This window comes from Epinephelus lanceolatus, chromosome 16 (genome assembly GCF_041903045.1).
Source record: "Epinephelus lanceolatus isolate andai-2023 chromosome 16, ASM4190304v1, whole genome shotgun sequence".
NCBI classification, from domain to species: Eukaryota; Metazoa; Chordata; class Actinopteri; order Perciformes; family Serranidae; genus Epinephelus; species Epinephelus lanceolatus.
In genome coordinates, this window is record NC_135749.1 from 25,160,122 (window position 1) to 25,302,311 (window position 142,190).

The 142,190-nt window shown below is 39.8% G+C and overlaps 11 protein-coding genes across 15 annotated transcripts in view; 5 read left to right on the forward strand and 6 right to left on the reverse strand.

Annotated features, from left to right (window-relative positions):
- Positions 1-3,779: 3,779 nt before the first annotated feature.
- On the reverse strand, positions 3,780-15,052 carry LOC117263219 (sialidase-1-like). Its single transcript, XM_033636420.2, has 7 exons — positions 14,782-15,052; positions 13,775-13,964; positions 9,634-9,896; positions 7,462-7,644; positions 6,328-6,547; positions 5,675-5,911; positions 3,780-5,574 (listed from the first exon to the last, which is right to left on the reverse strand). The coding sequence occupies exons 1-6, from the start codon at positions 14,866-14,868 to the stop codon at positions 5,691-5,693; spliced, it is 1,164 nt and encodes a 387-aa protein (XP_033492311.1). The 5' UTR covers positions 14,869-15,052; the 3' UTR covers positions 3,780-5,574; positions 5,675-5,690.
- A 2,582-nt stretch (positions 15,053-17,634) lies between these two features.
- On the forward strand, positions 17,635-29,046 carry tmem268 (transmembrane protein 268). Of its 2 annotated transcripts, none has more exons than XM_033636264.2 (9): positions 17,635-17,822; positions 21,984-22,122; positions 24,457-24,551; positions 24,673-24,780; positions 26,408-26,560; positions 26,711-26,821; positions 27,698-27,787; positions 28,032-28,250; positions 28,524-29,046. In XM_033636264.2, the coding sequence occupies exons 1-9, from the start codon at positions 17,817-17,819 to the stop codon at positions 28,689-28,691; spliced, it is 1,089 nt and encodes a 362-aa protein (XP_033492155.1). In that variant the 5' UTR covers positions 17,635-17,816; the 3' UTR covers positions 28,692-29,046. The 2 variants fall into 2 exon arrangements, with proteins under 2 accessions (XP_033492155.1, XP_078031819.1); XM_078175693.1 differs by lacking the exon at positions 17,635-17,822 and adding an exon at positions 18,741-18,918.
- A 5,875-nt stretch (positions 29,047-34,921) lies between these two features.
- prrt1 (proline-rich transmembrane protein 1) lies at positions 34,922-49,059 on the reverse strand. Its single transcript, XM_033637662.2, has 4 exons — positions 48,798-49,059; positions 43,622-43,959; positions 39,845-40,036; positions 34,922-36,762 (listed from the first exon to the last, which is right to left on the reverse strand). Exons 1-4 carry the CDS (start codon positions 48,814-48,816, stop codon positions 36,586-36,588), a joined length of 726 nt encoding a protein of 241 aa, XP_033493553.1. The 5' UTR covers positions 48,817-49,059; the 3' UTR covers positions 34,922-36,585.
- A 304-nt stretch (positions 49,060-49,363) lies between these two features.
- skic2 (SKI2 subunit of superkiller complex) lies at positions 49,364-67,268 on the reverse strand. Its single transcript, XM_033637494.2, has 29 exons — positions 67,133-67,268; positions 66,655-66,773; positions 65,959-66,080; positions 65,238-65,355; positions 64,557-64,671; positions 64,356-64,430; positions 64,195-64,248; positions 63,948-64,111; positions 63,157-63,312; positions 62,836-62,981; positions 61,160-61,306; positions 60,991-61,075; positions 60,784-60,890; positions 60,529-60,675; positions 60,326-60,422; positions 60,023-60,235; positions 58,160-58,270; positions 57,934-58,045; positions 57,654-57,772; positions 57,015-57,146; positions 56,503-56,640; positions 56,292-56,396; positions 55,591-55,726; positions 55,350-55,476; positions 54,950-55,160; positions 53,918-54,028; positions 51,890-52,108; positions 50,639-50,779; positions 49,364-49,799 (listed from the first exon to the last, which is right to left on the reverse strand). The coding sequence occupies exons 1-29, from the start codon at positions 67,143-67,145 to the stop codon at positions 49,599-49,601; spliced, it is 3,741 nt and encodes a 1,246-aa protein (XP_033493385.1). The 5' UTR covers positions 67,146-67,268; the 3' UTR covers positions 49,364-49,598.
- Positions 67,269-67,390: 122 nt separating this feature from the next.
- nelfe (negative elongation factor complex member E) lies at positions 67,391-74,756 on the forward strand. Its single transcript, XM_033637495.2, has 11 exons — positions 67,391-67,469; positions 67,758-67,843; positions 68,348-68,417; positions 68,865-69,010; positions 69,104-69,178; positions 69,591-69,628; positions 69,732-70,015; positions 70,182-70,326; positions 70,833-70,887; positions 74,293-74,395; positions 74,501-74,756. Exons 2-11 carry the CDS (start codon positions 67,769-67,771, stop codon positions 74,575-74,577), a joined length of 1,068 nt encoding a protein of 355 aa, XP_033493386.1. The 5' UTR covers positions 67,391-67,469; positions 67,758-67,768; the 3' UTR covers positions 74,578-74,756.
- An 85-nt stretch (positions 74,757-74,841) lies between these two features.
- LOC117264092 (uncharacterized) lies at positions 74,842-82,778 on the reverse strand. The gene is made up of 5 exons (XM_033637907.2): positions 82,463-82,778; positions 80,701-80,909; positions 79,819-80,013; positions 79,499-79,705; positions 74,842-77,560 (listed from the first exon to the last, which is right to left on the reverse strand). The coding sequence occupies exons 2-5, from the start codon at positions 80,902-80,904 to the stop codon at positions 76,448-76,450; spliced, it is 1,719 nt and encodes a 572-aa protein (XP_033493798.1). The 5' UTR covers positions 80,905-80,909; positions 82,463-82,778; the 3' UTR covers positions 74,842-76,447.
- Positions 82,779-82,835: 57 nt separating this feature from the next.
- On the forward strand, positions 82,836-95,237 carry ehmt2 (euchromatic histone-lysine N-methyltransferase 2). 4 transcript variants are annotated; one of them, XM_033638094.2, is made up of 28 exons: positions 82,836-82,899; positions 84,589-84,658; positions 85,538-85,699; positions 85,871-86,148; positions 86,312-86,375; positions 86,489-86,571; positions 86,671-86,811; positions 86,976-87,041; positions 87,277-87,397; positions 88,062-88,148; positions 88,449-88,585; positions 88,712-88,855; positions 89,190-89,512; positions 89,600-89,827; positions 90,238-90,320; positions 90,484-90,590; positions 91,063-91,185; positions 91,279-91,380; positions 92,039-92,143; positions 92,328-92,500; positions 92,594-92,761; positions 92,971-93,115; positions 93,230-93,307; positions 93,533-93,648; positions 93,830-93,916; positions 94,011-94,089; positions 94,254-94,429; positions 94,524-95,237. In XM_033638094.2, exons 1-28 carry the CDS (start codon positions 82,873-82,875, stop codon positions 94,702-94,704), a joined length of 3,654 nt encoding a protein of 1,217 aa, XP_033493985.1. In that variant the 5' UTR covers positions 82,836-82,872; the 3' UTR covers positions 94,705-95,237. The 4 variants fall into 4 exon arrangements, with proteins under 4 accessions (XP_033493985.1, XP_033493987.1, XP_033493986.1 ...); XM_033638096.2 differs by having other exon boundaries at positions 92,346-92,500; XM_033638095.2 differs by having other exon boundaries at positions 88,065-88,148.
- A 2,911-nt stretch (positions 95,238-98,148) lies between these two features.
- On the forward strand, positions 98,149-115,622 carry slc44a4 (solute carrier family 44 member 4). The gene is made up of 22 exons (XM_033636216.2): positions 98,149-98,363; positions 104,217-104,265; positions 104,474-104,547; positions 107,479-107,557; positions 107,668-107,767; positions 107,860-107,985; positions 108,135-108,195; positions 108,469-108,589; positions 109,516-109,599; positions 110,027-110,139; positions 110,492-110,614; positions 111,445-111,544; positions 111,748-111,840; positions 112,027-112,129; positions 112,371-112,630; positions 112,961-113,055; positions 113,412-113,515; positions 113,804-113,877; positions 114,036-114,106; positions 114,452-114,546; positions 114,633-114,717; positions 115,065-115,622. The coding sequence occupies exons 1-22, from the start codon at positions 98,324-98,326 to the stop codon at positions 115,184-115,186; spliced, it is 2,172 nt and encodes a 723-aa protein (XP_033492107.1). The 5' UTR covers positions 98,149-98,323; the 3' UTR covers positions 115,187-115,622.
- A 5,792-nt stretch (positions 115,623-121,414) lies between these two features.
- Positions 121,415-130,955, reverse strand: rnf5 (ring finger protein 5). The gene is made up of 6 exons (XM_033637435.2): positions 130,587-130,955; positions 125,852-125,870; positions 123,276-123,388; positions 123,132-123,189; positions 122,923-123,034; positions 121,415-121,611 (listed from the first exon to the last, which is right to left on the reverse strand). The coding sequence occupies exons 1-6, from the start codon at positions 130,808-130,810 to the stop codon at positions 121,493-121,495; spliced, it is 645 nt and encodes a 214-aa protein (XP_033493326.1). The 5' UTR covers positions 130,811-130,955; the 3' UTR covers positions 121,415-121,492.
- A 1,351-nt stretch (positions 130,956-132,306) lies between these two features.
- Positions 132,307-134,224, forward strand: utp23 (UTP23 small subunit processome component). Its single transcript, XM_033637402.2, has 3 exons — positions 132,307-132,631; positions 132,723-132,897; positions 133,685-134,224. Exons 1-3 carry the CDS (start codon positions 132,444-132,446, stop codon positions 134,081-134,083), a joined length of 762 nt encoding a protein of 253 aa, XP_033493293.1. The 5' UTR covers positions 132,307-132,443; the 3' UTR covers positions 134,084-134,224.
- A 2,226-nt stretch (positions 134,225-136,450) lies between these two features.
- rad21b (RAD21 cohesin complex component b) overlaps positions 136,451-142,190 on the reverse strand; it is a 10,699-nt gene continuing 4,959 nt past the window's right edge. The window contains exons 6-14 of the mRNA XM_033637400.2: positions 142,035-142,190; positions 141,759-141,881; positions 141,316-141,444; positions 140,929-141,152; positions 140,693-140,849; positions 140,341-140,486; positions 139,974-140,189; positions 139,727-139,810; positions 136,451-138,784 (exon numbers count right to left, since the gene is read on the reverse strand). The exon at positions 142,035-142,190 is cut by the window's right edge and continues 54 nt beyond it. Coding sequence (XP_033493291.1) covers positions 138,593-138,784; positions 139,727-139,810; positions 139,974-140,189; positions 140,341-140,486; positions 140,693-140,849; positions 140,929-141,152; positions 141,316-141,444; positions 141,759-141,881; positions 142,035-142,190 — 1,427 coding nt within the window. The 3' untranslated portion in view covers positions 136,451-138,592. The remainder of the gene's footprint in view (positions 138,785-139,726; positions 139,811-139,973; positions 140,190-140,340; positions 140,487-140,692; positions 140,850-140,928; positions 141,153-141,315; positions 141,445-141,758; positions 141,882-142,034) is intronic.

Here is a 142,190-nt window from a genome sequence, read left to right on the forward strand (position 1 = left end):
ATATATATATATATATATATATATATATATATATATATATATACATATATACATATACATATACACATATATATATACATATATATATACATATATATATATATATATATATATATATATATATATATATATATATATAGTACAGGCCAAAAGTTTGGACACACCTTCTCATTCAATGCGTTTTCTTTATTTTCATGACTATTTACATTGTAGATTCTCACTGAAGGCATCAAAACTATGAATGAACACATGTGGAGTTATGTACTTAACAAAAAAAGGTGAAATAACTGAAAACATGTTTTATATTCTAGTTTCTTCAAAATAGCCACCCTTTGCTCTGATTACTGCTTTGCACACTCTTGGCATTCTCTCCATGAGCTTCAAGAGGTAGTCACCTGAAATGGTTTTCCAACAGTCTTGAAGGAGTTCCCAGAGGTGTTTAGCACTTGTTGGCCCCTTTGCCTTCACTCTGCGGTCCAGCTCACCCCAAACCATCTCGATTGGGTTCAGGTCCGGTGACTGTGGAGGCCAGGTCATCTGCCGCAGCACTCCATCACTCTCCTTCTTGGTCAAATAGCCCTTACACAGCCTGGAGGTGTGTTTGGGGTCATTGTCCTGTTGAAAAATAAATGATCGTCCAACTAAACGCAAACCGGATGGGATGGCATGTTGCTGCAGGATGCTGTGGTAGCCATGCTGGTTCAGTGTGCCTTCAATTTTGAATAAATCCCCAACAGTGTCACCAGCAAAACACCCCCACACCATCACACCTCCTCCTCCATGCTTCACAGTGGGAACCAGGCATGTGGAATCCATCCGTTCACCTTTTCTGCGTCTCACAAAGACACGGCGGTTGGAACCAAAGATCTCAAATTTGGACTCATCAGACCAAAGCACAGATTTCCACTGGTCTAATGTCCATTCCTTGTGTTTCTTGGCCCAAACAAATCTCTTCTGTTTGTTGCCTCTCCTTAGCAGTGGTTTCCTGGCAGCTATTTGACCATGAAGGCCTGATTGGCGCAGTCTCCTCTTAACAGTTGTTCTAGAGATGGGTCTGCTGCTAGAACTCTGTGTGGCATTCATCTGGTCTCTGATCTGAGCTGCTGTTAACTTGCCATTTCTGAGGCTGGTGACTCGGATGAACTTATCCTCAGAAGCAGAGGTGACTCTTGGTCTTCCTTTCCTGGGTCGGTCCTCATGTGTGCCAGTTTCATTGTAGCGCTTGATGGTTTTTGCGACTCCACTTGGGGACACATTTAAAGTTTTTGCAATTTTCCGGACTGACTGACCTTCATTTCTTAAAGTAATGATGGTCACTCGTTTTTCTTTAGTTAGCTGATTGGTTCTTGCCATAATATGAATTTTAACAGTTGTCCAATAGGGCTGTCGGCTGTGTATTAACCTGACTTCTGCACAACACAACTGATGGTCCCAACCCCATTGATAAAGCAAGAAATTCCACTAATTAACCCTGATAAGGCACACCTGTGAAGTGGAAACCATTTCAGGTGACTACCTCTTGAAGCTCATCGAGAGAATGCCAAGAGTGTGCAAAGCAGTAATCAGAGCAAAGGGTGGCTATTTTGAAGAAACTAGAATATAAAACATGTTTTCAGTTATTTCACCTTTTTTTGTTAAGTACATAACTCCACATGTGTTCATTCATAGTTTTGATGCCTTCAGTGAGAATCTACAATGTAAGTAGTCATGAAAATAAAGAAAACGCATTGAATGAGAAGGTGTGTCCAAACTTTTGGCCTGTACTGTATATATACGGTTTACTCTCAAATGAAGACCAAATAACTTTTTATATTATGTATTGTATTATTTCCGTTATTTATTTTGGCTGACGAATCTCTTTTTACTTTCTTCTTCCACTCAGTTTCATGCCCATGTACTCTGATAATATGGTTTAGTTGCCTCATTGTTGTAAATGTCAATTGTTCAATAAAGTTAAGAAAAAAAATTACACAAACTCGCATTTTGTCTTGATATTTCTTTTTGGTTTTTATCTCATGTTATTGTATTTATTTTGTTAAATAATTTTATGTATATATATTTTTTTTTCTTTAATTTTCTTGTCCTTTAAATCATTTACATTTTGTTGTTTTGTCAATATTTTATTATTTCTATCATTGTTAAATATGATAAGATTTAATTGTCATTTACACTGTTTACACAGGTATTCATCGTGGAACTATTTTCATTAATAAAGTATTGACGAAATAAGACTTCTTTGACAAGTCCCCTGAATAATTGTAACATAAAATTTACTAGTGATGTTTTTTGTATATAATTATTTTTTCTATTAATTCTAATTAGTCATATTGGCCTTTTCATTTCTTTTGAAATAACGTTTGTATGCACAATAATGTACCTTATACATCCACTGAATGATGTTTAAATGCGTGTTGATTATTGGTTATTTCAATTAAAAAAACTAATGCACATAGATATATATATCAATTACATACCATGCCTTGTGACATTGTTTTTGTTTTCTGTTTTGTTGTATTTATTGTTGTTGTTGTGATATATCTTTTCTTCCTGTCAGATTTGTTGGTTTTGTTGCTGTTTATTATTCTTGCCAGACAGCACTGCTACTTACTTGTTTTCATGGACTTTTTCAATGCTTTATTGTGGTTGTCATCATATATTATATATATATGTCCTTATAGCCCTTATGTGCATGAATTCGGGGTATTGCTGTTAAAGAGATTAATTCTCAGTCAGTTTCCCTCAGTAAACAATGGTTGATGAAAATGTCTATATTTAATTTTTCGTTTAATATTATTTATTCATATTTATATTCCTATTTTTTTGATATTGTTGTACATACTTCATCTCAATGACATTTCTCTCCACTAAGGTGTAAGATCAGCTGGCTGGGGAAATGATAAAATGTTTGTGTTTACTTTAACTGCAGGCATGGACAAAAAAATTGACTATGTTTTTAATTTCAGTTGATGCATGCATTTCATTTTCTGGTCATATTCATAAGAGCAACATGGTAAATACACTTACAACATTTATCCACATGGGGGCAGAATTTTCCGAAAACAACACCCCAATCACCCTCGGTATTACAGCATGAAGTCCTGTAAAGTATTCAGCATTATGGTGCAGTTTTTAGGAGTTTAATCATGAAGTAAGTCACTTTAACTGTAGAATAACACCATTACGTACTAATCTACTAATGTGCATGATAATCCATTTTGTTCATTTAGACATAAAGCATACAAAAATGCAACGTTACTTTAAAGGAAGTGCAATGTTAGCACTACTTTTTTTTTTTCAAACATCTTTGAACAAATACATACAAAAAATCTAAGCTAATCTGTTATTGATCTGATAGTAAAATGGCATTACATTTAGCAGAAGCTGCAATATGACTTACTTAGGACTCAAAACTCAAATGTAAGGGCTTAAGACTTGATTCGGGACTTGCTTATCTTGACTTGGGACTTGAGTGCAAAGATTTGAGACTTGCAAAACAATGACTTTGTCCCACCTCTGTATCAGAGAGATGTGCAGAGAACAGACACCAGTAAAGTGACATTAATGTAAAGTCAGTGCAGATATTTTTTTCTTCAACCCTGGTTTAAACCAACCCGTTTCCTTCTGCTGTGTTGTAATCACTGACATAAAGCATTTTAATGGGAGGTATTCTCCCTCATCATCCTAATTCATGCAATTTTTGCTGCATCAGTTGCTGCTTGGGAAGAAAATTCTAAGATTTCTTTGTGTAAATCATAAATGACACTGCAAATCAGCGCAGCTTTGCCCACAATTGTTAGAAACCATTTATTTATTTTACAGATAGTACAGATCAGATAATGTCCTGCATAAAAACAATCTAACCCTGTGTACAATGCTGATAATACAGGGCATAAATGGACACTTGATTTGGACATAAAATAACCAAATTTGAGTTGAGGGAACTTCAGACTGATTACAAAATATCAGAATACATGCTGTTCAAGTGCATAAAAGGATACTTTGGCTACATCATGTTCTCACCTCTTCACTCTTACATTCATTAAACACACGCGCACACATGATTCATTTCTATTTTAACTATTGTTTTTTCTAAAACCACTCAAACCCCAATATATCAAAGCCATCCACATCATTTCACACAACTTCTGGTTTTATAAAGGCAGCAGAACCTATTTCAATCAGCCTATATTCATGGCACACTCATATTTCAATAAAGGCAGTAATTATAATTATAAAACCGTGAACCCATATGAGAATTGAAAGTAGGCTGCTTCACTATTAAATTACATTATCTGAGGAAATAGGAATCATTTCACCCCAGCGTCAAACATAGAGTGGCTCTGACAGTGAGGTGAATTCGTGATCAATGCAGAGGTGCTTAAAATCTACACTGCATTAACATCATATTCAAACTGCTGAAAGTCATTAGTCATCTCAGAAGATTGTGATGTTTTCATTTGCTGTTGCTGTTTGCTGCTGGACAGTAACTTCAGTATTGACCTTATTTTCCCAAATTTTTGTGTCTAAGTGACTAATGGAGACAGCAATTTTTTAAATTTGTTAAGATTAAGATTGTTAATTTAAGTGTCTGACAACATTATGAAAAGGATCCATACAGAGATAGACTTTTTTGTTAAAGAGTAAGATCCTTTTTATTTAGCCAGGAGCAGCCCCAAAATCTCTATCGCCAAACCCACCAGACTCCATTTAAATAAACAGTAATTTTATCACCTTTAAACGCACTTAATTTAAAGTTGACAGAAATAAAATATAACTTAGAAAAACGTTCTTGCTTCAGCCCTAGATTCAACCTCTTAAATGTGCAAATATGCTGGCTCTATACACAATAAAATTATTTGAGTCTGGTGAGTTTTGGCGATAGCGATTTAATCATTGTTTATGGTTAAACAAAAAGGATCTTACTCTCAAACAAAAACGTCTATCATAAGAGGGAACCCTTTTGATAATGTTGTCAACAATCTGAGCCCGTCAGTGACAAAAACAAGCACTTTAAGTGGACATAAATTGACAGTGCATAGTGTCAAAAAATGTTGTTCCCATTCGTCTCTTACACAACACACAAAAGCCAGAGACACAAAAAATAGAGTCCAGGTTGAAAAATAGAGAAGTTACCCTTTAAGTAGCTTGGAAACTAGTGTATTTGGTCTGAAACTTAGTCTTCAACATTTAACTGTCCCTTGCTTGGTCATATTTTTATTCTGTCTACTTGTGTCTAGGAAGAGGAAATCCACAAAATTGCGGCTGTGCAAAAACAACTTTTTAGAAAACACACACACACTTGGCAACATATCCAAACACAGAAAAATGGACATCAGACTTGCAACGTCATTAAATGTGGGAATTCTAGAGAAGAGAAAAATAAAATAAAGAGAAAATTGTATTTAAGATTATCACAAGCTGACCATAAACCGTCTAAATATTAATGGTGTTGAGCCTCCCATTGCCCCATATTCAATATTATAAAGTGAGTATAAAAAGTCTTTCATTTTCTTCCTGAGAAAGTCCTAGGAGTCAGTTTCAGCCTTCTGTTTCCCTTTCCCTCCAGCATTGTATCTGGGAGACAAACACAAGGTGAAATTATAACAGAAGTCAGACCAACAGATCAGTTTTAATGCACCGGCTGATATTAATGACTTGATGCACATCTGCTTACCTCCCTCTCACATGCTCTACCGGCCACCATACAGGTGGATCTTTGCGAACGAGACCGTCTCGTAACAGTCTTTGTGGCCCTTCTCGTAGATGACGTAGATGTACTTCTGGTCCTCTACAGAGCCAGTGTCCAGTGATGTGATGCTGGAGTAGGCGCTGGGCCCCGCCCATAACTGCACAGCTTGTTTCTCCCAAGATTTGCCATCATTCAGCGACCAACGTAACGTCATATTAATTCCTTGGGGGATGAGAAAAGAAGTTAGTATGATGTAGTGATGATACTGATCTTTTAAGTCTGAAGCAAAGAAAATCGATGAGTTGTTTTGGCCTGGAGAAAAGCAGCAGCAGTGGTGGAAAGGAACTCAACACAACAACCATGACCAGCTGTGACATTAATGTGTTAATATGCCAATAATAATATTCCAGCAATATATATGGTGATAAAACATTCTGAAAGGGGTCATTGTTTTCAATAAATGCTTTTACTTTTGATAATTTAAATACATCTTGCCGATAGTAATTCTATACTTTTGAATGAATACAGGCACAACTCTGTAACAGAGTATTTTTTACAGAATAGTATTGCTACTTTTACTTTCACCACCGAGCACCGGTGACAAATGAGTGTAGGGAAGAAGGGATGATGACTCTTACTGTGTTGCATATTAGAGGGGTTGGTAAAGAAGAGCACTCCATCTTTCTGCAGAGCTCCAGCTGCTACTGCAGGATCCACCAGCTCGTAGTCAAAGAACAGATCATCTATGGGCAGGGTCTCTCCACCGTCGTGGCTGCGTACAATAATGCGACACCGACAGTGGTAGTTGTTCTGGTTCCGCACGTTGATGACGATGCTGCCGTCCGTCATCTCAACCGGCTGCAGAGGAGCAGAAAGGGTTTGGTTTGACAGTGTCATATGTTCGGCAACACCTTGGTCAATTTACGTCCTCTAACAGATTGTTATTATAAATGTCTGACAACATTCTGAAAAGGATCCCTACAGAGATAGACTTTTTTGTTGAAGAGTAAGATCCTTTTGTTTAACCTGCAAACCTTGAAATTGCAATTGCCAAACTGACCAGACTACATTTAAATAAATAGTAATTTTATCATTCAAAGTCGACAGGATCAAAATAAAATTCACAAAAATGGTACTGGTTCGTCTTCCCACTGTTCCAACAATGACAGACTCTGGTTTGGTTGAAATAAACCCTTAATTCACCCAGTATGATCTGAATATATGCAGTCTTTCTGAACAGAGTCTGGTGCGTTCTGCAATGGCAATTTCAGGGCTGTTTCTGGTTAAACAAGATGAAAGGGTTTATCTTTGTAGGGATGCTTTCCGTAATGTTGTCAGACACTAAGAATAACAATCTGAGCCTATCAGTGGCAAAAACAAACATTTTAGTAGACATAAATTGACTGTGCTGGCATGCCCCACGTGGTTACATTGCAGCCTGTTTCGTGGCTGCCGGCTGCAGCAGTCTGACTGGACCAAATTCAAAATCTGTCTCCAACAGTCACATAGACACAAAAACGTGGGAAAATAGGATCCAGGTTAAAAAATACCAAAGTTTCTCTTTAAGATTGCTGCTAGTTTCAATATACATTTTACAGCTGCACTTCTTTTGGTCACTAGAGGGCAGAAGAGCTCCACAACCCAAGCTGACAGCAAACCTCTTGATTTAACAATGATACTCTACTGTGTTGAAATGTGACACAGCACCGTTAAATGTCTCTACTGTGAGTTGTGACCACCATGGTGCGATTAACAAAAAGCAGCCAACATACCTGGCACTCATCAGGGTCGAAGTCCTGTGCTCTCTTCTTCTGGTTGTAAGGGATGCTTTTTAGCGCAGCACCGTTGCGCCAGTTAAGTCCGTGGTCATCACTGAGGATGCAGAAAACTCCATTTCCCTCCAGTGTCCCATGGCCACACACCACCAACCTCCCCTTAGCTGGTTCGAAACGTTTCTGTAGTGCAGAGACACAAAACATGTGCACTGAGCATACAAAAAACAAAGATGCAAACTTGATTCTAAAACACAAACTAAATCGAACTCTGAAAATAAGATAAACCTTTACTGATTTTCAGACGGGAAATCCATGTGGCAAATAAAGTACAAAAGTAGGTGTATGAAAAATAACAATTAAAATAAAGATAGAAACTACGTAAAATTTAAAATCAACATTACAAAGTAAGAATGACACACTGTTAGCACCATATGCTAGAATAATTCAACAAACAATAATAATTATTATCCATAGTGCCTGATCTGCTGCAGTCCAACAGAGGGTTTAGTGTCCTAAAACTGTCAGACATCAGCAGAAACATAATAACTCCTAACAGCCATACAGATGCTCCACTCAGAATGTGGACAGGGTTAAGCAACTCATTTGCACAAATACAAAAACCCTCTAATCATATTATGATTCTGCTGCAGCACACATTTCAGATGCACTGCTGTCAGTCTCTAATGCATTCAACGTGCTCGTTTAAAGTGGCTGAAAACAAAAAGCTCAACGTCCAATTTATTCTATTAATATAATGCAGTTCAACAAGGCGCACATCATTACACAAATTACAAGTGTTTTTACTTTCCAGGTCAACGTAAAGTTGACATGATAACTATGGAAACAAACTGATGTATAATGTAACTCTTTGTTATGATGTTAAGGACTTTATTTACATTGAGCACTGATTTTCTTTTATATACAGTAACTCAATACCAATATATGTTATGAGTCAATATCAGACAATAGGAGATAAAAAGAGCATAGAAACTTCATATAAAAGACTTAATTTAATTGCAAATGCTATAAAAGGGTGTTTCATATTATAATTATTTATATTTATGCCCTTTATAAGCAAAGTTGCATGATGTATAGTTGTGTATTTCCCGTTATTTAATGTATTTTTAAATGCATCGTCTGTTTTTTTTTTTTTTGGTTTAGTACGCTATGTACTGTTCTGTGTTCTTAATAAAGTTGGCATTATTATCTTTATTATTATTATTGTTGTTATTATTTTTAGCTATCATACTGACTACAGAAGCATCTGTTAATCCTCTACTTACTGAAAATCAGTGTTTATCATGACCCTGTTAGTTTCAACTTGTGACTACTGTTCCTCTTTGTGGTGCAGGTCATCTGAGGATGGCACATTCTGCCAACCTCAGTCAAATTGTACACTGTGTTTGTTTCCACAAATATTCTGTAGACACAAATTATTTGGTCTCTTGGCCTCAGAACACCAAATCTGGTCGTCAAAATTCTCATTTATGGCTGACAAATGCTGCTAACTGTCATTAAAACAGACAGACGCAGACTGATTGATTGAGTTACTTCAGACTCTCAGCCAATTTCAGTCAATTAAATTATTTTTTTCCAACAAAGTGTTCACAAGGTGTTTGTATTGTTTCGCCAGCCCACTATAGGTTATGCTGTTATACTGACCAGTTTTACAGAGGATGTGGCGAGCTCGAAACTAGAACTAAGATAGTTTCAGTTCTTAACTAGAACCAAATCATGTTGTGATATTAATGCACGGAATACACTTGTTCTTTTCGTGAAGTTTCATGAAGTTAAAAATGCCTTTGTTAATAAGGATCAGTCTGATACCAGGTGAGCAGTGTTCAGGATCAGTGAAATTTAAAAACACAGTTATATCTAATGCTTTATCTACTTTGTTGTAACAAAGGTGTATGAGCTAAGATTTTTATGAACACATAGCACAGGATGATTGTAATATCGCTGCAGGGGGTAGATAAGGTTTATGTGACTTAATGTTACTTCAAACACACAGAGATTTCTGCCTTTAAATCTCACTTTAAAACCTAATCATCACTGGTACGTGACAGGCATGACTCATAATCACAAGGAAAACAATTTAGCTTAACTTTTATCTCACTTTACAACTAACCAGCTGCAGCCACCATCTTCTCACATGACGCTCTCTCTCACCTGGATGCCGAAGCCAGGCCCCGGAGCGAAGTTCTTCACTCCAAGCTGGACCGAGAGGTTTCTGGGCTGGCTCCAGCTGAGGCCGTCGTCCCTGCTCTCCACCATCATGGTGCTTGATGGTTGGCAGTTGAAGAGGTGGAAGCAGATGGAGTAGACCAGAATCACTGAGCCCACTTCCTCGTCCACCACCACGGAGCCCAAGTTCAGGCCGTCACCTTGTATTCCATCATCGACTATAAAGGCAGTCGGGGACCAGGTGGCTCCTGAGGGACGGAGGAGGAGCAGGAGAGCGTTTAGACACACACACTGAATATTTTTACATAAAATTGAATCATTATTTAAGTATTTAATTTATTCAACTTTCCACTATAGCACACAAAATGTCAAAACATCAGTTTTCAACCTCAAATTCTTTGTTTGTCTCTTTTTGTTCCTGCTTTGTGCCTGAAGCCTTTTGTCTTACAGCAATAAATGCATATGTTTTCAGAGAATTTGTCTTGTCTAGCACTTTTAATACTTTTTGTGTTGCAGTAAATTATTACATTTATTTGTTTATCAATTTGGACATATGATTTTTTTTTTTTAAATATTATTATTGTGTTGTTTATTCAACCAGGTAAAAATCTAATTGAGATTACAAATCTCTTTTCAAGATTGGCTTGACCAAGATGGCCACATAAACATTGTCACAAAAATTAACACAAACAGACAATTACAACTGTCACACACCACAAATGAGCGAGCACAACATCCAGTTAAAATGCAATTAAAAAAAAAAAAATAATAATAATAATAATAATACATAAACAAATACAATTTTTAGAACAATTTCAGTGAAATATGTAGGTATAATCACTTTGACCAAGAGTGTTATTTTCTCAGTCCTTTAAAATGGACTTATATTCCCCCACAGTGATCAGCTCCAACAATATCAGGTCCTTCTGCAAATTATTCCAGGAAGACAGGGCAGAATATTTTAAAACTTTTTGCCTAGTTCCGCTCAAACCTTGGGGTCCAGCATGAGTTGAATAGTGTGCAGGCCATACTGATTTGGGTTTTTACACATTTATGTGCCCAGATGAGAAGAAACCAGGCCAACAAGAGATTTACAAATAAAAACCAACCAATATAAATGTCTGCAGACGTACAGAGATGGCCATTATGCAGCAGCATACAGTGAGCAGTGACGAACGCGATTCCCATAGTCAGTTATATAACATAAAGCACATTTGTACACATCTAACTTCTTTAGGTCAGGTGTGTTCATAAAGAGCAGATCACTGTTGTCTAATTAAGGTAAAAAAGTTGCGGAAATCGAATGTTGCCTTGTCTGAAGAGAGAAATGTAAATATTTGACATTTTTGTCTGTGGCTTTGTGTTTGATAATCTAGTCAAGAAGAACCTTTCTTCTGTTTCACTATATCTTTTACAGCTCAGATGACAAACAAACATAAACCTTTAACCTCTGTGCATGTAATCAGACGTGTGTTGTAGTAAGAAGGGCTGGATACTGAGCCTCAGTGTTTGTGTGCTACAGCCCAAAATGTATCCAAAAGACAGAGAATCAACAACAACAACAAGTAATGAGAGCTGGCATCAAATTTGTGCATAAACCCAGAAAGATGCCGAAATACTTACTCACGCTTTTATTATGAGCCATTTAGACTGCTGCAATTCCCTTTTCATTGGACTACCCAAAAAGTCAGGAAGAAAACTACAGTTAGTCCAGAATGGTGCAGCCAGGGAAAATGGGTCACATTACCCCACTGCTGAAGTCACTACACTGGCTCCCTGTATCTTTTAGAATTGAAGTTATTTTACTTGTATATAAAGCTTTAAATAACCCTGTCCTTCCACAACTCAGAGATTGTTTTGTCCTTTTATGTTCCAGCCAGATCACAAAGGTCCTCCACTGCTTTACTGCTTTAAATTTTCCTCATGTATCCCATACAAGTACTGGTGAGAGCACTTTCTGTTTTTACTCCCCTAAGATCTCTCTGTATTTTTAAACGTAAATTAAAGGCCTATCTTTTTAATCTGGCTTTCAATGTGAAGTAACATTACAGTCTTGATTTTTAAGTTTTAACCATTGGTTTTTACCTTCTTTTATCTCTCCTGTTCATTCTTATTCTATTTTATTTATTTATTTACTCTCTTTTTATTCTATTCTAGTTTTAATCATCTTTGTTTGTTTGTTTGTTTGTTCTGTTTTGGTTGGTTTGCTTATTTAATATTTTATTGTCTTGTGTCTGTGTCATTCAAATGTTGCCATGTGAAGCACTTTGGGCTGCATGTTTGTATGAAATGTGCTATAAAAGAGTTTAATTCATATTCTTCTTTACTTATTCTTTAATAAGATATTTTTTTTTAATTTTAAATCACACTTTTGACCATTTCAGACAGCATTTTATTTAAATTTCTTGCACTACTTATCTTAACATATTCAACATTTAACAACGTCTCCTGTTAAGTGAAAACAATTATTTTGTAGATGTTTGTTTGTATTCCTCAAATTAGTGCTCGGTAGTCTTTCAGGAAGCTTGATATTTCCTGTTTTTTTTTAACACATGTAAGTTTCTGCAGGCTGAGCTTGAACGTTTATTCTTGATCTTGGAAACAACGATTTGGTAAAAAATCACTTGTATACCTCTGCAAACCAGTCAAGTTGCAGTTACAGTTTATATCCATGTCCGTCCAGACTCATATGTAGCCATGACAGTTTACAATGCTTTAAACATGGACGGTGAAGAAGCTACAAATTCACACACATCTTCAACGTGACAACACAGAAGATCCATACAGTCAGCACAGGTTCAAGTCGGACACCCATGATTAGAGTCACTAATTCAGTATCTGACCAAATGTCTCCACTTCTGTTCCTGAGTTGTGGTGTTGAATAATGACCAGACAAGTGTTTACATTATGATGTCACTGATATGTTGACCTTTGTGTGAAATTTTTTCATAATTACCATATGAATTCCTGAGTTATGGCCAAAAACATGTTTTGTGAGACCAAATACTAACCAGGTCATGCTTGCATCCATGTGGACGTTTGTGCCAAATTTTATGCAATTTCCTGAAGGCGTACCTGAAATATCTTGTTCACAAGAACGGGATGGATGGACTGACAACCCAAAAACATAATGCGCAGAGGCATTAAAATCTTACTTCTTCTGCATACTGAGCAACTCTCTCTTCACTGATGAAGGTCATGAGTTATGACTGAAAGCTTTGGAAAAAATTGGAGTATGAATGGACCTTGAGGCAATGTTTTTGTAAATGGTAAATGGACTTGCGATCGTATATGTTAAACACTTTTACACTACACATTCATCGAGTTTACCACCTGCTACTCAGTTATCCATTCACACTCTCTCACAATTTGCGTTTTAGTATCGTGCCCAAGGATATGCATGCAGACTGAAGGTCAGACATGTCCAAAGTCTGGCTCAGGGGCCAATTGTGGCCCGCTGCTTGTCTTTATATACTACATGTGGCCCCTGACGTAACATAGGTGATCATAAAGCAAGTTCACTTTGCATTTTTTCTATTTACTTCACCATTGCAAGACTATTATACAGTTTGTAGACATGCACCAAGTAGGAACTATGCAGGCTGAACTAATGTGTTTTTGTAAACAACGCAAATGTTTCCTGCTAGATAGTAGCCACGGCAAAGATGCGTAAAGTCAAAAGCGAGGGCTGCCCCTCTTTTATGTGATATTGTTTTTGGAAACCCATATGATGTGAGAACCAGCTGGCCCCAGGTGTTTTCACATCTAATTTGGCTGCCATTCAAAATAGCATAGACACCCCTGTTCTATGTTGTTTCTTTACTTTTGCATTTGTCATAATGTTTTCTGACAAATTTTACAATAAACAATTTATTTAAAGATATAATAAAAATGAAAGTACAGTATATTCAACAAGTTGAAAAACGTAAGATAGTTAAAGTTGTGGCTAACATGTTTGTTTATGTCATATTAGAAACTAGGAAACTTCAGTAAAGTGACTGTTAATTACTGTTTTGACCTTTGTCCACCTTGTGTGGCTGAAGAGATGGATGATAGATTTGTACCCACTCTGTTAGTGTGTGTGTGTTTGTGTTTCTGACAGTTTCTGTCTGGTGCTCATCCTTGCCTTTGTCAGTGGACCGCCGCATTGCAATGAACTTTGCTCCTATATCAGAAGCCACTGACTTCCTGGCCTCTGCGAAGGCCAGCAGGCTTCCTTTGGGGGTGAAGGTGAGGAGGGGGATCCTGTAGGTGTTCACCTGCCCCTGGGCTCCGCTCACCCACAGCAGCTGCTCCTCATACAGCAGAGGGTCAATCTGGACAGCGGAGAGAGGCAAGATAGAAAATGAAGAGAGGATGGCTGACTAAGGGGAAAAAAGAGTTCCACTATCTGATAGCAAAACCAGTTAGAAGAGTCAGGTGACCCAAGCAGGTGATGATCACACTTTCATTTCAGAAAGCGCTCATTTTATGTGGCCTATTCCAAACCGACCGTAACAGTACAAGCTGTAGTGTAATGTTGCTAATGACATATACTCAAGTACTGTACTTTTACAGTTTTGAAGTACTTGTACTTTACTTTGTTCTACTTCATACATTTCAGAGGGAGGCTTTGCACTTTGTTTGACAGCTATAGTTGTTTTCAGATCGAGACTTTACAAAGAAATCATAATCAGTAATAAAATAGGATGTTGTGCTATAGATATAACTACCCATACGTATAGACAGCATTTAAATAAGCTTCATGTCAACCACCTACAACATCTAGGTACTGTTTATATACCAAATCATTTCTAATAATGGGTCAGTAATATAATTAAACTAACACATACTTTTACTTTGGATACTTTGAGTCCATTTACTTTTATTCTATCTTGAATGCAGGTCAAGTATTTCTATAGAGTGGAATGACTATTTTTAAGTAATTTTAACACTTAAACAATTAAAAATGAACGCATGTACAGGCTGGACAAATTAACAGAAACATGTAACAGCTTAGAAACAAAATAAAGTCGGTTTGAACGGTGAAATCAAGCTGACACTGAACACTTTACAGCTTTAACACCATGTGCACCTACATTAATGACACTCTATTGTGCTGCAACGTATTTCTATGACATTTCGTTACTGTACCTGTTCAGGGCTAAAGGTAAAAACACAGGGACACAACACGGCGCACAGAAGTACAGAGAGTGTTGCGAGGCGGCTTTCTGTCTCCATGTTTGAGTCACGTCCTCAAACTTTCTTCTGTATTGCGACAGATAAGTTAAGTTAAAGTCGAGACGATGAGTTGAGAAATAAATTCACAAGAACATAAGAAACACACAGAGAGATAAAAGGCGGAACTGCTCTTCTTTGCTCATCTAAAATGCTGCATCTTGCTTGTGGATCATGTGACCATGATGGGCGGTCACATGATGACGACGTCACGCAAAGGGGAAGTTTTTCATTTTAATATTACACAAAATTAAAATACTAATAAACTGCTCAGCCGTGTAGAAATGTACAAATAAACAAACCCTGAAAATATAAAAATAATATAAAATATAAATATATACAATAAAATGGTTTACTCTCAAATGAAGACCAAATAACTTTATATATTTTTATTATGTATTGTATTATTTCCGTTATTTATTTTGGCTGACGAATCTTTTTTTACTTTCTTCCTCCACTCAGTTTCATGCCCATGTACTCTGATAATATGGTTTAGTTGCCTCATTGTTGTAAATGTCAATTGTTCAATAAAGTTAAGGAAAAAAAGTTACACAAAATCGCATTTTGTCTTGTCATGTTATTGTATTTGTTTATTTATTTTAAATTATTTTATTTTATTTTCTTATTTTTTCTTGTCCTTTAAATCATTTACATTTTTTTCTATATTTTATTAATTCTATCATTATTACCTATTATAAGATTTAATTGTCATTTGCACTGTTTACACACATATTTATCGTGGAACATTTTTTATTAATTAAGTATTGACAAAAGAAGACTTCTTTGACAAGTCTCTTGAATAATAGTTATTTACACATGATTTATTTATTTATTTATTTATTTATAATTATCTCTTTAATTAGATATTAGATGATTCATATTAGTTATATTGGCTTTTTCATTTCATTTGAAATAACGTTTGTATGCACAATAATGTACCTTATGCATCCACTGAATGATGTTTAAATGCTTGTTGATACATTTCAACTAATAAATACATAAATATACATCAGTTACATAACATGCTTTGTGACATTGTTTTTATTTTCTATTTTGTTGTATTTATTGTTGTTGTTGTGATATCTTTGCTTCCTGTCAGATTTGTTTTTTTTGTTGCTGTTCATTATTCTTGCCAGACAGCACTGCTAGTTATTTGTTTTCATGGACTTTTTCAATGTCTTATTGTGGTTGTTATCATATATTATATGTATATACATATATATACATATATACATATATATATATATATATATATATATATATGTTTATATATATATATATACATACATATATATATATATATATATATATATATATATATATATATATATATATATATACATACATACATATATATATATATATATATATATATATATATATATATATATATATATATACATATATATATATACAGTACAGGCCAAAAGTTTGGACACACCTTCTCATTCAATGCGTTTTCTTTATTTTCATGACTATTTACATTGTAGATTCTCACTGAAGGCATCAAAACTATGAATGAACACATGTGGAGTTATGTACTTAACAAAAAAAGGTGAAATAACTGAAAACATGTTTTATATTCTAGTTTCTTCAAAATAGCCACCCTTTGCTCTGATTACTGCTTTGCACACTCTTTCTCTCTCTCTCATAGTTTTGATGCCTTCAGTGAGAATCTACAATGTAAATAGTCATGAAAATACAGAAAACGCATTGAATGAGAAGGTGTGTCCAAACTTTTGGCCTGTACTGTATATATATATATATATATAATGTACACATACTTATATGTCCTTATAGCCCTTATGTGCATGAATTCGGGGTATTGCTGTTAAAGAGGTTAATTTTAATTCTCAGTCAGTTTTCCCTCAGTAAACAATGGTTGATGAAAATGTTCATATTTATAATTTTATTTCATATTATATATTCATATTTATATACATTCATGTTTATTAATATTACCGCACATACTTCATCTCAATGACATTTCTCTCCACTAAGGTGTAAGATCAGCTGGCTGAGGAAATAATAAAATGTTTGTGTTTACTTTAACTGCAGACATGGAAAAATGCTGTCAGCAAAAAAATAGACTATGTGTCATTAATTTCAGTTGATTCATGCATTTAAGTTTCTGGTCATATTCATAAGAGCATCATGGTAAATACACTTACAGCCTTTATCCACATGAGGGCAGAATTTCCCTGAAACAACACACCAACCACCCACAGTATTACAGCATTAAGTCCTGTACAGTATTCAGCATTATGGTGTAGTTTTCAGTTTAATCATGAAGTCACTTTAATTTTAGAATAACACAATTTAAATTAAAGTTCAAATCAATTCATGAGTGTCTTAATTGTAAAGTTGACTTGGAATCAAATACAGCAGCACATAGATTCTTTTGAGAAGTTTATTTGTAGACCTCAGTTCAGTGTAGATGTGTGTATGAATTTCCCTTGTATGACCCCCACTGATCCACAGCTATCCCTGGACTTCATGAGTTAATGTGTGACAGTTCTGGTAGAGCAGCAACAGTATGCCAAGGAAAACAAAACTGACTCCTCTCCATAAATGCCAGTAAAATACAGACTTTAGTCTGTGTCACAACAACACAGTGTAAAAGGTACCGCCCTAAAAATGACGCTTGAATAGGCTTTCAATTGGTTTAATCATCATCTGCTTATACCAACGCCTGTTCACCTTCATACTGAGAGCCACAAACCACATTCCTGTAGTCATGAGGCCAAGCTGATCTGAGTCACACGCTAAGAGAGAGAGAGAAAGAGAGAGAGAAACTCTGCTGAGACACATCTGAGTGTGAAAGTAACATACGCCACAGTCTGTTTGTGCATCCAGACATATATATTGCTGCTTTCAAAGGATTTACCATGTGGACCGAGAAGGGAATACAATCATCACAGCTTTGTTGACGTGATGGACTTTCATCTAAAATGCAGGTAAGATGTGTTTGATCATATAAAATATGGACTTAGTTTTATCTAAGGTGGTTTTGGTTTCATTACCTCACAGTCTCAGAGGTGGGCAACTCAACTGAAACATGCTGGGTATCCATAGAAAAATACAAGCTTTTTAAATCATCATTTGTACACAACAAAATGTGACATGGCTTCTCCTTTTTTCTATACTCACCTGAATATCAGATGAGAGCTTTTAGTTGCATTAAGATTTTAAGTTTTTGGAGATTATTTAGTGTAAGTATGGCATCCCTGCTCAATGTGCAAAAGTTTAACACAAATTTTTCTGCAGGACTTGCTTCCTAGTTAGAAACAAGTGTTCAGGTTCAGCACACTCGGGTGTGAAAACGGACAAGATGCAACATTAAGATAAGAGACTGAGTTGAGTGTTTACTCATGAGCTCAAGACATCTATGCTGTTTCCTCTATGTAGTGGAGAAACACTGCTGCATGTATGTGAATGATATATTTTCTCTCTTGAGCAGGTGCAGTGTAAGCAGACAGTGATAAATTGTCCTGAATGCTGTGTGACTTTATTTACATGCAAGGAAGTGAAATTAAGAGTGTAGATAAAATCAGAGAGGAGGCCTGTGTGTGTAAAGAAAGAGAGGGCTGGGAAAAAGGTTTGACTGAGGGGGTGAAGTCATAGCACAACTGCAGCAATGAGTTTTCACACCTCAGTGCTAAAATGTGGCTCCGTCACAAGCATGCAAGCGAGAGTATGTGATATAAAGAGACCCAGAGGGAGCTGGGTTTGACTGTAAGTAGTATTTTTTAAGTTCTATCACGAAACGTGTGTTGTTGAGGTGCAGAGTAGAGATAAAAATACCTCTTATCCTCTCTTAACAGACTGAGCTACGCTCCAATGATACAATGTGACATTCTGGACATCTAATCTAAAGGCGGTGCAGATATCGGCAACCCTAAGGGCTCATAAAAATGAAAATTTACTTAATTCTACTCCTCTAAACTGAATCTATACAATAAATGCGTAATATATAATATAGCCTGTTATTTGCCAGCAGATAACATCATCACCATGTCACTGCAGTACAGGCCATCAGCCCTGAAAGCAGAAGTGAGCTGGTTTCCTTCAGGTTTTGAGACCTACAGTATTTGCCTTTCTTTAAATAAACTGTGGACATGTTTGTCAGAGATAAAGGCTGTGGTTTTTCTGACCGACTTTTTAGAAAGAGATAACACTCTGGCTTGGCTGTTGTGCTTGTTCTGAGAATGACAAGCAAACCTGTCTGTTAGGACAATCTTTCACGTTATAGCTCAAGTACCCCTCATCGGCATCATTCTCTATGGATCTTTAAATGGAGTATACACTAAATGTTATTATTTTAAATGAACACTTTATTCACATAAAAGAAGGTACAGTGACAGTCTTTTTTTAATACAACAGAACTACCTACTATTAGCTTACTATTTACTGCTTATATGTCACCTTTAGCTAACTATGTTAACCTTTAATTCTTACTTTTGGCTAACTATTTCAGGGGTAATCCATATTTTAAGTAGACCATAGGAATATCACATTTGTATGCACATCATTGTACTTTATTTCAAACAAAACAAAAAAAGCCAATAAAACTATCCATCCATCCATCCATTTTCTAACCACTTATCCTCTTGATGGTCGCGGGGGGGCTGGAGCCTATCCCAGCTGACATTGGGCGAGATGCAGGGTACACCCTGGACAGGTCGCCAGACTATCACAGGAGTAACATAGATAGATAGACAACCATTCACATTCACATTCACACCTACGGACAGTTTAGAGTCACCAATTAACCTGCTTGTCTTTGGACTGTGGGAGGAAGCCGGAGTACCCAGAGAACACCCACGCTGACCCGGGGAGAACATGCAAACTGCACAGAGGGGCTCCCACACCCGGGTTTCAACCAGGAACCCTCTTGCTGCAAGGCGACAGTGCTAACCACCACACCACCGTGCCACCCCCAATAAAACTAATTAGAATTAATTTAAAAAAAAATTAGTTTCACTATGAATATGTGTATAAACAGTGTAAATGACAATTAAATCTGATCTTTGATGCGCATGAAAGCCAACTTTATTTGTTCTGTAAGCATCCCGAGAACAAGACCAGATCAAAAGGGGTTGGACATGGAAACAAAAACACTTTATTCATGCAAGTACAACAATAAATGTTTTACTACTTGCAGAAGAATGGGAAAACATTATGAGAAGGTGCTTACCAACTTATAACAGCCGATGTTTTATATTCTTAGCAAACTCCATTTCATCTGGGGGGCTTTCTAGAGTCTAGGTATCAATTTAAATGATGACAGTCATAAATAATATCAACAATGAGTCACAATCTAATCATTCTGTTTTAAAGATGTGGGGAAAACTTTTTATATCAAACTGACAAACTTATAGCATTCAGATTCTCAAGTTGCACCATCAGTCCCTCAAGTTTGCCTTCAACCTCCATGCTACAAAAACAAGACGGACTTTAGAACACTGTTATCACATTTAAAAGTTTGTGTGATGTGGGTTTTTTTTTTTTCAATTTAATATGTCATTGCACTTTAATAGGTACACCAGCTTCCATAGATTACGTAGCTGAAGATTAGTTTCCTGAAATTCACATATATTCTGTTGGACGTCTTCCCTAGTTTTCTTGATTCGCTGTAACTTCCTGCACAACACACACATACACACACTCAATGCAAGACCTAATAAAGGCTTAAAAGTATAGTTGACCAGCACCATTATTTCACCTATAGCGTGCACAGGAGACTCGGCACCAGTGCTGGGGAAATTTCTTTAAAAAAGTAGAACAACAACATCTTAACTGCTCGTGATACATTTTTGCCTTATCTTCCCATCATGTCCCACTGTGCCTAGAAGTGTTATCTAACTAAAGGTGTAGGCTACTTTATATAGTATCTTTAAGTTCCCAAAGTTAGCTATATGGCTTTAAGTTAGGAGGTTTACATTAATTTACAAGCTTTCTGCAAAAACAACAAGCTAACATTATGTCAGGTTTCGGCTCAGAGTGAGAGGGCTTACTTTTTAGCTATCCTAAATACAACCTTTAACGTTAGCCATCAATGTTTCTCTTTTAGCTGTCCTCAATGTGTTTTCAAAATTAAATAACACATATTTTACTGTAATATTTGAGTTGAAAGCCAGCTATAGGGAAGATACTGTCACTTAACTGCTGTCTATTCTGCTACAAGTCCGTTACAACCATTTTGTTACAGGATACTGTAAACCGTTAGCTAATGGTTAAGTAGCTAACAGCAGTTGGATGGCAGATGCTAGCATTACATGCATAACTTAACATTAACTGTTTTGTAAAAGATTTTTTGTAGGCATTTTAAAATCAATATAAATTAGCGATTATAGCAACTTATAGTTGAAATAAAATGTATGCCATCTGACCTGCCGGTGTGTTCGTGGTTATTTCGCGGTGTTTATCCTTACTTTTATTTTTTTTTTCCCAAGTCCTTAATCATTATTTCAACTATTTCAACCATTTATCCATTACTTTTAACGAATTACTTTAACTTCTCTGCTCACGTGGTAACATGAGCTAGTTTTCACGTATGCCTACACTCAAAGACGTGATTCTAATATGTTCCCTACCCCCTGAGGTGTGCCTGTGGTTGGGAATCACTGCGGTAGGAAACACCTCTAATGAATACTACTAATTTATCTTACATGATGGGATATGCTGCTTCGAAAAGTTCCTCCATATTCTTACACAACAGCTTTGCTCTTGAATAATCAGCTGCCTGTTTCAGTCATAGTCACATGAATGGTAATATCATGGTGTTATTTTGTCACACCTGCAGGGTCTGGGTCATGACTTCTGTTGCAATCCTTTCTTTTGTGACTCTTTTGTTTGTAACTGCTTAGTTGTGCATGACTGGTGACAAATGAAACCACCAGATCCTCTTTTGGCATGACTTGAAATGAACCCTTCAGCGATTTTTGAACAAAGGTTTCGGGATCTTAGGGTTCTGAGGAACTTTTGCAATTTCAATCTTTCAGAAATTCTTAGGACATTGGAAAATGTCCCTGTTCTTGGTAAGACAGTGGCTGTTTCCTCCGGTCAGTGTTGGTGAGGTCATTCTCAGGTTGCCTCATGTCCTCTTTCTTCTTCAGGATGGAGTGACCTCTCAGATGATGGAGGACAAGAACGGAGTTTGTCAAGTGATGGAGGAGAGTGAGGTGGATGTGCAGATCAGACAAACCAAAGCTCAGCTGCAGCAGGCCGACAACAACAGGCCTAACTGGTCAAACGGTAATCGGCTGCTACTTTATTTGTTTTTATTTGGTAAAATAATAATAATGATGCATTTTATTTATAGCCACCTTTCAAGCACTGAAGGACACCTTACAAGACAGTTAAAAAAACAAGCAGCAATATGTTTATTGACCATAAAGTCAAACAATTCAAATGGGCTGAGGGCTCTAGATCCCATGGCAGTCAAGCAGGCAGATGGTGATATGAGTTGCAGGTGAGGATCTAAGAGTATGGGAGGGTGTGTAGATATGAAGGAAAAGGGGCTTGATTGTGAAGGACCTTAAAGGTGAGAAGCAGAATCTTGAAATCAGCATCCTGTTTATGAGTTGATCAGAGCTAGTTTACTAATACATACACCGATCAGCCAAAACATTAAAACCATTGACAGGTGGGGCGTCGGTGGTTTAGTGGATAGAGCAGGCACCCCATGTACAAGGCTGTTGCCGCAGCGGCCCGGGTTTGACTCCAGCCTGTGGCCCTTTGCTGCATGTCCTTCCCTCTCTCTTCCCCCCTTCACGCTTAAGCTGTCCTATCAATTAAAGGCTAAAACGCCCCAAAAATATCTTAAAAAAACAAAAAAAACATTGACAGGTGAGGTGAACAGCACTGATCATCTTGTTACAATGCAATGTTCTGTTTGGAAACCTTGGGCTCTGACATTCTTGTAGTTGCCACCTGACATGCTCCACCCATCTGAACACCAGTGCAGAACAGGTACACCCCTTATGGCAGCGATACTCCCCAGTCACAGTGGCCCCCTATCAGGACAATGCGTTATGCCACACCACAAAAACTGCTCGGGAGTGGCCCGAGGAAGGTGACAAAGAGCTCAAGGCATCGACCTGGCCTCGAAATACCCCAAATCCCCATCTGATCAAACATCTTTGGGACGTGCTTGTAACCCAAAGGAATCAAAAGATCTGAAGTTAACGCCCTGGTGCCAGACACTATAACACACGTTTTTGTAGTGTGGCATGGTGCATTGTCCTGCTGGGGGGGGCACAGTTATTGACAAGTGCTGTTACGTTATTTTGTCTGCAATGGTGTTTCGGTGATTGGAGTGCGTCAAGTAGCATCCACATGAATGCCAGGACCAAAGGTTTCCCAATGGAACATTGCACTGTAACAAGATGATCGGTGTTATTCACTTCACCCACCAATGGTTTTAATGTTTTGGCTAATTGGTGTATACCCTACATATTTTTCTATTTAATGGTACTGATAGACAATACGGTGTTCCATTTGTGGCAAAATGCTGTTGTCATATAAAGTGTTCGTACTTTCATAGCACACATACAGTGTAGCACTTTTGTTTCAACACTAATGACTACACTGTATCACAATTTATTTCATCTACATGGACATATTCATGTTGAAGAATATTGTTTAGCGTGTGCCACAAATGGGCCAGTCCACCATTAAAGATAAGTTATAAGTTATATAAGTTAGTCTAGATAAGGCATAAATGGAACTTTGTAATATTCATACTGCAGGTAACCTTTGTCCAGATAGTCATGTACAAAGATAACAGTGCTTATTAGATCATAAGACTTCACTGAATCTTTCTAACTTTCACTTTCACCCTGAATAAATCCTGACATTGTTTTGAAAACCAAAGTAAAGTATTAAATATGTGTCCAAAATCCCAGTCACGCTAAAGTCACACTACTATTGTTACAGCTGTGTTGCCTCATAAACCTTTGCCCTGCAGTGCTTGTTGCAGGAATCTTTTAGTCTGTGTCGCTAAAGTGTAACAAATCAGTGCTCTCATTTTAGAATATTTCATGAATGACTCTACTGTATTCTGTACCGACACTTCTTATCAACATGTATTAACCATAACATCAGCTTTAAGACTGGTGCAATCATGTTGATCCAGACTGTCTGGAAGTATCATATATAAAATCTGTATCAGCTTTATTCTAGCTCTCCCTTGAAGTTATGTATCAAAAGTCTTGGGCATCATTTTATGCACATTACTCCAAATACAGCTTAACTTTAGGATCTCAACAAGAATTTAAAGCAAAGTTCTGTAGGTTCAAATAATATTTGGTTGCACAGTATAAGTTGTTACTGTCTGGCCCACATTAGGTCGGTTATTTATGTATATTTGACAGCTCTGCTTTTGTGTTTTGTGTATGTTTGATAGCACATCCACTTTTTACTGCTGCCATACACTACAGTGTTGCTTTTAGTTTTTATTTCATACCTCTGTTTCCTTCTTTGCAGACAATTGCACAGGCACAGGTTCTTGTCACACTTTTATTTTTTAGCATTTATGTAATACTGATCCTGTCTGGCTTTCTTTCTCTCTCTCTTGATCGCACCCAGGTCAGTGTGTTGTGGCAGTGCCGAGTTGTTCAGTGCTCAGCCCGAGCTTTGATCTGTCTCTGTGCCGGGCCAAACTGGAAAATAATGGCTTTCAGGTCAGCACACACACACACATGCACACATACAGTATATGACCTACTGTGGCACTGAAAACTTCAGATATCTTTACTTTATTCCCTGGTTAATTAAGGTTGTGAATTTGTTTCATGTTTTTAGATTCCAGTCAGAGACATGGAGGCTCCACTGAAGACGGCCCTGGACGTTCCCTCAGTCAGGAGATACATGGTTTTCAACTCAGCTATCTTCCATTTTATATTGGCACCAGTATGTCATCCAGCTTTCTGTCTTACTGAGAATTTACTCTTATCATATCCTTTGCTCCTCATTCTTCTGCTGTTTTAATGCTCTCACTACTTTTCTTTCATTTCCTCATGTTTTTATACTTTTTTCTGTTTTTGGTTTGCCTCAAATGAGCAGTAATGTAGTATTACACTTTAATATAGTTTGGAAACCTACGAGAGACAGATGCAAAAGAAGAATGTTCAAAGAGGCCAAAATATTCAGCATTTTATTCTGGAGTCAATCTGCAAAAATCCTGCAGTTTCCATAATAGCTCTTTCATTGGACTCTTTCAAACTCTATTCCCTCAGTTAGTAATACAGGCTATCTGTTGAAATATTGAAGTCTTAGACAGATGTTTCGTCCAGGCATATTTTCCTTGACTTTAGTAGATATACTGTTTTCAGAGGCTGGGTAATATGCCACTTGATCAGTTAGCTGTCCATGATATCTAAAATCATGGGAATGCCCCTTTAAGATTGCTCATATGATCTTTACTGTAACTAGTACAGTGAAATTGCTCAAATTCTAGGAGTCAAGGATGCCATAAATAATCACCTCGGACAACACAGCCCTTACTGTATACTGCTGTTAGCTGTTAACAGCCTGTGACTTATGGGTTGTTTCAATTTATAGGAATACCTCACCCACAAAACTATCATTTGTAGCTCCATTACTCATGCTGTGTTACCTTGAATTAAAATACTTTGTTTGCCTCACATGCCTCCACAGATGGCACAGACATTGATTCACTGAATGATTAAGGCAAAACTATATTAAAAACATCCGTTTACAAACTCTCACACAACTTGAACAGTATAATCCAAGTCTCAGTACTTCCTGAACACATGCATTTTACCTAAAAAGAAAAAAAAACTGTAGTATTGGAGTCTGGTGTCAAAGAGAGCACCGATAAGTTTCCCTTCTATTTTTTAAATGATAATGTTTATGATAACAAAATGAATATGTTTGGGAGGTATTAAGCTTAGGACTGGATAAACAACACGCAATTATACTGCGCGTGTTGTGTGAGAATTTGTAAAAGCATGATTTTAGATAGTCTTGCTGTTGTTAAATGTGGTCCCTGAGGTCCCCAATCCATCAATAATTCAATATGTTAGCAATTTTCCATGGAATCATGCGAAAAAACAAGGTTTTCTTTATGAATTAGAGGTAACATGGCATGACTAATTGATTTCTTTAACTGCCATTTTTACCACATTTGCTTTACAGAGCTGGAGCTAGGAGGCAATTAGCTTTGCTTAGCATTAAGAGTGGAGGAAAAGGGAAGAAGTTAGTCTGGCTTTGTCCAAAGAGGCACCTCTAAAGCTAATTAATGTCCACATTAAATCTTGTTTCTTTAATCCATACACAAACAAAACAAAAAATGTAATGTTTAATGTGTCTTGGCGAAAAGAAACAAAAAGATATAAGGCATTAATTAGTGATATTTAGAGGTGCCTAGAGGCATATCTATGTCCTTCAGAGCCAGGCCAGCTGTTTCCCCCCTGCTTTCAGTCTTTACACTCAGCGACTACTAGATTGATATCATCCATCTAAGTCTCGACAAGACACCAAACATTACTTACAACTTCTCCTCTCCCTCCACTAGGTGCTGTATGTGGTGGTGTGGTGTGCTGTGTTCTCCACCCTCCACCTCTACATCACTGTCAGTGACTACTGGGTTCTTTGCCTCTCTGTCAGCCTGGTCTCCATCTTCCTCACCACTGCCATCATCTTCGTCCTCCACTACAGTAACAAGGAGGTAAAGAGGGGCATCTGATACCATAAATTAATTATTATGGTCTTCCACCTGAGTTTGGATTCATCTTAAGGTTGTTGTTTTTTGTCTTTAACCTGAACATGAAATGAGAACTAACTGATTCTCAAACATGTTTGTCTGTTTCTGTGTCAGATCAACATGAACTTAGACGTTCGGTTAATCCAGGTGAACGAGAGGATGGTGAAACACAAACTTCTAGTGGCCGTGGCCGACTGGGTGCAGTCCTGCACTGGAAACATGCAGGTTGTCTTTATAAAATCAGCTGAAACTGTGAGATGTGCCAGAAGTGTACTGACATCTTTGTGCAATACATGTGTTCATGTCTATTGTTGTTAGGCTGATATACACAGCTGTTTAGCATGCCTCATTTCTTAGTTTCATCTTTTTCTGTTGGTCTCCCTGATGTCTTGGAAACAACACAACAGCATGTCAAGGAAAACAACATAATGATTAAACAAGCAGGTGATTTGGAGAGCTATATGGCACTGAGAGGAGTGAAACAAGAAGACAGAAGAATGATACAACAAAACTGTTATTAATGATGCAACAAGATGACAAAACATTTCAGCAGGCACAAAAACACAACAATGAGAAAATGAGTTTGTGAAGATGAACCAATCAGTAGATTTCTTAAATTCACAATAAGTTTTATTGACCAAAGGGTTGGTAACAAGAAAACACTGGAACGGTGTGGATTTGCTCACAAAACAGTACAAAATTCATCTTCATGATCTGTCCAGAAAGAATCCAGGGATTAGGTCTATTTTACTTGTGATATGACATAAAAAGCCTAATATACATACCCAAAGTAGTAGAAAGAATGATTATATTTACAGAAAAATTTGGAGGTCAGTAGCAAAAGACAAAGAAAGAATAAAAACACTGCAAAGATACACAAACGATATAATACCATATGTGGCTTGTACTCCAATGCATCTTCACAAATCATGTAGGAGTACAGAGCTACACTGATCAATAGAAACGCTGAAACTTGCCAACATTTGAGATGTGGGTGTTGATTTAATGGTCTGGAACCAGGCTGGTGCATCAGTAATGAACAACAAATTGAATAGTTTTGCTTTGGAAGCCACCAATGCTGTTGTATTTGTCTCCCTGCAGCTGTACTTTGTGTACTGGGACATGTCCCGCTGTCTGAGGGCACTGACTGAAACTTTAGAGGAGAGCAGTTTTGTGGCAAATGACACCCAGGTGAGTGAATCGAGTACATCTGTCCCTCTGTTTGTTCTCCTGCTGCTGTATCGATTTTTTTCTTGCGGTCCCATGTTAGTCTTCCCTCAAAAATCAATAGAAACATAATTCTAGCTGCTGTTGAAAGGGTATTTTATTTCTATATCCTCTGGAAAACAGAAGTTTAGTCCTTGAACTGTGGCATGACATTTCATAGCTTCAGTGTTCACAGCAGTTTAAAAGAATCATTGTTACACGTTCGCAGAACAAACTGAAGAAGAAAATGTCACATCTCGTCCTTGTGGCCGAGGACACGGCTGTAGACCCCGAGGTTGCTGAGTCAGATGTGGAGCAGGACTCAGATGAGCAGAGGCCTCTACTGAGACATGAGGACACGGGTTGCAGTACCTCATCCAGCCAGCAGAAGGGCGCCAAAGTCACCACTAACTACACCCTCATCCCTGATGCATCGTTACCTGCTCAGGTAAAGTGACATAATGCTGCAAAACATCTTCATTCCCACACAGAGGGAATATATTTTAGAGCCTGGCCAATATATCAGCAGTGTTGTTTTATTACACATCAGAATAAGCAATATATGTTCACTCATATACACACAAAAATGTAATTTTTTTTTTCAATTAATGCTTTTAAAGTAATACTTCACCCTCAAAAATGATCATTTCTTCACCTCTTTGCATTCTCGAGGTGAAAGTAGGTCAACACAACTCCTGAGTGTTATTATCCTTCTTTACAGGCTAAAGCCTACCAGCTTCTGATGACCTACAGTGCAGCCTATGTGAAGCTGCTGGTGTCTGAGAGGCTGTCAGGACCGCCACACCACCACCCACCCCCCCGGAGGAACCACTGCACCACCGCCCCTCTGTGCCTCTGCCAGTACATCAAAAAGAAGATCCTTCTATAGCAGAGTCCTGCTTTGCACCCATGCTCCTAAAAAGACAAACTGACATGTAGGGGCATTTCATCTGGAGCAAACATGGATTATGTTACTCGTTCAAGGACATTTTGATTGAATGAGGAACCTCTTTGGAGCTTCACACTTTAAGTCTCCAGCCTGCAGCTGCTGTAAACCTCTGTTGTTGTTTCCATGCCAACTCTTTGTTTCGTCCATTCGGTCCCAACAATGTCTGCACCCTGTCAAACGCTGTATGATCTGGCTGCTGTAAAACAATATTTGCACTCTTATGCACAGTCACGGCCTTAGTTACTGCTGTATAAGTTATTTGCACAAATAATAAATGTAGATTCTTGTGATTTGATTTGCAGTAGATTCAGCAGTATTTCTCTTCATGGTGGAACTGAAGGCAGTGGTGGAAAGTATATTTAAAGTAAGTAAAAGTAAAAGTATATTTTCTCAATTTCTGTACTTCGGTACAATTTTGAGGTGCACTTTACTTGAGTATTTCCAGTTTATGCTACTGACATCTATAGTTACAAGGTACTCTTCATATCAAGATTTTACATTAAAATGTATGATAACTTTCTAAAATACAACATATTGTTAAATATTAAAGTAGCGGTTTCTGATTTGGGGGGATTTTGACCTTTTACCAAAAATCTGTGTCTAGACTGCGCCTCTTGTCACATGTTAAATGTCTGTGAGTTGCCAACAGTTCTACCACTGTTTCCCCTTTCACATGGTTTCATTTCAATAACAGTTTGAGGCTCAAAGAGGTCTTTGTCACAGAAAAAGCAAAGATTTGAGAAAAGTCCAAAATAGTCCAAAATATTAACACAGATTTATGTAGCAGAACTTTGTTCCTTCTGTATTCCAACACCATTTATTATCTCACGAGCCCTCAAATTTATTGTGTAACCTTTAGGACATAGCAATACCTAAGGTTGGATGCTACTCCTTTAGTGACAGGAGCCATAGTACTTTTACTTTTGATACTCTTAAGTACATTTTGACACCTCCTTTCTTTACGTAAGTGAGAGTTTGACAGGGGTAGAAGAAGTATTCACATTTTAGTCCAGTAAAATAAGAAATACCACAATGTAAAAAATAATATATACTTTAAGGATGAAAAGTGCTTTTATCAATCTAGATTATTTTGGTGTGAGTTGCTGAGTGTTGGAGATATTGGCGTAGAGATGTCTGCAATCTCTTGAATGTAATTGAACTAGATGGCACTCAGCTTTTGGTGCTCAAAGTGCCAAAAAATACAAATAAAAAACTGAACAGCAATGTCTCTTTCCAGAAATCATGACCTGGTTACTCAAGATAAAATGGAGGAACTATTTTCTTCCTACTGAACTACACCCACCAACTGATGGCGAGGAAGACACCATTAATGTTTACGTCTTGTGCTGTCATGTTGTATGCTTCCTTCTGCATAGTGATACAGTTGGCAGGAGTAGTTTAGTTGTTGTTGGGTTTTTCAAATGTATTTTTTGGCGTTTAGAGCACCACAAGCTCAGTGCGAGCTGGTTCTGTTAAGGCAAACCGATATCTCCAAAATTAAACAACTCACACCAAAACAATCTAGACTGATAAATAGCAGCACAGGGAAGAGGAAAAATATGTGTTTTGATTTTGGGGTGAACTGTCCCTTTAAATTCCATCACCGAGGTTTGAATGTAGGACTTGTAATGGAGTATACATTGTTGTATTGGTTCTTTTACTTAATACATGTTCCACCACTGCTTGGAGGATTGACATGTGATGTGTAGACAAAGACAATGGAAGCATGAAGGGAAAGAAAGAGATTCCCCTTGATGCAGCTGTGTAATGATGCTGAAAGACGGTTAACACGAATCATTGGCTTTAGTTTCTCGGCTATATTACCTCAAATGTCAGCAGCAACAGAACAGAACCGAGCGTGTTTGTGTTTGTGTTTGTGTTCTCACACCTTTGGATTTATGTGTGTAGGTGGATTAGTTATCCATGTGTGTGCAGGATGCTGTGTTTCTCACATATTACCAGCCATTACCCATCAGTCCTGGTGCTGTGGCTGAGATGACAGCCCAGCGAGAGAGCTGCAGGATGACACAAACACACACAGCGAGACAGCCGGCGTGGCTGACCTGGGGGAAGCTGGGATTGTGTGATGGAGGAGAGAGGCGTGGAGCGTGAGGCCAAGTTAAATGATCTCAGAGACGCTGGCTGTCCTCAGGAGGCTAAATGGCCATCTGTGATCCTGCACACACAGACTGGCTCAGCTCCCACCTTTAGTTTTTCACTCACACTTCTTTTCCATTGGCTGGATTGTTTGAGGCCGTACCTTTTCACAGATATGACTTCAAGTGGATAAAACAATATGATAGTGATGAACCTACAAAATTTTCTAACCTGATTCTGCGGCCTCCTCAGCTTTACAGTGCTTTACAAAGTTTCAGCTCATTGTTAAGCTGTCAGCCCACAACATTACTGTTTTGGTGCATTTTCACCTGCCCTAAAAAACCCTCTATACTCTATATCACAGCTAAAAGAGCCAGATATTTCCCTAAGGAGTTGGAGGAGACTAAAACAGAGATAAAAGAGAGTGAATAGTAGACTTACATTCCTCAGGTGGCCATAAAAGCCCAGTTACCTGAAGAAAAATGTTGGTATTGACTGTTTCTGCAAACCACAGTTACATTACATTCGTATGTTCCATACATATCATATTGATGTTTCTAAAGTGATGTAGTATATGAGCTAATTTTGTCATCTGGAGGTGGGGGATTGGGCATTGAGTCACCTCAAGGCAAGATGCCTGCCACGCTGTTCAAGACCAACAAACAACAGCAAGTCATTGCAGCATTTCCAGCATAGCAACTTGTTACGGCTGTATGTGTTCCTGTGATGCTGTCCCTTTTCCCTGTCCTGTAGCTTTTCCCAGGTGTGCTGCATTGCCTCACGAGGCGCATTGCTTTGCAGGGTGCATCTTGCCTGGAAAGGAGGTGCTCCTATGCCACTAGCAGCAACAGAGAGACGTCTCTGGTGTGGGGACTGCTGGTCTTACTGCCTCTCAGCCTGATACTCTAATGTCTTTTTTGTATGTCTTCTCTTTATCTTACATCCATATCCCATGGATTTGATTGTTTTAAAGGTGTCTTATGTGGTTGATTTGGGTCAGTGGTGAAGTGTTGTTCGCCCCATTGGGCTCCCAAAGGGTGGGGTTGTAAGCAACCCGTCATTGCGTTTTCAGCCAGGATGGTACCATGAAAACCAGTTGTTTTTTACAGAGAAGTGTTTCCAGTGAGGATAGTGCCACAAAAAAGGGTTGTGCTTTTTTTACTGAGACATCACTGGGTTTCCTCTGGCAATTGTGCCACAAACTGGTTGGTTTATTTTGGCCTAGACATCACTGTGTTTTCTCCGGGGATAGTGCCATCAAAAGCAATTGTTCTTTTTACCAAGACTTCGCTATGTTTTCAGCACGAATCGTGCCATCGAAACGGTACTTTAAGGCAGAACATATTTTCCTCACTATAATCAAGTGGTTTTTGTGCCTAAACCTAACCACACATAACGTTTCCATGGTTTGCAGAAATGTACAATGCCAACATTTATTCTTGCGAATGGGTTGTTTGCTAACAAGTTCCCCACATCAGCTTCAACGGTGATGATTTGTTAATGTTGTCTGTACAAAATTTCATGGCAATCCATCCAACTGTTGTTGAGATATTTTTGTCAGGGCCAAAGTGATGGGCTGACCAACTGGCAGACCGACATTGTTGTCCCACAACGCTAGCATTGGGTTCATAAAAAACAATCGCCACCACAATGTTGAAAAATAATCAGCTGTAAAACACAATGTGATACAAGAGAAGATAGTGAGCAATACTGTAGTTCATGTTCTGACAGAGGGAGGAAAATGAGAGACGGAGAGGGAGAAAACCGGGGCAGCTATAAATAGCACCTTAGTGATGAGGGGAGAGAGGAAAGGCCACAGAGACACAGAAGATGGAGAGACACGGAGAGGATGGAGAGACACCAGGAGGGAAAAAACAGACCCAAAGAATGCGACGCCACCTCCGCCAAAGTATCGCTCACAACCCAAAAATGATTCTTTTATTCATTACTCAAACAACTGAAGTCAGAAACAACCAACGCATGTGCAACACAGCCATGAACGCAATTAGAATAATAAACCCCAAGAGAACCACATGTACACAGGTAATTTTTGGCTCTTTTAAACAAGCAACCCGTTGCATTTACAAGCTCAAAAACTAAACAAAACAAAACAAATGAAAATGAAGAACACATCTCCCAGCTGTGTGGTAAACAGCTATATGTTGCTGAGCACAGAAAAGCCCCTTCGGAGAGCACACAGGGAGATGAAGCCTAGCGCTGTATAAACTAGATATGCTAGTGACTCTATTCAGTAGACACACACTCACTGCCAGAGCCCTCTGTACAATAATAATACTAAACAAGACTGTGCTTCTTTTGCTCTTTTAACACTGAAATATCACTAAGTCAATCATGTAAGGACAGGGCCTGTATTTATCAAACAGCTGTAAGTCACTAACTTAAAAAACACAGTTTGACATTTTGGGAAGCTTAGTCACACTTTCTTGCCCAGAGTTTGTTGAGGAGGTCGATGGACTGAAGTGTATCAACAACATTTTAGAGGTGACGCTGTTGCTACGCTAAGCTAACATCTCCTGGCTGAAGCTTCATATTTAGCGCAGTGCTATCGATCTGTTCATCGAACTTTCTGCGAGAAAGTGAATGAGTATGTTTCCCAAAAAGTCAAACTATTGCTTCAAGAATGACAGCTATGTATTCTTATTACTTAAATTAAAATAGTTAAATGGATTAATAGCAGAAACAGAGGTGATCACACACCTTCTGAGACATATGTTGCGTTCAAATGGAACTCATGACGTCGTGTTTATGACATAGAAAGTCGTGAAGTTAGAGCTCCCAGAAAATTTACACTAACGAGGTTGTGAATGCCAGAGTAGGGGGGATATTCATATGGATTCTTTTCTTAAACATGGTAACCATGACCCAAAAGGTAGCTCGACCCTGGTTCCCTCAACAAAAATTCAATGGGATTTTTCCATTGGCTTTTCAATTATTGCAGAAAATAAGCTCTGTTGCACACATTTATGAGACTTAGATGTTTTGTTCACATGGACGAGGCTGATGACATTCTGTAGTCTCATTTAGCCATTTGTTAGTAAATGTCTTTTTTAAATCACATGAAAAGTTCAGAATTTATGAGTGTGGGGTATTTACTGATGTATTGTATGTCCCAGAACAAAATGTCAAAGTCTGTTATGCTTGTGTTAACCACAGACATCTTTTCAGCCATCTAACCAAAAACCCATTGGCGGGAACCAGGAGTGCTAAAATTCTGACTCATTCATTTGGACTCATTCCAGCACCACTCTATCGGAGGACATCACTTGATAAATATCTTTTTAAAACCTTTTCACTACTGAGTTGGCTCTTGGGAGAATTATAGAGAGGCAAAGTCCCTTGCCTTCCTGCGGACAACCATGGGACCTTATTTTAGAATAAACTTGTTGGGTAGTCATTGGGGAGAGACAAATAATTTTTCATATGATGTTTGTCCATTTAAAAGAAAGTTTTGCAAGTCAAGAGTTTGTCATATAACTGTGGTAGTATAAGACTGTGAAAATACGTAGGTGACGTCATATTTCCTCTCTCGCTGAAGCTACGATGCCTGTGTGTTTCGTGCCAGGATGTACTCCTACGAGAAACAGGAAACACATCCGATAAGATACCACCAGATTTGTGTGGGGAACATAGCTAAGTTACCTGGCTAGGTAGCCAGTGTAGGTGACGTATATCATGTGAGATGAGAGATGTAGTTCACTGAGTGGTTTCACGCTAAACTACACAGTTTTACAACAAACTGGAACATTCTTGACTAGAAAAATAATCTCCTAAATTGTTCACATGGGGGACTGTGCCTCTCTATTAAGTGGAGTTTCAGACATTTGATAAATACATGCCCAGATGTACTTAAGATTATACATTAGTGATAATCAAATGCAATGCAATGCCAATAATAATATTAATAATAAGAACAATAATATATAAACTACAGAATAAACTGTATTTATACTGCTTCTATTTGTGTTCATCATCAACAAACATAATTTTTAATATCTCTGTATATTTCTTTTAAAAATAGCATCATCATAGGAACCAACAGAGGAAAAAGGGGGACGCAGAGGGGAAATATTTATAGGTCCAATAACTCATGTGGACAGGAGAAAGACAAACAGAGAGAGAGGAAAGAGACCAGAGGAAAGATTTCATAGAGCGGAAAGTGCTACAATACAGTATAGGCATTAATATTCTCTCTCTCTCCTTTTGGAAAACATTCATGTCCAGTTCCTCCCATAATACCTCACATAACAGTTCATACAGTAACGCTATACAGCCATGTTGGCGCTTACAAACAACAGCACACCTGCTGCTACATTATGGAGACCATACTCATATGTGTTGAACCCCGACTTATTGTGTTACAACAGTGAAACAACATTATAGGAGCTCACAACCGCACGTCTAGCCTCGATATTTGAGACGAATGGAAACCAACTGAGGATGACATGCAGGGTTATGTTGCCTCATAAAGTTGCACTAAAGTTTCACACACAGTGTCTGAGAGATTAAATAGTTAAGAGATGTGCAACACAAAATAGGCCAATACACTTCTAAAATACTTGCGAAAAACAATATTTGCAAACCTAAGATTCAAATACTTATCTAAATTGTCTCCCTTTCTTGTTTTGTTTGGAAAATACTGTACCACACACTTATAGACATGTCAGGAAATATTCCCACCGACAGCCGGGAGACAAGCTATTATTGCACTAGACGCCCATGAGCTTAAAATTTATATTTATCATGCACTATAAGAACTATTAATGTAAGCAGCTTGACTGGTTACTACAAAGTGCGTCATCATCAGATATCAAATTTAAGCCAATTTCAAAGTGTCAGATAGCTGCAACAAACTAGTGATATACTTTAAATTATAACAGACAAATCGATGCGTGGGTAGATATTGAATAACTTAATAAATAACAGGTTTTTAAATAAATCAACAAACATATAATTCTCAAGTTATGTATCATCTCATTTGGCTAAAATGTCCACGTAGCATATGAACAACCAATCTCAAATAAATACTGTTTGGTTACATCAGACACTCTGTCAGTCCAGTCTCCATTTGGTGTGTTAAATGTGTATTGATCACTCCCTCTAACACTTTCAATCAGTTTGACAGTCTCTTATCGGAGTGTGTCAGCAATAATACTACTCTGTAAATCAACACTGTTTCAACATGGCACTTTTTTTGTTTTTAAAGAATAAAACACGTATACTTGTACCTATATGACTAAAATGTGCATTTAACTATCCTAAAAGTAACTCTGCGTGGGCCCATTTAATTTAGTTGCTGGAATATTTAAAACTGGAACACACAGTGACCTATCCTCTCATCTAACTACATCATCTGTATAAATTAATCAGCGTCAAATGAATTGTTAATACAGGGAGCTTTGTTTCCCTTTTGCAGCTCATATCTGAGTGTAAATATTAAGCAGTTGCTGTGCTAACAGCAATACTGGGCCTCATTTGACAGCTGCTTGCATTTGGTGTTTGAACATCAGCTGTGATTGGTGTTTTTTTGTCGTGTGTTTGATGGTCTGTGTGTGTGTGTGTGTGTGTGTGTGTGTGTGTGGGTGTAGCTGTACGCAGAGGTCCAGCAATGCAGTAGCAGTTTGCATTCTCATCGCTCCTATTTCCTCCAAAACGATTGAGAGTGGTTAGCTAGCTAATATATGCCATGATTTCCCATCTGTCTTGACACTGCGTGGAGTTACGGCTCCCAGTCGTCGTCGTGGTGCTGCGAGGCGATGATGACTACCACGGTGAGGATGGTGCACAACACAATGGAGGCGATGCCAACAGCCAGGCTGATGAAGGAGAAGTTGCGTGCCTCGCGGGAGGCTATTTCCGCCGTCACCATGTCCCCTCTGGCTATCGCCGTGCGCACCTAAGTGATGCAGGAGAGAGGGGATGGGTGTGTGGGAGAGAAGAGAAATTAGAAAACACGTTATGTAACGAGAAGATGCACGAGTGGGAGCAGGAAAGAGTCTGAAACACCATGAATGGATCGATTTCACTGCAGCACAGCCTGAATGTGCAGAAAGAGGCCACTCCACACAGCATTAACACACCATAACAACATATACAGCTCAGACCGGTGGGTCCATGCCTTGTCAGCTCAACTTAACTCAAAGCCAGCTGAGCAGGCCCAGAGGAAAAAATCCATTCTATCCCGTTGCACCGACAATGATGCAGTTACGTAATGTGGTCTGTTGTGTGCATGTTGGTCAGCGCAGTCTGCCATTACAGAGGCAAACAATGGGCATCATGAGGTATGAGAACCACCAGACTGAGCCTTTACATTCCTTGCATCACGCTCAACTTAACTTGTGTGTTAAATAGCATCAGTAAATGGCTTGTAAAAGAGCAAACGGTGCCTTTTAATGCAGAGGTCATATAGATAAGAGTATGAACTGTAGGTGTAATGGTGGTGCACTGACCCAAGATAAAGTCTCCTTAAATGTGTTACATAAATCCAGACATGTGCGTTGGCAATTTCCCTTTGCCACTGGCTGTGAAGTTTAAAAGTTTTGATAACATACATATTAATGTAGAAATAGATCATTTTTTTGCTTTAACGTATAATTCCTATAGATGAATGCCACTATCAGTGTTTACATTGGTTCTCTGTAAGCCTTGCTTTCACTGTGCAGTTCTGTCTGCGACTGGGTACGATCTCCTGGGAAAATGAAGGCTCAGTTTACGGCACAAAGGAAGTGAGTCAACCACTGAGCAACCATAACAGGAAGAGGATAGCATTCTTGTTGGTAGCTATCTCCAGTCACTGATGAGTATCATTGTAAGTTCTTTGCAGCTAGTATCCCCAGTTGTGAAAATGGCAGATGGTGGAACAACTGAAGTAACTGAAATTTTTATGGTTACTAGGCTCTAAGGAAGAACAGAAAAACAAACAAACAAAAAAGTGGTGTTCCTCTTTAATGGCTACAGTCATGCCAGGACCCCAGGAAGTGCACCAAACTTTGAAGCCATTTTTCCTAGTGTCCAGACATCTGTCATGTGATGCTATGTGCCCCAAAAAGACTTTTTCCTATTGAATTACTTGGCAAAATAGAAGTCTGTAAATCAGTGGACACATTTTTTTCAACATCGTTTCCCTATCAGAATTTCATCAGTTCGGTCTGATAACATTTGGAAAGTCTAAAAGACAATGAAATAATTTTATTTCAATTCAAGTTAGCAGAGTACTAAGCCATAAGTAGCCGGCTTGGCTGGTGGGAGTCTCTAATGCACCTGCTCTATGGGCCCAATGATGCAGAAGCAGTGCCAATCATCCATGTAATTCTATATGTGACAAGTGAATGTTTTTGGCGTCATGCACTACTGAGCAACTTTCATTGTAATGAACAGGGTCCTGCATCCAACCCTGTATCTAGGTCTCTTTGAACATTCATGAGTCGGTGGCTCTGTGAGGTGGTATTAGGGTGGGCCTTTGGCAGTGCTTTAAGCTAAATGCTAATGTCAGCATGCTAACGTGCTCACAATGATAATAATAACTTGATGTATTTGGCTTATCTCTACAAACAGATATCTGCATATGTATGCAGAATCTGTTCAGAATCTGTAGGCAACAGGACAAGATTTTGGTACTAAAAGCATTCTGGTTTCAGTTTGTAGTCCAAGTAATGGACTACTGAAATGCAGTCTTGGGATCCAGTGGCTTTCGTCTGACAATCTAGGGTTAGCGTTTTAAAAGATTTAGCTGTCATATGAAAATGGCCAACGCTTTAAAGAAAAGGCTTAGCTTGGATATCCGCTGGGTACATCAGATCTCCCAAAATACTGGCCTTCACTCAGAGAGGCTTATTGTCTTTAGAATGATAATGATGAATTACTATTCTGGCAGGATTAGTTTTACATGGGGATGTGGACTAAAGTAAGTTTACCACAGGATGTCTGTAATATAAATGTCTGATTCACACGGGACAAGAAATCCCACATAATTCTACCAGAGATGGGAGTGGTAACTTGGTTTGCGCCCTGGCGTCACCTCCCTGTCGGCATGTGCGTGCTACGTTACTTCTTGTATGTGTTACATTTACATGAAATATTCCCCATGATCAGGATTGTGTGTACACAACGATTAGCAATATGGATTTATATTAGGCCTACCTAACACAACCAGAAGTCTCGTGGCTCTGAACAGTGCTTTCGTCTCAACCTTTTTGATTGGTCTCCCATGTAGGGCTATGCGATCATTAGAAGAATGTCCACTATCACGACTGCAGACAACACCGAATGCTTCTTCAAGCATCTCCATCAACGAAAAAACACAGAAAAGTAGTTGTAAACGCGGAAAAATGGTTGTAAAAAGGACGTGACGAAATATTTACATACATTTTTACAGAGGATTGCGTTCACACGGGATTAATATTACCTGAGGTATTTTCTCCGGACCGTTTTACAGAAGGTAAAGTTGCCGTAATTTTTACTGACATTATCCGTAATGATTACAGACATGGCGCGTTCAGATGGGACTAAAATCCCTGGTAATAATTACTTTACCCCATGTCTCCATGTTAAACTAATCCCCATATTAGCATGACAATATTCGCTAATTTAGCTAAGGCTGATGAGAACATGTTTCATCTCGTCAGCGGCTCACCAAAGTCAGTCGGATTCATTCTCTGGGGACCCTTATTGTCTGTACAACATTTCATGGCAATCTATCAAATAGTTGCTGAGATATTTCCGTCTGGAAGTGGTACACCGAATGACACTGCCATCCCTGGAGCTATGGAGGTTTTTCCATAAAAACTGAATCTCAATGTGACTAAAATAAGTGTGATTTATAGTACCTCAGAGTGTCACTCTTAAAGGCAAATACACGTCTGGAAATAAAACGAAGGCTAAAACGACTTTATGCATTTACGTGACAAAGTCTCCCTGGTGAAGGCAACATTATGTTAACAATCCACAAAGATGAAAGATGCGATAAAGTGGCATTTAACCTGCACTGCTTTGATGATCGCAATGATGCCTGTTGGCCAGAAGCAGCAGACGGTGGTGAGCACAGCAATGGGCAGGTAGTCGTGTGGCGGTCGGCGGTCCATTAGGGTGATGCTGGGTGGCATTTGCATGGGATGAATCTGGCCCGGTGGGATCCCTGGGTGGCCTCCTGCTGCGGGCATGTAGGGTTGACCCTGAGCGGAGGGAGAGAAGAAGACAGAGAGAGTAAGTACCAGCACTTTAGAGCCGCTTACAAAGCACTTTCCACTCAAAAGACACAAGAACAAGGTGACACAGTCAAAGAGGAGGACAGCTGCATGAGTCTCATGCATGTCTAAGCTTTATCAGCAGTGTGGCCTGAATTGTCTTATGATTAATTTGTGAGATTGCAGCTACGGTGCTGGATTTTCTACTCAACCTCCTGTCCACAAAAATGTATGCACACATACATAAATTATATATTAAACGAGTCATTAAATATTTAGTTTTATTAAAGAGTCCAGTAAAGTGAAGAAGATTAAACCCAGCTCTTCTCAGATCAGTAGTGGTGAGACTTGTGGTTGCACAAAGGCATTTTCAGTTGTCTGATGAATCACAATTTGGGGCCTAATTTCACCACTTTCAGTTTACTTCAGGGGATAGTGTGAATGGTTTTATCTACTGTGTAAATATGTGCAGCCGTATTTCAAAAGGGCACTGGTTCACAACCTGTTTTTATACCAAAGGAATGCCTTTTCAGATCCCCTCATCTCAGGCTTCATAACTGTCAGGCAAAGGCTGATGTTCCCGTCGCAAATGATGTAATTTTTTTGTTGTTGTTTGGGGGATGTTGTGCCTCTAATAGATAGCCAACAGCAGAGAGATGACAGGAAATTAGCGGGGAGAGAGATGACATGTAACAAAGAATGTGAATCGGGGTCTGTGCAGTTTGTGGTTCAGTGCTTTAAGCCGGATGCCACTGAGGCACCCCAAAAGGTCTCATTTTAATAGTTTTTAAAGAGAGATAAAACTTTCACATTTAACCCTTTGTGGTCAAGGGTATTACTGGCTGTTTTTGAATACTTTTGATTTTACCTTTAAATTTCACCTTAAAAATGGTTTACCTTGCCTTGTTTGGTGTCATTTTTTTTCAGCACAACCCCACCTATGTGACTTTACAGTCATTTTTTTCATCTTGACATACTGTATTAACACATTGGACCTAAAATCACACAAAGAACACCACCAATAGGAAAGGGGGTGTCATGTTTTTTTCTTCGTTGCTTGCAAGCACTTTCTGCTTGTGATCACTTTCCTTAGAATAGCCTGTTTTTACCGTTTGTTCCTGCACCAATCCCGCACCAAATGTGACGACAATATTCACAAAAAAGCGTGGCTTAAATTATTTATCATAAGTCTGGTTTTACTTGGCCTATCAACACAATTTAAAATTGAAATATAGTTTGAAGTTTGCACTTTCGATTCAAGTTGAAATGGAGACTCAGCGAGACTGTGTCTTGCTGTTACGTCATCTTAAATTGGTCATGGGAGTCCGTGGACTCCAGAGGGTTAAAAAGCATAAGCAAAAGCATAAACATTTTAAAAAGTAAAAAAAACAACAACACTATTTTGTGTAGCAGCAGTGGTTTTTCTTCTTTCCTGTGATGTTAATCATCTCGTGGCCCCCTCAGATTTATCAGGTGACCTGACGGATGTCCTGACCCCAGGTCGGAAACCACTGATCGTGAGGACATTATTTATCCTTATGAAAGTTATTGATGCAACTTCATTCAGCATGCTTAAAGTTCTAGTATGCAAATGTCATTTATGTCAGAGTTTGTTATTTTTAGTCTCAGTGGAGATTTTTTAAGGAAGATTTTTTAGTTATTTTGCACTTCGAAATAAAGTCAAAGTGTCCAGAATAAAGTCAACTTCCCAACTGTCCATCAACATTGTTAGACATTTGGTTGAATTTAGGCTGTGACGTCATGTGACCAAAATTCAATGTCAGTACGTCTAATGCGTCAAATATTGATGATAGATGATGTTGATAGTTTGTTGGTTTTAAGTCGAGTTAAATAACCAAAATCTAATGTCCTCCAATGGTCTTGTGCTAACGTCATCTTGACGGGGAATAATGACATTTAGTCCTGAGGTATGGAGACAGAAACCTAAAATCTCCAAAACGTCATAATGTTAATGTTCATACAACATGAAATTAAAACGACGTTCAACATTTAAAATATTATCAACCCGATTTTCAACCAAAATTTGATGTCAGTCCAACTTCTTTCTGATGTCATATTAATATTCAGTACCAGCTTGCTCAGTATTACTGCCAGCCACAACAAAAAGTAAATCAGATGAGAAAAGATGTTATTTATTTATTTATTTACATTTTGGCTAATAAAGTCTAAATGTCAAGAATAAAGTCAACTCCTCTAGTCTATCAAATCGTGTCTTGTGATACATATCCTCTCTGTTCTGCACACAGGTGTAACTATCAATGCCCTTGCATCTGTCCATTATCAGCTACTTCAGTTTGCACCATTGCGACCACCTCATTCTGGTTTGTGTGGTTTCCTCTTCCGAACTGATGCAGTATTCAGCACAATCTCATCAAAGTCACAATACTTATAACTATACAGTGTTTATGTGCTAAAAGAGAAATAATTTCCTTGTTACTAAAACTGATTCACAATTTCACAGGCATTTTTAAAGGCAGCTATGAGCGCTAACACTAGTAGTTTTATTCATTCTCAAAAGTCTGGCTTTAACCTTGAAATGTCAGGTTTGCTCTCGACATGTGGCATTTCAACTCTGTTCTTGACATTTCAACTTTATTCTCAAAGTGCAAAAAAATCCTCCTCTGATTTTTTATTTTTTTTGCTTATGCTCAGCACTAATACCGAACATGCAACTTTATCCTCCAAATTTAAACTTTATTTTTGACTTTTGACTTTATTCTCATAATGCAAAAGATCATCCTCCTCTCATTTTTTTTGTTTGAAATGTGTAATACAAACAAAGTTAGCCATTCCTGTCATCTGATACCAGCCAGAAAACTGCAATTAAGCAATGAAGTAACATTTAGAATAATGTAATAGCCTAGTACCATGAAACAAAAATGTTTTACGGACTAAAAATTAGCTTAGCGTAAATGCACTGATAATGCAGGTAGAATTAGTGTATTCAGTAAATATTTGACTGCATGCTTGTGTATCTGTCTGTCCACAATAAACCAAATAATTAAATGAAATCCACATCAGCTAAGTTAGCTGTTACAGACACTGTTGCCTACATTTTCAGTTGTCTGGGTCTCTGGATGCTGCCAAACATACAAATAATTGATATGTAACAACATGCTAACTGGAACAAATGTATATTTTTCTGATTATTTCCAACGGAATTTCAAAGTAATTGTGTTCTACTTAAAGGGAAAATAGAGACACCGTTTAACTGGTAACAATGGATCTTTTCAAGGTAATTAAGGAAATTCATCCGGAAATCAACATTTATCACAAATTCAACACAATCGACTGAATTAACAGAACACTGTCTGTATTTTAGCTAGAATTAGTACCACATTACTTGTTTCCAAAGAACCTTCCCAGAAATTTATTAGGAAAATAATGGAGCCGTAAAATAAAGCGTGTAGGATGGAAAACATAAGAACCATAACTCGTGATATGAGGTAGAAAGAAACATACAATATATTGAACAGACTGGTGTAACTCTGCAGCAGCCTGATGTCAGACCTGTGAAATCTTTAAAAGCATCTCTGCTTGTCTCTGACTCACCGACGCCATGGGGTAGACGGGTACGTAAGCCGTGCAGGGCTGCAGCTGAAGCGGGTAGCCTGGGTGGAGGTATCCTACAGGTGGATGAGGCATGGTGCCCCCAGGGGCCTGGGTCTGGACCGTGTAACCCTGCGGGGCCCCCTGTGGTCCCAGCGGGGCACACTGGAACTGGGTTTCTTGGAGATACCCCTCTGAGCCCGGAGGAGGAGGCGGAGGAGGGTAATTAGGTTGGGTGCCCGGTGCAGGCTGCATGGTGGGATGTTGGGGCATGTTTGGGTCTTGAGGGCCCGGGAGGTATGGAGGAGGCTGCATGGTCTGACGGCCAGAGTCATCGAGACCTGAGAGAGGAGGAAGGAGAGGGAGGGAAGATAAGAACAGAGCAGGTAGGAGAGGAATCACAAATAGAATAGGCAGAGGAAGAACAATAAAAGAAACAGATGTAAGAGAGAGGGCATGTTATCTAACTCGAGCGCTGCTACACGTTTGTCCGCGTGTTCAATGTAATATGTCTTATCTTGCTGCTGAAGAGAGGGAGAAACAATTACACAGACCACAGCTCCTCAGCACGACTTCAAACAGCCTCCGCAAAGAAAGAAAACCTGTGCAGTCTGTGTGCTAATGATGACAGTGATTGACATTTTCACCTCCAAAGAAAAGAAATGCCTTTCTCTCTCCGTCTGCCTTCAAAAACAATGTTTATTAGCGGTTAAAGACGTGGCATTTCTGAGATGGAGAATTTCATCTGATGATCTGTCTGAAGCATCTCTTGAACATTTCATGCTCACACCTCTGCTCCCTTTGTGTTTGTTTAACATTGAAAATGACTGATGGGGGGTGTCGTGTTTTCACAGCAGGGAAGTGGCCGAGGTAATCCAGTTTGACAGGGACATGAGGAGGGAGGAGGACGAGAAGATGGAGATAGATGGAGGTGAGGATGGAGGAGTAAGGATTTGATGGGACAGAGGAGGGAGAGCAGGAGGCAGTCGGGAGGGAGAGTGGAGCAGCTGAGTGATGAGGGATGACGACTTGTGCTCGGGGACCGGCTTTACATAACAGTCCCCGACTCTGTCACAAGCAGGAAGTGGACCAGAAACAGACAAGAGGGGAAGGGGAGCGAACACGAGGGAAGGGACACCTTTAAAAGGGCATGATGGGGCGTGACGGGCATCTTGGCAAACATGAGAGACAAAAACACATGTTGGGGTTTCTCCAATTTAAAGGCCAAAATCTGTCAAGACATGACTAAGAGAAGAAAGAAGCTAGGACGCGGTAGATTAACAGTTCAAAAATAGGTAACATGACACAGTAACACGTCTGAAACATTGGCTTTAAAGTCAAGTCAATAAAATCAATGATTTATCTCTGAACACATTATACATGTTAGAAAATACCTGTTGTATACCTGTATCTGAAAAGACTGGGAACTATTTATGAGTTAGACGGTAGACCGTTGAACAGTTTTGTGTCCAGGATTTTTCGGGTGGGTCTGAAACCATGGCTCCATGACGCACTGGAGCCATCTTGACACACACCCTCCCCCACTATATAATCACTGCCCCCAATGTCTAAGAGCGAGAGAGAACGCTGCTTTTTTTCACGATTTTGAAACCTTATTTCATACACTTGGCGTTTTTTTTAACTCATCCAAATTTGACTGGGTGGTTAATAACACATTTTTTTGTTGTAACCATAGACTGTATATAAAACTGGACGACATGACAGCTCCCCAAAAGTGAAGCCGAAACTTCTTAATCACCCCCAGTGGCTGGCTGCAGTACTGGTCATAAAGCCAACCCTCTCCATTTAGCAGATGGGTCGTGGGCCAAACTAAAAACTCAAAATACAAATCAAATAAATTTTACTCAAAGATGGTTTCTGTTATTTAAAATAGTTTTTATCACGTGATTATCTTATGAGTTCGGTTTAAATTAGATATTTAATGCAATAAAACGGGGATTTTACAACATGATTGACAACTGTGTGAGCCAATCCGTGGGCTCACATTCAGTGATGCGGCTCGCAAATGGTTGGACAGGTGTATGGGCAGGAAATTCGATAACACGGAGATCGCTACTGTGTAGACTCTGGCTCTGAATGATGTCACCAGAGCAAGATGGCAGTGGCCATATCTGCGATATTTTAGCTTCACTTCTGTACCGTTGGGGTAAGTGGAGTTGCGCCATCCATCTTTGGTGGACATATGGTGGTAACATATTTTTCTCGTAACACATATTTATTTTTGCTTTACCCAGACTTTTAAGAACATTTAACCCCCAAATGACTCACACCCTATGCCGAATTCATGAAGAACATTGTTTTTCTCACATGCCTCCGTGGTAAATTAGGAATCTTGATGAATTACGTTAAAGGGGGCCGCATTGATCACAGAACTAAATCAAAACATTTGTTCACAAACACAACCCGTGCAGTCTAATTTAACTCTCATTTATCCAGTCGTTTTCCTACTACCTTCCAAACTCAAATGCATTTTCTCTAAAACAGTAATATTTAAAACACTTCAGTGTAAAACAGCCTTATGCACAAACCAGTAGTTGTCTGCGATGCCTATGCTTAAGTGTTGTAAAGAGTAAGGTAGTACAGAAAATGCATGTGTTAGGGAAGTACTGAGCATACGACTAGATATCTGAGACTTAGATGATACTCCTGGTGTTGAGTGAGAGTTTGTAAAAAAGGTTATCTGACAGATTTATTGTTGTTAAACGTAGCCCCCTACGACTTGAATTTATCAAGACTGCTGGCTTTTTGGTTCACTGTGGAGGCATTGTTTTTCAAAAATCCTGACTATTGATAAAAGTGTAATCTTCAAAGTTGTACTGTTAGATACTTGCCTAAAGTATGCCTCTATCAGACACAGCACTTAAGATAGAGCAGGTGATGCAGCAGGTACTTCCAGTAATAAAGGAAAAGTATCACAATTCACAAAAAAGTTGTAGGTGTGAGCTGCCACGTAGCTGCCAGAGCTGAAATGAATGAATGGATGGATGGAGGCTATTATTATTCACATACAAATATGAGGTGTCATCAATCAAAGTAAAACAACTCTACTGTATGTTTTTAGAGGTAATTCAAAGAGGTATATGTAGTGTTAGTGTGTTTAGTGCTTTCACTAAAATTACATTAAGGTATATGCACAGATTCAGTTTCTACTATCTTAATATCTTAAGAAGTGGGCTAATAAGCACTATATTGATCCAGTTCTAGCTGCAATGTTATAACACATTAGATGTTAATAACTATTTGTGAATCGCTAGTTTCTAAACAAAGTTTGAGCTGTTATAATTCCAATATTGATATCAAATTGTAACACTTTTATGTGATTATTTTGAAATCAAGATCAACATTTATCATCCAGTTCTAGATTTCAGTAGTGAAACTGAAAAGTTATGTCATTATGTGCTCCTGTGTTTGACAGCCATAGCCCACTGTGGACCAGGTTTGACTCAGAGGGCCCTAAAAGGACAGTTCATCCTATAATCAAAAATACATACTTTCCTTTTTACCTGTAGAGCTATTTATCAATCTAGATTGTTTTGGTGTGAGTTGCTGAGTGTTGGTGAGCAGTTTCATGTAGGAACTATTTTCTTTCAACAGAACTACACCCGCCAACCATATCACCGCACAGAAGTAGGTGTGCCTCTACTGCTGGCTCACTTAGCACCACTGAGCTAGCTAAGGTTACAGCTCAGCCGAGGAGGACGCTATTAATGTTTACATCTTGCGCTATCCATGAGTAGATGCACGCCTCCTTTTGAGCGGTGATACAGTTGGCAGGTGTAATTCGGTAGAAAGAAAATAGTTCCTACATGAAACTGCTCACAACAAGGTCTGTGGATTATCTTGAATAACCAGGCCATGATTTCTAAAAAGAGACATCCCTGCTGAGTTTTCAAATGTATTTTTTTTAGCACTTTGAGCACCACAAGCCGAGTGCCATCTAGTTCCATTATATTCAAGAGAGGGCAGACATTTCTACGGCTGATATCTCCAACACTCTGCAACTCACACCAAAACAATCTAGACTGATAGATAGCACTACAGGTAAGAGGTAAAATATGTATTTTTGATTTTGGGCTGAACTGTCCCTTTAAATTAGGGTGCCAAGGATCTTTTAAGGGACAGTAAGAAATACAGCTGGTTTTCTAACCCATTAGATGAAAGCAGCAGGTTGAACCACGACAACTGAAAGAATAGGCTATTATTCCAAATACATAATACTGACCTTTACTAATCATTTCCACTCAGACATCTGCAAGGTATCACATCTGTACTGTATTTAAACTGGTGAGTGTTCTGCATCCTCATAAATAACATGATACTGTAGGCCTGCTGTTGTTCTTTTATTAGCAGCTGTGATGGATTATTACGGGCCACACAGGGTTGATTAACACAGCAGACAGTAAACCCAAACTGCAGTCTCCTTTACAGTGTCAATGGCAAATGCATCATTGTGATCTTTATCCTTTATTATCATAAAGCGTCTGTTTGAGCTCCATCTGTAGTTGGTGCTTTCACATCCTAAAAGAAATGAGACAAAATATTTTTGTTTTAGTGCACCAGACATTAAGGATTATTATTAATTAAAGCTATTAAACACGCGCAGGCGGCGGCGTGCACGCGCAGGAGGACACCCACACTGATGTCTATAATAGTCAGGAGAGATGTACGTAGGCCTGTGCGTAATGATGATAATGAGACACACAGAGAAAGGGAGGAAAAATCACAATAACCCCATAATACACTGTCAAGTGGCCTGCTGATGTACACTAGCACAGGAAGTCCTGCACAAAAGGAAAGAAATAACCCATTTGGGATGCAAATATAAACACATAAAGTCTGATAATGACACTTTAAACTCTCTAATGAGCACCATGGATGTAACAAGAGGCCCTGTGGTGCTTTTTCTCCCCCCAGGCTGCACCCACACAGCGGTGCATCATCCTATGGAAGCAGCGCTGTGCAGATAAATAGCGGATGGAGATGTTGACAAGAGGGGGAGCTGGGGGAGAAGATCCCCTCTGTCTGATATGCATCAAACAAAACCATGTCCATTTAAATAAAAAAAAAAAGAATCCTCACATCTCAATGTAGGTGAAGAAGAAGTGGGCTGGCAGTTAGGCTTCAATGCGCCACATTTAATATAATTAAAACACCTCACCGTGTTTTTCCGACGACATATTCTGTCCTCCTCCTGTGATATATTTTTACTCCAAGCAGCTGGTGGAAAAAAAATCCCTCCTTTTGTGCGCGATAATGCAGACTTCTACTCCGAGCAACCCATCCTCAAGATGTCTTCATCTTAAAAACACCCACGATTTTATTATAATAATAACTTCAAGTGTTTTTTTTATTGTAAGTGAAGCCAATTCTCTCGCAGCGCTCCTCCTCTCCTCTGTCTCCCTCTGTGTGCGGCTGGAGTCTGATAAGGTTTCTCCACTAACGCGTCGCCGTACATTGAATTAATCAGACACAAAGCTATCGTTGTCTTAAAGCGACAGTCCGGACTGTTAAAGCTGCACATGCACCGTGCAGGAGCATCCCATCACTGCTCAACAAAGACATTTCTTTCCTTGCGTGACATTTCAGCACCTCAGTTTCCCCCCCTCTCTCTCACGCATGTTGTCCTCACATCGCAGATTCTTCCTTCAGGAGGTGTTTACAGGATGCCAGAGCAGCCAGGAGGTTGTGAAGCATGCAATAAAAACATTTGGACTTCTACATACATTGTTTTTGGAATACAGATTTTTATTACTGTACAATAAATTACAGATTTCATGTTCATTCCTACAGTCTGCACTTTGGTCTGTTGGTTAAAATCATTCCCTTCTTGGTTGTCAGGAATTGTCATGTAAACATGTTTTTATAGGCACATACAGCACTTGTTAACATGAAGCATCTCTTCACCTCCCCCACATCTCTCTCACACCTTTCGCACAAAGAAACGCTCGGCTGCTTTCTCTCAGTGGGTGTAGAGGGAGGCGGTGAAGACAATGTCCCTGCGGATGGCCAGGGAGGCCTTCTCCATCTTGCTCCCCAGGACGGAGTCTCCCACGATGCGGGCGGCCTGTCGCACCTCCTTTAGGACCTCATCCAGGCGCTGGATGCAGCGGACCACTGTGCCCTCCTGGACGTCGGTCAGCTGGGCGATCTCTGCGAACGGCTGTGGTGGGACAGAGGGAGTGAGACAGAAGGAGGGTGAGACATGACATGACAAGATGGTGAATCAGGAAGATGTGTCTAGAAGGTCTAGTCTGTAGGATTTAGTGGCATGTAGCGGTGAGGTTGCAACCAACTGAAACTTCTCCTGTGATTTTCTATCATATTCCTAGCCGCTGCTCCGTTGCTATGGTCTCTCCCTGCTTCCTGCGCAATTCAGCTCTGGCTGGTCTACATAAAAGGCATCAGTTCCAGTGCCCCAGCCTGGGAAAATCCTCACCCAACACCCAAACTGCAAAATACAGAGAGCGTTCCCAGGTGGCGACAGACTTAATTAGCATTGTGTGAACTTGTTTAGCCAGGGCTTGAATGCAACGGACCTTCATTTTTATGTAAAAGTTCCACTCTTAGCTTTAAAGATGTACTAAAAAAGGAAAGGCCATGATCAATGCAGCAGAGGTTGAGATGTCCTGAATCCTAAAATGCCCACGATGCTTAAAAGCAGCGTTTGTCAGACCCTCCATGCCTGGTAAATGTCTATCTTTCAAACTCCTTCCCACAGTTTGTAACACGATCTTTCTGTTAAGATTTTGATATCTCCGTGCCCAAGCTGAGACTTTTTTAGACGTTGAAAAGCTCTTTTCAGAGCCAAGAAAGACATGCAACTGTTTTCACAGTGCTGAGTAGTTCTCCCCATGACGAGTAAACTCATCTTTAAATGTGAAATTGGTTGAGTGCTCCTTTGATATGCAGTTTTCTTCTCATCCAGATACAGACTGCATGTAATTACCAGGTGTTAAATGGGGTCACAATCAAGTGCAACAACAAGGAGTCAAACCTCACCATGCCTCTGGCCCAGCAGTACACCACCTCTGTCAGGCCAAACTTGAACTGGCCAACAAACTCCTCAGCTGTCTGTGGTATCCCACAATCCCTCTGCAGCTCTCCGATACGCTTGGCCACTGACAGCACCCGATCGATGCCCTGGAAAAAAGACAAAGAGACAGAGAGAGAGATACAGTCAGTGTCTAGTCATAGTTGGGGGGGCGTAGTGAGAGCAGAGTCGGCGATGGGGGAAACGGTCCTTTCCTCCAGCCTGTAAATGCTGGGAAGACGCAGTTTTTAAACTCACATAAGAGTCACTACACTTACCGTCGATTTGATCCATTAAACTTATCATAATATCAGTACCCTGCAGCCATTAACGCTATGATGTAATAGTGACGTCCAAGCACGTTTCGAGACAGTATAGCGGCGCTAATGCCACTCAGTGCCATTAGCCAGAGTTTTGATGATGTGCTATAACATTATCACACAAGGTTCTGCAACCAATTATAAAATTACTGTTTATTTAAATAGAGTCTGGGTTTGGCGATAGCGATTTTGAGGCTGTTTCTGGTTCAACAAAAAGGATCTTTGGGTGGGTGTAAACTGCGATCGTGCCCTGAGTATTCACATTGCAACCTGGCAGCAACTCTTCAGCATGGTAGTGAATGCTGTTTTCCCCTAAGTGTAAAAGGATGTGACGTTTTCTAGGCTTTCCCATAAATACTGGCTGTATCTGTGGGGGAGCAGATGAGAAAGACTGAGTTAAGCATAAAAGACAGTGGTTTTAGTTTTACAAGCGGCCCTTAAATGCATCACTCTCTCTCCTCTTGGTGTTGTTCAAGAAATCTGTTTTACAAACTGTGCCATGACGCATCTGCTCTCCTATCGCAGGTCTGCAGAGCTCAGGTCATCACTAATTCAGGCTCTCATAAAGCACTTTCATGTATCAGGGGCCGTTTAACAACACACACTGACACAGCAGAGCCCAGCTTGACAGAGACAGACGAGTGAATTAAGAAGTGAGGGACTGACGGGGATGAGTCAGGTGGAGTGCCCTTACTGTCCTTTCTGCAGGGAGAAGATGTACTATGTGTGTGTGTGTGTGTGTGTGTGTGTGTGTATGCGTTTGTGTGTGTGAGAGTGAGAGTGAGTCACCCACAGAGGAGGCAGATTCTGTACAGTATGTCAGTACACACATCATGACTGTCACTTTAATATCCATGCTCTCCATGAGATACAAGCCAGAATGAACCACTTCCTCCTCACCTCCTGCAGCGTGTTGGTAATGTGCGGCTCAACCTGTGTGTTCTGAGTGAACACCAAACAGGACAGCAGGGCGGCGCTCTCCTCGGGCGCCAGCGGGCTCAGGACGTTCTCGAACAGCAGCTCGGTCAGCAGCAGCTCGTGGCTGCTAATCTGACAGGCGACGCGGCCTTTCAGCTGGACCGCCCCACTGGTGTCGACGTACTGGAGGGACTGCAGCACCTGAGGGAGAGGAGTGGGGAGATAAACTTCTGAGTGTGACTGTTCAGGATCAATCGAACTGAATCTGCCGGCACTCAGTTAAAATGCTACTCCTCTATGAAACTGCAAAAAAAATTAAAAAGTAGAGTCTATAGAGTCAATACGACAGGCTTATAGTGACACTAATGATGTAGGACTTTGTTTCCAGGGTTCGCACACACATTTTCATGGGCCAAATTTTAAAACCTGTCCATGACTTTTCAAGGACTCATAACAAAATTTTTATTCTGGAAAAGCATACACTTCACTGTGTCTGCTGCAGCACTTGCCGGCCTGGTTACAGTACTTCTCTCTACACACACAGGCAGGAGAGTCTTGCTTCCCATAACAAACACCACAACACTACGTCACATACACGCATAACGTCTAAAAGTGGAAGGTTTGGCCAGTGTAAGTCATGGAAAATCAGAACTGTGCAAGTTTTCCATTTAAATCAAGCATCAAATAAGTTGTTTGACTTAATTTGCCTCACTTGACATTGCTCATCCTTCAATGTGACTATTGCACACTGCACTTGAGATTGTGAAATTTCATGACTTTTCCAGGCTTTCAATGACTGTGGGAACCCAGTGTTTCTCAATATTTTGTGGCTTGTGACTCAATTTGTGATCCTACATTTTCTGATATTATAAGTAATTCTCTCTCGGGGGTCTAGCTTGGTGTGTTGGTCCACATCTTTGGTCCAAACTGAAATGTTCCAACAAATATAAATAGATTGCCCTGAAATTTTGTGCAACCATACACGGCTCCCAGAGGACAATCCTTAATGTCTTTGGTGATCCTCCATCATCAGGTCAAATTGTTAATTTGTCCAAATACTTTGGTTTATAGTCAAGTCTAAAGTCTTAAATCTCAAGCAACAAACATTGAAATTGAAATATATTAGTTAATTAATCCAACTTAATGTCTATTTAACTTATTTATCAAGCGAAAACTCCAAATATTTACTAATTCAAGCTTCTCAAATGTGAAGATTAGCTGTTTTTATCCATTAGAAATTCAATATATTTGGATGTTGGACTGTTTTTTGTGTCTTTTTATTATTTGGGGGGCATTTTTATGCCTTTATTAGATACAGCAGACATTAAAGAGAGAGATGCTGGACTTGAACCAGGGATGTTGCACGTAATGCTCTGCAACTTTAAGGAATACTTAAAGGGAAATAGTCCAGTTGAATGGCAGGACAGCAAAACAAAACATGCATGACCATATGTTGCGATGGTGACTTATTATTGTATTGTATTGTTTACAAAGAATGAAAGAAATATATTGAATAAATGAATTTTGTTTTAATTATTTTATGTAATTTTTTCCAGTAATGTCCAGTAAGTGTCCATATCTCCCATGTTTTCTCCTTGTGTGAAGGAGCTACATAACATCTGGTTGTAAATTCCATTGTTGAAGAAGGAAAACAGTTACTATTGCTGGCATTCTCTGCCGGCCTCATCTTATTTTATCACCCTGCTCCTATCCACTGAAATGATATCCAGTTTGCCATCTACCATCCTCCTGACTCCATGTGAATGCAACAATAGAACCTGATGTAGGACCTCTACCATCATAATGTGTATTAGACTGAAGGCCTAAATACAAATGTGAATATTTGAGAACATAACTAAAATGATAAACAACATTCTCATTCTTTTATTTTGTTCTGATAACAAAATAAAAATCCACTCCACAGGATTGGAAAGTGACCTTATTCTGGAAAAAAAAAAAAAAACACGCCCTGACAGAAATGGGACAGCGAGTCAAACGTCTGGTCCAAACCTTGATCCTCTGGTGGTATTCAGGCAGCAGAGACAGAGACTGATCCGACACCAGGAACAGCAGCCTGTCCAGCTCCTCCTGCACATTCATCCTCTCCTGAACCCGAGCAAACTGAAACACAAGCACGCACACACACACACACACACACACACACACACACACACACACACACCATGGTTACTTAACTTGAGTATACAACAGCAGTGCTGCAGCACTTGACCTGATTTCAGTGCATCATAAAAAACCAACTCTGTATTCTAGCAGAGGAGAAAACGTTTCCTATCGTGGTCTCATTGACAGCGCAGAGGACTCTCTTGGAGAACATATTACATAAACCCACTGAGGCCAATTACTTTATACTAACAGCTTGCACTGTAGAGCACACTGCATTACCACCGCTTTATAATATCCACAATTCATAAAGACACAAGAAAGTGTGAATCAACAGTGATGAGAGGAGACAGTGATACTGCAGCTAAGAGCTTGTTATCTCGCACAGTAATGAGAGGAATTTTGCGTTTGTGTGTGAGATGGCTCAAATGACACGCTGAGCTTGTGAGACAGCGATGAGCTGCAGCTACGAGCCTATATGGGTAATTATAGAAACAGCCGGCTCCGATTTTTACATCTTATCTCCTCAACAAGGCTGCCAGGGAGACAGGATACACAAACACAAAAGCAGAAATCTTGTGGCGTAGTTTGATGTTATTATTGTGAAACTAGGGGAGAAATGACGAAGGGATAAAAGGAAACTGATGCTGGAATGAAAAGGGAGAAATGAGAGGAGGGATTCAACTGTAAAGTGTCTTATGTAAGGGTATGATGTTAATTAGCTGCATAAATATGCAACTGCTGCACAAAAGAATTTGAAGTCTTTATTAAACAAACAGTAAAATGAAACACTTACATCATCATTCATCTGCATAGTGCATCTCAAAAATATAAATAACTCCCATAAAAGAGTTTCTTCAAGGACAGCTTCGATTAAACAAACACACACACACACACACACACACACACACACACACACACCTGCTCTGCAAAGGTGGGCGAGTGGATGCAGTTGAACTCTCTGAGGCTGTCTTGCAGCACACGGAGCCTCATGGAGCCCTCCACCACGTCCACGCTCTTCAACTGGAGGTCGTTCACGGGGTCAAGACTTGCTATGCCGCTGGGGTTGGCTTCGGCCAATCGCAGCAGCTCCTGGGTCGCTGTGGAAATGGCTTGGCCAGGAGGGTCAAACCTGAAGGACGAGAGGGTGAAGGAGATAATGAAAAAGAGGAGAGCATGAAAGAGAACCTCCTTTTCGGTGGCATGACACAAAGAGTTTAAGTGTAGATTTATAGCATTATTAATAGATACTTTAAAGTTCGAAAGAAAGCCTAGTACGTAGACATTAAACAAGACATCAACCAAGCTGTTTCTCACATACTTGAATCGCGGCTGTTGCCTCTTGTTATAATTGTCGATGATCCTGTCTGGAATCACTTTGAGGGTTTTCACTGTGATGGCTGAGATGTCTCGAAGCTTCAACTTTTGCACCGTGTGGCTGCAAGGGCCTGATGAAAACAAAAGGAGCAACCATCATACAAGCTCATGCTTCTGTTACACTCACTGCAAGTTACTCAATAGAATGACCGCGACGTGAATGTACGTCACACCTGTCGACCGACCTTCGGGTATGAAGAGAGCCGTGTTGTAGAGGTGAGGGAAAGCGTTGCTGTTGTTTTCTTTTCCTTCCCCTTCTTCATTGCCCTTCTCGCAGATGACGAGAGCTGTGAAAGTGCGATTCACAGAGTCATTGGAAACCTGGCGCGGAGAGAAGATTGGAGAAGATGTCAAAAGATGGCAGTAGGAATCAAGAGCAAATTTCCACTAGGTGCTCAACTTTCCTCACAGTCTCAGGACTTGCAGGTTGGGTGAAAGACAAACTCTTATGTCCTGCAGGTGGGAGTGTGTCTGTGCCTTTTTTCCAGACCCACTCGACCCTGAGCTCTGAGAATACTGGGTGTCTACTTAAGTGATTTACAAGCTACATTTTCTGTCCCAAACCTGTTTCCCTTTTGCCCATATACTCCTCGTCCATTTGCTTTACTTGAAGGTCTCTCTTGCAAAAGATAGATTTCGCTGGTTAAATAAACATCAAATAAATCAGTGCTTCAGTTTATTTTACACCAGCTAAATACAGTATGACTGGACGTTAACTTGAAATGTCCCTATCAAATAAATAAATGTAATTTCAGGCATGGATTCAGCACAGCAGGCAGCCTTACTAGAAGGCAGTTAAGACTGGTATGTGTGATGACTGTTAGAGAGTGTTTATGTTTTCATCTACTGTTGCTCTTAACACACACATCAACACACACACACCTACCTGTAAGATAACTCCCAGGGCGTTGAGATGCTGCTTGTTGTTCACCACCATGACTCGACCCACAGAAAGAGCCTTCAGCCCGTTGACGGACTCCAGAATAGCGCGCTGAAACCAGAGACAGCAGCGAGGAAATGTAGCAAGCAGCAGATTAAAGTTGTAGGAATTTGATCTTTGTTTGTGTGTTTATGTGTGTGTCTCAGAGTGTGTTTACCTGGAGGGCCTCGGTGGTGGTTCGCAGCTCAGTCACAGTGTGGTAGTAAGGCAACAGGTCAGACAGCTGGCCCTCTGTATCCAGAGGAGGCAGAGAGGACAGCGTCTGCTTCAGCTGGCTGATCCTCTTCTCATGGGCCTACAGCAGGAGAAGAAGAAGAAGAAGAAAGAAGACCGGTTATGATGTAACTGACCCTTCACTAAGCCCCTCCCTATAACAGCCACTGTCCAATCCTACGTTAGCAACAGTAAGTAGAGATGGGAGGCCTGTCGAGCTTTCAGAACGAGGGAAAACACAAAAACAGTTGCATATGAAACCTTTTGAAAGCTTTACAAGGGGGGCAGGACTTTGCCAAGGGTCAGTTGTGGGTTTTCATGACTCAAGGAAGATGCAAAACACATGAGTGAAGAGCAGGGCGTTCCTTTTTTAGCTGCATTTTTTGTTTCTATGTTATGTACTAACTTCATTTTACATCTGCCGTACAGCATTTACAGTCTCCAGGTGTATGTTACCTGAGTGTCCCTGTGACTTTCAGAGAAGCTCCTCCTCATCATGTCGGTCACGCGGAGGGCTTCCACTCGCAGCAGGTTGAGGATCATCGTGTAGGTCAGTCTGAACTGGGACTGGAGGGTGGTGGGTTTACCCTGAGCGAAACAAAAAAGGATGATGTCTAGAAGAAAAGTTGGTACACAACTAAGAGGCGAGATTATCCAATATGTGAGTCAATTTTAACTTAAATGAACAAAAGTGACAACATCAGCAACAAAGTATTAAAAAAACTATATAAATAAATAAATTTAAAAAAAAAAATGGGTTTATTGAGGGGCAATTGTAAAATAAATTCCCTTTATATTTAACATGACATTAAATATAACATTCCTTGAAATGATTGGGAAAGAAGAAGATAAAGCTCCTGTTAAAGATGAAGGAGAATATTTTCTAGTGAAGAGCACACTGAAATCAAAACATTCTCTCCCAGTGAAAGTGAGTTAAAATAGCGCACTTAACTGTGTTATTAAATGTTTAATGAATAACCCACCGTGCAACACCTTCCTTGAAACTCAGCCAAAGTAAACAGACAGCTCATAGAAGAAACGGGTGAAGTAGACTTACAGTAGCACCACAGCAAATTATATATAAACAGGCCTCACCAGCATCATGACATGCAGATCTGCCATCTCGTGAACTCCAGCTTTGCACAGGATGATGACGGTGCCTGTGGCGTCCAGACCTCTCCTGCCTGCTCGGCCCGCCATCTGGATATACTCACCTAAAAGTACAAGTTCAAAAACATAAAAGCGATATCAAAACTACTGTTGTTTTCCCTCGACTCTGATTCATCCTCGGAGATGAAAGAGCATAATAAATGTTGGCTCAGATGAAAGAGAGGGAACGCAGACACACGAGAGACGGAGAGAGAGAGCACCGAACCTGGCAGCAGATTTCTAAAGCCGGTCCCGTCGTGTTTCCTGATGCTGTCAAACACCACGGTCCTGGCAGGCATGTTCACTCCCATTGCAAACGTCTCTGTGGCAAACAGCACCTGGGAGATGAAGGGATGTTGTATTAACCATCTGTGGGCTGACGTGTGTTTGCAGATTATGCTTGAAGCAGCAGATATAGCTTCTCTCCTTCTTAACGAGCCGTTCTGACTCACCTTTACGAGGCCTCGTGAGAAGAGCATCTCAATGACCTCCTTCAGTATCGGCAGGATCCCGCTATGATGAACGGCTATTCCTCTCTTCAACAGGTCCCTCATGACCAGGATCTGAACATCACATTTATTACAATGTGTTACAACTGTAGACTTTACTGTTAATACAGCATTAAGGCTTAACTCCATCTTTCACGCTGTCACAAAAGCTACTAAATATTTAATGTGCTTTAATGTATCTTTAATGAGTGTATGTTTTATTGGTGCTTGTGTTAGCTGCTGTTTTATTTCTTACGCTCCAACATTAGTCATTGTTTTAAATGACTGCATGTTTGCATTTTGTGTAGACTCTCACAGAGACTGCTGTTGCAGACTTCATGCATTCATTTGGCCAAATTAGATTCTGGTGGGAGATATAGACACTTCCTTGCATACAGGACGTGACTGCAAAACATAATTATACCCTCATCAATATTATTTAATACTTCTTCTAAGATGTGTTTTCATGTCCACCATCTCCTGAAGGAAATATGTGGGAAATGCTCCACCATAGAAATATTAGTGTTATTCTATTACTATGTGCTCCTCTGTCCTGCTAGAAGCCAACGTTGTCTGTCTGTCTGACATTTGCTGCTGAGCAGGCAGTGTACTGTGGAGCTCTTTAGCTGAAAACAAAACGATGTTGATGAGAGCTGTGAGACTGAAGCAAGACAGTGAAGCTGCAGGCTGGAAAACTAAAGCAACGAGCTAAAAGAACTAAAATGCCGGTTAGATAATAACTCTGAGCAACCCTTTTCACATTACACAGAGTAATTTGATCCATTCACAAAAAAAATTAATAAGTGCAATGTGCGAACTGTTCAAAGATGCAAGCCAAGAGCCTCGCTGCTAGATCCCAGATATCTAGCATGCTAAACATCTGGACCTGTGGGGGACTTTGTCGGTGAGTTACAGCCAATGAAACCGCAAGACACACGTTGAAGTGAAACCTGGTGAGTTTGCCTGTAACAATACGACCTTAACTGTATGTGCTGCATTTGCAGCACTGATTCAAGTTGTTGCTGCACACAGACGACACAGGCTGTAAATGGTAAAGATGTATGAAAACAGGCTATTTTAAGAACACGTGCCAGTGACAACAACAAAACCTGTCACGCCCATGGTGCTATGTCATTTCCCGTGTTACTTCGCGCATGTGTGTTCATTAAAACACATAGTTGGGAGCACAGACTGTACATAAAGATGGACGACATGACAGCTCCCAAAAGTGATGCCAAAACATCTCGGTCACCCCCTGGTGGCTGGCTAAAGTACATGTCATAAACCCCATCCCTTGGATGTTAGTGGATGGGACGCGGGCCAAACTAAAGACATCAAAGTACGCATCAAATATTTTTTCTCAAAGATGGTTTCTGTCATTTTAGGTAGTTTGTTGCTGCTGTTTGTTCAAGTGTTTGTTTTTTCTGTTAAGTTTGACTTTAGTCAGTTATTTCATGCTGTCATGATTGACTGCCAATCAGTGTGCTCGCTATCAGTGGTGCTGCTTGTGAATGGATGAACAGGTGTTTGGGCAGGAACTGCATAATGCCAAGATCACAACTGTGCACACTCTGGCTCCAAATGATTTCACCAGCGCAAGATGGCAGCAGGCGTATCCAGGATATTTTGGCTTCATTTTTCTACAGTGGGGGGAAGTGGAGACATGTTGTGCATCTTCATATACTATGATTTGGAAACAGACAGACTCATGATGGATTCCTCCACGTGGAAGATCTTGTAGTTGCCAGTCAGTCATGTAGTCTGAAAACCACAAAGACTTCAAGACTTAGCTTAACTTAGGCTTAGCTAAAGCTGGCTGCTCTTTACCTGAGGCAGCTGTCGGTCTCCTCCTCGGAGTCGACTCAGGCTCTTCTGGAAGAAAGAGTGGATCTCGGCCTTCTCTATGGAGGTGGTCATGTCCATGGAGTCCAGCGAGCGGGCATTGTCGTCACAGCGTGTACGAGAAAAGGTGAACGCAACCACTGGTGTCTGCTGCCGTTGGGACAGGAAGTGCAGGAGAGTGAGCCACACCGATCGGTCCTGTAGGGAATCATAGAGACAGGGATGAGAACATGAAGCATGATGTTGTTGTTAAAGAAAAATGTCAGAAGACAAGGTGAAGGAACTCACCTGACTGGCTGTAGTGTTGTGAGAAGTGCTTTTTGTGCCAAATGATTGGGCGTGTTTGCTGGTGCGCTCCTTCTTGGCATCGACAGCTGCGTAATACCTGAACAACAAGCACAACTTCCTTTATGAGAACTCGTTTACTCGACTAAAAATAACATCTCTACAGGAGGAAGTACCACACAGCTGCATACAAGAAAATGTTCTACCCTTTAGTGAGGAAGTTTCCTGAAGCATCGATCAGTAGGAACATCTCTTTCTGAGTCTTGGTGCTGTTTCCAGTGTACAGATAATGCTCCAGAGGCACAGGTCTCTTCATTGTGCTGATCACGTAAATGTGCCTCTTCTTTATACGACTAGGAATAAAAAAAGATTAATGAGGGAAATGTTCAAAAGATTTCAAAAAATGCAATTAATATTAGAAGCTTGGCTCTTAAACGCTCTCTAATATTCAGAGCACTAACCCGATCCACTCGCTAAACTCCAGAGCATTGGGCACTGTGGCGCTGAGGAGAATGATACTGACGTGATCGGGAAGCATAATCAAGACTTCCTCCCACACAACCCCTCTCTGAGGAAAAACAAACAGGAGAGGAAACTTGTGACTCCTGACTTCAGAAGTAAAATAAGATGAATGAAAGATGCAGAGAACAGCTGAGACGGCTCCTGACCTCCGCGTCGTTGATGTAGTGAACCTCGTCAAAGATCACCCACTCCAAGTCTCTGATGACCTCAGAGCCATTGTACAGCATGGAACTGAAAGAGAGCGATAAATCTAAAAAGCTCTGACAATTTGATTAAAAACGTGAATTTAATATCCATAAAAAACAGCCAGAGTACCGGAGAATCTCAGTGGTCATGATGAGACAAGAAGATTCGGGGCTGAGCTGGACGTCGCCCGTCAGGAGTCCGACATCACCAAAAGTGTTTTTGAAGTCTCTGAACTTCTGATTGGACAGGGCTTTGATGGGAGATGTGTAGATGGTCCTATCAAAACACAAAGATTGGGAAGAGAGTCAGAATGCAATTTGCACATGCAGAAAATACATAAACCAAAAAGAGGAAAGAAACGTTGATACTTTTAAGCAGGAATGGGACAATTTTAAAAAATTTCATGTCAAAGTCATCATGGCCAAAATAATTACAATTCATGATAATATCCCGATAATCATCAAAATGTGCTTAAAACTCTTAAAATTGCTCTAAAACATACTGAAATAACTTAACCTTACACTTTAACAAACAAATATTTTACTGGATCACAAACAGGTCACAAATAATTCTAATCAACAGCCTTTTTAGTGAAAAACAACCAATCCAACAATTTATCCAAATAATTAAAATCACATTGTATCTTTTTAGATAAATTATGCAAATACTTAATTAAGATCTTTTTTTTTTTATATATATATAGCTTTATGTACTTGTAGCCTGTTTTCGCAGACTCTTTTTTACTCTTAGTTGCCCAGCAGTCTCTTTGGAAGCTTCTAGATATGTTATTTATTATCCCGATAATGGAAACTGACCACAATCAGCTTATAGTCAGTGTTTTTACCACGATCCGCACTACCATCCCAACTGTTAAGATAATTGGAGGTACTATTTCATATTTATTACAGTCATCACTGTCGGAGGTGAAAACTTAATATGTCTTGGTAGGAAACAAGTATAACAACGTGCAGAGACGCAGGTGGCAGGTACGCAGCAGAGACTTTGGCCCCTATCTCACACTCAGGGCAACTGTCATTGCTAGCTGCAGACCGTCAAAGGTGTCTTTTTAACAGCCAGTGTGTTCAAGCAGCAAATGTACTTGCGTCCATCTATACATCCATGGGCATGTACGTCTTGCAATGAGGTGAGGTCAGGCACATTGTTGGCATATTGCTATATTGATGCAGCAGAAGGTGACTGAGCCACTGACCAATAAAACCTGGACTAAAGTCAGAATGGTGCAGTACTTTCTTGCTGTTTAAAGGGCACATTACTCAGATAGTAAGATGTGCTTACATAGGCAGGTTCACAACGCGTGTACACTCTGCTTGTTACACACACAGGACCTGCAGCTAGGTTGCAGGTGGGTGAAATAATACATAATTAAGGAGGAAAATATTCATTACATCCTCTAAAATGTGCACCGAGAGCAGAGCAGAGCAGAGCTGCTGTCCGACTCCACAATAAGAGATGTTGTGCACATTAATGCACAAGAAGCAGTGTGACTTCATTGATTATTTCAGAAGCTAAAAGTTATGTTTGCTCTGTGGAGTTCATAATCACAGTTTTTAGTTTTGCTGCTTAAATGTCCCACAATATTTGCTGCAGTGACATTACTGCTTTACTGTGTTACCCTCAGCAATGGAATGGGAGATGACACTCTGATATGTCCCGTTCAAAACATCCAGTAAAAACTTCAAACCCAAACTGCTGTCTTTAACTTCTCCTGAAAGTGTGTAGCTGTGCACCTATGCACACAGCGAGGGCAAACAGAGGGAAATTAATTTGTGCCAACCAATACACACCTTGTCATGTGTTTCTGTGAGAGCGCGATGGCATATTCGGCCACCACTGTTTTGCCAGCTGATGTGTGCGCGGCCACAAACACAGAGTCATGCGCCTCCAGCCTCAGCACAGCCTGTTTCTGGAAGACGTCCAGCTCAAACGGCCACTGGAGCAGAGAGGAGGGCAGAGAAACAGATCAGTTATCACAGGATGCTCATGTGACGATTCATCACATATTCAGAGAAACACAGAGACAACAAATAAATAGGGAGGGAAGTGTGCAGCATGCATACAAAGAAACAGACTTATTTTATTAACTGGATGATTTCTAGAATACCGACCTTGAAAGCTGGGTTGGGGATGCGTTTATAGAAATCATCGCAGGGTGAAGTTATGTTGACAGGGATGGCCCATTTCTTATTTTCCTCTGGGTTCTCTTTTGGCTTTGATGTCTCATCTTTTCCTTTCTCTGAGGGAGTCGAGGATGACACAACATCCTGGAGAAAGAGGAAGGGAGGCAGATTTCAGTGCAGTTAATGTTTAGCTAGAGGCCTAGCTGGAATTTAGATTGCACTGATAACAGCATGACTGTAGCTTGGAAAAAGCAGGACTACATGCAGAGCATCTGCAGTGATTGAGAACAGTTGGGAGTAACAACCATGAATTATATGACACATGTAACAGTTGGCTAGGCCTACGTAGGACCAGGACAGGCAAGTATTGTGATTTTTTAAATGACACACAGCCCAATACCCAGGACAAAGGAGAGAGGAGACGACAAAGCACAAAACAGACTAATTAGAAAAGCCCAATGTTTATCTCAGTGTTTATTACAGACTGTATTTTCATCTCTTTCTTTTCCATTGCTGTATTTATGACCTAACGTTACCTTTGCAGTCTCACTAAGTTGTAGACAACATGCATCAATGACCACAAATGTTATAACTCAACCACCAACACTGTTCAACTTAAGTAACATAAAACATAACTGAATTTCAATTTGCCATATTTCTACAGTTACACAATACTGGTCAATATTTAATATCTAACAAAGGCAATATAAAGAAATTAATCTATTCCCAGCTGACCATTTTAGTGTTGATTTAATAGAAGAGAAAAAAAATTGCAGTACCTTGATGCCCAGGTCTTCAAGGCTGTTTGTTCTCGGTAGTTTGGGAGCCTCTTCAGTTGCTTTGCCCTCCTCTTTCTCCTCTGGCTCAGGCTGCAAATCAGTGATGTCGTCCAGTGTGGACAGGAGGGACATGAGGTTGACCTCTGGCTTTGCTCTCTTGGCATCTTCAGGATACAAATTTAAAAAAAGAAAATTAGTTGAATTATCTTTAAAACCTGTAGGGTTATATCTATATCTGATATCTAACCTTTGTCAGTGAAGTCCATCCCAGCTTTCAGTCCAGGTGGGATTCTGAGTAAATCTATGAGGGGGGAAATAGGGACAAATTCAATCGTAAAGAGCTGAAATAACAACAGAAGTCTCACCATTATTTTACAACACTGTGAGTCAAAAAAAAAAAAAAATCACCATTCTCAAAGTCTATGTCCTCCTCCAGCTCAGATTTCTTCTTGATTTGGTCCAGAGTCAGCTCCTCCATTCCTCCTGTGAACATCACCATCACAACAAATATGTTGAAGACAAAGTCCAAACATGTCATGTATAAACATCTCAACTAAAGGACGACAGCACTGAAGAGAAAATGCTTTGAATGAATCGACTGTATCTCACCGGGGAGGAAGGGGTAGTTGGTGTTGCTGCCTCGGAGGCTCTCTGACGGAGGCCCGGGCTGACGTTGTAATGAAAGCGAGTTCTTTGCTGACAGGCCAGTGTTCTCCAGTAACACCTTAAGGTGAGTTAAAGACATAACAGGACAAAAGTAGCAGAATTAACCTTTACTTTGTTTAGAGTAACACAATGGGCGCTTTCTCTTGAACAGACATAGATGGATTATTCAATTATACAGTTTTAACACATTTTCTTTTTGGCCTTAAGAGTGCAGCTAATAATTATTTTCATTATTTCATTATTATTGTATTAGTCATTAGGTCTATAAAATGTTAGAAATTAGTAAAACAAGCCCACCACAATTTTTCAAACATATTAAAATTCCTTTTTTTTATCTAACAGACAGTCCAAAATCCCAAAGCTACTTGGTTTACTAACAAGAAAACAAAAAAAATAGCCAAAAAAAAAAAAAAAAAAATCACATCAGAGAAGCACAAGGATTTTTTTCCATAATTTTGGCTCAAAAAATGATTAAAACCCTTACTTAATGTAAAAGAAAGTTGCAGATTAATATTCCATCAATCCACTGCTTGATTAATTGTTTCAGCTCTAGATGATATTACGCTTTATAAGCAATTAATAACAGCACAGTAGGATGAGTGAGCCAGTGTGTCTGTGAGCTACCTCTGTGAAGTCCAGCAGCATCCCTGTGGTTGGATCTCTGACAACGGACAGACCAGAGTGAAGAGAGGACGGAGTGCAGTTGATAAGAGAGTCAACATTTACGTCTCTCTGAGTCACCCTGGTGAAGACGACAACACAACAGAAACATCTTCTTCAGAAACACATATAAAACAAATTGAATGACTCAGATCAATCAGGAATATCTGATTTGAAATTATTCTTGTAATCAAAAACGTTTACTTTACAATTCATTTATTTGTTGTTATAACACCAAATACTGTATGTTATTAAATTATCTGTTGTATTTGTATCGCAGCTAATAACTTTTATTATTTTCTCTTTACTTTCAGGGTCAAATTATTTCAATTAGGTAACATTAAAGAATAAAGGTTAAAGTTAAAAAGACAAAAAGTTATTTAATAATGATCATATCTTAATCTTCTTTATTAATTTTTATTTCGTACACTTGTTACTTTGATTAATTTCCCTCTAAGACAACATTTTGTTGCTCCCTGTAAAGCAGGGATTAAAAAGGGGTCAATGGATTCTCTCATTTGGTATTTGCTATCATTTGCTGAATCTTAAAATACTGAAACAATCCCATCACACATTTGTCACTGGATGCAAATATGTACATTAAATTGTCTACAACACCCAGTAATGGCAACATGTACTGACTCTAAAGCACATATCGGTGCAAATTCATTATCGGAACACGTACTTAAGAAACTTCTTGAAGGCAAAGTCTGTGTCATGTACAGGAAGCCATGCAGCGTCCTGTAAAAACTGTTTCTCTACTTCCGTCTCCAGGCTCAGGCTGGTGGGAGGAAGCCCATGTGGGAGCTGTGGATGGAAAAATAAGAAATAAGTAGATGCATATAAGGTAACCGTTAAATCACAGGTCTGATTCCTAATTCATATATGAATTCCTATATTTTTTCCACAGGATTACTGTCAACTACCTACTGAAGTCCATCTATTTAAAACTATCTGCTAAATTCTATTAAAAAATAGACTGCACTGACAAACTTATCACAGTAAAAGTACAGAAGTATTATCTGCAAATTTTACTTAAAGTATCAAAAGTGAAACTACTTCTTACGCAGAATAAAAACACCTCTATAAATGTATTAAATTACTGGATCTTTAGTGCAGATGTTTTAATATTGCTGGTCCAGATGCAGCAATTTTATCTACTTTCCATAGTGTTGGATAGTTTATTCTCTAACAATGCATCATATTTCATGAGCTGATTATATGTTTTGGACAAATAACCACAACTTTCAGATAAATGTAGCACAAAAAGTACAATATTCCCCTCTGAAATGTGGTGAAATATACGTGCAAAGCAGCATAAAATGTAAAAACTCAAGTTTTTCTTGAGTAAATGTACACAGTCATGCTGCTGCATCCTCACCGTGCTCTGTGGAGGTAAAGGCTGGTCAGGTAAGGGGTGTGTGATGAGCTCAAACCTGCCCGAGCATCCCATCTCCAGCAGGGACAGCGGCAGGTCCATGGGGCCCGCGGGGGGCACATCTGCAGAGAGGAGCGAGACAACAACACAAAGAGTATGAATGACTAAACAAATACAATGAGGGTAGTCCACAGCCATGCAGGAAGATGCTCCCAGTGCATGCAAACGCCAACTTCACGCTGTTATTGTCTGTATGGGTTCAAGACAGACTGAATAAACATTAATAAGGCCATTGGTTAATTGGCTAAATATCAAATATATGAGCTATGAGTCTGCTGAATGGTGCACTGATTGACAGCTACCCCTTTTAGCCACATCATCACACAAGCTACACTCGTGAGCGGTGTTAAAACCATGAAACGCGTTTAAATATAAATGTAAATATGCAAGCTGGCTGTACGTTAAATAAGCCACAACTTACTTATTCTGTCCATGTTCCCACTCCCAAAATGAAAGCTAAAAGTTGCCACCAAATAGTTCCTGCTGTCGCCTCGGAAGTTGCCAACATTGACAAGCGGAAGTGGCTACTAAGTTAGCTAAACTAAGCTAGCTCCTGGAAAAAATAAAAACTGAAATGTAAAAGTGTCATCTATCTTTACAAACGAGTCTAAAAATATATAATTAATTATAATATTATAAAGGGATGTCGTTGTGTGTATCCAATTTTTTGTTTTAAAAAAAAAGTTAAACGCCATCAGAAGCATCAACGTCATATCTACGCGTCGGTGTTTTCGTTCAGACGGCACCGTTTGAATCTGGTAAGTGAAATGGATTTGATAAAATATAATAACCGTCGTTTAAGGTAGTTTTAAAAGACCACAGTTGTTTTATTATTCTGGCAGGCTGTTAGTTTACTTTTTAATGTGGTCTAAATTAGCTAACTACATTTATATTATCAGAAAGAAGTTGTGGTTTCTGCCTGCAGACCTTATTAGCTTACAGGCTAGCATCTGTTAACGGATGACAATAATTTGTCAATGCCTATTTTGCGTTACTACTCCTGCTGTATTTGTCACCAGCTGCTAATGCATTTGTATGTGTCGTAGCTGTTGTTGTCATGGTGGTGTTTCCAAGTAGTCTGACGGAGGAAGAGGAGGCTCTGCAAAAGAAATATGCTAAACTCAAGAAAAAGGTAAATAAATGGAAGCTCGGTGTCACATCCCTTAAAACCATGGTAGTCTGTGAAATGTAAGACTTTGGCATTTTCAATTAAGTTGTGGATGTGTAGCAATGTCACATATGTTTTAAAGGGGGACGGCACCCATTTTCAGAGTTCATACATGTTATTTCTCTGGTCTAAAACAGTCCAAAAATATAGAATAATTGAATAAAGCTCATTTGGGTATAACATAGAAAACAAATATTCTGTGGGTCCATAAAATCAGGCTCCCACTTGTTGTGGAGCAGCTCCAGACTTTATACTTTAAGTCACAAATTCAAGACATACTGCTCTGGCTTCTGGCTTTGAGAGACAGTAGCTCATGTTCACAAATCTTGATTGACGTTTTCTAGGCTAAGGAAATAACATTCAAACATTCCCCTTTAATGGCAAGTGTTGAATTAATTTCTCAATTATAACAAGTCTCCTCATAATCACTGTTATTTTAGCACTAAACTTTGTTCACTGTCTTCTCAGAAAAAGGCGCTGCTCGCCTTGAAGAAGCAGAGTTCAACCAACCAGACAAACCAGAGTGGATTGAAACGAAGTAAGTGCATTTGACTCCACTCCACAATTTGTGTACTTGTCCTCTCACACATAAAGAAAATAAACCTTGTGTTTACTGGCCACCATTGTTCCTAGTGTGTATAATTTAATTAACTGATTTATGGAATATCTTTTATTTGTACAATGCCACCTGTTGACTCATGTATGAATATGTCCTGTCCACAAGAATTAAAAACAGGAAATGACAACACAACGTCAATAATAAACACAATAATGTTTTTGCCATAAATAGAACAAATAATTGGACAAAATATTTATGACCTGCATGCCTATTTGTATCCTTATACTCACTCAAGTCGACCCTATTTAAAATTTCAAGGCTTCTGGAGGCCTAATTTTTATTTCTGCTAAAGCAGCATGTATTTTACTTTAACCTATTTTAATCTACTTCAACTCTGGGTATAATTTTGTTAACTTTTCATTACAGCTTTGTCAGACCAGCCTGTTGTTGACACTGCAACGGCGACAGAGCAAGCAAAGATGCTGATCAAGTCAGGTGCCATCAGCGCCATCAAATCGGAAAACAAGAACTCGGGCTTTAAACGCTCTCGAATGCTGGAAATTAAACTCAAGGTGAGCTATCACTCCTTAGACGGTGCTGTCTCAGGTGATGTTTAGCTGTTTTGTTTGTTCATTTGTTAAACTGTTGCTCTTTGTCTGCTACAGGATCCTGAGAAAGGCCCAGTTCCTGCTTTCTTACCGTTCCAAAGGAGCGTGTCTACAGATGAAGAACAACCTGAGGTACAGAGGATAAAAAAAAACATGATAAAAACATGGCTGCAATTGGTGTCTCCTAAATTTATAGGTTTCTTTTTTTGAGTAGCATCAAATCCTCAAATTTTGAATATTACTGGGAAAAAATAGCCAATGCAAAGTTTACTTCTTCCAGTGGTGACCTGATCACATGGCCACACATTCAGGCTATTGTTTTCTACTCAGAGTTACATGCCTTATGTCAAATTTCTGTCAAAGGTCACGCCTAACTGTAGTGTTAAAAAGCCATATATGCCATATTATGCACATTTACACATTTGCAATTACAAGATCTGAAAAAAGAGGTTGCGGAAAAAGCTGCAGTGCTCTTATGTTGCACTTTAACAGAAAACAAAATGCACAGCTTACTCTGGTGTTGTCATATGTGTGCTTCTCCTAGTCTGGGAAGAGAGCCCACAGGAAGTCTCTGTATGAGAGGTAATGTCTTAAAACCATGGTGAACAAGCAAAACAAACTGTTTAATACACTGACAGTGAGTATCTGTGGGTGTGACATCATTTCATCTGTGTGCCCCCTGCAGCTTTGTCAGCTCAAGCGACCGATACCGGGATGAAGAGGATGGAGGTGGCATGTCAACCAGCCGCGATATGGACAGAGAGAGAGAGCGAGACCGCGACCGAGAGCTGGATAGAGAGCGGGACAGAGACCGAGATAGAGACCGGGAGAGGGATAGAGACAGAGACAGAGGCAGGGACAGGGACAGAGACAGGGAGCGGGACCGAGAAAGAGACAGAGACCGAAGCAGAGACAGGGATCGAGACCGCGACAGGGAACGGGACAGAGAGCGAGATGGACCATTCAGACGTGAGTAACCAACAAAGGAAAAAACAACTATAAGGAAGGCAGAAATATCTCTACATATATGAATTCAGTGCAGAGCCAAGTCATGATGTGGGTATAGAGTGGTGGTGGTGGTTGTGATTTGCATGCTGGGACACAAATGATTTTTCTCCCATGTTTTTATTCTCAGGGTCAGACTCATACCCAGAGCGGAGAGGAGTACGAAAGGGGAATACCGTGTATGTTTATGGCTCTGGGCTCGGCGAGGACAACCTGCGTTCTGCCTTCTCTCAACATGGAAACATCATCGACCTCTCCATGGACAACCCGCGCAAGTATGGAACCTTGTGTAAACATAATGGTCATCTCTACCTACTTTTATGTAGGGCTGCACAATATGTCATTTTTTTAACCATCGTCACTGTGTCAACTTGTGCGATAAACACATCACAAAAGAGATATGTGTTTCTGAAGAAGATATTTCCGACAATATTTTTTTGAGTTAGCTGAGGGTATCAATAGAAAACTGCACTTTAAAATGTAGCTATCATTCTTTTGTTTTCAGTTCAGTGTTAAATTTGTTCATTTTAATTCAACAAGCAATTTGTGGTATTTTAGCAGTTTACTGAAAGACAGACCTGAGTACACTTTAATCTCTGTTTATTTATCACTAGTAATATTGTTATAGTTATATTCAATGTTACACATATCAACCAATCAATGAAATCAGTCAACATTTGGCACATTTTCCTCATATTGTGCAGCCTTACTGTTATAAATGTATAGCTGTCTTATTGCATATACAAAACAGTTGTGATTTTTTTTCTGTTTCTTTTTCTAGTTGTGCATTTATCACTTTTGAGAAGATGGAGTCTGCAGACCAGGCTGTAGCTGAGGTTGGTGTTATCATTTATAAGAAAAAACAGACAATGCATACATATAATCTTCTTCCATGATTAATAATAACACAGCAACCTACAAAACAGGATTCAACCCAGAAATTAGATTAAAACGTAAATGTAATTCAGAGTAGAGAAGCCAATCAGCAGACCATTAAAACAATATGTAAAAAGTACTCTTATAGAGTTCAGTAGTTGCAGGTACTGGCGTTTTTTGTTTATCACAATCTGAGTATATCGTTATTACTAGTGTAGATATGATATTTAGAGACTGCCAAATATAATTACTTTTAATATTACTCAGTTAATACTAGACCTTAGTATGATGGTCATCTAAAGATGGGGAGATCTTAAACTTTGTCAATGCTCAAAGATGTTCTCTGGCATTAAACGTGAATGGCCTCCATCTTTTTCTGCGCGTCTACAGACTACTACAGTGTTTCTTGGGCTCCTTTGGGCACCAACCCAAAGTGGGTCAAACTTACTTTCTGACTTTAATTCATATTAGTGCATGGAGATGGTATTGTTTTTTTCTAGATGTATTTTCTCTCTTTTGTAGGCAGTTAACCAGTGAACTTGGTCATTGGCAGGAAATTTTAGTCTAAAATGTAAAAATAGGATTTGTGATAGGGCGGCACAATGTGTAAAAAAAAAAAAAAAAATTATAATTATTTTGATGAATATTGCAATATACGTCACAAATGTAGTGGTAACGGCAATTTTTGCATTTCATTTTCACTAAAAAAAATATAAAAATGGTGACTGTGATTTTTGCTGTTTTTTTTTTTTTGTACCAAACAAGCATGTTCCCTTAAGTCATCTCGGCATCTCTGCAGCACCACAGTGCTACTGATCATTTTACCTTTACCAAAAAGGATAATTGCCATATTACAATTTCAATAATATTTTGATTAATTGTGCAGCCCAAGTTTGTGACATGTGAGATAATTTAAAGATATAGCTATATTATGTTTTGTGATAAAGTTGCAATTTATAATTGGGATTCGTGGCAGTGGTTCATTTTGTGTCATTTAACCCCCCATCACTAGATCCTATATTGTTGTAATCTAGCCTTAGTCATCTGACTCAACCACTCCAACATCACAATATATCGCTAGCGTATACACAAAGAACACTGGCCCATGAAACATGAAGGGTCAGTAAGTGCACACTGCGAACACTGACAGCATTGTTTTCCCAATATAAGATTTTAAAAAGTCGTAATACGTCACCTTGGTTACAATTTTACAATATATCGCAACATATTAAATAGCAAATCCCCAAATTTTGCCAGTATACAGCCCTGGGATTAAATGAATGATTTTTGCCTTTATTATGAGGCTAATTAACAGCAGATATCATGGTTAATTACAAAAATGTGCACATTTATTTTAACAAGTACCTTTTATTTTATCCTGAAGTTGCAAAAGTCCTGATATGTGGCTATTACTGCTTTTTTACTGTTTTTGTTTGATGTTATTTTAACTATTGAGAGAAGCCTTGTGAAATTTCATTGTACCTGAGTATATTGACATTAAAGATCATTCATTCATTCCTAATAAGTAATTACACAATCATGGGCATACTTTTTTTTACTGTCTCATATATCTTTTTTTTTTTTTTTTTTTTTTTTTTTTTTTTTGTTAATTAATTAATAATTTTAATTTGACATATAACAAAAGACGACATACAGACATACCACATATAACATACATACTGTTAGACAATAACACAACAACAGTACTATACAAAAATACAAAATCAAACAGGACATTTTGGGGGGGGGGGGGGGGGGGGGGGGGTGCGCAGAACAGATACCATAAAGTTCAATCACCGTTTTCAACCATTTTCCCTAGATAAGATCTTATAAAAATCCAGGGTCCATCGCCACCATGGTCATATTCAAAAAGAGTTGAAGCTGCCCGTTCCATTGATAATAGATTCAGAAAGTCTTTTAACCAATTATCTATGTTGAAGCAGTTTGGTTTGTGTGATTTCCAATTCATCAGAATTATACGCTTAACTGACATATAAGCTAGAGCAATAATATGGTGTGTAAGCTTTGATTGTATACTTTCTATCCTTGTGCCTAAGAGGCAAACTGATGGACACAAAGGTATTTTCACATCTAGAATAGAAGACAAGCTTAATATCACCTTGTCCCAAAAACATCTCACTGGGGGACAATGCCACAACAGATGCATAAGTGATCCTGCCCCACCACAGCCATGCCAACATAAATGGGAAAGGGAGTGATCAATTTTTTGTAGTCTACATGGTGTAATGTATGCCCTATGCACGATTTTCATTTGTAAAATTTTATATCGAGCACATTTAGACACCATAGTTGTATTCCTTAAAACAGACTCCCATTGGGCATAAGTCAGGGATACACCCAAATCCCTCTCCCACTGATGTTTGATGGAAGCTAGGCTGTCCGAAGAGGTGAGGCACAACAACCCATACACTGCTGAAACTACCCTCCTTCCTGAGGCAATCTGTCTCAATTTATTATCAAGTTCTCTATTAAGCCCCATGGGCATATTCTTGGAGATGTGTGACCTTAGAATTGATCTTAACTGTAGATATGACAAAAATTCAACATCTCTTAGATTGTACAACTTTTTTAACTCGTTAAAAGGTACCATATCTCCATCCTTCACAATCTGCCCCAATTCATTTATGCCACAGCACTGCCATTTGTTGTTTATCAGTGGTCTGCCTCCAGCCAGTAGAAGGTGGTTGTTCCATATGGGACATGATGGCAAAGATGCCCCATCAAAGGCTAAACGTTTTTGTATAAGTTTAACTATCTCACAAGAAAATCGTATTAAATGATTGTCCATTTTCAGGGTGATTTTAGGGTGATACCATAATGCTGATAAAGAGACAGACTTATCATATTCAGATATAATCTTCTCTTCGATCCATTTCCAACTGCCAACATCACTCTTACATGTATAGGCCCATGACAGAGGAAATCTTACATTATAAGCCAAATAATATGAGTAGACATCCGGTATTGCTAAACCACCAGTTCTTCTTGGTCTCATTAATCTTTTGTAACTTATTCTGGGTTTCTTATCCCTCCACAAAAAAGCAGTAAAAATCTTATTAATTTCTTTAAACCAATGAGAGGGAAATTTAAGCGGTATAGCTGAGATCAGAAATGATAATCTTGGTAAAATATTCATTTTAATCACTTCTGCTCTACCCCATAATGAAATGGGGAGAACTGTCCATCTCTTAATGTCTTCCCTAATTGACTTTAGGAGGTGTGGCCCATTCAAGTCAAAATGTCTCATATATCTAATAGTTAACCTGAGGACAGCCTGAGGTTGTGGGGAATCCCTGCTTACACGAAGCAGACTCCAAACTCACCTCTCTGTTTGTTTCTCACAGTTGAACGGAGCCACGGTGGGAGACGTTCACATCAAAGTCAGCATCGCCAGGAAGCAGCCCATGCTGGATGCTGCCACCGGCAAATCTGTCTGGGCTTCACTGGGTAAACGCGGCGCTCGCATTGTTTGTTTAGACGATGATCAGACTCTCTCTGCGTGTGTCTGCACAGCGTGGATTAACCTTCAACAATGTCTCTCTTCTCTCACAGCTGTGCAGAACAGCACCAAGGGCTCCTACAGAGACAAGAGGAATCAAGTCGTGTACAGTGAAGATTTCCTGGGATGATTTTTTTATTTTGGCATCTTGCTTTTCATGTTTTTTGTTTTAATGGCGTGTTAGCTGGCTCCTGTAAGTGTCATACAAAGTCATCTGTTGTCTCTTGGATTAGATCACGTTGATGCTGTGTGCAGCTCATGAAACTGAGATGCTGTTTGTGGAGCTCAATAAAAAGTTTTCATACAGTGTTACCTTGAGTGAGATTTCCATGAGCCTTACATCAACTAGACACAAAGTGGAAACTACTGAACAACAAAGAAGACCTACGACACATTTTATTAGGTGTGTGTTATTATATGTTTATTAACAGAAAGGCACAGATGACCTGAGACCAATTTTGCCCTTCCAAACACTAGAAGGGCAGTCGATCACACAAAAGCCAGAGTAAAGTAACCATGAATCCTTAGAAATCCCACTTTCAAAATGTATCAGCTAAACGTTTTTCAACAGAGGAATAAGTTGTATTAGATCTTCAAAAGTTTGAAAGAACAGCACCTGTAACAAAACTAACGAGGGAGAGAGAGAGAGATGCCGCTCAGGCTCAGTGTGAAGACAACACCACTACCATCAGTATATTATACAGTTGACTGTTTTCATGTAACTAAGAGGAGACTTTCATATTCTTTTATTTACACTCATTTACATCTTTTCTGTGAACTGGCCAGTCGTCGCACCGAACGTTTCATATATTCAAGTTTACAGTTCAAACTAATGAGACTATTTTAAGACACGTGAAACCCAATATGCTTTTGTCACCGAGGACATTTTGAAATGTCACAGCAGGAAAAGTAACAGGTAGCAATAATAAAAAATTAATGATAGTTCCATTTCACTGCTTCAGTTTCAGGATCCTGAGGCCAGACACTTAAACAATGTGTACGCACAAAAACCTTGTGTGCACTTTTCCTCACACTAAAAGAAGAAAAGGCGGTGAAAATGCGCACCTCACGCAATCTTCAGACCAGTGTACACACACTTCTAGCTGAGATAGCTGCAGGTGATGTGATAGGACGAGATTAAATGTAATTCAAGAGATCCTATTTATGGGACATGGAAAAACATTGGTATGTATATGAAGGATCAATTAATTTCATCATTCCTTTTAAATTAGGCCTACATTTTGCCGTCATCTCTTTGTTAATGATATTTTGAAGCACCTTGTTAAGTCAGTTTCAGCATATCGATCATCCTTCTGACGTTAAAAATGATTAGAGATTTTACAGTGATCACAGTTTGCAGAAATGTAATGAATTATTTGTACAGAGGTTACTAATTTCCACAGCCATACGTAATGACAGCTGAATGCAATTAAAAGCATTAAATATAAAGATAAATAACAGTTAAGGCAATACTTTAAAAGTTATGGATTGCGTATTTGAAAACATAACGTTGCTACTCCACTGTTTGTTTGGTCGTTGCTGCAAAACCTCATCTCAGTGAGTTTGCAACTTACTGCAAGTTGGTTGCAACTGTTGCAATGACAGTACACAACAATGGCTGCCGCTCTGACCATCCTGCTATGTTTACTCTCAATCTGTTTCTATGGAGCCATCATTAATGATATCGATAAAATGTGTTATTCTTACTGTAACAAGTCAAAATGTCTGCTGTGAAAAAGGCCTCTTGTCTCACCACGGGAGGATGGACGACAGTCTTGGTCATTTTTACCCATGTCCATTACTTATTCAAATGCAAATTTGAAACACATTTTATTTAAAAGGGTTTTTGTTTTCACAGTCTGACATTTTAAAGGCCTTGCAGCCAGTTTCCGGCACTTAACGCTTACTATCTGCATGGGGAATGTGACCCCACTGACTGACCTCCCACTGGACTCATCACACTCCTCTCTCTGCAAAGATGCTCAGACACTTGACTGTCTCTAAACGGTCTGTGACACCTGTTCAGTAACGAGGCATTCTTGCTCTTCCTCCCTTATTCTTCCTCCGGCTCTCTCCCTTTCCTCCTGCTCATGCAGGGAGTTCTGCCCTGTGGTTTTTCCGTGTTGCTCCTTCAGGTGGCGTCGTAAGGCGGGCTTGTGGGCAAAGCGGGCGTGGCAGTATGCGCAGCGGTGCGGTCGCTCACCACTGTGGAGGTTCATGTGGTCTATCAGTGTGGACTTTTGAGTGAAAGTCTTGTAGCACAGAGGGCACTGGTGGGTTTTGCCGGCGCCTCGGTGCACGGCCATGTGTCGGGTGAGGTTGGCGGAGTGGTGGAAGTGTTTGCCGCAGCAGGGGCAGGCGTACAGTAGGTGAGTGGAGCGGGAGTGGATGGCGAGGGAGTGGGCTGAAGGGAACGTCATGCCACAGTGCTCACAGATTACAGGCCCGGCTACACTGGAGGTGGATCCCACCACGGCGACGGACTCATCCCCTCCCTCGTTTGTACCAACAGCTGTCAGCCCTGAACTCCCCTCACCAGGACTAGACTCCTCCAGGGTGTACTGGGTCAAACTGTTGGTAGCCAGTGGTGAGACCTTTTCTCCCTGAGCATCACCCATGCTGAAGTCTAACTGCGGGAGCTCAACTGAGACGTAACTTCCTGTCTTAAGCCCTTCTTGGCTGTAGTCCAAGCCAAAATTCCCTCCCATCCCTGCTGTTGATAGGTACCACAAATCCTGGTGGTGAGCCATGCCTAGAGGTCTTTTCTCCTGTGATGACACCCACCTTCTCCTCTTAAAACCCCGCCCCCTGCCTCTCCCTCTGCCCTGGCCAATCTTAGGGTCAGACCTGCGTCTGAAAGCACGCAGCCCCTCCACTGAAAGTCCTCCTGTACTGAGACCTTCTTCTGTTGGATTCAGGTCATATTCACCGCCTTCTCCAATCACAACACCTTCTGTCTCTGGATAGCACAACTCTTGAGGTCCATCAGAGGGAGCTCCTCTCTCATCCTCTTTGTGTCTTCTCTCCTCCTCTTTGTGTCTTCTCTCCTCCTCTTCAAACATTCTGATCATTTCGTAGTCCTCTCTGGCCTGTTCATCGTCCGATGTGTTGAGCTGGAACAGAAATGAGAAAAGTGTGAAGTGCTGTAAAAGATTTATTGGGTCTATAAAAATTGCTTGCTCTGTCCAACCACCAACAGTCCAAAACCCCAAGAGATTAAAGGTTTTATTGCTAACATTTTATGTATGTATTATGATTGTGAATTAATCATAACTTTGCCATGTCCAAGATGAATATTTTGTTTACCTGTAAGATGTCTGACGTTTGGTTACCACTTTTGTTACCTAAAGCTAGCTAGCACAGATGGACATTAGCACCAGCCAAATGCTGGTAAAATGAGCAAGTGGCTGCTGGATTTTCTTCACTCACCACCAGCCAAAAAACAATGATCATCTGTTCACCAGCCAGAGTGGCAGGTGGACAATAAAGTTAATTTCCAACCCCGGTCTTAAGATTATCATAACATTAGAATATGTTACATGATTCTTCAAACACCACCGCACAAAGTAACCTCAATCTAGAGCTCATGCATAGCTACATGTTGAAAAATGAATTCATTATACTACCACAAAACATTTATCACTTGACATGATTGAGTCTGTGCACTCAAAGATGAAATCTGCAGGTTGTGCAACAAACTGGCAATCACTTGTGCTTCAAGCAACAGCTGTATGGGGAAGCTGATGCAATGGATGGAGGAAGGCTACTGTATCACAATAGCACCTTTTAACTTACAAAACAGAGAGAAGCAGCAAAGCCTCACATTTGAGAAGTTAAAACCAGTATTGGCTGTATCAACAGCATTGTCTTGACAAATCACTTTCTACAGCTACTAAAATTGTTGGTAATTAATTTGTTTTGATTGATTAACTGTTTCGGGACTACAAGTGTCATGAAATGAGCTGGCAGGTGTTGTGTTTATACTGGTGTTCTACTGTGAACTTTCAAAAACAGACACAGGCAATGAACACAGATGGTCCCTGAAAACCTCTCTTCTGTGTTGATCCTGTGCTTCTTCAACTTTTCATTAATCCATCCTCTGCCTCTGTAGGCAGGAACAGGGAGGTCTTTCTCACTTGCTAACATTTGTTGCTTTGAAAACATCTCAACAGGACCGAAAGAACACCAGTGTGGCAATTCACACCAGTGACCAACTAAAAGCTGGTTGGGGAAACTTTTGTGTATCTTAAAGCCTTTTTACACAGAGATTGCATTATAGGGCAGCTACAAAGTCCCTTCTTTATGCCTCCTTTGCACAGAACCCAACAACAGTGGCATCATTCTGCTCCAGTGAATGATTGCCATTAGCAGAACCAAACCAACAGCATCAGCCTCTCACGTGACATATAACACATGCGTCGGGAACGCTATCTAAACAATAGCAATAGCATAACATGGCAACAACTGAACCAAACTGAGCTAAACCGAATCTCGTTGTTTTCCCAATTTGTGGACATTTTCAGACGCTGTTTTTCTTCTTTGAGTTAGTCGCTAACTGCTAACAACTGCTTTTTACATTTCCCGCGGTGGGTCACACACATAACACGCCAAACGTCACACCCTTCCTGCCAGCTGTTGTTTATACACACACTGATTCAGCAATTTAACTCCCTGTAGCAGCATAACAGCGTGTTACTCCCACTTTGAACAGGCACTGCAAAAGGGGCTAAATACTGTCCCTTTGTAGGCTAAAAGGTGACATAACATTTTAACTGAACAATATCAATTAAATGAATCAGTGTACTCACTTCCATCCAAAAGCCATTTTCATGCTGTTCTGGTTTTATTTTTATATGCTCTTTGTACTATGCATACTGTTATACTTCTAAATTATTTTTAATCAAATTTTTACTGTTTTGGCTTAAAACACTATATAAGTTATTATCATTATGACATGAACACTGTAGATTTATAAATTAAATGTAGATTAAAAGGGTCCCTGGTCTTTAACACACACACACACACACACACACACACACACACACACAAACCTTAATGTACGGCTCATCCAGTATTGGACTGCCATCGTGGTGTTGACTGCTACCCTGGGCAGACATGTCGCCACTGTTCTCCTCCACCGAGCGAACTGCAGGACTGTGTGGGTGCCCAGGGGAGGGTCGGCTGGTGGGAGGAGACGCACCAGAATAAACGCTTGCGCTGACAATCAATGGCCGAGGCTGGCTCTCCTCTGAAGTCATCTACAGGAAGGTAAGGACAAAGTATACATTATGAGATTGAAAACAAATACTTTTTCATCACTGCACAAAACATGTAAAAACTAGAATGAATATTATTTTTATGGATTACTGACCTTTGGTGGACTGGGGCTTTTCAGCTGCACATACTTCTTCAATGCTCCTCGACAGCGCTCCACAATATGCTCCATCTGTAAGTAGCTGGCAGCGGTCAGGTAGTTGACAATCTCCTCTGGGTTAAACTGCAGGACGCCAGTGTAACAAGACTGAAGGAGATCACACACCACTGAGGAGCTGTACAGCATCGACACCTGGGTAAACACGTGAAATAAATAACATACAGAAGCACTGTTGAGACATGATGACAAAGTTGATGTTAGGCTCGTTTGAGATGAACTGCGCCTCGCCTGGAAAGTGGACGAGAGCAGGCGGCTACAGCAGGGGGCGGTGCAAGCTGCGGTGAAGTCGGACAGTTTCCTGAGAGTTTCCAGCAGCCTTTAGTCCGTACAGGAAGTCACAGAAACATTCACATCCTGTCCGATATGATGTAAATTTATTAAAAACCAGTTTGTTCTCAGTCTCCACTCGTTTTAATTGTAATAGACTGATTTATTAAAATGTTTTACAGGCAATCTGTGATTTATGTTCATGGCTCAATCTCCATTTGGCATGAATTCTCATGTAAATCAGCATCATATTAATTTGCTGCTGCAGAGCAGACCTGTCCCTTCAACTACAGAGGCTAAATAAATTGTGTCTGACTGTAAGGTTAATATTTTCAGAGTAAAAAAAAAAACAAAAAAACAAGACAACCCCGCCTCGCTCTCCCGAGATTATCGCTGTCCATTTTTGTATGACGTCAGAGCAAATCTGGGTGAAGTCCGACACAAAACTAAGTGTCATGTATTGTGCGGTGATCACCGGTGATCAAATCTGCGCATGCCTGGCTCATCTCGAACGAGCCTAGTGTGACATTGTGTGCATTGACATTTGTGTACCTGAAGCTTGGGGGAAGGGTTGAGGAGGAACTGGTCCCTTAAGAAGGGCGAGCAGGCTGCCAGCACCACCTTATGCCCCCTGAAAGTCTGGTTATTACTGGCCACAATGGTGATGTCACAGAAATGCTGACGAGACCTCAGTGAATTCAGGTGCTTCAGGGTAGTGTCCCCGTGCCCCGGTAACCGAAAACACAGCATCTCCATCTTTCCTGAAGAGAGGGAAAAAAGGCATAGTTATCACAATTTAATCTTTAAATCTTTCAAATTACAGATTAAAAAAGCAGACACTCAGAGTGTTCAATACAAGGTACATTATGGCCACATGATCTGAAACACACTGAGACCTAAGACGGCTCATGTTCCTGCGTAGCCCCACATGAACTCAAGATTGCACTGTAGCAGAACCTGGAATGCAGTCAGACAGCGTATATGTTTGGACTGTAAAAAGTCAAATGCTCAGAGTATATAGCATGACTATAAGCTAGTTTTTCTTCCTATGTGAAATCTGGCACTTAAAGGATTGTTTCTTTGGAGAGAACTAGTTTCATACATGCATATATTTAAATTGTTGGTCACTCTGAATAACATAAATGTCTGTCTGACATCAGCCTTTTGAATGAATAACAAAGGTGAAATGATTAGTCAGTTGACACAGATATTAGCCAATCTATTTGGTAATCAATCATATCCCCTTCTCAAATGTGAGGATAAGCAACATTATTTCATCACATATGATAGTAAACCTAATATCTTTGGGTTTTGGACTGTTGGTCATATATTTGAGGAAATCTAAAAATGCCACTTTGGGCTCTCTGAAATCGTGATGTACATGTTTCACTATCTTATGAAATTTTAGGACAAATCGAGTAACTGAGAAGATAACTGTCAGAGTTATCTACTGTATATTGAAAATAAATGTTTGTTGCTGCCCTTCTGTAGCATCCTATCCTTACCTGCAGTACACATCCCAAATACTAATAAATCATCTAGCTGGCTCACATCAAATATTAGAAACTAACTGATGACTGATGATGTCTCAATAATAGTAATGAAGTGATCATAAAAAGAGATCATTTAATTTATCTTAAGGGAAATTGCTGTGCTGTAGTTGCAAAACAAAGTGGGATATTTAGCATATTTTCATTCATATTAAATACATTATATTTTTAAATGGGCAAACTACACCTACACGTGCAGCTTTGTGAGTAACATGGTCATGTAATGAATAACGATATAATGAATCAAGCAAACATAACCAGTCACAGAACATTTATTCAGACTGAACAGTAAAGAATAAACCCAAATTCAGAGCATTTTAATGCAGCTTTAAGAGCAAAATTTAAGCTGCACCAGGAATCTATTACTCACTTCATGTGGTGGTAATGTAATTCAATACAATACAGGTAGATGGTGTCCAGTTTCACATCACTATATGGACATTTCGTCGACGAGTTTTGACTCGAGGGACGTTGAAAAGTTAGCTAACCTATGTTAGCATAAGGAAAGCTACAAAGACTCAGCATTGATTGCGTTTTAATTAAGAGTAGTGAAGTCTATCATAAAATGAGGCTATTTCATGTTCGTCGACTGCCGTTAAGAGAGAGAGATCACAACACAGTGGTTTTCGTCCTTTACCTCTGGCCTAATGTGTCTGAACGTTAGCTAGCGTTAGCTTTTAGTTAGCTTGCTAGTATCTGCTCGTGACCAACCACATTAACAAACAAAAGCTGCCCAGTTACCGTCAAACTTTGCCGTCACTCACCCCTTTCCCCTTTGCTGAAAGTCTCCTGGGCTTTAAAAAAACACAAATGTGGGTTTGTTTCGACAGGACAGCTAACTAACAGTTGATTCAGGTGATGTTAGTAGACGTTAGCTGGCTGTGTTTCCTCATGCCTGCTGCCATTAGCCATCCTTACTACCTCGATTTCTGTTTACTTTTGGCCTCTGTCTGGAGGAAGCGCATCTCGTGACAGTAAACACAAAACGCTGGTCTGTCGCCACTAAACTGACTTTGAGTCGGTTTCTGTGGGAGGCTTTCCCTTGCGGTCAGTCGTAAAACCAGAGTACGCACGCTGACTTCTGATCAGTTGTTTTCAAATCAACGGCCACAGGGGGCGGGGCTTCCGGCTGTGACGCGGCACGTTTATATACACTGACGCGCATCCGCGGAACATGTCGGCATCCGAGACAACGACGAAGGTAGCAAACCCTCTGCAACACTAACTTTACATCTGTTTTAACACTTTAAAACGCATTAGCCCACGTAGCAAAAACACGCCACTAAAGCTACAGTCTACCATAGTGCAAAATATCTTTATTTGTCTGTTATAAGAGCTCTTTGTTGCAGCCTCTGCTACAATGCTAGCCATGCTAGCCTGTAACAGTTTTGTGTTGATAGCTAATATTGCTTTAGTTATTAATGTTTTGCTTATTTTCTCAATTCCTTGCTCTTTACATTACTGTTAACCAATTGTCTTGTGTTGCTTGGTGACATTAGCTGCATTTGTATTGTGTTGTGTATGCTGTAAGCTCAGTTTAAACTGGTTTTTAAAGCTAATGTTCTGAAAACTGATTTTGCACAGCATTGAACTAATGGGGTGATCTCATCAAAAAGGGGGGTTATGAGCAGCTAAGTTGTGAACCCTTATGTTATATTCCCTCCAAATGTTACGGACTATTGTTGATTTGAATTGTGCAAAAAGGCATGAATGGGCTGATTGACTGATGGCGGCTCTTGACGTAACAACAAAGAAGATCAGCCATTGGTTGAAAGGTTTATTCTGGAAAGGAGAATCAGTCACATATAGATGCACTAAACACTGAATTTTGGTGGTTATAAACTCACTAACAGATGTGACAAAAAGGATGCTGATTCAACTGACTTTTATTGACTCAGAATTACTTGTGTGTCTCTGGTGACTACATTTAGTCTCATGAAACACCACACAGATGCATCTTGAGTGTGTTGTTAATCTTGCAGATTTACACTGGAAAAAGAAATCACAAATCATGTTTTGTACGGTGATATATGGCATTCACTGGTAATGATGCTGAAACTAAAACCTGAATCACTAACTTAGTTTTAAATTTGCTTCCTGGGAGTTGTGTTTTTACTAGCAGCATGTGCAAAATATACTTAACCTACTTGTTAATTACTGGTATGTTAATGTACAACCAGAGAGTTCTGTTGTAGAATCAGTGCACAGCTTCGGTTTGAGATTTATGTTATGTTTTACATAAGGTTGCATTACTTCTTGACAAGCCACTAACAAAGAAAATAGAGATGCACGACATGCAAAAAAAACACACCAAAAAAACAAAGTAGATATTTCAATAATTTTGCATTTTATTCTTACCGGAAAAAATAAAATAAAAATGTAAGTTCCCTTACATCTGGCATATGATTTGTAGGTCGGCATGTATCTGTAGCACCACAGTCCTTAATTTATAGTGTTATGTTGTGACACATTTTACCTTTATCAAAAAATTGCAGCTCTTGCATTTTGGACGTTGCAATTGGCCATATCACAATTTTGATACTTTGATTAATTGTGCAGCACTAAAACAGGAAAGCCAATAAATCTGTCTCTCTCTTACCTGTTATTACACAAAGACACTGCCTGGGGTAGCACAAGTTAGTGAATGCACATTTAAGCCACAGTGTGCCTCGGAAGTGCTTCTGCATTTTACGATTCATTGTCAAAAACACAGCAGTTTTGAAATTTAATGCTACTGTGTGTACATCATTACACAACTCCAACTACTGCTAAGTTATTGGCACATTTTTGTAGCTGCTCTAACTGCAATAATGAGAACTGCAGTGGATTATGAAATCCAGCACTCACAGATTCAGATTTTCTGACATGATATTTTTTGTTTCTCTGCAAGGAGCCTCCTGAAAGAAATGACTCAAAAACACCAGCAGAGTCATTATCTGGACCAAGTCAAGTAAAGGAAGGTATGTCTACTGTAGGTCTGTCCCGAATGCCAGCTTTTGGACATCAAAGCTTCATTGATAAATAATAGTGATTAACCAAAGCTTTGGGTGAGGTGGGTGCAGTGGTAAATAAGAGAAACAACATCAGTTGATGCACCTAAATAAGTTGGTAATTAGCAACTTTGTTGGCCTGCATGTTGCAACATAAGCCATAATAGCTGGAAAACAGAATACTTTGCAAGAAAGCTAAGCTGTTACGTAGAGTTTTCAGGTGATTTGCCAAGCTTGTTGTAGATTTGTGACATACAGTAGCGTTTCCTTTGGTGTCTTTGGCACTCAACTTTTGGGGGTCATCTTTGCAAATTCTGAAACCATTTCAGACACTTGATGTTTTCAACATCTTGCTAATGGAGCTTTAATCCTATCACATGTGGTTGAACTGTCCCGGTTTCAGTAGTGCTTGACTGCTAGTGACATTCACAGTAAATGATAACCACATCAACAATCAAAGCTTTGAAGCATCTGGGTCATCCCAAGTCTAGAGCGAGATATATACAAATAAGGCTTGGGCAGCATCAATTACAATACCATCTAAAATACAGACGTGCCTCTTTCTGTTAAACCGATACAAAGATGCCATTTTGGGGCGATCTATTGTAGTGCACAGCACACGCCACCAGAGTACAGTCTCGACTGGTGGAACAGGCAGCGTTTGAATGAAGTGCATTCTACAGCGAGTCAACAAGGAAATTAAGCTAGTCTCAGTTCTGTGAAAGAGAGAAACTTAAATTCAGAGGTGTACGGTTGTATTTTTGGAACTTAGCAAACTTGTGACTTTTTGTGTGGTTTTGTTAGTTCTACTTGTAAAAAAAACTCACAGAGAACTCAAAACTTTTCCAGATAATGCAGCCTCCACCGCAGCTGCTGTTGCCAAGAAGACAGAGCCTATGGGTGGTATGTCATCACTGTTGTTATCTCAGCAGCCTGGGAAAGACACATCTAGAGCTGGAGAGGAGGGAGATAAATGGTCACCTGCCGCCTCCCCAAACAAACCTGCTGCAGGTCAGACTGGAATCCAGTCAGCTTTCATGAGTTAGAGTTAACTCATTTTGATTTGTCTCAAAGCTCTCAGAAAAAAGGCTTGCTCGACTTAATGTGACACTAATTTAATAATAAGCTTTTAGAGGATTTATCAAGCATTTCACATTCATTGTTTTTACCTCCCTCTTTCAGGTCACGCAGCAAAGTCCATTTCATCGACAGCCCCCTCTTCGTTGTCATCTCCTTCTACATCTTCAACATTGTCCCCTGGCCGAGCAAAGATGAGTGTTTCCGGACCTGGCAGTAGTAAATCCGTCCTGGCACCTGCTCCTTCCTCCTCCTCTTCTTCCTCTTCCTCCTCTTCCTCTTCTTCGTCCTCTGCCACAGCTTCCTCATCTCCATCTGTCTCCCCTGGCCCACCCAAGATTCATCGGGCCCGCAAGACCATGAACAGGCCTCCACCAGGGCAGGTGAGCCTGTCTAGCAAATAGTTAGCATCAAATGTGTACCAGCATCTGGTACTACACATTGCATCACCCAGTATCTTTTGATTCTTGATCTAACACTCTTGAAAATGTGTTTGCTGCAACCTTATCACGACCAGTTGAGTCACTGTCTGTTTTTGATTCACAGATGAGCCATGTTGAGCGACCTGTTGCGTCAGTGACACCCTCAGGATCCTCAGACTCTGAGACTGGTGAGAATGTTTACCAGTGTGAAATAATCTAATCCCTATGAATAAATATTTGTCAGTTAGTGTCTTCTGTAAGGAAGACTCATTGTCTTGGTTTATGCTCATGTTTCTGATAGTCGCAAAAAGGAGAAAACTGGGTCATTCATCTAACAGCACACCAGAGAAGTCTGAGAACGTTCCAGAAAATGCTCAAACTATGGTAAAGTTGTGTTTTTACCGGTATGAAATGTACACATCACATCAAGGTAAGGTTTAAGTTCTTAATGTTGTGTCTTTTCTGATTTCTTTTAAAACTCAGGAAGAAACATTATTCCATAAAAAGGTGGAGTCTGTCGCTAAGACTGCGCCAGAGAAGAGCAACAGCGGTGTGAGGAAGTCAGAGGAGGAGGTAGCAGAGAAAAGTGAGATTTCAAGTCCGTCCACGCAAGATTCAGAAAAGGTGCGAGACTTAGTTTTAATTATTGTCCACTAAAAATGCTCCCTCATTGTCCACAAATGCACATATTATTGAGGATAATGTTGCAGCATGTGTGTGTACTGCATTATTTTTATGAAACAAACAGAATGGTCATAGTTTTTCTTCTGTTGAATTCCTTTTTATAGTTTGAAGATGCAGAATTAAGGCAGCACACTAAAGACACAGAGGGGTCAGTGAACATGTCAGATCATGTGAGTGATTCTATTTTATCAGCTTGATAATTACTTTCTTATCTAGTCATAGCTACATAATTTCTTAATTTGTCTTACAACCATCTTGAGCTCAAAGCATAAACTTGTAGTTGGGTCATATTTACATACATGGAGGATAAAGATTGTGCTGACCCATGACTAAGAAGACTGTTTGCTAAAACTTGCTATGTCACACATCACATTTTTATATTCAGACAGAATTTCTCTCTTGCAGGGTTCAGAGTCTGGGACACCGAGAGCTGTCAATAGTAGAAATGAAAGCGAGGAGTCTTCATGGCCGCTGTCAGACCAGGACAGAGAGAGAAACACAGCTGATGTGGTGGAGACAGTGGGAGGTTAGTGACATTACCTGTGGATTTTCTAAAAAAAAGAAAAAACACAGTACAGTACATTGTAGTTGTAAGTACATTGTAAAATGCATTGTGCGAGTGTTCCACCTTTACTGTTAGCCACCCAAATTGTCATTGGTGCAGCCAGTCATGGTCACATAAGCTGAATGGAGATCACCTGTGTCTAATCAAGGTGTGAGAAGTGACAGAGTTTGAATCCTCATATATCCGGAAACTCCAACCAAAAATCACAACACCATGAAGACAAAGAAGGCAGAGAATATTGTAGCAGTGTTAGGACAATCGTTAAAAAATATAAAAAATCTCATACGACATAGAAGCAGACTATCGTCAATAACTGGATGTGAGTGCCAAAAAAGCACTTGTGAGGGAGGCTACAATAAAGTCTGGGGGGACTCTGGAGGGATAAAGAGTTTAAGAACTTGTGGAAGTACTGTAAAATTGTTGTTCACTCACATTCCGTGTAAAAAAGATGTACAAACTGGATACAGACCTGTCCACAACCACTCAAGTCTGTAAATGCTGCCAAAGATACCTCTAATGTTAATTTGAGGGGAGTGAATACAGTTTTTTCTGTTCAAATACTTGATTCAGTGGTAAAAGGTTCCTGCATGTACATCTTATAGTTTGTCTTTTGGCTTGTTCTCAGCAGGAAGGTCCAATGAATACACGGAGGTTCCCCTGGGCGCTCTGGACATCGCTGCTGCAGACAGTCTGACACTTTCTCCTCATCATGGTAGGTTTATGATACATATATGTCATTTGCAATCGGAATTAGTTGAAAATCTTTTTCTTTGTAGTCATGGTAGCATGAAACAAAGCCACAGTTTCCCTAAGAAGCAGACATTTTGGGACAAAAAAAATAAACATATAATTTTTCTGTCAAACAATAAATTGACTAATCATTTCAGTTGTAATATAAATACACATTTAGTATTAAAAACTATAAGAAGTTTATCTCCTTCAGTGTTAAAGGACAGTTATTGTAAAACCATAAAATAACATAAATGATCAAATGTCTCCTCCCCCTGTACAGAAGGAAGCGATGCAGGAGACACAGAGCGGCTGGAGGAGCTTCCTCTGTGCAGCTGCAGGATGGAGGCTCCTCGAGTCGACAGCACTAGCCAGCGTATCAGCAGACAGTGTATGGCCACTGAGAGCATCAATGGAGAGGTTGGTCTTTGTAGATGTGGAGAGCAGCCTCTGTTGGTCTGTGGTAGATTATAAAACTCACAAATAACTTTCCTTCAAGCCACACCTCTGACTGTGTAATCTCGTCTCTCCTGCTCTGTCTGTCAGCTGAGGGCCTGTACCAATCGGACCATTAAAGGAGAGACCATGCGGCCGTCGAGTCGAGTGCCCCTCATGGTGCTTTGTGACGTCCATCGCTCGCACATGGTCAAACACCACTGCTGTCCTGGGTGTGGATACTTCTGCATAGCGGTAAAGGGATTAAACCGCCTACTGTCATAATTACAAATACAAATAGCATATTTAACGTTCATATCCTACTTTATTCTTCTCCCCTTTCTCTTCTTTAATGTCCTACTTTCTTTCACTGTTTCACCTTCTTGATATCCTGTTTTTGTCTTCTTTCTCCTCCTAAATATCTCACTTTCTTTTCCTCTTTGATATGCTTCTTTCCTCCTTTCTTTTTCCTCGATATCCTACTTTGCTTTCCTGGTTCTCTTCCTCTATATTTTACTTTCTTCTCTTCGATCACCTACTTTCTTCTCTGCTTCTCCTCCTAATATCCTACCATCTTCTTCCTTTTCAGGGCACATTTCTCGAATGTTGCCCAGACCAGCGCATTGCTCACCGTTTCCACCGGGGTTGTGTGACAGTGCTTGGCGGCGGACGCAGTAGATCAAACGGCGGTGGCATGCTTTTCTGTCCCCATTGCGGCGAAGATGCCTCCGAGGCCCAGGAGGTCACGATCCCCTCCTTCAGCTCGGCCACGGCCTCCGCAACCACTGTCGTCACCATGTCAGCCTCCTCTACCACCACTCCGTCTCTGCCGCCGTCTGCCCCTACGGCGCCCTCCCTCACAGCCTCAACAGGAGGGATGAAGGACGGGAAGATGCCTGAAAGGCCTGTCAGGTAAGACTGGATAATTTGAGAAAAATATTGGCTGCATTAGACTATAGATAAACTTACATTCTTGCTCTCCTTCACCGCCTCCTCCAGCGCCCGGATGCGTAGCCATGGCTTGATAACACTGGCAGTGGAGCAGCAGCAGCAGCAGCCCCAGCCCCCACAGACTGTCGCCAACGTCCCCCCAGCTGAAGAGGGGGTGGACAGTGTGGGACCTTCTCTCTGTATGCCAAATGGGAAACCCATCAGTCCCAGTGCACTTCCACCTGGGCCCAGCAGGGCGGCGCTGCAGAAGGCCATTCTTACACAGGACACTGAGAGGTTGGAGTTTAGATTTGACTTTTTTAGTCACAATAAATTTAAGGATTGAACAGTGCACTAGATAACAGAGGTGTCGACTTGAGTCACATGACTTGGGCTTGAGTTAGACTCAAGTCATAAATTTTTCTGTTAGCTGTGCAGAAATTCGCTGTATTTGAAAACATTAGATCTGCGGCAGCGGACACTTAACAAATAAATCTAAATCTAAAATCTGCTTTCAGAACAGTTTATTGCAAACACACAGCCACAGGTAATTACAGGTTGCATTGAAATTCTCCAGGCAAAACAAAATATATTTCCAGTTTTGTCTGCTTGTGCTGTTCCAGGGGAAATCATGTAGCTTTCAGTAGACGTGACGACATCAGACAAGTTCAGACTCAATTGGTGATTGTTGTTTTTGATTTTTCCAGGAGGAAGAAACTGAGGTTCCACCCCCGCCAGCTTTACCCTGCTGCCAAGCAAGGAGAGGTGCAGAGAGTACTGCTCATGCTGAGTGAGTGGGCTCACATTTTCCTTTCCGAGTGTTATCAGTGTAAACATTTTTGAAATGTGGAGCATTTGGGTGTTTTGTCTTGGCTGTTTATCCCAAAATAAGATCATTCTGGGATTGTAAACGTGTGTTTGTTTGTTTGTTTGTTTGTTTGTGTGTGTCACAGTGGAGGGCATAGATCCAACATACCAGCCGGACTCTCAGAACAGGCGCTCTGCTCTCCATGCCGCAGCTCAGAGAGGTCTGATGGAAATCTGCTACATACTCATACAGGTGAGAAATTGAGTCCAGTATGAGAATCTGTCTTGTTGGTTTCTTTGCTTTGATTAGTACACATGCTGTTAAGTGGCTGTTACCAAGACTCATAAGAAAAATTGATACTGTTTCCCAAAGTGCCCAAAAAGCTGTTATTGCTGGTCCTTTTTTTTTTTTTTTAAGATTTTTTTTTTGGGGGTGTTTGCCTTTAATTGATAGGACAGGTAAGTGTGAAGGGGGGAGAGAGAGAGGGAATGACATGCAGCAAAGGGCCACAGGCTGGAGTCAAACCCGGGCCGCTGCATGGGGCGCCTGCTCTACCCACTAAGCCACTGACACCCCGCTGGTCCATTTTTAAAATAATGTGAATTATTTAAAGCAAAATACAACTTAAAACACAGCACTTTTTATTCTATGTATTTATTTAGTCTTTCCTGGTCTTATATTAAGTGTCTTACATTAAGGATTTTATTTGACTGTATACTGACAGGCTGGCGCTCAAGTGGATGCCCAGGACAAAGACCTGAGGACTCCTCTGTTGGAAGCAATCATCAACAATCACATTGAGGTGGCCCATTACCTCGTCCAGAACGGTGCCTGTGTCTATCATATTGTGAGTGTCTGATAGTGGCTGAAATTAAAAACAAAAAGATGCGAGGTTTCAGGGGTTTGGTTGATATGAATTTCAGTCCTTGTTTGTTTTTAGGAGGAGGATGGGTATACTGGACTTCACCACGCAGCCAAGCTGGGAAACCTGGAGATTGTCAACTTGCTTCTGGAAACGGGGCAGGTTGATGTGAACGCACAGGTAAAAATAGAGCCAGAATGTCAATGCCTAGTTGCATAAAACCACTTAGACTAAGGTTGCCCTCAAATTTTTTTATGTAAGGATGCCTTAGAAAAAATAGTTGCATAAAATCCCCTTAAAGATTTCCTTAGGATGTTGTATAAAATAAAAACCTTTTAGTCTTTAAGTTTTTGCTGTTAGTAATTGAGTATTCCTTAAGTAGCTATAGCTAGAGGGTCCTAAGTAACCATTTCCCTTAGAAAGCTTTGAGGTCTTTTAAAAGTTCAGTAATCTGTGGAACATAAGACCATTGCTGTATCTATGGTTATTAAAGAGGAGGAGGAGATACCAAGATCCATTTTCCAGGACAGGGAAAACCCACTGGACAATAAAAGTGATGCACAACTTGTTGGCAAGTATACATCGTCAGTCTGTCTTCAAAGTCTCTACAAACTTTAACCTGACCTTAAATGCCAAACTGCTACTTTATATTACTGATATTAATTAGGCCTGAACAATTAGAAAAATGTGTAAACTGTGTCGGTGTAGGTATTTTAAAATCATCAAAAAACCTTAAGTCTGTGATAAATGTCAGTTTGTGCATTACATCCGTCTCACTGGAGGTGACTGATTAAAGTGCCAGTGCCTAACTCTGATTCTTCCTGTTGATCTGTTTCAGGACAGTGGCGGCTGGACCCCAATCATTTGGGCTGCAGAGCACAAGCATGTAGCGGTGATCAAAGCGCTGCTTAACAGGGGGGCTGATGTCACCATTAATGATAAGGTAAGTGTCTACTAGCTAACACTGAGGTTACATAAAAAATGTGTCTCTGCTAAATTTGTAGCAGCTCCTCTGAATATGTCTGCTTTCCACGACTTCCACCAGCTCTGTTGTCTTGTACCAAGTGTTGACAGAGACGAAATGGATGTAGTTGTATGAAAATATTTCAGGTTAATACTTTAAACAGTCCTCTCCCTCCCTTCAGGAGCTGAACGTGTGTCTCCACTGGGCGGCGTATGCAGGTAATGTAGACATCGCAGAGCTCGTGTTGAACTCTGGCTGTTCGCTCAGCTCGGTTAACATGCACGGAGACACCCCGCTCCACATCGCCGCCAGAGAGGGTTACTTGGAATGTGTTACGTGAGTCATTGTCAATTATGAGCTTTATTTAGTGTACGACTCACATGTATGCTTTTCTTTAACTCACAAATATTTACATTTCTCCTCTTGCAGGTTGTTCCTGTCCAGAGGTGCAGACATTGACATCATGAACAGGGAAGGAGACACGCCTCTTAGCCTTGCGCGGGCCGACACGCCAGTGTGGGTGGCACTCCAGATCAACAGGAAACTGAGAAGGGGAATAACCAATCGTATGCTTCGGACTGAGAGAATCATCTGCAGGTAGGTGTAGTGTTATCTTAATGGTGCCTTGTCTTTAAAGGAGCTGTCTTATAGGGAACCATGAGTTCAAAAATGCAAACTCATTTCCAGGTTTTAGGGCTCATTCCTGGGCCACTCTATATCATATGCAGGAGCCTTTAACTTAATATTTCTACTTATGGTTGTTTACTGTTTTTCTGCCTGATTTAACACCTTCCTTTTTGTTCCAGCGACATTGCGCAGGGCTACGAGAACGTACCGATCCCCTGTGTGAACGCAGTAGACGACGAGGGCTGTCCTTCAGACTACAAATATGTTTCAGAAAACTGTGAAACTTCAGCAATGAACATAGACCGCAACATTACACACTTACAGGTAGAATATTGACCAGGCTGTTGCTTAAACTCATTATTCTCTCTGTTTCACACACAGTTATTTTACCTGCAATGAAAACTGCATCTCATGCTGTTTTAATTATCTTTACTTCAGCACTGCAGCTGCACTGACGACTGCTCTTCTAGTAACTGCCTCTGTGGACAGCTCAGTATCCGCTGCTGGTATGACAAGGTAAATACAAGTGTTGTTTTGCAGCCACGTCATAGAAGTGATCTGCTCAGAAACCTGTAGGATTTAATCAAAAGCCGTTAAAGTTTTTCCATGAGATCAATAACGATTTCCGTAATCTGCAACTATTAGCAGAAACTTTAATGAGGTTTGGTTTGAGGATTCATTGGTTACAGGAGAAACTAAAAGAATGAAAATAATCTCAACCTGTTGTATAATTTTTTCTAGGACCAGCGGCTGCTCCAGGAATTCAACAAAATTGAGCCTCCTCTTATATTTGAATGCAACATGGCGTGTTCCTGTTACCGAACATGCAAGAACAGGGTGGTGCAGGCCGGCATCAAGTGAGAACTTTAAGTTTAACTCCCTTAACATTTATCAAGTAGTTATTAGTAATGATCACTGATGTAATGATCACTGATGAGCAAACCTATCACTTAAATTTAATTGCTTTGTGAAGTTATTAGCTGGCAGGAAAAAGCTGTCGGGGTGTTAAACCCTCATCATTTTCTTTTTGTCCCTCAGAGTTCGTCTTCAGCTCTACAGGACAGAGAAGATGGGCTGGGGAGTTCGAGCTCTGCAGGATATTCCCCAGGGGAGCTTCATCTGCGAGTAAGAGCGGACTGTCCTCTCAGCACACAACAGATTGGTTTTTATTTTAAAAGTCAGAGGTTAGACATTAAGCTTCATTCCTCTGTGCACACAGATATGTTGGGGAGCTCATCTCTGACGCAGAGGCAGATGTTAGAGAAGACGACTCCTACCTGTTTGACCTGGACAACAAGGTGAACCTTTTTAAAATGTGTTTTTGGTTTCTGCCGTATAAAAAATGCAGAAAAGAGACGCCTGTGACGGAAAACATGGGAAAGAGCATTTGGCAGATTTCTTGTCTTACCATCGAATCGCAATACGTCTCTAACAATGTTTTTCTCTTGTGTCTTCTGTAAAGGACGGGGAGGTGTATTGTATAGACGCCCGATACTATGGCAACATCAGCCGATTCATCAACCACCTGTGCGACCCAAACCTCATCCCTGTACGTGTGTTCATGCTGCACCAGGACCTGAGATTCCCCCGCATCGCCTTCTTCAGCTCCAGAGACATTCTCAGCGGACAAGAGCTGGGGTGAGAAGCTGAGATGTTTCTGATTACCTGCTCAGAGCCTTTTCCTTTACTTACCTCCTTTACTTAACTTGGCTGGTCTTGTCTGTTTCATTAGATTCGACTATGGAGACCGCTTCTGGGACATTAAGAGCAAGTATTTCACCTGTCAGTGTGGATCAGAGAAATGCAAACACTCAGCTGAGGCCATCGCCTTGGAGCAGAGCCGACTGGCTCGACTGGAGGCTTGTCCGGAATCGGGAGCAGACTGCGGGATGACGATGCTGGGAAACTCTTAAAACACTTACCACGGGGCCTTTGGATTAACATCATTGATTTCAATTGAAAGACACCTTGAGGGTTTTATCATGTTTAAGATTCTGATTTTGATGCATGGTGCTGTTTTTTCTACTTGAAATACCCTTTTTTTTCTCCCAGACTGGCCACCTTAAAGCTGATCATTTCCCCCTCTGGTAGAGGGCATGGGCCTTAACATACTTTTTAACTGTTTGGGCATAAAACACAACAACCTGTGTTTCTGTACATATGGTATGTTTACTGTACATCACTATGTTTGTTTGCCTTGACACATGAAGTGAGTCTGCCATCATGTTACTGTCATACATACGTATTTTTTTTCTGTTGTGCCAAATTAAATAACGCAGTGCATTTTTGATACAGTACAGTAATGGGTCAACCCTTAGCCCATCCTGGACTCAGTAAGGACCTGAGGGACAGTGTTGTGTTTTAATGATTGTTAGCTTTATTTTCTTTATTTTTATACGCGCTGTTTTCTTTATCAGATTTAGTGTAATAAATTAGTCCATGAGATGATCTTTGGGCTCTCTTATTAAGTGTGTCATTCTCGTTTTAAAGCTGTGCTCACTGGTTTACAGTATCACAAGTAACCCCATAATCCTGCCCTTTCTCCTATGTCATTATATAAAGAATGTAGGTTGTCAAGTTTTCAAAGAGAGGTGAGTTCTCATTAAGACAGTGTATTATTGTGTTATTATCAGCAGGGGGCATTTACAAGCCACAATGTGACACCAGAGAGAGATGTGAAAGGAAGATGTCCCACTCTGCCAATAATTATGTGTCCACAAGTCTCTTTGAATTGCAGACAGGGACTTCTAGTTCACTGAAAAAAAGCGTTCCAGTGGTTATCCCAGCCAATCTTCTAGGTCATTAAATAGCTTTTTCTCACATATACATAAATAAAGCCTAATGATCACACTTTTTTTTCATCAAAGGAGGAGCTACTTTCAGGAAGTCTTTAAATCATGAGACACTTTCACCACCCACTGTTCATCATATACATATTCGTTACTAAATTTAGGTAACTTGATTAAGCACAAGTAATTTACATGCAAGAGCAAGATAAGCTGAGATAATGAAGGTGGATTTTAACACAGAGCCTCACTATAGGTAAGGACATTAAGATCATAAAGGCAGTGTCACTTTAAAGCCCCAATCATTTCACTTTATATTGTGCTTTAATGATGCATACCATTTTATTAAGGCACTTGTAAATCATCAGATTACCACAAACACTACACAGTGAAAGTGGAACCTCTGGGACACCTGAGAGTCATTGGCAGCTGTGAAAGAAGTATTTAGACCTTTGATGTCAGTGAAACAGCTTTGGGGGGCATTGAACACCTAATCTGCATTTTTGTGATTTTTTTTACACACCAATTTGTTTTTTTCTACATCAATTCATGGTGGAAATGTCTTTAATTTTTGTCAAAGTTTAAGTTCCTCCTACTTTCATGTTTTTATTGGTGTGGACAAATGCACATGTTCTAAATAAGAGGGACTTGCTCCCTGCGTCCCCCTGAAATGTATGCCTATGCATACTATACTGATGGATAATAATTACTGAGGCATTAAGGTGTATATTACTTAATTTTTTTTAAAATTTATGTACTTTATTAAATCAGAAAGTCAAGTGAGACCTAAGTAAAAAAAAAATACAATAAAACTGATGATGATAATGAAGATGACGTAGAAATATAGTAATGAAATAGCAACGATAAAATATACATTCTAAAACATCCTTAGTGTAGACAGGCTTTGAAAAGGAATGAAATACAAGCATGTTAAATAAAAATGTATGTAGATGTGTAAAAAAAAAAAGCATGACAAATTATAAATTGCATTCTAAAAGATCCTTGGCATAGTAGTCCAGTCAACCTAGGAGAAATTGTATAGTAATGTTTCAGTTTTTATTAGTCCTAATACCCTCCTGCATCATACATTAAAAGTAAACCTTCATGCATTTAATGGAACATTATTAATTCAAGGTCACAAACAAAGTTTCAACATTTTGCAGTTAGTTCTGGGTGAAATTATGTTAATATTGGAGGGTCTATGTACACCTATACAACATATCTTTTCTTAAGTTTTTGGGGTCAGTTTTTTAAATAAAGCACTTTTTAAAGATGATATTCTGATTTATTGTACCTGTATTCTGACGAGTGGTCAACAGGTGGTAATTTGTTGTGAGTTTGAGAGCGATGTAGGGGATTGTAGTGCAGGGGAGGTGAAGGGTTGGGCTGACATGGAAATACAGTGTGTGAGCTGACTGGTTCTATGAGCAACTTTTCTTTTATTTAAATTTAGATAAATTGCAAAAACTATATGGAACGGCGTGCCTCAAAGTAATGTAACCAGAAAAAGACATCCTGTACAACTTAGATGGCAAAGGTAACACATATGGTGCACTAGTGGAAACTTACATTGGTTATGGTTGAAAACATCATGTGAAATTGGTGGTGATGGTGTTTTATGGGTCCAGTCCATGGGCCCGGGTCATACTTTTCACTAATTGGTACCACCCAAAGTGGCAAATTCTAGTTTGGTATTATCAAAAACTCAAGCTGCTTCAAGTTTGGTCTCATTTAAGGTCTCAGTCTGAGTGCTGATATACATCATTGTTGTTACATGCTGAAAACTGAATGATAATATGCTTTAATTATAACCTAATTTTACTGACTTTGTTTGCATTCAAAAAGATCATTTTGGGGTACGCATACCCCTAAGTGCATATGTACATTCAGAACAGGTCATATCTGATGGTAATATGTGAAAGAACATCCCAAAAAACTAATGTTTAGACATATATTATATGAAAGTATCATATTCAGAAGCAGACATATGCACCTTGAGCCACTAAATATGTAATGGTATACTTTCAATATGTTGTTTGAATGTCCGAAGAGATCACAAAAAACTTGAATGATTACTTCTCCCTGGGTCAAACGACAGACTGACTGGACTATGGGTATAAAATGGAATACAAATACGAGCATATTATGTAAAACAGGCAACCTCAAATCAGTAGAGCATCTAACCAAATGTTGCAGCTGGTCAAGGTGAACCTAATTTGAACAGCTGCTGGGTAATGAAGTCTACTAAAAGTGTAAAATACATATAGTGGAGTAAAAAGTACAATATTTACCTTCAATATTTAGCTAAGTAGAAGTATAAAGCAGCATAAAATGGAAACAAACCTCAAAACTGTACTTAACCACTAGCTACTATTAACCCGCCTTGCCCACAGGGACATTTTTACTCTTTGCAAGGTAATAGTTCAGTTTAATTTAATCAGATTAAAGTGATTCTTCAAGGTTCAGGTTTATATAATCCCATCAGAGTGATTCCTCTTTAACAAACGATCTTTGTGGCACGCGCAGGTGCGCATCCCTCAGCAGGTGCCGTCGTGTCGTCACTGCCTAGTTACAACTGCCAGGAAGAAAAGATTTCCTAACTTAGTCACCGCGGCTGCAAAGGCACTACGGAGCTCGTCTTAAACGCACTTTTAGCTGTTTTTTAAGAAAGTTTTACGATTATTTTAAACAACAGAAGTTGTGTTTTAGAAGTAAGGAACAAACAGGAGGAGGTTAAAGGCGGACAATGGGTAAAAAACAGGAGGAAACCCCGGACTCTGAGTATGGTGAGTTGACATCGCCCGTTACCTCAGAGCGCTCACCGTTTACATTACGCTAATATCTCGAGCTAATTAGCTAGCTAAAGTTAACTAACCAACCACTTTTAACAAATTCTAACGTCGTATTTATTTTTAGTTTTTCCTACAAAGGTCTTCACAAATGTCGTTAAGCAAGAAAACTTTGTAATATTCAATTTAACCAAATTATTTCTTGAGAACGGTTGGTTGATGTATCAGCTAGTTTTAACCTAAGTCACAGTACGTTACATTTCATAGGGTGAACTCAGGTGATTTGTTGCATCAGGTAAAATGGCACAAATACGTTTTTACATCTTGGGCTTTTTAAATATTAGCAGCCAGTCACCACACATGTTATTGCATTGTTTCTATCAATGTCCTTTACATGACAATTATTTTTATTAGTCTGAGATACCTAGGATGGGTAGAGCTTAAAACAATAAGAGTAAAACAACAAAAATGATTGTAAGATGTTGCATTTTATTAACTTTTTGACTTATAATCACAATATTTTCACTATACACTTAACTGTTTATAGGAAAGGGCTTTGAGTGCAGGTAAAATGGGACAAAATTTAAGTTAAAATGGGATATTTTTCGGAGGTGAAAGCAGCAGGTTATTTTAGGCTACCAGGTGCCATAAAATCATGATTTATGCTACTGTGTGCCACCCTGTTATAATACAGACATTTCTGTTGTTTAGTAAGCATTAAAGATGATGCCGTGAGTCCAAGTCAACCACAATAGTCCAGTGTTAGCCATAATTGTTGCACACACACACACACACACCTTTATTGTAGACAATATGGCACCAAGGAAACAGGAAGCAAAAGAACATGGAAAGCATGGCAGAAAAGTTGGATAATCTTTTTTAATGATTAGCCACAAGTTACATTAATGATTTAATGAAGTCATGACTGAAGTGATAAATGGATGTAACCATTAAAAGAACTGTCTCATTTTACTTTACCAGCTGTCCCATATTACCTGAAAATGGGGTACTTGATGTGTTTGAAGGTTCAAAGTTTCTAAAAATTTCCAAAATATTTTGCTTGGCAACATATTTTCTTTATAGAAATATAGCAGAGAACTATAAGAAGTTCTAAAGGTAACACTAAAGGTAGTCTTCCCAGTGTCACAAATTACCTGACTTCACCCTAGGTAATTATCAGCCTATTTAAATCAGTATCTTACAACAGATTTGTTTCTTTGTCTATCTAAATCCAGCTTCTGAATTTACAGTTTATGAGTGCCTTAAATACTTCCTGAGAGACAAACTGATATCTTTCCCTAAGGCCAAATGTAGGCTTGTCAGCTGATGTGTTTGTGAGTCAGCTTGTGTACGTGAGAGCCAACGCTGCCATCAATAAACATGGTTTAACCGTTCACATACAACAACATGATGTCGTAATATATTGATAGCTACGTCGAAACGTCCCAGACACTTGACCTGCAAGAGAAGAAAGGCTTAGAATAAACAGGAAGCTCTCAGTTGGCTAGAAATGAATCTCAGAGTTTAAAAATTAAACAAATATTTTTTAAAAATTTCTTGCGTACTTTACTAAGAGGAACATTTTTTTGGCTCACATTTAATTTCCAAAATAAGTCCACAACATGTAATGAGGGGTTACAAGTTCACATTGTTAATTTTAAGGGGTCACAAGCCAGAGAGGTCGGGAAACACTGCATTAATTTAACCACTCTGCAAACTGAGCTTGATGATGATTCTTAGATAGTAGTTGTTGTGGTTACAGTAATTATACCCTATATAAATACATGGTGGTGGCAGTCAGACAGCCATGATTGTCTTGTAAAGATTTTTTTTTATTGTTGTGAACAGGTATTCATAGCTAATTAGAAATCATATAGACTGAAATGTCATTAATGAACTGCCTTTGTGGTGTGAAATTAGACAGGAAAGGATCTCATGATCAATTGGATTTAACTTCCCACAAGCTGTTTATGACGGAAGATGATACAGGTTAATTTGTTGCCCTGGGCTGCGACGACTTTAGGGCTGCAGCTTATGATTATTTTCATAATCAGTTAAGTGGACAGTTATTTTCTTGAGCAAGCTATTTTAAAATGTCTGAGTTCAGATGTCTTCTTTTGTTTGACCGACAGTCTAAAATCAGTTTTCTTTTTTTAGGGACTCAAAAAAGCTGCAAACATTGGCAACTGTAGAGCTGGAATCTGAGATTTTTTTTTTTTTTTTTTGCTTTAAAAAACAACATATTGATTAATCAACAATAATAAGTAGTTGCAGATAGATTTGCTGTCATCAGCTAATCAATTTATCGTCTCAATTTTAATTGATTTATCCTCCAGTGACGTTCCCTGTTAACTGTTTGGTTGTTTGTCTGACCAACAGTCCAAAAGCCAAAGATATATTTAATTTACAATCATAGCAGAACCTTTAAATTAGGTGTTGTACAGACTGAAAGAGATGCTGAGGAGAGAGTTGGAATATCTTCTATAAAAACATTTCATACCTGTCTGTGACTATTTGATTTTCAGCCGTCTGTCAGCTGATCTCTGCATCCCTGTTTACTCTTTGCGGTATTTGATGTATTGATAGAGTCACACGTCTATTGACAGTCTGGGAGGTTTCGCAAAGCTTACAGTAAACAAACCCTCCCTGGAGGTAAATAGCCAGTCGGATTTCATATCTCCTATAATAATAACAGAGAATAAGAGGACAACAGAGGAGATGACCACAAGTGTGTGAGCTGAAAGTTTAGTAGTCACAATTGATCCTCTGTTCTAAAAAGCCTTTGTATGTCAGTTAATGCTTATGTTGAACTCACCACCATTTCTAGTTGGGAATCTGCTTCCTGCACATTTTCAACAGGCCCTCATGAGGAAGCAAAAATCTTTTTAAACGTTGACAATGCTTCCTAATTTAGCTTGTTGTTCAGCTTGATGTTGCACAATTAAGTTTGGTGGTTTTGTTGTACAACATGTTTGGGTTTTGTCCTGTTTGGAGCAGTTAGACGTTTCAAATGCAACCTGTTTTCCTGTGAAGACACTCGATGTTGAGAAATAAGTGACTTGCAAGGGGTTGTTGCTGCAAATCATTGACCAGAGAGTTTGTTAAGGCTGCTTGGGGCAACAAGGGGGAAAAGTCTCGGGTCTGATTTAAATCACAAGCTAGTTAATGTAGCTAATGTGTAAAGCTAGAGAATCACCACTGCACTGGTTCCCAGCCTGGGGGTCCTAACCCCCTAGGGGTCGCCAAAGCTTCACGGGGTTTGCAAGGCCTTCTTGATTTTAAGGGTTATGTCTCAGAATTTATTATTTTCTGAGAACATAACTGAAATTTTAAAAGTTTAGATTATGAGTCAAAATATAAACTTCTCTTAAAACCTCACAGGATAAGGGCACAATAAAGACCTGAATACAAGCTTTATGCAAGAGCGTTCACTCTCTGCTAATCCTGCACTAGAAAAGTACACAGTTAAAACAACCAAAGAGCTAATGGAACAGCAGCTGAGCGTTGGGAAGAAGAAAGCACTGAATTTGTCAAAAAATAAAGGTAGTAAATATGACTGTTAAAATTGTAAATAAATAAAATAATACAGAGAGTTATAAAAAAGTTCATCTTTCAGGATTCACAGAAAATAGTTGGCTCAAAATTCACCCATACTGCTTATTTTACACAAACTTCCTGGAGTTAATGCATTTACATATTTGGGTTATGCTAGTAAACTGATTTTTTTTTTTTTTTTACGTTAAAGGCAACATTTACAATAAGAGAAAGCAATAAAGTACAGCAGGTAATAGTGTATTGATTCTGTTTAAAATAAGTATTGAAACCATTTTAAATATTTAAAATGGATATGTATCGATAAATCCGTTTTGACAACATTAGTTTGGGTTTTGCACTTTTGCATCTTGGATATTTATAATGGCCATTTGTCATTATGTATCTGACATTTTACTAGCTAAATGATAAATGATTTGATGATGATATAATTCCCTCTTCTGTCAAGGTTAAGTGATGACCCTCACACCCATCGTCTAGCAGCTATCCCATCTGGGGTTCAAGGTTTAAAGGTTTAGTATTCCTTCAGTTTTTTATGGGGGCATAAAAACTGAAAAGTCATTTTATATGTGTCACACAGAGTCAAAGTGAGCCATTTTCCATGTTGTCATTTACTCCGAACACGCAGCAGTATCCTGGCAGGGCTGAAATCTGACACTTGTGGCTTTACAAGAGGCTGATGAACAGGTTCCTTTGTTGCGGAGCCTTTATATCACTGCCTGAGTCATTTTTCATCCACAAAGGTTTAGAATCACCTCAGGGTCCTTGACATAGATGTCAAAAGTTTCTTTGTGCATCTGTCCATTGTCATACATGTGTTGTTTACATAAGATCTACATCAGATGTTACTCTATCATAGGAGTTTGTTTAGAGGAGAGTCCTTTTTATCTAAGAGGTGGAATTTTAGTCTCACTGTACCACTGCTCCATGAAATTCTTTATATTTTCTTGGTCTTTGTGTAGAAGTTTGTTATCCTGAATTTGTGTGCTTGGTATTTTGTTTACTATACTGAGTCTTGGAGCCAATTCAAAGGCTACAAGCTTATTGCATCCTGTTTGAGTATTTGCATCCTTCTCTGAAGTCCTGACGTGACGGTGTGCTCATAGTGTTTACACAGTCTCCATTCACCCCTATTCAAATTACAGTCAGTGGAGATAATTTTGCTCTAGCTATGATGAGAAATGACTGTGGCGAACCTTCCCTGGGGATCAAATTAAGAAAGCACATTAGTATTTGCAAGTATCACGTGGAGATCTGACATATAAACAAAGGAACACCTGCACGCTTTTTATCATGTCATACATTCAGGCTATTTATCACAATCTTTTTACCACTATTAGATTTCTAGTAAACTGTTTTTGTTGGTATTTTCAACCAGACACCGTCCTAAAAGGTGTCAGGTGTGTCCTCTCCTTAAGATCACATACTGGAAGCAGTCTGCTGTGTTTTTCCTGTCCGACAGGATAATGGAACGAAGGCTAATTAAGGCTCATAGATTTGACACGTTATAGGAATGTTTTCAGTTGGGATGTCAACAAACGTGTTTTCGGATTGTCAATTTTAACTATTAAAATAATTCGACATCTGTGACTCTCCCTTTTTCAAAAGCCATCCTTTGAATTCAAATTATATTCAAATGAGCCTGAGCTGCAAGTGTCAGTGCTGCGCCTCAACTCTGATCCTTTTCTCTTTACTCTCATAACACATAAAGGAACTAATGCAAACCAACCATTCTGCATAAATATGGAAAGCAGCTTGTTTTGTGAGATACACAACACCACGTAGATGTCATAGTTTGTTCTTGCTGGCAGTCTCGTTCTCTGTTCCAGGAAACAAAAATGCGACATTTCTTTCCCGTAATGCCTGTCACTTCTGTTATAGTCTTGCTGTTGTAAAGCTGCCGTGACCCATAACTAACCCATAAAAATCTCTTGTCTCTAAAAGTTTTTCCTCATTCACTTACCCTGTAATTCATTAACTTTAAGAAAAGGACAGACTTTATGTTTCTAACCCTAAAACTCATCCTTTAATGACCCATGTTCAAACACCACCTTCCACACAATTCCAGTATTTCAACTACTGCACACACACACACACACACACACACACACAAAGAGATTTAATCAGCCATGCATTTCCTTGTGGTGGAGGTTAAGTGCCATTACACATGAACTAATGTGTCCTTGATAATCTCTGTGAACCCAAACACGGTGATTAATGTTGCATGATAACATTGTACCAGTCAGTGACTAATGTACTTTGCATTAAAAGCTATTTCATGGTTTTCTCTTTTCCCAGGAGAACCTGCTCAGTTTGACCCATCATTCAAGGGACCCATGAAGAAAAGGTGAATCTGTCTCACTGGCTCCCACCTGTTTCACTCTAACTCACTCCAACTCACTCCTTAAATCAGCAAAATCTTCGGGCTAGCTGTTTCTGTGTTTGCTGAGTTTCTGTTGACTGATGGAATCACATTTGTCACCCTCAAGGCAAACTTTAATACAAAGCTCAGCCTGCTGACTTTAACCTGTTGCTGTCTCTCTTCTCTTCATCAGAGGATGCACTGATATAATCTGCTGTATCCTGTTTATGGCAGTCATCCTTGGCTACATAGCAGTCGGGATTTTAGGTGAGAGTAACCTGACACTCATGCAGTCCCCCTGTCCCCATAACCGCTGACACCATAATCAGACATTTTTCCACTGTCTTCTCCCTTGGCCCTTGTTATCCACTCTTTTTGTGCAAGGAACAGTTTTTTTTTAAATTTGCTGAGCGTTAGATAAAAACATTGATACAACTCTTGTGTGTATCCGTTAAGTATGAAACTACACTTAGCAGCTAGTTAGCTCAGCACCACAACGAGGAACAGAGGGGAAAGTGTCAACAAAATCCCCTACCAGCTCTCTTACTAACACGTTTTATCTTGTTTGTAAAGAGTAACTGTTTTTTTTTGTTGTTGTTTTTTTTTTTGTTGTTGTTGTTGTTGTTGTTGTTGTTTTGGTCCAGACCATACTTTTATGTTTTTGTCACTAAATGACCAATGGTAACAATAATGTTTTTAAATTACTGAGTGAGAGCGCTGCAGCCAGCAGCTGAGAAACAGGCTGCAGTGTAACCATCCAGAGCATTTGTGCACCATCAGTTTACATCCACTAAAAGTACTTGTTTTTGCCACAGATGGGCTCAGCTGATAACTATTATAAGTGTGTGACAACATCATGGAATTGGGTCTCTACATTGATTAAAAACAGCCCCGAAATCACTTTTACCAAACCCACCAGACTCTATTTAAATATACAGTTATTTTATAATGTAAAATACACTTCAATCAAAGTTTACAGAGACAAAATAAAACTCACAAAACAACGTCTTGGTTTGTCTTTCCAACGATTCACCAATCACCAACTCTAGTTTGGTTAACGTAAACTCTTAATTCACCCCAGTAGGTGTGAAAATATGCTGGCTCCATTCATGCTAAAACTAATGTTTATTTAGATGTAGTCTGATAAGGTTAGCGATGGCATTTTCAGAGCTGTTTCTGGACAAAAAGGCTCTTACTCTTTAACCAAAAAGGTCTGGCATTGTAGGGATACTTTCCGTATGTTGTCAGACACTTATAATAACAATATGAGCATGCCAGTGGCAAAAAGAAGCACTTTCATTGGATGTAAACTGATGGTGGACAATTGCCCAGAGTGGTTATATTGCAGCCTGTTTAACCGTTGCATGGCTGCAGCGCTCTTCCTCAATACTGTACGAGTTTCACAGTTAGGTTGCTCCATTAAAACTGCAGACAGTGTGTTTCTTTACACTATGGCATGCTTGATCCCTCCGCATGATGCTTGTCACCGTCACCACCTCATATTAATTCTGTTTGTATGTTATGTAAATCTCTACTTTTTCATTATAGCTTGTATACAGTGCAGTTAATATGGGACAATATTACAATTTTTGTTCTGTACAAAAAAAAAAACAAGAACTACTCTGCAGTTTGGATAGAGCTTTTTTCTCTTGACCCTTTCTCTTAATAGAAGGTGCAATTCTTTGAGTAACTATTTATGAAACAGTTGTAAATGTTATATGCTGAGCGTTACTATTATTGTGTTTAAGTGCGAACAGCTGATTTCCCTGAGAACATCCAGTCAGTGGCTCCTTATTGCCCCATCATCATAGTCATTCCAGGACTCTCTTATCTAGAGTCAACAGAGAGGCCTGATACGTCATATGTGTGTCAGCGGCTGAGTGTGTCCCAAATAATCGGCTATTTCCTTCGGTGGAGGCAACTCAAAAGCATTGGATAGCAAAGGTTAAGTTGTTAAAGTGGTTAAGTGGAGAAGTCTACTGGCCAGTGTTGATGCATAATTTCTTCCTTAGGAACAAAATATTCTACTAAATATACGCGAAATAGTGGTGGCTGGTGTGTGTCTTGCTAAGATGAGGAAATAATCAGTTAATATTACACTACCTTTAAATTACATTACACTCACTTGGCAGATGCTTTTGTCCACTGAGACTAACAATAAGTGCATTTAAACCAAACTCCAGAGTGACAAGAGAGGTGTTCATCAAAACTTTTTGCCAGATAGACTGTTGTGCCCTCTTGTGGTTGGACTGAAGTAGTTACTACTTTAAGTGTTTTTATCATCAGAATCAGAAGAATCAGAACCCAGTGTATCTCTGAGTAAACACACAAGGAATTTGCTTTGGTGAATTGGTGCATAACATAAACATATTAAGAGAAAATAAAATTAAAGGTATACTATGCAGGATTTTCCTAAAATTAATGTATAGAATCATACAGAAGTAATTCCTCTCAATCATAACTTATGACCCAGTAGAAGTGTGTGGTGATGTACTCTTCCACAGGGACACTGCCCCCTGCTTGTATTTCCTTATTGTCTTATTAATTTCTGTGTTTGGGACGTTTATGGGCGCTTACCCCCACAGCACTCAGGTAACATCTGGGCATTATAAAAAGGTAGCAACTAGGTGCCAGGCCATCAAGAGCAGGCATTCAAGAGACACAGTGCTGAAAAAAAGCAGACATAGTGAAGCGAAATGCCAACTGCAAAACTCAAAAAACATAAACGTAGACTAGAAGACAAAGTATGTGCAATATATCCGAAGTAAAATAAAAGAGCAGTGCCGTTTTAGGGGTGGAAGTTTGCAAAAATGTGAAAAATTGTAATGTAAATGTTAAAAAGAAAGTACAATGTACGGAGATATAGACCCAGAGATGTGGGACAATGTAACACATATAGATAGATGTGAAGACGTAGAGGGTCATAGTTAGTAACATACATTATTTTGACAGGTGTTAACAAGGTTATTAATTTGTGACCCAATCTAACTAGAGTATTTTTCTCACATCCCTCCCAAACAAATGCAATAGTTAACATAGTTTCTGTGTTAAGTAAAAACATGCCCTCATGCAGCAGCAGCGTTTGTAAGTGGCAAACATTAAATGGACATAACAAGTGTGACTAACTTGCCATTATGTTTTACGTCATTGGCTTTTCTTCTTATCTCTGTTTGATTGTGCGTGTGTTTTTTCTATTAGCTTGGCTATTTGGAGATCCAAGACATGTTCTTTATCCAAGAAACTCAACTGGATGGTTCTGTGGCATCGGACCAAATGAGTAATTCAATCTCTTGCGTGCTTTTTCATATCATTTCTACATATAGTAAACATAATGAATATGTATTTGAATGATACAAAAACACTTTCTTTCTGTCCTCCCTTTCTCAGAGGCCGACCCAACCTGCTCTATATGGACATTCTTAAATGTGCCACATCAATTAACGTTATGGCGACTGCTCTTAATGGTTTACAGTGTCCAACCACACAGGTAAAGAAGGCTGCTTGATTTTATTGTTTTCTTTACCATTTACTGTGTTTTTCCAGTGTTCCAGAAATCATCTTTTTTTCACTACCTAATAGGTGTGTGTGGAAAACTGTCCCACTGAGTTCTGGGCTGTGGGAGTACAGGCATATTTTCAAAAGCCGGCAGAGGTTTTCAATCAAAGCCTCTGTGTTCCATCCTTAGACCTGGCAAAAACTGATCTGGTGAGTCCTTGTGTGTTTCCTGTTACCAAATGCAACAATTATTTCGATTTCTTTTGGTTAAGGAAACATTTTGGTTTATGAAAGATGGTCTGCATTGTAATCAGCAAACGTAACCTGACACTTGGATCAATTCACATTCACATTTTCAGAGTGTTAAAGACATTGTGGACAAGGAGCTGTGTCCTTTCTTCTCCATGCCCACAACCTCCGGTGAGTGAAACTGCTCCTATACACAACATTATACTCATATTAATTCGGGTCTGATAATGCATTAGCACTTTAATATGAGGCTGAATATTAGTTTCATGCAGCTGGTCCTTTAAATATTAGTGTTAATGTAACTGCGACTGAACAGAAACTAAACTGCTACTTTTTGTTTATTTCCATCTATGTTCAATGGATGACAGCTTGTGATGCAGAGTAAATTAGTAATACATGATAATTCAATCCATTTCAAGCTGATTTAATTTTCTCTACTGTTAGTGCTGGGGAGATGTTTGCCTGATATCTTTAAACTGGACAAGATCCCTTCGGAGTTTGCCAATATTCCAGGCTTACCCTCCTCAGTCAATGACACAGTCGGCCTAATCAAGAACGGCACTGGGTAAGACACAGTGGATTCCTGACCTCATCATATGTTGAAAACATAATGCTTCTTAAAGGTCCAGTATGTAGGATTTAGGGTGATACATTGGCAGAAACAGAATATGATAAAATAAGTATATTTTTATCAGTGTATAATCACCTGAAAATAAGAATTGTTGGGTTGTCGTTACCTTAGAATGAGACATTTATATCTACATAGGGAGCAGGTCCTTGTCCAAGGAGTTAACCATGTTTCTACAGTAGCCCAGAAAGGACCACACATTGGCTCTAGATAGGGCCTTTTGTCTTTTTACTTATTTTTAAAAATGAAACTGTTTTATTCAGTGTCTTTGCCGGCTTAAATCACCGGATGTGTTTCTTCCGGAGAGGAGGAGACCTCTACAGATAATTCAGCTCTCGGTTAAACCCTCCTGGACAATGAACACTGCAGAAATCCTAACCGAAAATTTATACTTGGCACATGGGGGAAGATACAGCTGCTTGCAGTCTGCAATCCTCACCACCAGATGCCGCTAGATTCTACACACTGCGACTTTAGTTCCAGTACATGCTCTTTAATCACAGATGTCTGCACAAAAGAAGACACACAACTTTAATAACCCAGTTTCTTTCTCCTCTTCATCACCAGCACAGGGTCGGTGGTTTCGTGAGTTTATGTGTTGACCCTTAGTGTAGCAGCTAGTTGTAGTTCCTGGGTGCTTTCTTAGATGCTGTGGGGTTATCTCTATCCTTTTAGCCTGTCTTTACCGCTACATTACTTTTAGTAACTTCAAAGTTAGTAGCTTTAGTACCAACAGCAATATGTGATAGTTTTCCCTTGTTCATTCGCTGTATTTTTTTCACCATACCCTTTACTTTTCACTTTCATTGTTTAAAAGGAGAACTGTCACCAATGCAGCTTGTCCTTGCTTGTGTCCTCTTTAGAGATATTGTGAATGGCTTCAATGCCAGAGAGATTGGTACACGAATCTTTGAGGATTTTGCGTCGTCATGGCCATGGATCCTCCTGTGAGTTTCCCTGCAGAACTACACCAAACATACACTGCCACCTACTGGCATGAATACAAGTAGACGTTACTCTTGAGATTAAAGGGATAGTTTAGATTTTTTGAAGCGGGGTTGTATGAGTTACTTACTATGGATAACTACCTCATATAACTACCTCATACAACCCTACTTAAAGAAATCCGAACTATCCCTTTAATGTGCAGTTGAGAGCTGAACCTCTGGTTGTATCAAATGAAATAGTTATATTTGTAGTACTTGAACACGTTACATGTCTCACATGTCTTACAATTTAATAAGTTATGCTTTGATCTTGTATGAACATCTTCAACCTTTGTTAAACTTATTCTCTGGTTTTATATTTAACCTAATATTTTATCCTCTCCTTTGTTGTTTTCTATCCTCATAACTGTTACATCTCCCCTCTCAGAGGTTTGCTAATAGCCATGGTGGTCAGTCTGCTGTTCCTGTTACTGTTGAGATTCACTGCTCCAGTCATGGTGTGGGTGCTCATCATAGGAGTCCTGGGTGCTGGGGCATATGGTAAACACTCCCCTGCTGCAGTTTTTAAGAAAAATTAATAATTTCCCCTCTGTTTGGAAGATTATTTAGACATGTGCAGTAGAAAGTCTGCAGGTGCAGTTACTTTATGTAGGCTAGATAAATAATGACTGCTGTTTTGCAGTCCATTTTCACACCACCACAAATTAATTCTGTTCCTGTGCTGTTGAGAAAACAGGGCAGATGCAGATCTGTTTCCTCTTGAATGAGAAAGTGTTGCTCTTCCCATTTTTGGCTTTGTTCTAAACACAAAGTCAACAAGGGCGGTATATTTGTTATGACATGATTATACGTTTCCAGTAGCCTCTGAATTGTTGGAGTGTCTATCTTGCAGGTATAAGGCATTGCTACTGGGAGTATGATAACTACAAGCAGCAGTCTGCCTCCATCACTGACATTGGTTTCACCACCAACTTCAAGGTTTACCTGCAAGTCCAAGAGACCTGGCTGGCCTTCTGTGAGTCTGTTTAACTTCACAAAACTTTTCTCACATGGGGAGAAATCTTATTTTCAATTTTCCTGGTGGCTTTGTGGCCTTTTTAATGAATAGGTGTGTGCTTGTCAAAATTCTAACTAGATCAGGTGCTGAAAGGATATCTCTGTATACTAGAAATTAAAGCTCCCTTGTTTGAATAGACTGTATTGGAGATGTGTTGACACAGCAGAATTAACACAAGCAAATACCAGTACAGAGGACATGAGTGGTATAAAATGGAAATAACCAGTGACATCATAATGACATTCACATCCAAAAATAAATGCAATAAAACCATTGCCGGTATATGCACGTCATGTTTACAACACCACTTGGTTCATAACATTGTAAAATACTTCTGATTAAAGATAACGCTGATTTAAAGTCAAACTTAACTGACAAGTGACCATTTGTATATCAATAACTCACCTTGTGTTACCTTGAATTTGTGAAGAAATCTTAGTTTTTCTTGCATGCCTCCACAGTGAACACAAAAAAGGGGGCTGCATTTAACTAGAGCGAAACTATATCCAAACATTCATTTACACACTCTCACACAACTCCTGCAGTATAATCCAGGTCTCATTTATCCAGTCGCATGTTGAGTACTTTCCAAACGCATGCATTTTTACTAAAACTTTAATATTGTTTGAGTCAAACAATCATTTTGTGGGTGAAGTATTCCTTAAAGGGTTTCTGCTCACCCCAACTGTAACTGTAGCTCCTGTTAGATATTTGTCTTTTGAGTTCACATTTTTAGGTTGAACTTGCATTGTAGTTCTCGTCACACTTTTCTCTCTTCCCTCTGTCAGTGATAATTATATCTGTGGCAGAGGCGATCATTCTCCTGACCATCATCTTCCTGCGGACCAGAATCCTCATAGCCATCGCCCTCATCCAGGAGTCCAGCAAGTCAGTCATAATGCCACAACTCTGTCCACAGGGTTTACTCACTTTTAGTTACACTATTAACTCATTAGATGTTCTTAATCTTAAAGTGACTTTATTTAAAGTGTTATCAGGTTCATATTTAAGTTTTATTTTCTTTTATCTTTCTGTGAAGGATGCATATGACCATGGCATAACCATATTTTGTTTGTGTTCATATTCAACAGGGCAATCAGTCACATGATGTCCTCTCTGCTGTACCCTCTGATCACCTTTGTTCTCCTGGTGGTGTGTGTTGCTTACTGGGGCGCCACTGCTTTGTATCCTTTAATGTTTTTGTATGCATGTCTATATGTTTTTATGCAGACTATTAATAACCCTCTGTACCATATAAAGGTACAGACTATTGCTGAAACATCTTTGAGGTTGTGTGTGCTTGTTTTTGCTCTATAATTATTGCTACAGTCCAGATCAGTATCAGTTCTTCTTTAAACTAATAATTGTAGATATTTGGCTACCTCGGGAGGCCCAATCTACAAAGTGGTGGCTCTCAACTCCACTATGGACGGCTGTGGGACTGTCAATGGCACTGTGGACTGTGACCCTCAGGTGAGTGGGCGGAATGGGAACTCAGTGTGGATAAAAAGTTAAAATAATTTCTCTGTCAAATCACCGTGACACAACTTTTAGTAGTATCAAAATATTTCTCATGTATAACCACTCATCAGTAGAAAAGGTAAATATAACTGATAAAAAGTCATACTGTTGATGCTCAGACATACTCGTCACACTGTCCCTTTTCCCTTTCTTGTTCTGCATCATCAACTCATTCATTCTGCCGTCCTCTCAGAACTTCACCTCATCAGATTACCCAGGCTGCCCCTCAGCCAGCTGCATCTTCATCAAATACAACAACGAGGGTTTCTTCCAGAGGAACCTCTTCAACCTGCAGATCTACAACGTTGTGGCTTTTCTCTGGTGTGTCAACTTCGTCATCGCCTTGGGCCAGTGTACGCTGGCAGGGGCCTTTGCCTCTTACTACTGGGCCTTCACCAAACCAGATGATATCCCCATGTTCCCCCTGTCTGCTAGCTTCATACGCGCACTCAGGTAGGTTAATGAGCTGCTGTCATATCAGTTATATTCCTGCAACCATACATGTGTCCTCCCTGTCAGAAGTGTCCAAAACACTGGATGCCTGCCCTCTTAAAGGGTGGTATTTCTGGATTTCTGTTCAGTCATTCTTGTGACATGGTTAAATTAGATCCCACAGAGGGTTATGCAGAAAGGGAGCTTAAAGTTAAGAGTAAATCACAGGACAGACTGATAAACTGCAGTTCCCTGTCTGGTTTCTAGAGGGTGCTTTACACCTACACATAATCGTTTGGGGAAGCAGACCTCAGTCAGACGTTCAGACATTATCATTTATTTATATTTCAGGTACCATGTGGGCTCCTTGGCATTTGGTGCTTTGATCCTGACCCTGGTGCAGCTAGTGAGGATCATTCTGGAGTACATTGACCACAAAACAAGAGGTAAGGCTGACATGCCCACATCTCACATCCACTGTCTAAAGAATACTGAACATGTTTTATCTGCTTAGTTAATTTTTGTAACTTGTGCTTCAGTGTAAATACGTCTTGAGCACAAGCCGAGCGCTATCGAGTTCCATTATATTCGAGAGAGGGCAGACATCTTGGCCGATATCTCTTAGAGATACGTCACAGGTTTTTTTTACAGGACTTCAGGTTCTATTTTCCAAATATTTCAGTGGTTAATTTAATCATAAAGATGTGCAGACTGTTCACATTCTGAAAGAGACAGTGTCAGAGGTTATTGCCATCCAGTGAATGATGAGGTACTTATTTACATTTTGGCTTTCTGTCTCCAGCGGCGCAGAATGCATGTGCACGTTTCATATTGTGCTGCATGAAGTGCTGCCTCTGGTGTCTGGAGAAGTTCATCAAGTTCCTCAACAGGAACGCTTACATCATGGTGAGCACAGCATATTATTGGTCTTTCCAATTATAGTTGTTACTGTTATTGTTGTAGTAATAATTAATATTTGTGTAGCTGTCATCTGAACCCATACAAAGTACTATCAATGGGGAAAACATGCTTTGCTATACTTAAAATAAGATTTTTTCTACTGTTTTTTTTTTATATAAAATATTGGATATTATTGTCTATATATATATATATATATATATGTATATATATATATATATATATATGTCTACCATTTTATTTTCCTAAAACAAGTTCATTTTGTTTCCTCGACAGATTGCCATTTATGGGAAAAACTTCTGCGTCTCAGCCAAAAATGCTTTCATGCTGCTCATGAGAAATGTAGTGAGGTTTGTGCTGAAGCTTTGTTTCCTACTCAAGAGTCTGTTTTAAAAGCTGGCTGACTGCATGTTACCTGACCTGTTCATAACATGAATACATTTGCATGTGTTAAAGCAACTCAGTGAATAGCGTCGTATTTCTCTGACTCTGACTGTGTGTCCCGCAGGGTCGTGGTGCTTGATAAAGTGACAGACCTGCTGTTGTTCTTTGGAAAGCTCCTGGTGGTCGCAGGAGTAGGTGAGGTTGACACGTGAAAAAAAAAAGTGTTTCAGGACTGGATAACTATACAATATCTGTCAATATATGTGGTGGGTTTAAAGGAATACTTCACCCCCCCCCCCCCCAAATGACCATATGTATTTTAATTAAAGTTTAATAAACTTTAAACACTTACCACCCTTGGTCTGGTAAATTTTTAGCGAACAGTTGCTTATTTACACATCCAAAAGATACGTAGAAGTATTAGCATTCATTTGAAGTCATTTTTGAAATAGATGTGTTTTAATATGATGAAGTCAAATAATCATTTACATGAATGCATAAGTAAAGACTAGAGACACTGACATCTCAATCTTTGTCCAGGCGTATTGTCCTTCTTCTTCTTCTCTGGACGAATATTGCTACCAGGCAACACCTTCCGCTCTGAAACCCTCAACTACTACTGGATGCCAATTATTGTAAGTTACTAAAGGTTCTTCTCTGTTTTTAATAGTAGTCATTAAGATACATCATAATTAAAGCTTATTTTGTCTGTTGTTTGTAGACGGTGGTGTTTGGTAGCTACCTCATAGCTCATGGATTCTTCAGTGTGTACAACATGTGTGTCGATACACTCTTCCTCTGCTTCTGTGAGTAGATGTTTACAGCTTACCATTCATATTTAACATGATTTATTGACACAGGAACACTGAGTAAAATAAGATTAATTAACTGTAAAACAATCATTGTAGAATCATAACTACACATATGAGCCAAACTCACCTGTTTGCATGTCACTGCCAACATGAGACATCGTTATTTCTGTGGGGAAAGATTTGGAACAAGCAAATATACTCATTTAGTGTTTACTTGACAGTAGTTTCACTTGTAAATTTAAATTCAAGAAGGTGAAAACTTTTCTTGGATCATTTTTAATTGATTAATACAACAATACACACACAGTCCGTTTCACTCAATTCGGCTCTCACTCTTACAGTGGAGGACCTGGAGCGCAACGATGGATCTCTACAGAAGCCGTACTATATGTCCAAAAACCTCATGAAGATCCTCAACAAATCCAACAAAAAATTACCAAAAAAGGTTAAAGGGAAAGACTGAAGATCCTGAGTTCATGAAACTGCACAAACATGGTGTCACAAATTTTCAGGTTATCTTTATTTGCATCTTTTAAACTTTTAACACTCCATCTTTCTCCAAAAAAAGTTTACCAAAGCTAATTTGCTGATTTTGCACTTCTTAATGCATTTTTTAAAAATTGTATATGTATATATGTAGTATTAATGACTGTAAAAGTGAAAGAATTGAGCATATCAATGCATGTAATGTGAAATTTTTATCCTACATATTTCTTAAGATGTGATTTCAGATGGAACAAAAGAATTGCAACAAAAAGTACAAAAAAAGTTCTTACACAATATATATATATTTTAAGATATTTGTAAAAAATTATAAACACAAAACATCTTTATGACCACAATGTTACTGATTATATTGAAAATACTGTAATAAAGTTGTAAATATGACTGTACATGAACTAGTGGTCAACTCCTGTGTTTGGTTGCCATCAACCTCCATGCCTTCACTTTCACCCATTTTCAAAATTCATACACAATATTCTTATGGTCCAAGACAATGTTTCACAAATGGTGTGCTCCAGCTCACTGGTGTGTGGTGAGTGCTGTGGGATTTTGTGATAACCACGCATTATTATTGCAATATTCAGCTGGGCCAAAATGTATCAGCATGTTGTGCACGTCCATTTCCCAATAAAAAGGTAAACTCCAGCTAAAAAAAGGTAATTTAATTTAAAAATCTTTACAGGAAATCTATTTGTCGCTGTTTTTCCAGTGGAATTAGAAATGTACGACATGTTAAAAGCCCTGATTGGCAGCCAGCATTAGGGATGATGACAATTAAAAGGAGAAAACCGTAAGTGGGTAAATGGAATGCTTTACAACAAAGCACGAACGAAAGGCACCTGTCTTCTTTTACTTTTATTGTCTTATGTCATGACAAGAGTGATAACGTGTTGAAGCTATTGTGCACGGATATAAATACAGGTGTGCCTTGAGATTTTGGCTTACTCTTTGGTGTACCTTGGGCACAAAAAGTTTGAAAACCACTGCTTTAGAGCTACCAGAGAGATACTAGCTTGCTTGGCATAGCTGCATGTAGTTAAGTGTATCATTGTATATGATGCCAGCATATCCTATCCCTGCCCCTGAAAGACATACTGGGGTGATTCATATGGATGTGTATGGGGAAAATTTTGCTCTGATATCAGAGCTTCACACATACCCAATACTGTAAATAAAATAGTATTAATAATAATAATAATGATGATAATAATATTAATATTTTCTGAGCTTCATGTAGATGACTGGGTTGAAGAATGATTATTTAAGATTTTTATTAAGTTGTGTGCAAATATAAATGTAGTGTAACTCTCAGCAAGCAGCTGTAAATGTAGTTAAATGAGTTGTTTAATTCCAATTGCTAGTCCCCAACAGCGGCTATGTGAGCCTATGAGCAGTCAGGATAGGATGGGAGCTGTGAATGTTGTGGATGAAAAGAAAGGTGTGAAATAAATGAGCAGGGTGCTGCAGAGAGATTTGTGGTTTCCTGTCCCTCGTGCAGTTGAGCTGTAGCCTCCACTGTATGTTGAGCTGAGCTGGAGGAGCTGTGATCGAACTCGCAATCAGTGAGTGTGAAGCGCAGTGTAGATTTTGACTGTGCATAAGCGTTAACCCCTCAGCCATGGCGGAAAAGTGGCTGACTTTGTGTGAAAAAAGGGGGTAGAGTCCCAGCTCCTTATTAATCCAAGCACTTGTGGTTTTAAAAGGGGCTATTATGATGTGAAGGCAGGCTGCAAGAAAAAAAAATGAAAATATAAAAGTGTTGATGTTGTTACAGAAGGTAAATTAATCACAACAAATCAATTAGTTCTCAGGTTAAACCCAAATAAAATGACTGATAACTACATAAAAAATGCAACATTGGCTTGCAGACCTCAATAATGTAAAAATATGATAAAAAAAAAAAAATACAGGCAGTTTTACTGCTTATTATTTGGTGTGTGTTTGCTCTGCTGGGGAAGCAGGAGAAAATACATGATTCAGCTGGATTTTAGTAAAAACTTCAATTTCTGTCCCCTAACTCTGAGATGCATGACTAATATCATCAAATTCATCTTTATAAGTTGCCATGAGGATGTGATGAAGACATATGGTTTTACATTTAGCTATATTTTCACATAGGGATTTGGCATTGTGTATTTTGAGCCTATGCACGCACGCACACACACACACACACACACACACAAACTAATATTGCAATATTGTTATACAGACCACACTGTCACATCCTTATGAGCACAGCAAGAGCATTTTTGATCGACTCTGCAGCTTTAATTTTGAAAATATTGGCTTTGGTGTGGTTGATTTGAGGCTGCCGCTTGGAATTGTGGGTAATTTCTAACAATAAGTTGTAGAAAATATATATTAAGAATTGATATATCCATGAAATAGGAACTTTTATCAGTGATATGCTGACTGGTGAGGTGGGCAGTGACAGAAATCAGCTGTTTTCGAGCCACAGCTGCCACTGTAGCACTGTTGAGTTGTTATATCTGCTAGAACCACGAGCCATCACATTATTTTATCGCTTTGTTATGTTTTTAATTTGGCCACTCCTGCCATGGAATCCAAATGTCTTCCACACTGCGCAAGATGGCAGAGGGAAATGAGCTGCAGTACCATTTTCAACCGCATGAAGGTGTCAAAGGACTGGTGGCGCTCTTTCAACACTTAGGCTGCTGGCAATAAAGACAGTCAAGCATCTATGTGTAGAAAAGTGCCCTGTGTGAGTAAACGGCCATGGAACTCTGTCCCACCCAAACACAAATTTTCCAAGAATTTGATTAAAATTTGTGCTACATTTGAATGGAAACCCGACAGTAGATGACACTGGGAGCACCCAGGGTAATGTTCTGAGCATATGGGTACATTTTGTGTTTCACAAAGCTCATTTGGGTATAAAAAAGAAAAGCATTGGGTGGGTCTCCAGTCAGGCTCCCATTCATAGTCTATGGTGCATCTCCATACTTTATACCCTATGACATGACAAGTTTGAGACTTATTTCTCTGGTTTCTGGCTTTGAGAGAGAGTTGCTCGTGTTCCTGAATACTGATTAAACTTCCCCAGACTGTGGAAATAACATATTGGAATTCTTAATTTAGGTGGAGCTCTCCTTTAAAGCCAACAAAAACAGACCCTTTTTGTTTGTTGTCTGGATTTAATGAAATAACTGCATGGATGAATCATAACAGACCCAAATCTTTTGATAAAATTAAAATGGAGATAATGACAACACAAAACAAGTCCATGTTTTTATCAAGTTTTTAATCTCCTACATCATTTGGTTTTGCACAACGTCTCCAGTTTTAGTCTGTCAAATCATGACTTCCATCACTTGTTTTAGTGTCACATAAGCCTTACAATACAAAGTGTAGCTTGGACAGACAAGTATGCGAGAAATGACGAGCCCCAGCAGCCATCGTGTCAGACATCCCACAGAGCCCTCTGTCTCCATCTCTGACCCTGGTGTGAATGTTTACAAGCCAAACACCTGATTGATTACATCTAGATCAGCTAAACTCAGGTGATAGTCTTTTTACAGGTGTTGGGGAGCATTACTGTGAATGAGAAGAAAGCTGTGTGAAGACTTCTGTGGCTGCAGAGAGAGAGAAAACTACACGGTGTGGGGTTAAAGTAAGTGAGAGAAGCACTTCTTGCTTAAGGTGTCAATTAGTAAGACAAATGTATGTTACTTTAGTTTTGCTCGACTGCTTCAAACAGTATAACAGTAAAAGGGAGATCTTTGACGTGCACGGTGTCATAGATCAAATCACATTAGCAGTGAAGCACGCACTGTGTTGCGCTCATAACATTTAAGAGGAGACACCCCAGGTGAATAGGGTACATTTTTTTAATTAATAAATATCACCATGAAACTTCCCAAGTTGATTACGTACATTAAGAAAATTATTTATTGTTTTACAAGTTTTCTCAAATGTTTAAATGTGCAGATGAGGCGGTATCTAGTTAAACATGCACAGATTTGCACAGAAAGGAAATCTGAACAATGGACAATGCCAGATTCAAAATTCTGTTATAGAAGGAAAGGAGGCTCAAAGGAGGATTTTTTGATATCTCTATCACCTCTCCATAAATCAGAAAATACTGTCAGCAGCAATAATGAAAAAAAAAAAAAAAAAAAATCTAATTTCTTAATGATTTTAGGAATAAAAGTTACATAAATCAGTCTGTGAATGATATATAAACAAACCCCTTTGTAAAAACCAACAGAATATGTATGAGAATAAAACTGGAAAATTTGGTGTATGTAAGTGCAACTGAAATGTTGATTTCTGGCTCAGACTTTAAAGATATGTATTGTAAAATGTAATTTTTTTTTTAGACAAATAATAAGAAACAACAAGTGAATAGGGTAAAAAAAAAGTAACTAAATTTAACCATCACCATGAAACTTCCCTAATTTATTACTAACATTAACACTGTTATTTTTTGTATTACAAGTTTTCTGACATTATATGTTTAATTATGCAAATTATTTAATTAGTTATACACTAATTTGCGTATGTTTCCTGACTAACATTGGATAAAGCTGGGTTCAAAGTTCTTGTTTGATTTTGTTGACATATTAAGAGTCAAAGGTTTTACAGAGGGAATATTATCACTCCATAAATCAGAAAATACTGTCAACAGCCATACAAAAAAAGTCGTTTTTTTTTTCACATTTGTGTATTTTGGACATGTTATGGAAGCAAAATTAGCCCAAAATCTCAAGACTGACAGCGCATGGAAACTGTTTTCACCTGGAATGTCTCGCCTTAACTTGAAGGAGAGGTTGGCAGAAGAGTTATTAACTTTGGCTGCGAGACTTTTCTCGAGTAAAAAGGAGGGAACTGATGAAAAACCAGGAATTGTTTCTAACTTTACAAAAACATCTTGAGGGCCCCCTCGCTCGCCTCGTCCTCCGTTGCCCTCTGTGGCTGCTCATCCACTCAGAAAACACGTAAAAACAGCATTTACAATATTCATATGTACAAATATATAATGTTTACACACTCACTCAGACACACAGACACATACAGTCAGGAAGAAAACAAATCAACTGCGACAGAAAGTTCATTGAACTGCTGCACGTCATTCCTGTAAATTCTAACACGCTGACCTTGTTTCTCCTCACTTGTTACAGTGCATCGACTCTGCTGTCGTGACACACAGTGCAGCATATCATCAAGCTCCTTTATCAGCCAGAACTTTTGCTCTGTAATCAACAAACTGTGCGTCAGATTGCTTTTTTCTCTCCTAAGTTGCTCGTGTTGATGCAAAAATCTCCCAAACCGACCCTTTGACGGCACACCCATTCACGTCTGTACAGCTTTGTGAGGAAAGACACGACAAGTGGTTAAACACCAGCGAACACACCAATCTTTAGGACAGCCTCATCTACAAATGACTTCACAGTGCAATGGCAGGTTTTGTTAAGACAAATGTATATAAGAAATGCATCCACCTGTGCTGTTTCTATCCGTCGATCCATTTTAAGGAGTACTTGTTCAATTTTTGAGGAAACTGTAAACAGGAACATAACTTACATTTTTCACCCACCCACCCGACATCGTACATGACTGATCCACTACTCTTTGGCCTTTTGAAGGAAGAGTTGCTATGGCAACCACTACGTAATCTCATACCCCGTCTTCCCTGTTTTAGCCCGTTAAACTTTCCACAACGTGCCTCCTCCTCTGTCTCTTGGCTTACTAAACCTTCAAGAGGAATGTGAAAAACCAAAACAGAATTAGTCACTGCCCTGAATTATCCTCCACCCACCTCTTTTCTGCGCAAAAAAATCCTTTACATAGCTTACCCTGATCACTTAATACTGTCTCCGAACCCCAAGTTATTTTTGTAGTTATTTATCTACAGGTGCATGTAGAGAGGGAGGGCCAATATGACTTTTTTCGGGGTTCACACACCACTGCTTTCCAGTGAGTGCGTCTTGCATAAACAAAATCAGCAAAGCAGGTGGGTGGGGCTGAGATTCCTGAAGCGAATCTGCCTTTGCCAGGAGGAGAAAACCAAATATAGTGTGTATAATACATCCTGTATTTCTTGTTTTGGAATCAAACACAATCCTCCGCTCTCTCCCAAGTTAGTACCTGCTGGGAAATGTCAAATGAGTGTGTGTCTGTGGCTGGAGTTTAGTGTGTGAGTTTTTTTTTTTGTTTGTTTTTTGTTTTGTTTTATTGCGCTCCTCCCTCCCGCTCATCGATCCTCTTGTTGATCCATCCACCCACCCATCCCGTCTGCTCTCCATCACACGCTCAGCAGCCAGAAGAAGAAGAAGATGGCCACGAAGAGGAAGAGGGAGTCTTGCCAGTTGTTATTGCCGTTGTTGAGGTTGCCATTGCCTTGGTGATCGCCTGCGTACTGGTCTGATAGGGGTGGATGGGAAAGGTTATTACGCCAGTGTCTCATGGGAAAGTGTGTTTGCGTCTAATTATGACACCTGACAGCAACAGAAATGTTTATATGCAGCTTTTCACCTACTAATATTCAAAATAATCCAATCAGTGTTCACCAAATTAAATTTAAAGGGACAGTTCACCCCAAAATCAAAAATACATATTTTACTTCTTACCTGTAGTGCTACTTATCAGTCTAAATTGTTTTGGTGTGAGTTGCAGAGTGTTGGAGATATCGACCGTAGAGATGTCTGCCGTCTCTTAAATATAATGTAACTAGATGGCACTCAGCTTGTGGTGCTCAAAGAATAAAAAAAATGATTTAAACTGAACAGGGATGTCCCTCCAGAAATCATGACCCACTTATTCAAGATAATCCACAGACCTTGTTGTGAGCAGTCTGACATGGGAGGTATTTTCTCTCTATCAAACTACACCGGCCAATAGTTTTCCTGAAAATGAGAAATTTTCTTTCCCAGTAGCAGAGGCACACAATTGAGTTGTTTTAAAGGTAACTTCAGCCAAGACACAGTGGTCATATTTAAAGCAACAGTAAAAGCAACCTGGCTGCTTTAGTGTATTATTTGGTGATATCAATTAACACCATTTATGTTAATTAACTAGTCATTCGCAGGTTAACCCACAACCCAGGGACCCAGGTCAGGCGGGGTCCAGGTTTGGGGGTCAGATGGTTGATTAGCTTACCTTACAATAGATGAGAATTGCATCCAGTGTGAAGGACTTACATTAACAACTCATTTATTTCTGTGGTGATAGGTCTCTGAATATTTCGTATGTATCAACCTATTTAGTTTACCTTTATGTCGTTTTCCTGTCATTATTTTTCCTGGGATACCGAAAACAGCTTGGATGTGTTTCCCTGGGAATCCTGTTTCCCAGGATTAAACCCTAATCACGGTGCAGAAGGAAGCGTACATCTACTCATGGACTAGAGACTCATGCTCTTGACAGCGGGAGATGTAAACATTAATGGTGTCCTCCTTGGCTAAGCTATAACTTAAGCTAGCTCATGGTGTTAGGCGAGCTAGCGGTAGATGTATGCTTCCTTCTGTGCAGTGATACGGTTGGCGGGTGTTGTTCAGTAGAAAGAAAATAGTTCCTGCATGAAACTGCTCACAACAAGGTCTGTGGATTATCTTGAGTAAATGATTTCTGGAAGGAGATATTGCTGTTGAGTTTTTCAAATGTAGTTTTTTTTTGGCACTTTGAGCACCACAAACTGAGTGCCAACAATGTTTATGTCTTTTTTCATGTGGTTACCTGCTCTGTGAAAAGGGTCGTTGGCGTTGAAGACTGTGGTGAAAAAGCCGAAGGGGAAAGCACCGATGCCGAAAGACATGTGAAAGCCAGTGTCCCCAAAGCCCTGAAACATCTGACGCAAAAAAAAAACAAAGTTCAAAACAGATTAGATAAACGTATAAAAGAAGAAAGAAATGTGTTCACTTTTGGAGCAACATCTACTGACTCACCCCGCCTCGACTCTCTGGCTCTGTTCTCTGTCCCTGAGGCCGAGGTGGAGTTTTCAACCTGAAGCACAGAAACATCAAATCATAAGACAACCAAAATGCCATCGCACTAAAATCGACACACACAGATGTGAACTCTGGGTGTACCTGGGGTCTTCCTGGCTGGAGCTTCCTCTGCCGTACAGCGGGATGACTTTCTCCCTGCTGATGCCTGCTTTACAAACAGGACACTGCTGCCTGCTGGGCTGTGTCTCCAACCACTGAGAGGAGCAAAGATGTCAAAACCTTTATAATACATATCAGATAAACCCCTCTTTTAATTGTCTAAATCCTGGCTCTAGTGCCAAATGACAGCTCATGTTTTCTAGGAAAGGCTGGTGCTGCAGCAGTCTAAAATAAAGATTTAATCCAGTGGCCTGAAGCACATTTAGGATCTCAGGACCAAGCAGCACATTCACAACAAAAACAATTTTTCCACAAATGGTTGCAATAATTTTTAATCTCTACCTGAATCCATGTCGCGTTCATGCAGCTGCACTGAGAGCAATGTACAGCTCTGTAGGGTTAAGTGCAGAGAAGCAGGGTGAAAGCTGCAGTAAAGCAGCAGACAGAGGCATTAAGTGCTTTAGCATGTTTAAGCTGCACTAAGTCAACTGACAGGTGTAGTTACCACCATGAGGTTACATCACAACCTTCTGCTGATAACATGCTGCTGGGTGCTGCCGTGAAAAGGCCCGACTCAGCAACAGCTCACAGACACAGGTGTTTTCACTCATCGTGTCTGATTGGAGACCTCTTCTAGGACTGTATGAGCAGGTACAGACCAGCTGTCCTGTTACTGTCAGGGTTTAGCAATTAATAAAGTTCAGACATGTTGCTCATAGTGGCTTTCAGACAGATCACACCCACTGACATCACTAGGCATGTTCAAGTTGAACTGCGCCTCACCTGGAAAGAGGACAAGATCAGATCTCAAAAAACTGTGGCCGCCCCAACCTCGTGAGGTTATCATTGCCCACGTGTGCATGACGTCAGAGCAATTGGGATCAAGTCAGACACAAATCTAAGCGACATGCAAAGTGCAGCTATCGTTCTGCACAGGCCAGGCTTATCTCAAACAAGCATAATGACTCGGTCACAAGCCGTATGACAGGTACGTTTTGACACATGAAACTGCCTGAGCTGGCTGAAGCTCACACAGAAAACACATTATTGACTTGATCAATTTTATGGCCTTCAAGGGAAGTGAATATGATTAAGTTAATATTCTCAGGTACTGATGCAAACGGCAATTATTTTCATTATCTGTTGATCCATCAATTCTTTTAAAATCATTTAATCTATTGATATAGGCCAGACAATATTAACATGCCCCTCAGCTTTCAGGAACCATGTCTTCAAAAAGGTCAATTATTGTCATCGATTAACCTGCCAATATTCTCTAGATCTGTTAACTGTTCTGTCAGAATTGTTAAAAATGAGAATTACAATTTCAAGAGGCAAAAGTGACGTTAAATTATCCACAGTCTAAACCTCAGAGACTTTCAGTCAAGGGCAAAAAAATCCTCGCGTGAAAGAAATTGGAAACAACATATCCACTTACTATATAATGACAAAAACTCTGAGTGTGTGCGTCTGTTCCACGTTTTTCTTCTCACTGACTTGGTCAATCCATGTGAAATTTGGCACAGTGGTAGAGACCAGTGAAAGCACGTGAACACACATGAACGCGGAGCCCATGTCTCACGGTCTCGCGCACATGTGAACACGGTGTACAGAGAGGCAGTTAGAGCTACAGGCTACAATGAGGCTAAAAACAGAGTTCAAATGACATTTTTCCAAACAACTTTTTATGTCGGGGCTTAAGGACACTTTGATCACTACGGACGAGCAGCATGGACATATTCTGTGGTTTCAATTATGTGTTTTTGGACATTTGAATCTGGGGCGCCGTCAGCCTCCATTAGGTGGAGTTGTGCTGCTACCCACTCTCCCCTTGGATCTCCGCAAGTGATGCGAAGACTAAAACTTCACCTGAGCCTCCCTTGGCATATGGGTGAGTAGATAATGGCTGAATTTTCATTTTTGGGTGCACTATCCCTTTAATGGGTTCAGTTGACTATTTAATCTGCAATTTCCTATGACGTGTATCCCAAACACACACCATATGACACTGTACGTGGGCAACTGTGCACTCAATGGGTATGGACTCGTGTTAAGTAATTTTGTGTAGAAAGTGAGCAAAAGAATAAATTGATTATCGTAACAGGAGAAAATTCCTATGATGACATTAAAATAGTGAAATAAGGGGGAAAAAATTGGGCTAAGGAAACCAAAACTTGTTGACTACTGCCATTTCAAAAAAAGTTTAGGATTACGAAAGAAGCTCCAACAATTAACTACTGCCCTCTCCAAAGGTCAGGGTTAATTTATAAAATATTTAAACATGAGATGGGTCAAATGTGACCCAAACACTATAGGAGGATTACTATAACAGAATACTGAACTAGGAACATAGATGCGCTACCCAAAATAGATACAGATTCATTTTCGTGTCAATTGACTAATCATTTCATTAGATCCATTTATTACTACAAAGTGTTAGCTGACCTTAAAATAATGCTGCTGCTTTATACTAATCAGTACTGAGTATTGAAAACACCTGTGTGGCTGTTTAACAATTATCATGAAATAAAGGATGAAATGAAAGAGGAGATACTCACTTGATGGAGACAGGGCCAGCTGCAGAGACAGAGACAGAAACAAAAGATTAATTTGCATTCTCACAATAGCTTCTTTCTCTTTAAATGTCAGCTGCTTGCCTCAAAACCAGCACCAACATTCCTGGAGACAATTATACGAACATATATCAAATCAATCTTAATAGCTAGATTAAATGCAAAGTGTGTTTTTGCTGTGGCACTTTTTCGCCTGTTAATCTCCCACCTATGGAAGCCCACCTGGCCAGAACAAGCTGTTCCTAACGAGGTGGCTGATTAAACTTGTCCCCGCTCCCCATTGTCAGTATTAATTGGCTCCATCTGTTGTGAGCAGATAGCGACAACAGTGAGTGTTGCCCGTGTGGCTGCTGGCCAGGCCGACCTGCTGCTGCATTGTGGGAGTGCAGGACGGAGGTCTGTGGAAACGCCACATCAGTTGGTGCCAAACACGGAGGCTTTTTTAAGGAGGCGGATGATGACACAGGGGTGAATATGTCTACCTCTCTCGCACCTTACGGCTCTGGAGATTCAGATGATCATTATCTGTAGGTTAATACGACCTCTGACCCCTTTCACATTACCATTTTATACCTATATAAATACAAAGATTGGATTTTTGCTGGAGTCTATACCAACTAAGCATGTTCCCTTACGTCTAGAATATGATATGTAGGCAGGGGAATCTCTGTAGCACCACATTGCTTTATTTATTATATGTTGTGACACATTTTACCTTTATCAAATAAAATTAGGGCTCCTGCAAGTTGGACATTGCACTTAGCTGTATTATGATTTCAATAATATTTCACTCATTCGATGCAATGTTATTTCCTGTCCACAGAGGACTGTGGGTCAGAAAAGCAAGAAAAGCATGTTGGCATGGAGACTGCAAAATGTCACCTGAATCTCTGTATGTTTTGGTCAGAGATTCTTTGTGAGATAAACGTCAACAGCATAGTTACGCAGATCATGCAAGGGAACAGGCAGGACTTGTTTTTGACACTTTCAGTACAAACCTCAGTGCCTCAGGTGGGCCTAACACCTCAACATGACCACGAACTAACCTACAAACAAACCATGAAGCAAAACATGACCTCATGCCAATCTGCAGCCTTTTCCACACATGTACTGTATTAGTGTAACACTGGGTATCAAATCACTGCTGCAACTGGCATTCCTGTGGATACAAACAGCCGAACAAAGCGTAAGGCCTAAGTTAACATAACAACCCGTTCAACTGTGATCTAACATGTGGCCACACGTATAGCCGAGCTCTTGCGACCTGAAAATAACAGCTTAATTTCCAATAAGAGGCTCAAAAACCATTGAGTGAAGCCAGACTGCAGAGTGTAATGCTCTGCACAGACTCCATTACGTGACCCCAGTGGAGCCATTACACAGATGCGGAGCCTCATTTTCATAACGTTAAATTAAAATAACAAAAGCTGAGACTGGATTATCACGGTATCCCCTTTTGATCTTAATCATATGTTTACAGGCAGAGACTGCAGTAATGTTCCACTAAACACAACGCTTGGTGTTTTAGGGAAAACAGCTTTATCTGTAACGTCAGCAGCAGCACTGAAAGAGTCCGCCTGCATGCAACAGTTTGGGCTGCAACTAAGAATTCTTCTACCCTCGTTTTGTCCAAAATCCAAAGATATTCAATTTGCAATTATATACAAGAGAGAATCAGTTTGCATGTGAGCAAAGAAGAAAAATGGAATAATACTGGCATATCCCAAATGTCTTATTTGGAAAATGCAAATGCATGTGTGCACTGGTGAAGCACACAGCAGAGGAAAGAGAGGAGGAGGAGGAGAAACACAGCCGAGCGACAGGAGAACACAGGAAAGGCTCTCACACTGAGCTAAAATGAAACAAGCGCACATAGGTAAATAACAAATAAAATACTGTCATTTAAAAATAAGATTGCACAGACATATGAGGCAAGATCATGATTTTTTTCCCCCGATTAATCATGTAGCCTGTCTCCCTTGCTAACCTGATGTTAATGTCTCTTGAACACAAATCACTCCTCTTGAACCTCTTACACAGTTTGCTACTAGGGCTGTTTCCTCAATTTACATTTGATACTTTACATTTCAAACTAAAATGTGACACAGTGTAGGGCGGTTGACTCGGTTTCCTGGATAGTTTCTCTGGCACACAGCAACACAATCGAGGGTAAAACACAGGTTGAGTAGCAGTAAATATCAGGAGCTTCTGATGCCAGACAAGTGATACTGGCTCAATTCAACAAAGCATTTCCATTGTGCTAAATCTATTTATTTTTGAGCATGTTGGCAACAATTGTAGTTGTGCTGCTGCAGCTGAGCAAATAGAGAAAAGCCAGATGAGCTGCTTCAAAGATAAACTGTGTCAAAGTTAAATAAAAGCTAAACAGAGGCAGCATTAGGAGTTGAACTCACGCTGAGGCCATCTAAACTACAAAATGAGAAAGAAATACGACTATTAATACGTAATTATGTTGCAATTTTGATTTGAAGTTGCAGCAGGTGATCTGACGTCAACGCTCTTCTTCCTTGCTGATAGTTTCATCACACTTTCATCACGTTACTCACATGATGAGAGAGACGAGGGGGGACACAGGTAACATGGCAACTAAGTTACATCAGCTCTCATGACACAGGAGCTCCAGTGAAACTCGTGTGGAACTGTGAGGTGAATTTCTCTGATCAAATATTAAATAAATCAACAGGTGATAGAAAACATTCCTGCATTATTCCCTGATAAAAAAAATGTTTCCAGGCCTCAGGCACTGTGGTCTTGTGTACATACTGGTTGGAGGTACATTTTGTGGCCTCCTTTGGCGCGTTTGCCACAGTAGGTCTCTCTGATAAGTTAAAACCTTAACTCTGAAAAGGAGATAATATCAGGAGTCACAAAAAGATCACTGTTAACGAACTTGCAGCAGGAACATCCTACTTCCATAATCTCCACCTCCTGTCTCCACAACACGTGTGCACACCTGTACAGATCCTTATCACTCAAATCTACTAAAACATACATTGTAAACAGGTAAAGAGGCGTCAGAACATCCTGACTTTTACCACTGGTTATGACGCCCTTAGGTTTGACCCCAATCCCAATGTCTTGGCTCTAATCTCACATTAGCCTTGACCTGCGCGCCTGCACATCCATCAGTCAACAACACTCATGAATGAGCCTTGAAACACGTCACTGTGTGCATGTGTAAAAAGTGGTGTGAAGGTTGAGTGTTGCGCAAGTCTTGAATGAAACCGAGATGGGAGAAGGGACTAGAATCACAGTTAAAGTGCAACCACAGGGTGTAGTTACTTTCATTATTCATCAATCTATTACAATATTATTTAGGGACTGTTCTTTACTTATCAGAGTAGGGGGGTGGCTCGGGTGTGACTACCGACCTCCCTCCACCATAAAAAAAAAAAAAAAAAAAAAAGGTTTTAAAAACAAAAACATGCCTTTCTGAGGGTATTTAGGATGAATACTAAATATGACCATTTAAAGTTGAATGTCCCTACCCTAAGCCAAATCAAAAAACATAACTCTCTCTGTAGTGCTTCAAAAATTATTGGACCATCCCCTCCTCTTTCATAAGTAATGAACAGTCCCTCCTCAAGGTTATGCTAATATAACTGAATTGTGCAAATACTGGCGGATATACTGATTTATTAGTCAAAATGTTTGATTTGTTTCTCATTATTTTTGATGTACCAGGGCTCCAGACAACTTATTTTCATTATCAGTTCATCTGAGAATTGTTTTTAAATGTATATAATATCAGAAAATTGTATGAAATGTCAAACGTACAACAGTATCAGCTTTTCAAAAACCTTGAAATATTTCACAGTATTGGTATCATTCACCTTTTCAATGACATTCACACTAACTGAACCGCTTTCAACTTTTTCAACTATTCCTGTCACTTCACCTTATTCTTACTCATTAAAGCCAGTGTCAGCTGTAAAAAAAAAAAACTTAGAATATTCCACATCATTAAAACACTACTGGTATTATTCAACATTTACAGCCAAGACTGCAGTTTACTGTCAGCTTTTCAGCATGCAGCATTCACACCCACTATTCCTTAGAAACTACATGCTGAAGTTACTTGTGTTATCCAATAAACTGCCAAAATCTTAATATTTACACTAATTTACAAATACTGAAAAGCAGCTAACCCTCACATTTGAATAGCTGGAACCAGCTTATAAGTCAACTTATAAGTTAATCAATTGTTTAGCACTGCTGCACACTTGACAGTGGCACATTTGGACTGCTGTAAATGACTGAACAAGGACCTGATCCCAAAGCTGCAAATAAACACCAGACAGATTAAACTGAAAATTAATGTGTTACAGTGTGACCTCTGACCTACATGAAACCATATGATATGAGCCAGTTCACATGTGCAATTTGCAAATAAGGTGATCAGCCTTCATGTGAAACATCAGGACCACAATCACGGTTAATAATGACGACTGAAGTTCAGTTTATCACCGACAGCAAAACCAACACACTCAAGCCATCTTGGCCGCTGCCATCTCCTACATATCGCTGAGACAACCGTTTAAAACAGCGTGTTTTGGGGCGTGATTCCGCCGTGAAATAAGTCCAGCTGACGCTAAAAGGAGGCCGCACACACGGCAAAACTACACACAGCGTAAAACAACAACAACAACCACCTCCTCCACACATGAGAGCTACCCCCGTCCCCCGCCTCGTCTCCTACCAGAACAAGTGTCCGCACATACTGATGACAGCGTCTCTGGCAGTGTCCAAACAAATGTTGCACTCGAAGGTGGCCCGGTCCCGCTCCCGTTCGCCCTCCCCGCTGCCGCCGCCGCCGCTGCTGCCGCCCTGCCCGTCGCGGTCGCTGCTGCTCTCTCCGGCCGAGTATCCTCCTCTGCTGGCCGCCCCGCCGTCACTCGAGGACCGGGGATCCGCAGCCGCCATAGTGTTTACTGGGCAAGTGAGGGAAGTAACGTACTGACCCGACCCAGCCCAAACCTACCGAGCCCGACCAGAGCTAATGTTAGCCGTGAGTAACAGGCGACGACAAGTGTCACACCAGACCAAGGCTGTTGCTGTCGCGCTACCTGAATGAGGACTTCCGCTTCCGGGAAAAACACAGACGAGAGGCGGGGAGAATAATAAACACCACCCCTTACTATTATTAGTATTAGTATTAGTATTATTACTACTACTATTATTTTTATTATTTTATATTTTTTAATAGGGAAGAAAAAAAGTTGAATTGTTAGGATTGACAAAAATAAAATTATGGTATGGTAAGTCATGATTTTGACATAATAAATCACACACTCCCTACATAAATGAAAATGTTTAAATATCAAACAATGTTAGCTTGCCTCTATAATGCCAAGTTATATGAGTGAGTGATCCTATTTGTCATTCATTCTCATAATATGAAAGAATCAGAATGAGAAACGAGTTTTTTGTTTTGTTTTTTTTTTGTTTGCAAGTGTGTTTTCACATTAAGAAATGTCAGTATCAGTAACCCAAAGGCACGGACGGATTCATCAGCCAGGGGGCCCAAGGGCACAATCAGCTGCTGGGCAACATTACATAATAAAACTATTAAAAGAACCATTCAAATGCCAGAATAATTGAATTAAACAACTGAATGAAACAAAACTCCTTGCAAAATGCATGGCTGTACTGTCATCCTCTGTCAGGGGGAAAAGAAAGAGAATACTGGTCAGTGTATTTCAGTCTTAAGTGCGATTGTGTTCAGTCACCTACAACAATCCATTCATTCGTTCAGGAACATTATTCAGGGACATGTAAGAAACAAAACAAACTAAAAAATGCTCTTGTGTGTGCTTTATTGTTGTATTAATTTAGTCAAAGTATTCACTCACAAGTTCAAATTTTGATATATAAGTCAGAGAGAAATCAAAATGGTGACTTACAAAGCCAAATTATTATATGAGTTTTTACTTGTCATGAACTTTGCAGCCTACTTAACAGACTGACTCACAGTCACATAATTTGAATTGGAAAATTGGATTCAATAATAATAGGCCTATGACTTATATATTATTATTCCAGCATGTAGTGATATAACAGCTGTACACATGGCACTACATAGCGTTAATAGTCACTGAATAAAATGCCATATGAAGTTCATAAAAACATAGGCTACACTCAACGTTACACACAAAATACCTAAATAATATTTAGTATTTATGAGCGGTTATTGGTAGCTACAGGTTTTATGTCATTGTCGAATAAAACCCAAAAGCACACATGATAAAACGTCATAAAATTAGTTTTTGTTACTATGGCGCTAACCCGGAACCTTTGTCGTATGTCTTGTTTCCGCCCGGAGTCAAGAGAAGCAGGCACTACAAGCGTGTTGTGTACACTAGAAATACACATGCTTTAGTGTTAGATAGTGATAATTTAATAAAATGTCATGAAAGACATTCGTAAAACGAGCCACTGTAACCGGAAGAATAATTTTTAACCGCGACGGACATTTTAAAGTGCGTCACGGCGGCGGTTATTCGTTAAAAGAGAAAACAAGAAGTTTCCAGTCCTGTGACTTCAGCGAGCAGCCACCATGAAGATCAAGCGACAGAAACAAGCCAAGAAAACAATAAGTTTCTACAAATACAACTTCAGCTTCAGGGAACCGTTTCAGATCCTCATCGATGGGACCTTCTGTCAGGCGGCGCTAAAAAACAAGATTCAGATTAAAGAGCAAATGCCCAAATACCTGATGGGAGAGGTGCAGCTCTGCACTACATCGTGAGTACATCCACTTACTGCAGTGTTATGTGCGTACAGGTTCAATGTAAACTCCTAATCTAACATCTCATCATTTACTTTTTATTTTCAGCTGTGCACTGAAGGAACTGGAGACTCTGGGGAAAGAGCTGTACGGAGCTAAAATCATCCTGCAGAGGTTCCAGGTGAGGAGATGTCCACATTTCAAGGAGCCTGTCCCAGCCTCACAGTGTCTGCTGTCCATGCTGGAGGAGACGAACCCACACCACTACTTTGTTGCTACACAGGTAAATAAAATAAGAGCTCACCTACACAGACACACACATCACATCATCCAGAGAGAAAATGAAAAGAGAAATTACAATGTTTTATTGTTGGAAATCAGAATTTGTAAACACATAGTTTATATGTGAGTGGATGTCTGACTCAAACATCGTCGTCTAACTGGAGATGGACTAGATATTAACTAGGCATCTACAGCAAATATAGATATTAGCTTGGCACCGTTAATGGGTTTTAACATGTTCTCAGTTGCCAGTTTATTAGGTACACTCACGATACAACAACCCTGCAATAAGTAGGTATACCTAATAAACTGGCATACAAGTGTTAACAAACTTACCGTATTGAACTCTACGGCATGCAGTATCTTCCCTTAAATAAGCATTATTTTAGAGTCCCACATGTAGAGCTTGTCAAATCAATAGGTACTTAAATACAAAGATTTACATGCCTGCTAGAATGGGAGGCAAAATAAAACCATTTGAGAGGAATAGGTAGGGGTATGATTAATATTGTTCCACAAAAGTACGCCTATCAACATGAACCCAGAAATATTAATTTATAGATTTGTCTTACCCACAGGAATGACAGATAATGAAGCTTGTCATTAGTCTTGTCAAGTGTAAGAACTCTGGACCTCTTAAAATATTACAAGCTAGTTAAATATCAGTTAAGGAAATACCATATAATCACTGGTAAGTCTAGGAAGAGAAGTTTCTTAGGACAGACTAAATTAGGGCTAAATGGAGTGTTATTCATGTTGTGTTATTCTACTGTATTTGTGTTCTCCAGGACCACACAGTAACCGCAGGCCTGAAGAAGATCCCAGGTGTTCCTCTGCTCTACATCATTCTCAACACCATCGTGCTGGACAAGCCCTGCCAGACGTCCCTCGACCACGTCCAGGCCGTCCAGCTGGGAGAGCTGGTCAGCCCGGCCCAGCAGCAGAGCATCCGCAGCCTCAAGGAGGAGCAGGGTATCGGCCAGAGGGACGGAGAGCGTCGGGGGAAGAAGAGGAAGAGGAAACAGAGCAATCCTAACCCTCTGAGCTGCCTGAAGAAAAAGAAGAAGGGCGGGCCGACACCACCGAAGAAGACGACGGAGCAGGGGGAGAAGAGGAAAAGAAGCAGACACAAGAAACGAAAGACTGAGGGAGGAGACGGGTCTGCTCCTGCTGTCACAAATACATAGTACAGAAGACAGAGACTTTACCCAGTTTGTTTTTTGCATAAACATCATTTGAAGATTCATCTTTCTAATCCTAAATAATTGACACTGCTCTGTTTTTTTAATTTCATGGAATAAATCAGTATTTGTCACACAAAACTGCATTTTAAAATTCTGCTCATGGTATTTGCTTTATTTTGAAAAATGTTGCAACAGTTTGCTGGACCCAGGACTAACAGGCATAAGACTGAAACTGTTCAGAAACATAGTAATATTTTGAGATAGAGATGATTTGTGTGGCTTTTATATAAAATAAAAAAAGCAGGTTTACAGGCACATGGTTGATGATATACGATGCACTCAAACATTACATGATATACAGTTTATATGGAAGTAGATATCAAAAACAATGCATTCAGCTGTCTTTGCAGAAGCAAGAAGTGTGTTCACGATGACTTGGTGGTCTGCTTCTTTTTTCAGTAGGTGCTGTGATTTTTGATGTCTGCTATTTTCTCATATGATGAGTTTAGAGTCCAAATGACAATGTTTATAACAAATATGTCCATTCAGACTTCACTCGGTTGTGATATCAAGTCATTTTCAATCAAGCTTCAAATGAAAAAACTCCAGTTCATTCTTTTGATATGTATTACATCAATAAATGTGTACAGAACAGAGTATCTACTTGATTTACACTCATAAGTTATACACTACTGTCATTAAATGATTATCCATGTATAAAAGACACTGGATACATTGAATTTGTGTCATCATCTTTAAAAGTTGAAACCTGGGTAAGATCAAGACCTTTGACATTTAAGTATGTCTGCATTAAAGATAACAGGTTTCATGACAATCAGAGAGAAGCTCATTCAGTTATGTTTAAATCTATACCGGGCCATGCTCTTCTTTGGAAACTCTGTCACTGCCTATTGGTCAACTCCAGAAACATTTTAGGGACATGCTTTAATGGCTTAGTTAAAGTCCACCAAGTTTGTTGATGTTTGAAAAACCCGTCATTGATTTATGGCCAAATTTTGTGGAAGGCCATTGCACTTGTTTGTAACTGCTGGTGCCCCCTATTGACTGATTTCAAAATGAATTAATACGGATAAGCGGAGGACAACGAGTACGAGTACGAGTACGAATTAATACACATGGTTCACTGTTATTTCACAAACCCTGCAAGTTCTGTAGTGACTGGACTGGACTATCAATTTCCGATGTCTAGTCTGATTTGTCTCATTGCATGCCCATGTTTTGCATATGTGCTGCCCTCTAGTGCAAGTTTTGTGATGATTGACCCTGAGGTTCTGGAGTTATGTGCTGAGCCACGCCCCCTTTAAATGTCATTGGTCAATATCAAAACACAATGACATATCAAAAAGCTTTTGATAACTTTTGATTAGGTTTATCTAATGATGATCCACAGAAAATTTGGTGCCAATCAGACCCACTGCTTAGGAGCAAATGTCAAAAATGCGTTTTTAAAAAAATTAAAAATGGTGGAAAATCTAGTCAGATGGACCTTAATGGTTCTTGAAGATATCGTAGAGCACATTCAGCTGGACATGTGTGTCAAATTTCAAGTCAATCTGACATACAGTGCGAAGGGGGCGGCCTTTCAAATCAAAATTTCCTCTAGCACCACCATCAAGTCGATTGGCATTGTATTTCTTGAGGAACTTCCAATTATTGGTGAACATTTCATGTCTCTATGATGTACCATCTTACGGACATTTGCAAAAACATTTCTGAATACTACTACTACTACTAAAACAGCACAAAACAATAGGGTTCACATTCAGCCCAGGCTTGAACCCCTAAATATTTCAGGGCAAAGCATGCAAGTATAACAGACCGCTGATGTTTACATCAACCATAGGTTGAAACTCTGATGCTTTTTATGAGCTGTGTCATAGTTACACACTAATTATATACAGTATGTACTATATACCAACCTTTTAAAGTTTTGGAGTCTGTATACAAGAAATCACCATAAAAATTATAAAATAAGTGTGTGGTTGGACATTAATTACACTGCAGCTTTTGAATGCTACTGTCAGTTAATCTTAGCATTATATTTGTTCAAAAATGTAATAGTTATTTTTTTATATCAAGTGTCCTTGGAGCAGTTGGACCAGCACCCACATCAGCTGAATATTTTTCCAGCTGTGAGCATTAGAGCTGCAAAGATTAAAAGATTAGGTGTTAACTATTAAATTAGTCACCAACTAATTTGATAATCAATTAACTGGTTTGCTGAAAGTCAAATTCTTTGATCCCAGCGTCTTAAATGTGAATATTTTCTGATTTCTTTACTCGTCTGTGAGAGTGAACTGAATATTTTTGGGTTGTGGACAAATCATCCTGGGCTTTGGAAAACACTGATTGACATTTTTCACATTTTATTGATCAAACAAGTAATCGATTAATAGCGAAAAACAGTCTACAGATTAATCCACATTTAATATAACTGTTAGTTGCAGCCCTAGTGAGCATCTCTATTTCCTTTGTGCGTTACATGGTTGGAGAATAATGTGCAACAGCAGCACATTTAAAAAAATGCTTCGGACACAACTGTAGTTTTGAGCAAACAGCCGATGATGCAAGCAATGCATTTGCAAAAATGACAATTTTTGAGTTTGTAATGCTTAAAGTGCTACACTACAGTTGTATAATAATTAACTGCTGGGTGAGTCTGCAAAATCACTATTGTAGTAACTGTTTAAACGTACTCTTACAGACTAGTCTGGAGATAGTGCATGCTCCTTTTGGCTAACGTCAGTGTACATGAGAACTTTTGTTCTTCAGTGGTGGGACAGATGAGTCTCCAAGTAACACGGCTGATGGAGTTTTCACTCCCACCGTAAATAGACTCCTTTTAATTTAGGGGCTGTGGCAGAGCAACACAACAGGGAAGAAAAGTTGGTGACATCTGCTTAGAAAAATAAGAGCTGGCAGCAACTCAAAACAAGAAGGGAATACACAGTGCTCGCTAAATTAATACTAACTTAGCTAGCAGACTTTGTAGCCAATTTGACATTGGGGCCAAAAATACTTTTTCCATAGTTTTACAATGGAAAAGAGACACCTGTAAATCAGTGGATACATTTTTTTGAGCATCACAACCCTGGCAAATTAAGTCTTTTCAATACTGAGATTTGATCCATTCAGTTCGATTACATTTCAAAAATGTAGAAGAGGTGCACAATTATGTTATTTTATCCCCATTCAAGTTAGCAGAGGGCTAATCTGGAAGTAGCCTGCTCGGCCAGCGAAGCCTCAAGTGTGCGTGCCCTATGGGCGCAATGATGCGGAAGATCCAGGGAACTTTACAACCGGGAAGTTGAACTTTTTTGGCTTCATGCACTACTGAGCAAATTCAGGCCTCCAGGAGGTGCACTGAGCTTTGATGCCAATTTCCATAGTGGCCAAACAGTGTAATTACACCATCATGTGATGCCCTGCAGGCCAAAAAGACTTTTTCCCATTGACTTACATGGCTGAAAAGATGTCTTTTAATCAGTGGATATATTTTTTTGAGCACTACAACCCCTGCAAAATGTTCCACTATTGGGATTTTCCAAAATAACAGTAGAAAGTCTAGAAGAGTCACATGATTGAATCATTTTATCCCCAATCAAGTTAACAGAGCGCTAAATCGAAGTAGCAGCCTCAGCTGACAGAAGTGTATAGTGCACCTGCTCTATCGGCCACACAGTGCGGACGCAGTGCCAATCATCCGGGTAATTTTATACAGTGCTCCACCTACAACACTATATCCAGTTCTCTTTATACATCCATGGGTACAGCAGGTCATCCACTAATCAGAAGATCGAAGGTTTGCTCCTCCATGGGTGTGTGAGTGTGGGTGCATGTTTGCCTGATGAGCAGGTGGCACCTTGTATGGAAGCTTCGGCCACCAGTGTGTGAATGTGTGTGTGAATGGGTACATGGGACATCTAGAGTTGCTTTTAGTGGTCGGAAGACTAGAAAGGGGCTGTACAAATACAAGTCCATTTGAAAGTTCCCCAGTCCATGTGGAATTTTTCAAGGAAGAAACCTCTTTCTAATCCAACCATGTTACTCAGACCTCTTTCCTCCCACCACTGCTTGACATTAAAATATTGCAGACAGAAGATAAAACTCTACAACATATACAAAACAAAGTCAACAAACTCAAATAAATAAATAAAACTTCAAGGTGGAGTCTGCGATTCTGGGGAAGGATTGTTAGTATTTGAACTCAACAACCAAATAGATAGACTGTCCCATTAGTGCTCCTTCAGAAGCTCCAGTAATATCTTAAATGTTATTTGTGTTACATTCTTATGTCTGTCAGGCTGTGTATGAACTTTTTTTTTAGAGCACACACAGAACAGACAGCTCGCAGATTATGAGGAGATATTTGCTGAATTTGACAAAGTGTGTTGGATTAGAATCGCTGATACCACCTTTAACAGACAGAGAATCCTGTGGTGTACACCGAAGAGTTTTTGTTTTCCTTTTCGAAGTACAAAGTTGTGTTTTTTAGATGATGTGGAAGCGAGGGCCGGGCGTAGCAATAATGTCGCTGTAAGGCTCCTCCTGTACGAGCTCCACCGCCTGCTGCTTCTTCAGAACCAGGAAACTGTAGAACTTAGCTGCCGCTTGCTTCTTGTTGTTGTTCCTGCACAGATCCAGCAGGCCGACTGACTGGGCGCCTGTTTTGGCCATCACCCTCTGTGGCAAGGTGAGAGAGAGTCAGGAGGGGAAAGCTTCATTCAAAAACATATTTTAAAGTCAGCGCGCTTTATAAATCTACTGTATTATTGTCTCTTACCTGCTGCTCTCACTTTAGGCAGCTGATGATAAGCTAAATGTCACCAGATACAGAAATCTTAAGTCTCAAGCTGCATGTCGAACCACAAAAGTGCCTGGTGACTGTGGAGGCCACTGGAGTACAGTGAACTCATTGTCACGTTCAAGAAACCAGTTTGAGATGATTTGAGCTTTGTGACATGGAGCGTTATCCTGCTGGAAGTAGCCATCAGAAGATGGGTACACTGTGGTCATAAAGGGATGGACACGGTCTGCAGTAATACTCAGGTAGGCTGTGGTGTTTAAACCATGCTCAGTTGGTACTAAGGGGCCCAAAGTGTGCCAAGAAAATATCCCCCACACCATCACACCCCCACCACCAGCCTGAACCGTTGATACAAGGAAGGATGGATCCATGCTTTCATGTTGTTTATGCCAACTTCTGACCCTACCATCTGAATGAAGCAGCAGAAATCCAGACTCATCAGATCAGGCAACGTTTTTCCAATCTTCTATTGACCAAATTTGGTGAGCGCATGTGAATTGTAGCCTCAGTTTCCTGCTGTTAGCTGACAGGAGTGGCACCCAGTGTGGTCTTCTGCTGCTGTAGCCCATCTGCTTCAAGGTTCAACATGTTGTTGGTCTGGCACCAACAACCATGCCACGTTCAAAGTCACTTAAATCACCTTTCTTTCCCATTCTGATGCTCGGTTTGAACATCAGCAGGTCGTCTTGATCATGTCTACATGCCTAAATGCACTGAGCTGCTCCCACGTAACTGGCTGATTAGCTATTGGTGTTATCAAGCAGTTGAACAGGTGTACCTAATAAAGTGGCCAGTAAGTGTATATAATGCATACAAACCTGGAGGCCATGGAGCATCTGCTGAGTTCTTTTGTTCCACCTCCTCTCCTCCTGGTCCTGGTCTCCTCCCTGTGCCTCCTCCTCCTGACAGACAAACACAGTTACAAACACCAATCAAGGCTTTCTATCATGAAGTCCTGGACAACATGACTCTGTGTCAAAGATCTGTTAACTCACTATGAATACATTAATAAGAAGTTTAAAAGTACAAGTGCACAATGCACAGTTTTGGGAATCTCCATCTCACCTCCTCATCAGACTCATCATCGTTCTTCTTCTTGTCCTTGTCGCCAAGCAGGTCCAGCTCTATCAGCTGGCTGATGTTGGTGGTTTCCTCTGGAGGCAGATCCACATTGGATGGCTCCAGCTGCTGGGGCACATCAGAGGCTCTGGACCCCTGCTGCTGCTGCTGCTGCTGCTGTTGTTGTTGCTGTTGTTGCTGTTGCTGGTCCAAAGCTCCCATCTAGAGAAAGAGTGTAAGAGGGTACAGAGACAGAGAACAGTTAGTGAGTTATTGGAGTCCTGACATTAAATACAGGGTGATCTCAGATTTAGAAAAGTCTCACAGGTGTCAGAATGTATCTGCTTCAGTACATAAAGACATCTGTACTCACAGGCAGAGCTGGTTCTGTGTCCTGGGCTTTGCGTTTGAGGCCTCGTTGGGAAGATGGAGGGGGCATGGCCGAATCGTCCAGCGTCGTCCTGCTGCCTTCCACAGCTGAAGTCTGCAGAACACTGGCCTCCTCCATGATGGTCTGGTCTGGAGGGGACATGAGGACACACTGTACATGTTAAAAACAAATATATTTGCGCATGGGAACACTACTACAACAAACTACGACAACTCTGGCCCGCACCAAGGAATAGAAAACACGTAATACATGAAGCTCAAAATATCCACACTGTTTCTGTGATGACTTTCCACAAATAATCCTGCACAAATGTACAGAAGGACCTATTTCTTACCCATGATGTCTCTCTGCTGGTGTCCTGTTGTTTCCTCTCTGGGCACCTCCGGGTTCTCCAGATCCTTGAGGAACTCATCCAGACTGTCAGCCTCTCCACCTTTCCTCCTCTTCCTCAGCTCGTCCGGTACGAGAGGAGTCAGACACCTTGTAAACATCTAGAAAGAAACATACGGTATTTTAATTCTACTGTGTACAGCTACCCTTGAATATCTGTGCACCTCTAACTGTTGTTACCTTGAGCAGCCTGGCGTTCCAGAGAGGCTGAGCAGGGAGTGAGAAAAGCTTCTCCACTCCTCCCGTCTCCTTCCACATCATCAGCTTCTTGGTTGGAGGTGCCAGGTCCAGGGTGGTGACAATGTCAGAGTAGTCAGACAGCTGCGCGCGGATGGTTTTACTGTCCAGCTCCTTCACGCTGTCCACAATCAGCTTCCTCTTACGCTTCGCCTTGGTCTCCTTCACTACAGAGTGCATAGGGAAACAGAGATGAATCAGCTCAGTGAACTAAAATAGCTCTAATGTTTGGAGCACAAACACACTTTCTATATAAACACATTGTTCCTGTCTATAGTTTATATAGCAGTTTACAGCAGGTGTTGAAATGGTCTCTTAAAACTGCATTACCTGTGATGTCAATCGGCTCCAGGGCAAAGGTTTCCTCCTCGTTGTGGACAAGCGTGGTCTGTTCTGTCTGGTCTGCCATGGCTGGAAGGGGCTCTGTTGGGCCTGAGTCTGGACTATCTGGAGCTCCCGCTAACAACACATGATGACACCATGATGGATATACATATTATGATCTATAGGTTGACGTTAATTGCATGGGACCAAAGCTATTGCTACACAATGTGTAAATGATGCCAATGCACAGTTGATCATGTGTTAAATTTGATTTGTTATTTCCTATGAACATGAAAGCGCTTTTATTTTGAAGAGACAGTAAACTTATATGTAAAGGATGTAGACAAAATACGGGTTAACGGTGCGGTAACATTAACAAGGAGACAAGATGGAAACGTGAACCAACATGGCTTTTTTCAGATACCGCTGAGGTTATTTGTGGAACTGACCTGAGAGAGCGTCAAAGTCATCCTCATCGTCTCCGTGATCCTGAGGCATCATCACGCTCTCTGTGATGGCAGGAGGGTCGTCGAAGATGCCTCCTCCATCCTCGTTACTCAGCAGCTTGTCCACTATGTGGAGAGGTGAGGTAATTCAGTTATTACAATCAAGATAATTCACTTCAATTGAAATGCCAAAAAAATTCAAATACATGTGTTGATGCTATCAGCATTCATCATTCAAACTGGCTGACATCAGTGCCCATCATATTGAGAGGATCCTACCCAGCATGCCTCCCTCATTGCTCTCCATGGGGTTGTCTCCGAAGTCGTCCTTGTACTGATCGTCGTACTCCAGATGGTTGGACTTGTCAGCCATCGCATTAGCTCCACCCTCAGCCTCCAGCAGCAGGTTGGAAGCCGACGCTGCCATGATGTCCA

Bases quoted from the DNA above. Each gene is read 5' to 3' on its own strand.
- LOC117263219 (XM_033636420.2), bottom strand. From the start codon at position 14,868: ATGGAGACAGAAAGCCGCCTCGCAACACTCTCTGTACTTCTGTGCGCC. The intron at 9,897-13,774 runs GCAAGGATGAGC...TCCGTCCCTCAG, and splicing joins GCGGCGGTCCACTGACAAAG to GAGCCACCTGGTCCCCGACT. The intron at 5,912-6,327 runs GTAAGAGTCATC...TCATCCCCCAAG, and splicing joins CCCCTCTAATATGCAACACA to GAATTAATATGACGTTACGT.
- tmem268 (XM_078175693.1), top strand. From the start codon at position 18,880: ATGTCACTGCAGTACAGGCCATCAGCCCTGAAAGCAGAA. The intron at 24,781-26,407 runs GTATGTCATCCA...TCCCTCCACTAG, and splicing joins TCCATTTTATATTGGCACCA to GTGCTGTATGTGGTGGTGTG. The intron at 26,822-27,697 runs GTTGTCTTTATA...GTCTCCCTGCAG, and splicing joins CCTGCACTGGAAACATGCAG to CTGTACTTTGTGTACTGGGA.
- prrt1 (XM_033637662.2), bottom strand. The intron at 40,037-43,621 runs GTGAGTCAGAGA...CCCTCCGCTCAG, and splicing joins CCGTCTACCCCATGGCGTCG to GGTCAACCCTACATGCCCGC. The intron at 36,763-39,844 runs GTTAAATGCCAC...TGCATCACTTAG, and splicing joins CGATCATCAAAGCAGTGCAG to GTGCGCACGGCGATAGCCAG.
- skic2 (XM_033637494.2), bottom strand. The intron at 64,672-65,237 runs GTAGCTCACAGA...ACTCACCTTAAG, and splicing joins TGCTGCTGGACTTCACAGAG to GTGTTACTGGAGAACACTGG. The intron at 55,477-55,590 runs GTCGGTCGACAG...TGTTTTCATCAG, and splicing joins GGCTCTCTTCATACCCGAAG to GCCCTTGCAGCCACACGGTG.
- nelfe (XM_033637495.2), top strand. From the start codon at position 67,769: ATGGTGGTGTTTCCAAGTAGTCTGACGGAGGAAGAGGAGGCTCTGCAA. The intron at 69,179-69,590 runs GTACAGAGGATA...TGCTTCTCCTAG, and splicing joins CAGATGAAGAACAACCTGAG to TCTGGGAAGAGAGCCCACAG. The intron at 74,396-74,500 runs GTAAACGCGGCG...CTTCTCTCACAG, and splicing joins ATCTGTCTGGGCTTCACTGG to CTGTGCAGAACAGCACCAAG.
- LOC117264092 (XM_033637907.2), bottom strand. From the start codon at position 80,904: ATGGAGATGCTGTGTTTTCGGTTACCGGGGCACGGGGACACTACCCTG. The intron at 80,014-80,700 runs GTACACAAATGT...GTGTTTACCCAG, and splicing joins ACCCTTCCCCCAAGCTTCAG to GTGTCGATGCTGTACAGCTC. The intron at 79,706-79,818 runs GTCAGTAATCCA...ACCTTCCTGTAG, and splicing joins AAAGCCCCAGTCCACCAAAG to ATGACTTCAGAGGAGAGCCA.
- ehmt2 (XM_033638094.2), top strand. From the start codon at position 82,873: ATGTCGGCATCCGAGACAACGACGAAG. The intron at 82,900-84,588 runs GTAGCAAACCCT...TTTCTCTGCAAG, and splicing joins CATCCGAGACAACGACGAAG to GAGCCTCCTGAAAGAAATGA. The intron at 88,149-88,448 runs GTAGGTTTATGA...CCCCCTGTACAG, and splicing joins GACACTTTCTCCTCATCATG to AAGGAAGCGATGCAGGAGAC.
- slc44a4 (XM_033636216.2), top strand. From the start codon at position 98,324: ATGGGTAAAAAACAGGAGGAAACCCCGGACTCTGAGTATG. The intron at 98,364-104,216 runs GTGAGTTGACAT...CTCTTTTCCCAG, and splicing joins AACCCCGGACTCTGAGTATG to GAGAACCTGCTCAGTTTGAC. The intron at 104,548-107,478 runs GTGAGAGTAACC...TTTTTCTATTAG, and splicing joins CATAGCAGTCGGGATTTTAG to CTTGGCTATTTGGAGATCCA.
- rnf5 (XM_033637435.2), bottom strand. From the start codon at position 130,810: ATGGCGGCTGCGGATCCCCGGTCCTCGAGTGACGGCGGGGCGGCCAGC. The intron at 123,190-123,275 runs GTACACCCAGAG...TCTGTGCTTCAG, and splicing joins TCCAGCCAGGAAGACCCCAG to GTTGAAAACTCCACCTCGGC. The intron at 121,612-122,922 runs GTAACCACATGA...CACCCCTATCAG, and splicing joins CGACCCTTTTCACAGAGCAG to ACCAGTACGCAGGCGATCAC.
- utp23 (XM_033637402.2), top strand. From the start codon at position 132,444: ATGAAGATCAAGCGACAGAAACAAGCCAAGAAAACAATAAGTTTCTAC. The intron at 132,632-132,722 runs GTGAGTACATCC...TTTTATTTTCAG, and splicing joins GTGCAGCTCTGCACTACATC to CTGTGCACTGAAGGAACTGG. The intron at 132,898-133,684 runs GTAAATAAAATA...TGTGTTCTCCAG, and splicing joins ACTACTTTGTTGCTACACAG to GACCACACAGTAACCGCAGG.